General features: G+C 46.4%; 1 protein-coding gene and 1 long non-coding RNA gene across 4 annotated transcripts; both read right to left on the bottom strand.

Moving 5' to 3' along the window:
• Nucleotides 1-27,483: 27,483 nt before the first annotated feature.
• Nucleotides 27,484-33,801, bottom strand: LOC139229237 (uncharacterized). The gene is made up of 2 exons (XR_011587693.1): nucleotides 32,991-33,801; nucleotides 27,484-29,551 (listed from the first exon to the last, which is right to left on the bottom strand). It is a non-coding gene; the product is annotated as an uncharacterized lncRNA (long non-coding RNA).
• A 172-nt stretch (nucleotides 33,802-33,973) lies between these two features.
• On the bottom strand, nucleotides 33,974-128,795 carry LOC139228731 (scaffold attachment factor B2-like). Of its 3 annotated transcripts, XM_070860032.1 has the most exons (19): nucleotides 128,560-128,794; nucleotides 114,808-114,895; nucleotides 113,993-114,051; nucleotides 109,411-109,551; nucleotides 108,358-108,438; nucleotides 100,944-100,983; nucleotides 95,824-96,166; nucleotides 95,332-95,375; nucleotides 93,750-93,853; nucleotides 85,695-85,844; nucleotides 72,680-72,774; nucleotides 70,596-70,651; nucleotides 69,558-69,601; nucleotides 61,710-61,894; nucleotides 54,819-54,975; nucleotides 53,331-53,404; nucleotides 52,190-52,346; nucleotides 36,721-36,758; nucleotides 33,974-34,363 (listed from the first exon to the last, which is right to left on the bottom strand). In XM_070860032.1, the coding sequence occupies exons 1-19, from the start codon at nucleotides 128,719-128,721 to the stop codon at nucleotides 34,012-34,014; spliced, it is 2,370 nt and encodes a 789-aa protein (XP_070716133.1). In that variant the 5' UTR covers nucleotides 128,722-128,794; the 3' UTR covers nucleotides 33,974-34,011. The 3 variants fall into 3 exon arrangements, with proteins under 3 accessions (XP_070716133.1, XP_070716134.1, XP_070716135.1); XM_070860033.1 differs by lacking the exon at nucleotides 109,411-109,551; XM_070860034.1 differs by lacking the exon at nucleotides 36,721-36,758 and having other exon boundaries at nucleotides 34,217-34,363; nucleotides 128,560-128,795.
• Between the last annotated feature and the right edge of the window lie 15,384 nt (nucleotides 128,796-144,179).

Genomic DNA, 144,179 nt, shown 5'->3' with positions numbered 1-144,179 from the left:
ACGTACACCAAAGAGATAATCCCAGTGCTGGGCAGTGCAAACTTGGTGGTAACACATAATGGATCACAGAACCGGCTGCCACTCTGGATTGTTCCAGGAAATGGCCCCGCGCTCTTGGGGAGGAGTTGGCTAGCTGAGATGAATTGGAAATGGGGGGATGTGCACGCCATTTCATCCGTGGAGCGAAGTTCATGCTCGCAGGTATTGCAAAAATTCGAGTCACTCTTTCAACCCGGTGTCGGAACGTTCAAGGGCACTAAAGTAGTGATACGCATCACTCCAGATGCCAGACCAGTGCACCACAAAGCCAGAGTGGTGCCGTACGTGATGCGTGAAAAAATTGAAAGTGAACTGGACAGGCTGCTCAGAGAGGGCATAATTTCGCCCGTTGAATTCAGCGACTGGGCAAGTCCCATTGTTCCCGTCCTCAAAGCAGATGGCTCGGTTAGGATTTGTGGCGACTACAAAGCCACCATCAACCGAGTGTTGCTGCAAGACCAATACCCACTTCCGAGAGCGGAGGACCTTTTTGCCACGCTGGCAGGTGGAAAGCTGTTCACGAAGCTGGACCTCACTTCGGCCTACATGACTCAGGAACTGGCGGAAGATTCCAAGTTTTTGACCACCATCACGACACACAAAGGATTATTTGTTTACAATAGGTGCCCGTTTGGCATTCGTTTGGCAGCGGCTATCTTTCAGCAAAACATGGAAAGCTTGCTCAAGTCCATCCCTGGAATGATCGTGTTCCAAGACGACATCCTTATAACGGGTCGAGACACTGAGGAACACCTCCGCAACCTGGAGGAGGTGCTACGCCGATTGGATCGGGTAGGTCTGCGGCTGAAAAAGGCCAAGTGCGTGTTTTGGCCCCAGAGGTCGAGTTCCTGGGCAGGAGGGTTGCCGCAGACGGGATCCGGCCCACTGAATCAAAAACTGAGGTTATTCGCCGGGCGCCCAGGCCCGGCAACACGTCGGAGTTGCGATCATTCCTGGGACTCTTGAACTATTTTGGGAACTTCCTGCCGAACTTAAGCACATTGTTAGAGCCGTTACAAATGCTCCTCCGTAAAGGTTATGAATGGTCTTGGGGGGATTGTCAAGAACGGGCTTTCAATAAGGTGAGGAACCTGCTGTGTTCCAACAAACTGTTGACTTTGTATGACCCCTGTAAAAAACTGGTTTTAACATGCGATGTGTCATCCTACGGGGTTGGGTGTGTTTTGCAGCAGGGTAACGATGACGGCCGACTCCAACCGGTGGCTTACGCCTCCAGGTCGCTCTCCCAGGCAGAGCGTGGATACAGCATGGTCGAGAAGGAAGCACTCGCGTGTGTGTACGGTGTGAAAAAGATGCACCAGTACCTTTTCGGTAGACGATTCGAGCTAGAGACGGACCACTAGCCGTTAACATCCCTGTTGTCCGACTGCAAGGCTGTCAACGCTAACACGTCAGCTCGCATACAGCGATGGGCCCTCACGCTGGCTGCGTATGACTACACCATACGGCACCGGCCAGGCACCGAAAATTGCGCTGACGCGCTCAGCAGGCTCCCATTGACCACCACCAAGGGGGCGTCGGAGCAGAGCACCGAGATGGTCATGGCCGTTGGGGAAGCCTGCAGTGTCAAAAGCCCGCCAGATCAAACTCTGGACCAACAGGACACCCTCCTATCCATGATAAAGAAATGTGTCCTGACTGGAGACTGGGCGCCCGCACACAGGGCGTGCCCCGAGGAAGTCAGGCCGTTTCAGAGACGGATGGATGAACTCTCCATCCAAGCCGACTGCCTGTTATGGGGCAGCCGGGTAGTCATGCCCCAGAAAGGAAGGGAAGGGTTCATCGGGGAACTCCACAGCGAGCACCCTGGCATCGTGTTAATGAAGGCCATTGCCCGGTCACACGTGTGGTGGCCGGGGATTGACTCAGACCTGGAACACTGGGTTCGCAGGTGCACAACGTGTACCCAGCTGGACAATGTCCCCAGGGAGGCCCCACTCAGCCCGTGGCCCTGGCCCACCAGGCCATGGTCACGTATTCACGTGGACTATGTGGGCTCGCTCATGGGGAAAATGTTCCTGATCGTAGTCGATGCATACTCGAAGTGGATCGAGTGCATCATATTGAACTCATGCACGACATCCATCACTGTGGAGAGTCTGCATACGGTTTTCGCGACCCACGGCTTGCCAGACATCATGGTCAGCGATAATGGCCCGTGTTTTACCAGCCATGAATTCCAGGAGTTTATGTCGGGCAATGGGATCAAGCACGCCCAGATGGCACCGTTCAAGCCGGCCTCCAATGGCCAGGTGGAACGGGTGGTCCAAGTCATAAAGCAGGGCATGCTACGCATCCAAGGACCCTCCCTTCAGTATCGCATATCGCGCCTCCTGCTGGCCTACAGGTCCCGGCCGCACTCGCAAACGGGAGTCCCACTGGCAGAACTCCTCATGAAACGCACGCTTAAGACGCAGCTGTCCTTCATTCACCCAGCCCTGGTAGACATTGATGACGGCAAGCGCCAGTCCCAAACCAAGCTCCATAATCGAGGCTCAAGGGGGAGGTGTATAGAAATAGATGACCCGGTATTTGTTCTTAACCATGCTTTGGGACCCAAATGGCTTGAGGGCACCGTAATTGGCAAAGAAGGAAACAGGATCATGGTGGTCAGACTAAACAATGGGCAGATATGCCGCAAACACTTGGACCAAGTAAAGACAAGATTCAGTGCAGACACGGAGGAACCGGAAGAAGAGCATGATGAGATAGCACCCACACCACTGCCAGCGCACGAGCATGTACAGTCCCTGCGGCCAGCCCGGACAGGTCGGAATCACCTCAAGTGACAGAGACGCATGCTGAGGCTCAGCCACCAGAGCCACAACTGCGGTGCTTCACGAGAGAGTGCCATCCATCCGATAGACTTAACCTCTGAAACTAAAAGACCTCAGGGGGGAGGTGATGTCATGTATTTCACCATCTTGCAATGACTATAAGTATGTAACTGTAACTCATGCATACTGTACCTGTACCCTTGTAATGCACACCCTGACCACAGGGAGTGAGCTGCTCACCTGGGCTTCCAGGTATAAAAGGGGAAGTCCCACCCAGGATCAACACTCTTCAGTCCTGGAAGTAGAGTGACCGTGTCTGATATATCCATGCCTCGTGTGAATTTGTAACAAGGTGCAGAGACACAACAGGAAGGGATGGAAAGGCTCAATAGCCTAGAAAGTGTATAAGGCCGCTCGCTCAAAGTGGTGCTGGCAGCATGCAAGGTTCAAGCTACCTGCTCTGTATTACAGCACTGATATCAGCGATAAACGTGCTGCTGACTGGCTTTGTTCTGAACAGGGGAGCCAATATCAGGTGCAGTCTACTGGCCAATAAAAGGTAGCCTAGGCTCTCTGCACTAGTTAAAGGGGAAGTGCTTTGTTGTCAGTGTGGAGAAAGCCATGGCCCAACAGCCAAGAGGGCAAGGAGAATTTCAGATGCGGCACTGGATGCCGTGGTCCTGGGAGATCGAAGACGCCATCAGGTCCTCTACCCACAAGGGGGATGGGGGGGGTGGGGGTGGTGAGGCACGCAGGAGGCCTTCCAGGAACAACACCAGAAGGATGTGGGAGGAGATAACTGAAGCGGTCAGGCGATGACTGTTGTCCCCTAGATCCAGTTCCGCAAGAAGTTTAACGAGTGGTCAAGGTGAGTGAATGCATCGTCAAATGTCACATCCCACCATCTCCACCACTAGCCTCACACACTGCTCAATGCATCACATCCTCATCACTCACCTACCAACAATCTCTAGCAATCACCACTCATACCTCACAATCATAGCTTCACCTCACCCTCACACTCACACTCACACCCACACCGCCAGCTATTCAATCGTGGCAGTTACATCACCCAAATACAATGCACCGCACTCACTGACACACTTCCCTTCCTCTTGCAAGTAAAGGTAACTCATAACTACTGGGAGCAGCAGCAGATGGGCGGAGAAGCTCAATTGCAGAACTTCAGAGAGCTGGAGGTAATTGGAGGGGCTGTCACCAAGTCCGTGGCGAAATTGAGAGCATTGTTGAGGTCGCTACGCTCATACCCAAGCCATCTCACATCCCGTTTCCCCCTCATCTCACAATCTCTTCTCGCTTAGAAACTGATGATGGTGTATGCATGGATAGCTTGCTTCAATCACTCTACCCCGCCTCACCACAACCCGACCCATGTCCCTTTCTCCTGACGGTCCGCGTTGCGGAATTGGAGCCGAGGGTGGATTCACTCTGGAGCATCCACGATGCTGAGAATGACGTGAGTAGCACGTGTAGTGAGTTGGTCTTACCGCAGGTGAAGGGTCTACAGCCAGTTAGGGAATGGAAGACCAGCAGGAAGAGCAGTGCAAGGAACGTAGTGCAGGGGTCCCCTGCGGTCATCCCCCTGCAAAACAGATACACCGTTTTGAGTACTGTTGAGGAGGATGACTCATCAGGGGAGGGCAGCAGCAGCCTAGTTCATGGCACCGTGGCTGTCTCTGCTGCACAGGAGGGCAGGAAAAAGAGTGGGAGAGCGATAGTGATAGGGGATTTGATTGTAAGGGGAATAGATAGGCGTTTCTGTGGCCGCAACCGAGACTCCAGGATGGTATGTTGCCTCCCTGGTGCAAGGGTCAAGGATGTCTCGGAGCGGGTGCAGGACATTCTGAAAAGGGAGGGTGAACAGCCAGTTGTCGTGGTGCACATTGGTACCAACGACATAGGTAAAAAAAGGGATGAGGTCCTACGATACGAATTTAAGGAGCTAGGAGCTAAATTAAAACGTAGGATCTCAAAAGTAGTAATCTCGGGATTGCTACCAGTGCCACGTGCTAGTCAGAGTAGGAATCGCAGGATAGCTCAGATGAATACGTGGCTTGAGCAGTGGTGCAGCAGGGAGGGATTCAAATTCCTGGGGCATCGGAACAGGTTCTGGGGGAGGTGGGACCAGTACAAACCGGACGGTCTGCACCTGGGCAGGACCGGAACCAATGTCCTAGGGGGAGTGTTTGCTAGTGCTGTTGGGGAGGAGTTAAATGGCAGGGGGATGGGAACCAATGCAGGGAGACAGAGGGAAACAAAAAGGAGACAAAAGCAAAAGACAGAAAGGAGATGAGTAAAAGTGGAGGGCAGAGAAACCCAAGGCAAAAAATAAAAAGGGCCACTGAATATAAAGGGGCTGCAGAAGGGGTCAAAACTAAAAATCATGGTTTAAAAACTAGGATTAAAACACTCTAAACGCACGCAGCATTCGAAATAAAGTAAATGAGTTGACGGCACAAATCATTACAAATGGGTATGATTTGGTGGCCATTGCAGAAACATGGTTGCAGGGTGGCCAAGACTGGGAATTAAACATACAGGGGTAGCTGACGATTCGGAAAGATAGACAAGAAGGGAAAGGAGGTGGGGTAGCTCTGTTAATAAAGGATGATATCAGGGCAGTTGTGAGAGACGATATTGGCTCTAATGAACAAAATGTTGAATCATTGTGGGTGGAGATTAGAGATAGTAAGGGGAAAAAGTCACTGGTGGGTGTAGTTTATAGGCCCCCAAATAATAACTTCACAGTGGGGCGGGCAATAATCAAGGGAATAATGGAGGCATGTGAAAAAGGAACGGCAGTAGTCATGGGGGATTTTAACCTACATATCGATTGGTCAAATCAAATCGCATGGGGTAGCCTGGAGGAGGAATTCATAGAATGCATATGGGATTGTTTCTTAGAACAGTATGTTACAGAACCTACAAGGGAGCAAGCTATCTTAGATCTGGTCCTGTGTAATGAGACAGGAAAAATAAACGATCTCCTAGTAAAAGATCCTCTCGGAATGAGTGATCACAGTATGGTTGAATTTGTAATACAGATTGAGGGTGAGGAAGTTGTGTCAGAAATGAGCGTACTATGCTTAAACAAAGGGGACTACAGTGGGATGAGGGCAGAGTTGGCTAAAGTAGACTGGAAACAAGGACTAAACGGTGGCACAATTGAGGAACAGTGGAGAACTTTTAAGGAGCTCTTTCATAGTGCGCAACAAAAATATATTCCAGTGAAAAAGAAGGGCGGTAAGAGAATAGATAACCAGCCGTGGATAACCAAGGAAATAAAGGAGAGTATCAAATTAAAGACCAATGCGTATAAGGTGGCCAAGGTTAATGGGAAACTAGAAGATTGGGAAAATTTTAAACAACAGCAAAGAATGACTAAAAAAGCAATAAAGAAAGGAAAGATAGATTACGAAGGTAAACTTGCGCAAAACATAAAAACAGATAGTAAAAGCTTTTACAGATATATAAAACGAAAAAGAGTGACTAAAGTAAATGTTGGTCCCTTAGAAGATGAGAAGGGGGATTTAATAATGGGAAATGTGGAAATGGCTGAGACCTTAAACAATTATTTTGCTTCCGTCTTCACAGTGGAAGACACAAACACCATGCCAAAAATTGCTGGTCACAGAAATGTGGGAAGGGAGGACCTTGAGACAATCACTATCACTAGGGGGGTAGTGCTGGACAGGTTAATGGGACTCAAGGTAGACAAGTCCCCTGGTCCTGATGAAATGCATCCCAGGGTATTAAAAGAGATGGCGGAAGTTATAGCAGATGCATTCGTTATAATCTACCAAAATTCTCTGGACTCTGGGGAGGTACCAGCGGATTGGAAAGCAGCTAATGTAACGCCTCTGTTTAAAAAAGAGGGCAGACAAAAGGCAGGTAACTATAGGCTGGTTAGTTTAACATCTGTAGTGGGGAAAATGCTTGAAACTATCATTAAGGAAGAAATAGCGGGACATCTAGATCGGAATAGTGCAATCAAGCAGACGCAGCATGGATTCATGAAGGGGAAATCATGTTTAACTAATTTACTGGAATTCTTTGAAGTTATAACGAGCATGGTGGATAGAGGTCTACCGATGGATGTGGTGTATGTAGATTTCAAAAAGGCATTCGATAAGGTGTCACACAAAAGGTTACTGCAGAAGATAGAGGTACGCGGAGTCAGAGGAAATGTATTAGCATGGATAGAGAATTGGCTGGTGAACAGAAAGCAGAGAGTCGGGATAAATGGGTCCTTTTTGGGTTGGAAATCGGTGGTTAGTGGTGTGCCACAGGGATCGGTGCTGGGACCACAACTGTTTACAATATACTGGAAGAGGGGACAGAGTGTAGTGTAACAGAATTTGCAGATGACACAAAGATTAGTGGGAAAGCGGGTTGTGTAGAGGACACAGAGAGGCTGCAAAGAGATTTGGATAGGTTAAGCGAATGGGCTAAGGTTTGACAGATGGAATACAATGTCGGAAAGTGTGAGGTCATCCACCTTGGGAAAAAAAAACAGTAAAAGGGAATATTATTTGAATGGGGAGAAATTACAACATGCTGAGGTCCTTGTGCATGAATCCCAAAAAGTTAGTTTGCAGGTACAGCAGGTAATCAGGAAGGCGAATGGAATGTTGGTCTTTATTGCGAGAGGGATGGAGTACAAAAGCAGGGAGGTCCTGCTGCAACTGTATAGGGTATTGGTAAGGCCACACCTGGAGTACTGCGTGCAGTTTTGGTCACCTTACTTAAGGAAGGATATACTGGCTTTGGAGGGGGTACAGAGACGATTCACTAGGCTGATTCTGGAGATGAGGGGGTTACCTTATGATAATAGATTGAGTAGACTGGGTCTTTACTCGTTGGAGTTCAGAAGGATGAGGGGTGATCTTATAGAAACATTTAAAATAATGAAAGGGATAGACAAGATAGAGGCAGAGAGGTTGTTTCCACTGGTAGGGGAGACTAGAACTAGGGGACACAGCCTCAAAATAGAGGGGAGCCAATTTAAAACCGAGTTGAGAAGGAATTTCTTCTCCCAGAGGGTTGTGAATCTGTGTAATTCTCTGCCCAAGGAAGCAGTTGAGGCTAGCTCATTGAATGTATTCAAGTCACAGATCGATAGATTTTTAACCAATGAGGGAATTACGGGTTATGGGGAGCGGGCAGGTAAGTGGAGCTGAGTCCACGGCCAGATCAGCCATGACCTTGTTGCATGGCGGAGCAGGCTCGAGGGGCTAGATGGTCTACTCCTGTTCCTGATTCTTATGTTCTTATGTTCTTACAGATAACCAAGAACTCCCACTAGCACAGACAGTCCCCGAAGTCATGGAGTAGAAACATAGAAACATAGAAACATAGAAAATAGGTGCAGGAGTAGGCCATTCGGCCCTTCTAGCCTGCACCGCCATTCAATGAGTTCATGGCTGAACATGCACTTCAGTACCCCATTCCTGCTTTCTCACCATACCCCTTGATCCCCCTAGTAGTAAGGACTTCATCTAACTCCTTTTTGAATATATTTAGTGAATTGGCCTCAACAACTTTCTGTGGTAGAGAATTCCACAGGTTCACCACTCTCTGGCTGAAGAAATTCCTCCTCATCTCGGTCCTAAATGGCTTACCCCTTATCCTTAGACTGTGTCCCCTGGTTCTGGACTTCCCCAACATTGGGAACATTCTTCCTGCATCTAACCTGTCTAACCCCGTCAGAATTTTAAACGTTTCTATGAGGTCCCCTCTCATTCTTCTGAACTCCAGTGAATACAAGCCCATTTGATCCAGTCTTTCTTGAAAGGTCAGTCCCGCCATCCCGGGAATCAGTCTGGTGAACCTTCGCTGCACTCCCTCAATAGCAAGAATGTCCTTCCTCAAGTAAGGAGACCAAAACTGTACACAATACTCCAGGTGTGGCCTCACCAAGGCCCTGTACAACTGTAGCAACACCTCCCTGCCCCTGTACTCAAATCCCCTCGCTATGAAGGCCAACATGCCATTTGCTTTCTTAACCGCCTGCTGTACCTGCATGCCAACCTTCAATGACTGATGTACCATGACACCCAGGTCTCTTTGCACCTCCCCTTTTCCTAATCTGTCACCATTCAGCTAATAGTATGTCTCTCTGTTTTTACCACCAAAGTGGATAACCTCACATTTATCCACATTATACTTCATCTGCCATGCATTTGCCCACTCACCTAACCTATCCAAGTCACTCTGCAGCCTCATAGCATCGTCCTCGCAGCTCACACTGCCACCCAACTTAGTGTCATCCGCAAATTTGGAGATACTACATTTAATCTCCTCGTCTAAATCATTAATGTACAGTGTAAACAGCTGGGGCCCCAGCACAGAACCTTGCGGTACCCCACTAGTCACTGCCTGCCATTCTGAAAAGTCCCCATTTACTCCTACTTTGCTTCCTGTCTGACAACCAGTTCTCAATCCATGTCAGCACACTACCCCCCATTCCCATGTGCTTTAACTTTGCACATTAATCTCTTGTGTGGGACCTTGTCGAAAGCCTTCTGAAAGTCCAGATACACCACATCAACTGGTTCTCCCTTGTCCACTCTACTGGAAACATCCTCAAAAAATTCCAGAAGATTTGTCAAGCATGATTTCCCTTTCACAAATCCATGCTGACTTGGACCTATCATATCACCTCTTTCCAAATGCACTGCTATGACATCCTTAATAATTGATTCCATCATTTTACCCACTACTGATGTCAGGCTGACCTGTCTATAATTCCCTGTTATCTCTCTCCCTCCTTTTTTAAAAAGTGGGGTTACATTGGCTACCCTCCACTCCATAGGAACTGATCCAGAGTCAATGGAATGTTGGAAAATGACTGTCAATGCATCCGCTATTTCCAAGGCCACCTCCTTAAGTACTCTGGGATGCAGTCCATCAGGCCCTGGGGATTTATCGGCCTTCAATCCCATCAATTTCCCCAACACAATTTCCTGACTAATAAGGATTTCCCTCAGTTCCTCCTCCTTACTAGACCCTCTGACCCCTTTTATATCCGGAAGGTTGTTTGTGTCCTCCTTAGTGAATACTGAACCAAAGTACTTGTTCAATTGGTCTGCCATTTCTTTGTTCCCCGTTATGACTTCCCCTGATTCTGACTGCAGGGGACCTACGTTTGTCTTTACTAACCTTTTTCTCTTTACATATCTATAGAAACTTTTGCAATCCGTCTTAATCTTCCCTGCAAGCTTCTTCTCGTACTCCATTTTCCCTGCCCTAATCAAACCCTTTGTCCTCCTCTGCTGAGTTCTAAATTTCTCCCAGTCCCCGGGTTCACTGCTATTTCTGGCCAATTTGTATGCCACTTCCTTGGCTTTAATACTATCCCTGATTTCCCTTGATAGCAATGGTTGAGCCACCTTCCCTTTTTTATTTTTACGCCAGACAGGAATGTACAATTGTTGTAGTTCATCCATGCGGTCTCTAAATGTCTGCCATTGCCCATCCACAGTCAACCCCTTAAGTATCATTCGCCAATCTATCCTAGCCAATTCACGCTTCATACCTTCAAAGTTACCCTTCTTTAAGTTCTGGACCATGGTCTCTGAATTAACGGTTTCATTCTCCATCCTAATGCAGAATTCCACCATATTATGGTCACTCTTCCCCAAGGGGCCTCGCACAATGAGATTGCTAATTAATCCTCTCTCATTACACAACACCCAGTCTAAGATGGCCTCCCCCCTAGTTGGTTCTTCGACATATTGGTCTAAAAAACCATCCCTTATACACTCCAGGAAATCCTCCTCCACCGTATTGCTTCCAGTTTGGTTAGCCCAATCTATGTGCATATTAAAGTCACCCATTATAACTGCTGCACCTTTATTGCACGCACCCCTAATTTCATGTTTGATGCCCTCCCCAACATCACTACTACTGTTTGGAGATCTGTACACAACTCCCACTAACGCTTTTTGCCCTTTGGTGTTCTGCAGCTCTACCCATATAGATTCCACATCATCCAAGCTAATGTCCTTCCGAACTATTGCCTTAATTTCCTCCTTAACCAGCAATGCTACCCCACCTCCTTTTCCTTTTATTCTATCTTTCCTGAATGTTGAATACCCCTGGATGTTGAGTTCCCAGCCCTGATCATCCTGGAGCCATGTCTCCGTAATCCCAATCACATCATATTTGTTAACATCTATTTGCACAGTTAATTCATCCACCTTATTGCGGATACTCCTTGCATTAAGACACAAAGCCTTCAGGCTTGTTTTTTTTAACACCCTTTGTCCTTTTAGAATTTTGCTGTACAGTGGCCCTTTTTGTTGTTTGCCTTGGGTTTCTCTGCCCTCCACTTTTCCTCATCTCCTTTCTGTCTTTTGCTTTTGCCTCCTTTTTGTTTCCCTCTGTCTCCCTGCATTGGTTCCCATCCCCCTGCAATATTAGTTTAACTCCTCCCCAACAGCACTAGCAAACACTCCCCCTAGGACATTGGTTCCGGTCCTGCCCAGGTGCAGACCGTCCGCTTTGTACTGGTCCCACCTACCCCAGAACCGGTTCCAATGCCCCAGGAATTTGAATCCCTCCCTGCTGCACCACTGCTCAAGCCACGTATTCATCTGCGCTATCCTGCGATTCCTACTCTGACTAGCACGTGGGAGAGTGAAGGAGAAAATGCAGCATCGTCACTGCATCTGACACTCGCAGGCACCAGGTCGAACAATGGCACTTTTAGAGGGTGGTATAGAGGCGGGATCTGCACGTGGTGAGTCACCGGGCACGAGTGGACTTCAGCCAGGACAGGGGGAAGCGGCAGTTCCCCGGAGGGAGAGTTCGTGCCCGAGTTGTGCTGCATATGGCCATACAAACAGGACTGCTCGGTGGCATCGGCAAGCCTGCCAGTGAGCCTCCTGTCAGTGTCCAGGAGCATGGAGGAGTCTGGCTCCAACATTGCACAGGTCTTGGAGCTCGTGACTTCCAGGATGGAAATGATGGGCGACTCCATGAGACATCTTGTAGAGCCAGGCTGCGTGTGATGGGCGACGTCACCTCTTCCATTGCAGCACAGGTGGAAGCGACCCAATGTCTTACTGCCGCAGTGGAAGTTCGGACTGCTGCTATCATAGCTGTGTTTATGAGTGTGGAAAGGGGCTTGCAGAGTGTCACAGCAATCTGTGCACCGAAAGATGGCTAGGAATGCTGAGGCACCACCCTGGGGGAGCAGCAGTGGCACCGTGGAGCAAGATTCTGTTCTCTCAAGATGATCGAATTCCTACTCTCATCACTGTGACTCCACCAGTGTAGTGCCCTTGTTGCTACCTGTCAGCCAGCCCAGACAGCCGACGTCCATGTCGAGCTGGTGCAGTCCACAGTCAGGCATTCTAGGCCCAAAGCAGCACGAGGTCATCCTGCAAGGCCATCAGCAGTCTCCCCCACTGAAAGTCAGCAGCCTTCCACCAGCCATGCAAAAGCCACTGGATTGCAGGTGGGGGTGGGGATAAAGAGATATTCGTCTAGGGCTGTAAGCTTGTTTTGTGGTAACTGCCTTTGGGGCCACAGGTGCTCGAAGGCGGTTGAGATAAGGGGGCCGAAATTCAGGTCCACCTGAAATTGACGCACCTACGATTTTTTAAACCGTTCTTATGGGAAGAGGTCGACTCTTGATCGATATTCAGGTCGTTGTCACTTTTTTATGACCATAATAGGGGCGGAAGTGCAGCGGCAAGTGCTGGTGAGGAGCAGAAGTGGGGGTGGGATTCAGTCTCCACCGCTGTCACTCAGCGGCGGAGTGGTGCTGACGTCACTGCGCGTGTGCGTGACCACGCTCTCTCTCCTCATTTAAAGGGGAAAGAATCAATGATTATTTAGGTTCGGCCCACTGGGCCACCAGGGAGGGTTTCGGCCAGGCCAGCGGCCTGGCACCCAAGATGGGGTGCCTGCTACCTGCCCGGCCGAACCCGGGCCATTATTGTCCGGTCGATCGGGAAGTCAGCCAACATAAAAACCAACATGGCAGCTGCGGCAGTGCACCCTGCCCTTGAAGGGCCACCGTGATGCCGTGGCTCACACACACAGGACAAATTGCACCGACAAGCTGGGTGATGTATAATGAGAAGGGACTAATTAGCAATCTTGTTGAGCGAGGACCCTTGGGGATGAGTGACCATAATATGATAGAATTCTTTATTAAGATGGAGAGTGACAAAGTTAATTCAGAAACTAAGGTCCTGAACCTAAGGAAAGGTAACTTTGATATATGAGGCGCGAATTGAATAGATTAGACTGGCAAATGATACTTAAAGGGTTGACGGTGGATAGGCAATGGTAAACATTTAAAGATCATATGAACGAACTTCAAAATTTGTACATCCCTGTCTGGAGTAAAAATAAAACGGGGAAGGTGACTCAACTGTGGCTAACAACGGAAATTAAGGATAGTGTTAAATCCAAGGAAGAGGCATACAAATTAGACAGAAAAAGTAGCAAGCCGGAGGACTGGGAGAAATTTAGAAAAGAGCAGAGGTGGACAAAGGGATTAATTAAGAGGGGGAAAATAGAATACGAGGGGAAGCTTGCCGGAAACATAAAAAATGACTGCAAAAGTTTCTATAGATATGTGAAGAGAAAAAGGTTAGTGAAGACAAACGTAGTTCCCTTGCAATTGGATTCGGGTGAAGTTATAATGGGAAACAAAGAAATGGCAGACCAATTGAACAAGTACTTTGGTTCGGTCTTCACAAAGGAAGACACAAATAACCTTCCGGATGTACTAGGGGTCCGAAGGTCTAGTGAGGAGGAACTGAAGGATATTCTTATTAGGTGGGAAATTGTGTTAGGGAAATTGACAGGATTGAAGGCCGGGGCCTGATAGTCTGCATCCCAGAGTACTGAAGGAAGTGGCCCTAGAAATAGTGGATGCATTGGTGCTAATTTTCCAACTGTCTATTGACTCTGGAGCAGTTCCTATGGACTGGAGGGTTGCTAATGTAACACCACTTTTTAAAAAAGGAGGGAGAGAGAAAACGGGTAATTATAGACCAGTTAGCCTGACATCAGTAATGGGAAAATGTTGGAATCAATCATTAAGGATAAAATAGCAGCACATTTGGAAAGCAGTGATAGGATTGGTGCAAGTCAGCATGGATTTATGAAGGGGAAATCATGCTTGACAAATCTTCTGGAATTTTTTGAGGATGTAACTAGTAGAGTGGACAGGGGAGAACCAGTGGATGTGGTGTATTTGGACTTTCAAAAGCTTTTGACAAGGTCTCACACAAGAGATTGGTGTGCAAAATCAAAGCACATTGTATTGGGGGTAATATACTGACGTGGATAGAGAACTGGCTGGCAGACAGGAAGCAGAGAGTCGGGAGTAACAGGTCCTTTTCAGAATGACAGGCAGTGACTAGTGGAGTGCCGCAGGGCTCAGTGCTGGGACCTCAGCTCTTTACAATATAAATTAATGATTTGGATGATGGAATTGAGGGTAATATCGCCAAGTTTGCAGATGACACTAAGCTGGGTGGCGGTGTGAGCTGTGAGGAGGACGCTAAGAGGCTGCAGGATGATTTGGACAGGTTAGGCGAGTGAGCAAATACATGGCAGATGCAGTATAATGTGGATAAATGTGAGGTTATCCACTTTGGGGGCAAAAACATGAAGGCAGAATATTATCTGAATGGCGACAGATTAGGAAAAGGAGAGGTGCAGCGAGACCTGGGTGTCATGATTCATCAGTCATTGAAGGTTTGCATGCAGGTACAGCAGGCGGTGAAGAAGGCAAATGGTATATTGGCCTTCATAGCAAGGGGATTTGAGTGTAGGAGCAGGGAGGTCTTACTGCAGTTGTACAGGGCCTTGGTGAGGTCCCACCTGGAATATTGTGTTCAGTTTTGGTCTCCTAATCTGAGGAAGGACGTTCTTGCTATTGAGGAAGTGCAGCGAAGGTTCACCAGACTGATTCTAGGGATGGCAGGACTGATATATGAGGACAGACTGGATCGACTGGGCCTGTATTCACTGGAGTTTAGAAGGATGAGAGGGGATCTCATAGAAACATATAAAATTCTGACAGGACTGGACAGGTTAGATGCAGGAAGAATGTTCTCGATGTTGGGGAAGTCCAGAACCACGTGTCACAGTCTAAGGATAAGGGGTAAGCCATTTAGGACTGAGATGAGGAGGAACTTCTTCACTGAGAGAGTTGTTAACCTGTGGAATTCTCTACCGTAGAGAGTTGTTGATGCCAGTTCATTGGATATATTCAAGAGGGAGTTAGATATGGCCCTTACGGCTAAGGGGATCAAGGGGTATGGAGAAAAAGCAGGAAAGGGGTACTGAAGAAATGATCAGCCATGATCTTATGGAATGGTGGTGCAGGCTCGAAGGACCGGATGGCCTACTCCTGCACCTATTTTCTATGTTTCTATGACAGAAAAAGCTGTCGGGGGCACTGCGTGGCAATGATTTTTGCAGGTAAATTTTGCGCAGATTGGGATGGAGGTGCAGGAGATCGGGTTTGATGACACGCTTGCGGCGGGTCGGCAGCAGCGAGACGGAAGTGGGGACAGACCGAAAAATCCCCGACGGTGAATGTTTGATTGTGGTGGCCAATGGACTAAAACGCAGTGGGCACGCGATTCCGCCACAAAATGAGGGTAATGGGCGTTATCCGGACCCTGAATTTCGTCCCGAAGGGTTCTGTGAATGACTGCAGATTGGCAGATTGTGGATAGAGAAAGGGATCTGGCCAAGGGTGCAACAGGTTTTACGTCGCAGAAGGGCAAAGCTGGCACCAGAAAGCAACATGTAAAGGGTGGAACTCTAACCCTCTTGTCCCATGTCTGCTTCCACAGCCCTACATCCATTCCCTTATTGCCCCCTTGAACATATCCTTTACTAAATATTCCCTCTGCAGCCTCACTTCCTATCACCCTCCACTGCTTGCTCCCCGATTATCTTAGCCCTTGTTGTCACTCCCTAATGTGCCCTCTTCACCCCACCATCTCTCCTCCCCACACAAGGTGAGGTGGAACAAGCAGCGGAGCATCCGATAATGGACTGGGAGCAACCGATGCTGGTCCAGAGATGTACAAGGCCCCAAGGTTCTCTGGGCAGGGACAGGCTGTGGGAAAGTGAGTGGTTGATGATGGGCATGGAAAGGCTGATGCCAAAAGTCACAGAAGAGCAAGGTGCAGGTTGGGGGCTGGCCAGTGGGCAACAAGACAGGATGGGAGGCTGCACTAGCAGACAGTAGGCATGGGGAGGCTGATGGCTGCAGGGGGAGGGGATGGAAACAAACCACCTTAGCAGCAGTGGGAAGGGTGGGCAGCTAGCAAGTGAAAACAAATCTGGGGGAACAAAGTTGAAAGCGAAGTGGGCTTAGAAGTCTGAATTTAAATATGTTAAAAAATTGTATTTCATTTTACGTATAAGTTTGAGCAGCCAGGGCACGGGGTGGAGCCTCGACAGACCCACCAGTGGCAGCAGAGCTGCGAGACAGAGATACTGCAGCACTACCAGTGGGAGGGCTACCACTGCATCATTACAGGTCAGGAAATGTTTATATCCTTAGATAGCACTTCACTCCCTAATGATAAACCATTATAAATGTTTACATAGGGATTTTCAATGTTAAACAGTGACATACAATGGTATGACTCAATATTGTGACACAAGGAAGGGTTTGGTGAACAGGGCTGGATACCATACACGAGATTTTAATTGCAAGTGTAAGAGTGTTCCTAACATGCCAAGACGCGAATGTTACTTGCCACTTATCTTCCCAAGCCTGAATGTCATCCAGGTCTTGCTGCATTCGGGCATGGACTGCTCCATTATCTGAGGAGTTGTGAATAGAACTGAACACTGTGCAATCATCAGCGAACATCACCATGTCTGACCTTATGATGGAGGGAAGATCATTGATGAAACATAGAAAATAGGTGCAGGAGTAGGCCATTCGGCCCTTCGAGCCTGCACCGCCATTCAATAAGATCATGGCTGATCACTCCCTCAGTACCCCTTTCCTGTTTCCTGCTTTCTCTCCATACCTCTTGATCCCTTAGCCGTAAGGGCCATATCTAACTCCCTCTTGAACATGTCCAATGAACTGACATCAACAACACTCTGCGGCAGGGAATTCCATAGGTTAACAACTCTCTGAGTAAGTTTCTCCTCATCTTAGTCCTAAATGGCCTACCCCTTATCCTAAGACTATGTCCCCTGGTTCTGGACTTTCCCAACATCGGGAGCATTCTTCCCGCATCTAACCTGTCCAGTCCCATCAGAATCTTATAAGTTTCTATGAGATCCCCTCTCATCCTTCTAAACTCCAGTGAATAAAGGCCCAGTTGATCCAGTCTCTCCTCTTATGACAGTCCAGCCATCCCTGGAATCAGTCTGGTGAACCTTTGCTGCACTCCCTCAATAGCAAGAACGTCCTTCCTCAGTTTAGGAGACCAAAACTGAAAACAATAGTCCAGGTGAGGCCTCACTAAGGCCCTGTGCAACTGCAGTAAGACCTCGCTGCTCCTATACTCAAATCCCCTAGCTATGAAGGCCAACATACCATTTGCCTTCTTCACCGCCTGCTGTACCTGCATGCCAACTTTCAATGACTCATGAATCATGATACCCAAGATCTCGTTGCACCTTCCCTTTTCCTAATCCGCCGCCATTCAGATAATATTCTGCCTTCGTGTTTTTGCCCCCCAAAATGGATAACCTCACATTTATCCACATTATACTGCATCTGCCATGCATTTGTCCACTCACCTAACCTGTCCAAGTCACCCTGCAGCCTCTTAGCGTCCTCCTCACAGCTCACACCGCCACCCAGTTTAGTGTCATCTGCAAACTTCGAGATATTACACTCAATTCCTTCAGCTAAATCGTTAATGTATATTGTAAAGAGCTGAGGTCCCAGCACTGAGCCCTGCGGCACTCCACTAATCACTGCCTGCCATTCTGAAAAGGACCCGTTTATCGCAACTCTCTGCTTCCTGTCTGCCAACCAGTTCTCTATCCACGTCAGTACATTACCCCCAATACCATGCGCTTTGATTTTGCACATCAAACTCTTGAACGAGATGAAGCAGCTGAAGATGGTTGGGCTTAGGGCACTGACCTGATTAACTCCTGCAGCAATGTCCTGGGGCTGTGATGATTGACCTCCCAACAACTACAACCATCTTCCTTTGTGCTAGGCATGACTCCTGCCATGGGTGAGTTTCCCCCGCCCCGATTCCCATTGACTTCAGTTTTACTCGGGCTCCTTGATGCCATACTTGGTCAAATGTTGCATTGATGTCAAACAGTCACTCTCACCTCACTTCTGGAATTCAGCTCTTTTGTCCATATTTGGACTAAGGCTGTAATCAGGTCTGGAGCCGAGTGGTCCTGGCGGAACCCAAACTAACCTTCGGTAAGCAGGTTATTGGTGAGTTAGTGCCGCTTGATAGCACTGTTGACGACACCTTCAATCACTTGTTGATGATTGAGACTCGACTGATCAGGCGATAATTGGTCGGATTGGATTTGTCCTGCTTTTTGTAGACAGGGGATACCCGGGCAGTTTTCCACATTGTTGGATAGATTCCAGTGTTGTAGCTGTACTGGTACAGCTTGGCGAGAGGTGAGGCTAGTTCTGGAGCACAAGTCTTAAACACGACAGGCAGGAAGGTGGTTGCGAATGCTTCAGCCTTGTCTTTTGAACTCACATGCTGGGCTCCATCATTGAGCCTCCTCCCCCCATTAGTTATTTAATTGTCCGCCACTATTCACAACTGGATGTGGCAGGACTGTAGGGCTTTGATCTGATCCATTGATTGTGGAATCGCTTAGCTGTTTGTAGCATGCTGCTTTTCCTGTTTAGCACTAGAGAGAGTGCAGAGGAGATTTACTAGAATGCTGCCTGGAATGGAGAATCTTAGCCATGAGGATAGATTGGATAGGCTGGGTTTGTTCGCATTGGAACAGAGGAGGCTGAGAGACCTGCTTGAGGTGTATAACATTTTGAAGGGCCTGGATATAATGGATAGCAGAGGCCTACTTTGCTTGGTGGAGGGGTCAATTACGAGGGGGCATAGTTTTAAAGGTGTTTGGTGGAAGGTTCAGAGGGGATTTGAGGGGAGGTTTCTGTCATGTATGTAACACCACTGTATTACTGTATACATTCAACCTAGATGCACACCCTGACCACAAGGGGTGAACTTGTGGGAGACACTCCTTACCTAATCACACAGGTATAAAAAGGGAGGTCCCACGCAGGGTCATCGTCTTTGGAGTCCTGTAAATAAAGAGATCAGTTCACAGAGTGAACTTGTCCCCAGAATTTGCCTCATGTGGTTTCATGCTGTAGAGTAAGGACTTTACATTGGTGACGAGAAACGGGAATTCACGACCCCCGAGAATGGCCACCAGTAGCACAGAGGAAGACTGGGACGATTTTGTCGAGAAGCTTCAGCAAAGCTTTGTTAGGAAAGAATGGCTGGGGGATGCAGCGGCCGACAAGCGAAGGGCTCATCATTTGACCAGCTGCGGATCAAAGACTTACGCGCTCATGAAGGACTTACTAGCACCCGAAAAGCCAGCAGACAAAACCTTTGAAGAACTTAGCAAATTGATCGGGGAGCACCTCAAACCGGCGAGCAGCATACATATGGCCCGACACAGATTCTACACCCACCGACGTCGTGAAGGACAGAGCATACCGGACCTCCGGCGTTTGGCCAGCCTCTAAGTTCACAGACTTCTGCAGGGGGGAGATGCTAGGGACTTCTTTATCGAGGGCATCGGTCATGAGGGAATTTTCTGCAAATTAATTGAGACCAAGGATTTGACCTTGGAAGCGGCGGCGTTGATAGCTCAAACTTTCATGGCGGGGTAGGAAGAGACAAAAATAATATACGCGCGCAATTCTGCCTCTAACGAGGTGATGGATCAGGGAGTCAACATCATCAATGCGACTCAGAGCCCCACAGGCAGGCAGGGGCAGTCCGACATTCCCCAGGCAGCAATAGACCCCAGAGTAGGACTGCAACAGAGACAATGGCAGGCTGAACGGACATTCACGCCATCACAGTGGACAATGCGGCCCGGGATGGGGCCATTGACACCCACTAATAGGGTACTTAAGAGCAGTCAAAGGGACAGTCAGTGCGGAATGCCTGTCCATAGTCCCTTTGTTCCCAACAATGGAAACTTCTACTCATGCTGGAGGTGTGGGGTAAAACACTCAGCTAGATCTTGCAGATTTCAACAGTTTGTCTGCAGGAACTGCAATCTCAGTGGCCACTTAGCTCGAATGTGCAGGAAGTCTGCAACCAGACGAATATATGAGGCGGATGGACCAGAAGAGGGTTCTGTGAGGCAGGATGACTTTTGGGGCAATTCGATGGATGGCAAGGTTCAGCGGGTCCATGTGGCGAATATTCACAGTTCATACACCAGAACGCCACCAATGATGATGAGGGTTTTATTAAATGCTATCCCTGTACGCATGGAGCTGGACACTGGGGTCAGCCAGTCACTCATAGGAGTTCAGCAATTTGAGAAGCTATGGCCACTTAAAGCCAGTAGACCCAAATTAGCTCGTATCGAGACACAATTACGCACCTACACTAAAGAAATCATTCCGGTGCTACGCAGTGCAATGTTGGCTGTCACACACAACAGGTTAGTGAATCAGCTGCCGTTCTGGATTGTCCCGGGCAATGGTCCCGCACTGTTGGGGAGGAGCTGGTTAGCCGAGATGAACTGGAAATTAGGGGATGTTCACGCAATGTCATCTGTGGAGCGAAGTTCGTGCTCACAAGTCCTACAACAATTCGATTCACTATTCCAACCTGGCGTCGGGACTTTCAAAGGCACTAAAGTAGTGGTATACATCACCCCGGATGCCAGGCCAATGCACCACAAAGCCAGAGTGGTGCCGTATGTGATGCAGGAAAAGATCGAGAGCAAATTGGACCGGCGAAGGGAGAGGGCATCATCTCGCCTGTTGAATTCAGCGACTGGGCGAGCCCCATCGTTCCCGTCCTAAAACAGGATGGCTCTGTCAGGATCTGTGGTGACTACAATGCCACCATCAATCGGGTGTCCATACAAGATCAATATCCGCTCCCGAGAGCGGAGGACCTCTTCGTCACACTGGCAGGTGGCAAGCTGTTCACCAAGTTGGATCTCGCTTCAGCCTATATGACCCAGGAACTGGCCGACGAATCTAAACTACTGACCACCATCACCACGCACAAGGGACTGTTCGTTTATAACAGGTGCCCGTTTGGCATTTGATCAACGGCCGCAATTTTTCAACGAAACATGGAAAGCCTGCTTAAATCCATTCCTGGAACGATCGTATTCCAGGACAACATCCTCATCACGGGTTGAGACACCGAGGAACACCTCCACAACCTGGAGGTGGTGCTACGCCGACTGGACCGGGTAGGCCTGTGACTCAAGAAGTCTAAATGTGTGTTCTTAGCTCCTGAGGTTGAGTTTCTGGGCAGGAGGGTTGCTGCAGATGGGATTCGGCCAACAGAATCCAAAACAGAGGCGATTCGACGAGCACCCAGGTCCTGCAACACATCGGGGTTGCATTCATTCCTGGGACTGTTGAACTATTTTGGGAACTTTCTGCCGAACTTGAGCACATTGTTGGAGCCGCTACACGTGCTCCTGCGTAAGGGTTGCGATTGATTTTGGGGGACTGTCAGGAACGGGCTTTTGATCGGGCGCAAAACCTACTTTGTTCAAACAAGTTGTTGACCTTGTATGACCCCTGTAAAAAATTGGTTCTGACATGTGATGCATCGTCCTATGGGGGTGGGTGCGTGTTGCAGCAGGGCAATGCTGAGGGTCAACTGCAACCTGTGGCTTATGCCTCCAGGTCGCTTGCTCAAGCAGAACGGGGATATGGGATGATTGAGAAGGAAGTGCTTACATGTGTCTATGGTGTAAAAAAAAATGCATCAGTACTTCTTAGGAAGTTGAATTAGAAACGGACCACAAGCCATTAACATCCCTGTTGTCAGTCAGCAAGACTATCAATGCCAACGCATCAGCTTGCATACAGCGATGGGTTCTCACGCTGGCTGCTTATGACTACTCCGTCCAGCACTGAAAGTTGCGCCGAAGCGCTCAGCAGGCTTCCACTGGCCACCACTGAGGGGGCAGCGGAGCAAAGCGCCGAGATGGTCATGGCTGTCGATGCCATTGACAGCGCAGGCTCCCCCATCACAGCCCACCAGATCAAAATTTGGACAGAAATCCCCTCCTATCCCCGATTAAGAAATGTGTCCTGACTGGGGATTGGGCGCCCACACACAGAGCATGCCCTGAGGTCAGACCGTTCCACAGACGGATGGATGAGCTCTCCATCCAAGCCAGCTGCCTACTATGGGGCAGCCGGGTAGTTATGCCCCAGAAGGGCAGGGAGGCATTCATCAGGGAACTCCACAGTGAGCACCCAGGCATTGTGCTGATGAAGGCCATTGCCCGGTCACACATTTGGTGGCCTGGAATTGATTCAGACCTGGAACACTGTGTTCGCAGTTGCACGACAGCTAGGCAATGCCCTCAGGGAGGCCTCGCTCAGCCCGTGGCCCACCAGGCCATGGTCACGCATTCATGTTGACTACACGTGTCTATTCATGGATAAGATGTTCCTTATTGTGGTAGATGCATACTCGAAATGGATCGAGTGCATCATTCTGAATTCATGCACGTCATCCACCACCGTGGAAAGCCTACGTGCGATCTTTGCAACCCATGGCTTGCCGGACATCCTGGTTAGTGATAATGGCCCATGTTTCACAAGCTACGATTTCTATGCTGTCCGGTTTTGCAGCTTCCCCAGGTTAGCACCTCATTTTTAGCTACGCCTGGTGCTCCTGGCATGCTCTTCTGCACTCCTTATTGAACCAGAGTTGGTCCCCTGGCTTGATGGTAATGGTAAAATAAGGGATATGCCAGGACCGGAGTTTACAGATTCTAGTGGAATACAATTCTGCTACTGCTGATGGCCCAGTGCCTCATGGATGCCCAGTTCGGAGCTGCTAGATCTGTTCTGAATCTATCCCATTTAGCACACATGGAGCGTGTCCTCAGTGTGAAGACAGGACTTCGTCTCCACAATGACTGTACGGTGGTCACTGCTACGAATGCTGTACCATGGACAGGTGCAGCTGCGACTGGTAGATTGGTGAGGACAAGGTCAAGTAGGTTTTGCCTCGTGTTTGTTCTCTCACCACCTGCCGCAGTCCTAGTTTGGCAGCTATGTCCTTCAGCACTTGGCCAGTTCGGACAGTAGTGGTTCTACCGAGCCAGTCTTGGTGATGGACATTGATGTTCCCCCACCCAGAGTACATTCAGTGCCCTTGCTACCCCAAGTGCTTCTTCCAAGTGGTGCTCAACTTGGAGGAGTACTAATTCATCAGCTGAGGGAGGGCAGTAGGTGGTAATTAGCAGGAGGTCTCCTTGCCCATGCTTGAACTGAAGCCATGAGACTTCATGGAGTCCAGAGTCAATGTTGAGGACTCCCAGGCAATGTTCCCGCTCATGGTTTTTTGTACTGAGTGGGCTACAAACTCCTTTGAGGGAGACCTTTTCATCTGTGGGAAATTATACAACTTTTACACCAACAATGGCAGCAACAGCAACCACTTAAAAGGATATATACAGTAATGCTATATTGCTACCCCAATGTCTCAAATCATGAGACAATCAGACAAGGTTCTCTACAAGTTAAACATAACTTCTCTACTTTTGAATTCAATTCTTCTAGAAATGACCCTGTGTTTTATTTGTACTTTGAAGGCTTTTTTAACCTGTGTTGCTACTTTTAATGATTTGTGAATCTATATCACTAGATCCCTTCGCATCTCTACTCCATTCAGTCTCTTATTTTCCAAGGATTGGTGGCCTCCTTATTCCTCCTATATGTGTGAATGTTTAAAAATGTATAGAGACATTGAAGTTGAGAACGTGGGAATTGTATAGGGACAGTATAAGCTAACAAAGAATTCATGGAGGAATAGCCATGACATCTCAGACTTGAGACTGCGAAATGTTACAACACTAACACATATTGAAACAAAACCCACAGCTTGCAGAAAAACCTCAAAGTCTTATTAAATCATGTTATTAACCTGAAACATTAACAGAAGGTCTTTGTTTAAAATCAGACCATACTTAGGTCGGCTTATGAGTGGACAAAGGGAAAGAGGGATCAAAAGGGTTAAGCTGAACTAGGATGTCACTCTAGCCCTATCTTGTTATCTTTTGCCGAAAATGTATAACCGTCGTCCCTTTACAATGTAACGTCACTTTGTCTGTAGGAAGTGAGTGCGTTCTATCAGAGTTGCATTCCTTCTGTCTGATAAGGTCCCCGATCGGGATTTGCTTTTTAAATAAAAGTTTGCTTTGTTTAAAGCACAAACGGTATTCATTTCAGTAATTTTGCTCAACCAGATTGAGGGAAAAAAAATCCACATTTACATATGCACCACCTCACACTTACCTACATGGGAATTCATTTGTCGTTTACATGCCCATTCTGCAAGCTAGCTTACGGTAAAATGATCACGTTCCTGTATTTTGTTCCGGCTTTAAACAATTTTCTGAATTAAATAAAAAATTATTGTTTTTGCTTCTGACAAAGGCAACCGTTGTTGCCCCCTAGTGTTTTGAATTGTTCCGCAGACAGATGTACGAATTGGGTTGGCCTGTAGAAAATGAGGTGCCTCGACATTTCTCAAAATATAAACCCGATGCCAGAATTCTGAATTTCAAAAGCTCCAATTTCCCCCCACCTTTTATGTTAAGATTTTTAATGAACTTTCATCAGCAACAAAGCTATATATCGAAATCAATATTGGATTTATTAAAAAGTAGCAAATAAAAGTTAGTTAAACTTGTTTTAATCACTGCTAAAATACTTCCTTGCTTCACCTAATGATTGAAAGCCTGATCTTACAAACATCTGCAGTATTTAATTTAAAAAGCGGATTCACGTACAGCTCAAAATTCACAAACTTGTTTCCTCACCTGAAACAGGACACTGCTATCTGACAGCAACAAAGTCCCTTCTTACTCACCTGTTGCAGGTAAAACTCGGCGACTCACTCACCTGTAAGGTTTAATAAGATGAGATATACATGGTTATCTACCCATCTTTCCCACCTATTTTTAAAGCTTCGTCCAGTCCTACAGCAGTGGCAGGCTGCACTGAGCCTGCCCCACTCAGGAAAGGGCCCACTCTGATTTGTCCCGCAGGGTCCGTGGAGATTGTACAACACAGGCCCCCGAAACATTGGTGCCAAAGGAGGAGGGAGATGCTGACCTCATCGCCATGAAAACCGGCTGAGCTCGGCTCCTCTATAGCTTTGCCTGTAGCACATGGAACTTCCCAGAGAGTGGCACAAACTCCTCACCCACTCCCTTATCTCTGACAACTCTTTACAAAAGCAAAATACTGCAGATGTTGGAATCTGAAATAAAAACAGAAAATGCTGGAAATACTCAGCGGGTCCGGCAGCATGTGTGGAGAGAGAAAAACAGAGTTAACGTTTCAGGTTGATGACCCTTCGTCAGAACAGATGCTGCCTGACCCGCTGAGATTTCCAGCATTTTCTGTTTTTATTATAGTCCCAACTTTCAATACTTTCCAATTTTGTTCGGCTCGGAGGTCACAAAACTCGCAAACTACTCTGTCTGCATTCTAGGCCATTGAGTATTGGGCCTTCCCGCGCTCCGGCTGTCCGGTTCTCTGCGCGGCATTTAATTTGAAGTGCGCGAGTCTTGGGGCGTGCGCGTGACCACGCACCTTAGAAGGAACAGAGCGCTCCCAGGGCTACTACCACCCGACTGTATATCACTGTTCCACCATTTCTGGTGGGTCTGTCCTGCCAGTGGGACAGGACAGACACAGGGCTGGACAGGTAGATGCAAAAAGGATGTTTCCCCTCATGGGGGAATTTAGAACTAGGGGGCATAGTTTTAGAATAAGGGGTCGCACATTTAAAACGGAGATGAGGAGGAATTTCTTCACTCAGAGGATTGTGAATCTTTGGAATTTTCTGCCCCAGAGAGCTGTGGAGGCTGGGTCATTGAATATATTTAAGGTGGAGATAGACCGATTTTTGAATGATAAGGGAGTGAAGGGTTCTGGGGAGAGGCAGGAAAGTGGAGTTGAGGCCAAGATCAGATTAGCTATGATCTTACTGAATGGCGGAGCCAAATGGCCTATTTCTTATGTTCTTACAACAGCTGGAATTATTAACACTGCCAACCCAACCTGTAGAAAATTTGTTTGATTCGTGCTGACCTAATTTTCTGTATATAAATCTATCTGTCGCTAAAATCTGGACAGTAGTCTCGGACTCCACGAAGTATTCGAGCAGCATGTTAAGTTTTCAGTCTTCTGTGGCAACACGAGAATATGAAAACCGGAGCTCATTTTTTTTAATAAAAAGAGCAGAGCTACACTGACCCTGTTCTCGGCAGAAAGAGCCAAGTTTTGGTTCTAAAGAGACTCAGTTTGCTTCTCTTCTCTTGTTCCTGGCTGTATAAAGTGTTTTGGAAAAGCCCACAGAAACAGGTGTTCTCACCGTCCAATTTGGAATAAGGCTAGTTATCATGAAATGACTGGGATTATCAGCAGGATCCACAGTAGCTTCAATCACATGGTTAGCTGCTGTTGAGGCCCATTCCACCAGTAACTATTCATCCTCTCGCTTCTTTTTGTTGCAGTGAGATTGCTTCCCCTGTTCTTCCCCCTGCTTTATGCACATGCCAATGCCACAGCTCTTCTCAATCGTTGCAGTTTTGGTTTGTCCAATGGTTAGCAACTGCTCCTGCAAGTGGACCTTGGTCCCAATGTGGTCTGGTAGCTTTCCCCCTTTTGACATTCTGCCCTGGCAGCATTACATACAGTGGGTAATTGTTAACCCTGGGGTATTAGGCAGTCTCTCTTAGTGAGGATAACCAGCTTTCACACCAAAAAGGGATGTTTCAATGATGGACCTGATAGTCCAGGTCCCGAACTACATGTTGAGAGGGTGGAAGATGCCTGTGTGTGGATTCTTTTAACGTGTGGTGGCCATTGTACACCAGCCACCGCACGGGTTTGAGAGAGTTAGGTCTTGATCCAGTGGCTAGGGTTAACCAAGAAGAACTAGAGACCAGCTCTGCTGCACGGACCTAGTGTGCACATGTACTCCTCTGATCTATAGATCGCAGTGTGGACTGGCTCATGCTGCCCCTGGGCCCTCGCCTCTCCTGGGCCCGGCTCTCTCACTGCTCCTGGGCTCCGATCAAAAATGGAGCAGTCAGTAACAGGACATCAATTAGTCCCCTCTTATCTTGGAGACATCAAATATCGACATTGTTGTTTGAAATATCAAAACATTAAACTCCAGCCTAGTTAAAGTGTCATTAACATCAGCAGAAACAAACACCATCTAACAGAATGAACACAATTCAGTTGGGATGTGAATAACAGCAGCAACAACAGCAGAATCCAACCCATGCAGTCACTTGTGAACTCGCTGGTGTCTCAGCAGGTTGGGTGACTGAGTGAATCCCACTGGTAGTAACCTGCGAACATGTTTCCTCAAACAGTAGATATTACCGTGCAGACTACAGCTTTACAGACTAAAGCAACCAAGAACTTTATTTTCCAATAAACAGCAATGTGAAGCACAATAATCAGCAGAAACTAAAAGTACAATATATATATTTATAGTAAGAATACACACAGAAAAACGCAGTTATGGTCATTTATCCTTAGTAAGAACGGATTTCAATTTAGTTCAAGAGTCTGATAAAGAAATTCCGTGATAGTGCGTGCTGAATTCAGCCTCTCATCATCCTGCTTCTTCCTCAGGTAGGGTCTACTGATGAGATCTCCAGAGCTGTTCAGATAACTGGCTTTGAAAGACACCCTTGCTGTTTTAAAGCTCCTACTTTTAACTTCTATCTTTCAAATACATATGGTAGTTCATGGGTGCAACATCTTACATTTAAATAAGTTTTCCCCCACACCCTCTCCCCAAAAAACACCCTCGTATGGACACTTCCCAACAAAACAGAAGGGATTTCCCAAGGTAAATTGATGAATATACGGAATGTCTATCTAATGCGAGATATAACCTGACTGCACATTCCTGAGCATACAGGTTTAGACAGAATTTTGTTAATTGGTTCTGGACTTTCATAAAGGAACATATGAAATCTTGATCAATCAAAGGAACGAATGCTCATTAAATCTATGAACCAATCTGATCTTGAAAACAAGGCAACAAATTGATCTTTAGATCAAAAAAAAATAACAAAAACTTCAGTGTCACAGTAGTTGCCTAGCAGTCATGGTGAGATTTAACATGTTAACCCCAAAACATATGCTGCCAAGATGGCATATCAACTACATAATACAGTTTACTGTCTACCACTGCAATGGACCTTCCCAGTGGACCTGTAGCCATTGTTGTTTCGCCGGCAGTAGCACGAGCACTCTGTCCTGTTACTCTCGCGTACCAGCATCGTGATACAAAAGGACGAAGTTCTGGTACTTTGTATTACTTATTTGTTGGATATCTTCTGCTAATGTGATCAAATCATCTCTAACCTTAATCACACACTCTGCCATATTTATTTCCTTGCCAAGGCATTTCCCTCACCAAGCCTCTTTGTTCAACAGTGCCGGCCCACGTACTCACCCGCCTGTATAGTAGCGACTAGCCTGCTGATTTCTATGCCATTTCTCTATATTCAAACATGACTTATGGCAACAGTTCATCGCGGTCAGTGAAGTTCTACTCTGTGTACGTGTGTAGTATGCGCTTCAATTTCCCATTATAACTTTCCATCAGCCCTTTGGCCGAGGATGGTATGGTGGTATGGGGTAGCAGGAGCCGTTTGACTTGGCATTGCTTCCGCAGTTGTGCAAACAATGGGTCACAAAATCTGTACCCTATAGAATTTCTTCTGGAAACCTAACCCGGGTAAACATTACTAGCATGGCACAAGCAACTATATCTGCTTCAACTGATGCGACCGCTACTGCATCTGGATATCTGGAGGCATAAACCACCATGTTCAGGGTGTACCTTTTCCCGTAGTTAACAGACAGGGGCCCCACTATATTAATGTCCACCCTTTTAAATGGAACATTAATAGTGGGTAGAAACTGTAACCACGCTTTGGCTGGATCTCCCGGTTTACCAACTGGTCACAAGTCTTAAAATATTGTATTATATCCATGGAAACCGAGGGCCAGTTAAAATACTGCAGCACACGGTGTTTGTACTCTCCGCTTCTTGGTGTGCTGGGAATGGAACGTTGTGAGAAATTTGTTATAGTTCACTATGATATCTGCTCAAACATTTTAAGGTTACTTGAAAAAGAGTCGATTTGGACTGTACTGTTGAACCAATATCCCTTCCTTGTGCCGTAAAATAGCTGTTATATCACTGTGCAACCCCCCTCCCTCCCATGGCCTGACACTGTACAGCCTCTAGTCAGGGGTCAGCTTGTTGAACTCAGTGCAAACCTCCCACACAGCCCTGGATGCCTCGACCATGTGTGACTTGGTGTGAGGCTCCTTCTGCTCCTTGTGTTTTCCACCTACATTCCTCCACAGATGTTGATTTGCCAAAGACAAAGAAAAAATTACTTCCACCTCCTGCCCAGGGTCGTTGTTCCAATCTTGGTACCTGCGGAGACCAAAAAAAAAAATCACCCAATAGATAAAGATGCTTAAACTGCAATCTCACCCACCTAAAGACTGATAGTTTAAAACTGGTATGCTGATGAAAGTACGGATTCATTATGATTATGATACAGTAACCTTTTTATTCAGATATTTCTAAAGTGGTTTATGAAAATAGTGGTTGCTTATTGTCCTGTTCAACCTATGTAAGAACATTTTCTCCTTTTGCCATTGAGTATTTGGGAAGAATATCTATTGCTAAAACAGTCGTCATGGTGGTCAGAACAATTTGGAGTAACTGTTTTGTGGACATCAATATAAAGATGAATGCTAGGAATTGAAAGCATTCTTTGGTCAGTATCTGGGACATCCAAGACATGAGAACAATTCCCTCTACTCTGTCCGAATCCTAACTTAACAGCATTCTGTGCTGCATCAACGAGGCATTTCCATTCCACACAAGAGCTGTCTTTAGTGCTGAATAATTGGGAGGTGCAGCATCACATGGTGCACTTGACCACGAGGTGATGGTGGTTACATGGTTACCAACAGGATTAACCAGCTAATCAGATAAAAACAAATCCCAATCAGGTACATACATTTAACACCAAGTTTCACAAGTGGTATGAGCAAATATCCCCGAGTAACTGAGCCAGGACGCTCCAAACTCATTCCAAGTAGGAACGTTACAAGATGAGACTACTTCCATACTGTTTTCACAAAGGAAAGGGGCAATGCAGATATTGCTATCGAGGAGGCGTGTGATATTCTGGATGAAATAAATATAGAAAGTATTAAGGGGTTTCGCAGCTTTGAAAGTAGATAAGTCCCCAGGCCCGGATGAAATGCATCCCAGGCTTTTGAACAAAGTAAAAGAGGAAATAGCAGAGGCCTTGACCATCATTTTCCAGTCCTCTTTGGATCTGGGCATGGTGCCAGAGGATTGGAAGACTGCTAATGTAATACCCTTGTTTAAGAAGGGAAAAAGGGATCAGCTGTGTAATTACAGGCCTGTCAGCCTAACCTCAGTGGTGGGAAAATTATTGAAAAAAGTCCTGAAAGACAGGATAAATCTGCAATTGGAAAGGCAAGGATTAATTAGAGACAGTCAGCACGGATTTGTTAAGGGAAGATTGTGTTTGACTAACCTGATTGAATTTTTTGAGGAGGTAAACAAGAAGGTCAATGAGGGTAGTGCGTACAATGTAGTATATATGAACTTTGGTAAAGCTTTTGATAAGGTCCCACATAGTAGACTGGTCATGAAGGTTAAAGCCCATGGGATACAGGGCAAAGTGGCAAGTTGGATCCAAAATTGGCTTGGAGCAAAGGGTGGTGATTGATGGATGTTTTTGTGACTGGAAGGATGTTTCCAGTGGGGTTCCGCAGGGCTCAGTACTGGGTCCCTTGCTTTTTGTGGTATACATCAACGATTTAAATTTGAATATAGGGAGTATGATTAAGAAGTTTGCAGATGACTCTAAAATTGGCTGTGTGGTTAATAATGAAGAGGAAAGTCATGGGCTGCAGGATATCAATCTACTGGTCAGGTGGGCAGAGCAGTGTCAAATGGAATTTAATTCAGATAAGTGTGAGGTGATACACTTTGGGAGAGCCAATAAGGAAAGGGTATACACATTAAGCGGTCGGCCACTTAATAGTGTAGATGAACAAATGGACTTTGGAGTACTTGTCCACAGATCCCTGAAAGTAGCAGGCCAGGTCAATAAGGTGGCATACGGAATGCTTGCCTTTATTGGCCGAGGCATAGAATATAAGATCAGGGAGGTTATGCTTAAATTGTATAATACTTTGGTTAGGCCACACCTGGAGTACTGCGTGCAGTTCTGGTCCCCGTATTATAGGAAGGACGTGATTGCACTAGAGAGGGTGCAGAGGAGATTTACTAGGATGCTGCCTGGAATGGAGAATCTTAGTTATGAGGACAGATTGGATAGGCTGAGTTTGTTCTCATTGGAACAGAGGAGGTTGAGAGGAGACCTCATTGAGGTGTACAAAATATTGAGGGGCCTGGACATAGTGGATAGTAAGAGTCTATTCCCATTAGTGGAGGGGTCTATTACGATGGGCATAGTTTTAAGGTGGTTGGTGGAAGGTTTAGAGGGGATTTGAGGGGGGGGCTTCTTTACACAGAGGGCTGTGGGGATCTGGAACTCGCTGCCTGGAAGAGTGGTAGATGCAGAAACCCTCACCACTTTTAAGAGATGGTTGGATGGGCACTTAAAGTGCAGTAACCTGCAGGGTTACAGACCTAGAGCTGGTAATTGGGATTAACCTGGATGGCCTTTTGTTGGATGGCGCAGATATAATGGTAAGTACTGCAGGGAATAGAATACGGCTAGGGTGATCTCCTGGACTAGTTTTGATCGCCTGGATGGGTCGGAGAGGAATTTTCCCAGATTTTTTCTCCCTAAATTGGCCTGGGTGTTTATCTGTTTTTTGCCTCTCCCAGGAGGTCACATGGTTTCAGATGGGGTGGAGTGTAGAATGTTTCAGTATAAGTGGTGTCACAGTTGTGTGAGGTGGACTGGTTGGGCTGGCTGCTCTTTGCCTTTCCATCATTGTTCATAGGTTTATATGTAACCTAAAATTATCTGGGTCAAAACCAGTCATTTGGCCACCAGCAGCATTTCCCCCAGTGTTTTAAAGACTGCCCTTTAATCAGGAAACGAAAACTACAAATCTCTGGTTTAAGAACTGCAATTGCCACTATTAAAATCACAGACAATCTCAGTGCCCCACTCAAGAAAAAAAAATTGCACAAGGTGAATTGGTAACTCCAATCTTCCACGTCACCTTTGGGAGGTGGTTCATTTTCATCGCCTGTTATGTCTAGGAGACGCCGTGTGTGTGATCTTAATCTGAATAGATAAAATCATTCTTTTAACAGAGAGAAATGTCCAGTCCACAAGCTCTTGCGCGGTCCCGAGTGTATGTGTGTTGTAGCTTGATGCTCAGAATTGAATATCATACTCCAGCTGACCTGTGCGTAACCTTGTCCTCTCATTCACTTGTCAACTATTCCAGCATTGGTTTGTTTTAAGTTGCCCCACAATACTGAAGTTGATGCATCACCTCTGGTTCCTTCTGATTTGTACTTCGGATGCACATTCTTTTAACCAAAATGCAATACTTCATTGATTGGTGCAATATTTTTGATAAATCCTTAGGTTTCAAGGCTGGAATCGCAAGCCCCTGTGACTCCTCCCTCTTTATACCATGTCCAAATAATATTAAAAGATTTGTCATCCCAACTAAAATTTGGGAGCCATTTTCCATACATGCCGTAACCCACTGTGAAAGGATCAGAGGTATTAGTGAACAAGGCACTGTCACCCGTGCTCATACTTCGGTATCAGACTGAATTGGTTTTTGTGATCAAGGCTGGTTCACAAAAAGTAGGAGTATATGGTTTCTCTCACCTCACATCATCTTTTTGTGTTTCTGCTTCTCTCTCTTTGCCTTTCTCTTCTTTTCCATTTTTCGTTTCAGGTGAGAGACAGTGGTGTGGCATGGCTCGGTGAGGATAGAACAGCTGACGGCATTTTCCAGAGGCAGGAGAGGGGCAGGGAAGGAAAGTGCAGATGGCCATGGGAAGCTTTTCAGGTAGCGGTTTTGAGCACCAGTGAGGGCCATATGCCAGCAGCTCACAGGAAGAGCCTGGCGGAAGCCATAGGCTTGCTTTGTGGTGGTGGGTCACAAAGTAACCTTTGGGTCAAAAGCAGATGGCGAATGAAAGGAGAGATGTAACTAATGTGCAGACAGCTCACAGCTGGTGCATTTAGCCAGGGGGGGGGGGGAAGGGGGGAGCACTAGAGAGCAAGAAAATGGATTACAGGATACGAGGGAGAGGGGACGGGGTCATAGGAGCCAGAGGGTGAAGAGTGGGAGTCCTGGGAGTCACAGGGAGGAGAGTGAGGGTGAACAGCAATGGTTGCAGGAGGAGAGTTAGTGTTGTGGCTAAGGGCATGGGTGGTTGATCTGTTTGCTTTTTGGTAGTGGTGGTGGTGGGGAGATAAGGACAATGTGGCTTGGGAAAGAGGGCACCAGAATACAATGCAAATAGGATGGAGCTTTAACTTCATTGCTCCACATCTATATTCCCACCAACCTATATTCCCCCTTCTCACTCTCCTGTCGCCTTGCTCCCAAACTCTCTCCTAGTTCCCTATCGCAACACCCTGCCCTCCCCCACAATTCCGTATTGCCTCCCCTGCCTCTCATCGCCTTTCAATTCCCTGCCTCAACTCAACCCCTTCCCTCCCCAGCTCCTGCCTCATCCCCATTCCTTCCCCCACCCCCACCTCACCCAGCATGACTAAAAAGCTGGTGTAGCATTTCTGTTTGTTTCTTTTAAATCATTTATTCATAAACTCTTTCACCCTTGAATCCCCCTCCCCCGCCCCCCCCATTCCCCCTCCCATCCTCTCCCTGCTTACACTGCTATAAATAGATTAAATGTGGCTGGGAACCCCCTGAAGAGGGTGCATTGGGACGGGGAGGGGAGTACGGAGGCATGGGGTTTGTGGGACGGGAGCTGGTGAAACGAGGCCCCAAAAAGAAATTGGTGGGAGTGGCTAACAAACCAGTTGAGGGCCGAGTCCCGAGCCCGGAGGGGGTAGGAAGCAGGCTGGGGAGCGGCTGAGAAGGCGTGGGGAGAGGCAGATGGCGGGTGAGATGGGGCTTTTGAATGCCAATAGTGGACGAGCGAGAATGGGAGGAAGCCGATGATGACAGGTGTGGATTGGGGTTATGCTGATGGTGGCAGGAGCGGGACATTGAAGGACCGGGGGAGCTGCAAAACAAAATTACATTTTTAATTTAAATACATTAAGTTAAAATAAGCTTACCTCAAAGGATTAAAAGGTCTGCAGCAATGTCACCTGAGCTGAAGACTGGGAGCTCACAAAGGTAAGTAGGCAATGGTGCTACTTATTTTGGAGACCAAGTAATGCAGAACTTAGAGGCAAGGGTAAACATCCAGTTGACAACTCACTGTAGTGTATATGGTCCACGTCCTGTATGGCTCAGAGACGTGGACCATATACAGTAGACACTTCAAATTGCTGGAGAAATACCACCAACGATGTCTCCGCAAGATCGTGCAAATCCCCTGGGAGGAGACGCACCTACGTAATGCGTCCTCGATCAGGCTAACATCCCCAGCAGCAAAGCACTGACCTCACTCGACCAGCTCCGTTGGGCGGGCCACACTGTTCATATGCCTGACACAAGACTCCCAAAGCAAGCGCTCTACTAGAAACTCTTACACGGCAAGCGAGCCCCAGGTGGGCAGAGGAAATGTTTCAAGGACACCCTCAAAGCCGCCTTGATAAAATGCAACATCCCCACCGACACCTGGGAGTCTCTGGCCAAAGACCGCCCTAAGTGGAGGAAGTGCATCTGGGAGGACGCTGAGCACCTCGAGTCTCATCGCCGAGAGCATGCAGAAATCAAGCGCAGGCAGCGGAAGGAGCATGCGGCAAACCAGACTCCCCGCCCAGCCTTTCCTTCAACCACTCTCTGTCCCACCTGTGACAGAGACTGTAATTCCCGTATTGGACTGGTCAGTCGCCTGAGAACTCACTTTTAGAGTGGAAGCAAGTCTTCCTCGATTTTGAGGGACTGCCTATGATGATGATGATGATGATGATGAAGAAAAATAGTGAATTTGCAATTTTGAAATTTAAATTTGTGACATGGTGAATGTGTTCACTTCTGTCCTTTGATTCCTGGGATCTGGTTTGTCCAGGCTTTTGACAAGGTCCCACATGGCAAACCAGTCATAAAAGTAAAAGCCCACTGGATCCAAGGAAAAGTGGCATGTTGGATCCAAAAGTTAAAAAAGTTTGCAGATGATACAAAAATTGGCCATATGGTTGATAATAGTAACATAGAAAATAGGTGCAGGAGTAGGCCATTCGGCCCTTCGAGCCTGCAACACCCTTCAATATGATCATGGCTGATCATGCAACTTTAGTACCCCATTCCTGCTTTCTCTCCATACCCCTTGATCCCTTTAGCTGCTGAAAGGGTGGTAGAGGCAGAAACCCTTCCCACATTTAAAAAGTACTTGGATATGTCATAACCTACAAGGCTACGGAGCAAGAGCTGGAAAGTAGGATTAGACTGGGTAGCTCTTTGTTGGCCGGTACGGACATGATGGGCTGAAATGGCTTTCTTCCGTGCTGTAAATTTCTATGATTCTATGATTCACTGGTACTGATGGTTTCCTGGGAGTGCTTTGTTTAATGTTTGTCAACTTCCCTAAATTTAAATCCATTTAATTTGACCTAAATGATGCCGGCAGGGGTTGGCTGCCTGTGTTCTTTCTGATTATCTAAAGTCCGTGCCAGTCAGGGAAAGATCCTCCCTCAGCAAAGGATAGTTTGATTTATTTTCATTTTATTTCCCCCCACCATTTCTGAGAATATACACTATTCTCAGCCAGAATGGATGATAGGGTAATTGCTCCATCAGTGACTGCGATTGATTTTACAAACACATGTAAGTAGCTATCCTTCACTCACTGCTTTTTACTGGAAAAATCACTGCATTTTTAATCAGGAGAAGTTGCTGCAGTTTTGGCCATGAGTTTTGATTGCTACAGACTCTATAAATAGACTTTGCTGGCTGTAAAATACGTTGTCTGCCATAAGTCCTGCCCCGCCTCCAATTCCTTGGCTGACATGGTGTCAACAGACATTCTGACCATTTCCAGTCTCAAAGTTCAACCAGGGAGGCACTCCCCATGTGACCCTGCACCAAGTCCCTCTCGCTTCCCATGTCTTCACTCTTTCAGCAGTTTGCTCTGACTGCCTTTTTTGCGGTGGCCCTGAACTACCATTCTTTTGGTTCATGATCCTGACGGGCTTCTGACTTGTTTTAGCTGCCTGCTTTATTCCTATTGCAATCTCCACGCAGAGTGAAGAGAGCGCGCGAGGGGAGGGAGAAGAGAGAAAGAGATAAATGATGCATTTACTCACTGCAGATCTGCACAATTATAATTCTGATTGGTAATGGGGCATTTATGACACCTGTTAGACATGCGTGCATAACTTTGAACACAAAGTGAAAACTATTTTTCTTTACCCAGCATCAGAGGGTCCTTGCTGAGCTTGCTCACAGTGTGCGTCACAGAATAGCCCTTACCTCTCTTGATAATACCGTTCCGATTCTCGTCTTGTCTCCTGTGTGGAAAGAAAATAACAGAACAAACAAACATAACCGGAGGACCCTAAACACAACAGGAATTCCCACTCCTGGAAAATTTCATAAATTTTGCTTTCAATTTCCACTCCTCCCTTGCCTTCACGTGGTCCATCTCCGACTCTTCCCTACCCTTCCTCGACTTCTCTGTCTCCATTCTGGAGTTAGGCGGTTTATCAATGTCTACCATCCTGGGGATAGGCTGTTTACCACCTACTCCCTCAGCTATCTTGATTACACATCCTCCCACCCTGCTTCCTGCAAAGACTATATTCCATTCTCCCAGTTTCTCTATCACATGTGCTCTGGCAATGCCACCTTCCACACAAGTGCTTCAGATATATTTTCCTTTTTCCTCAACCGAGTATTCCCCTCCACTGTGGTTGACAGGGCCCTCAACCGTGTCAGTCCCATTTCCTGCATTTTTGACCTCATTCCTTCCCAGGGCCACGATAGGGTCCCCCCTTATCCTCACCTTCCACCCCATCTGCCGTCACATTTAACGGATCATCCTCCCTGATTTCCCGCCACCCCCAGCACGAGGCCACCACCAAACACATCTTCCCCCTCCCCTTTCAGCATTCCTCCATGACACTCTGGTCCAGTCTTCCATCGTCCACTCCCCTTACCCCAGGCAAGTGCAGGAGATGCAACACCTGCCCTTTCATCTCCTCCCTTTCCACCGTCCATGGCCTCAAACACTCCTTCCAGGTGAAACATCGATTTACTTGCATTTCTTTCAACTTAGTATACTGCATTTGCTGCTCACAATGCAGTCTCCTCTAAACTGGGGAGACCAAACGCAGATTGGGCGATTGCTTTTCTTAACACCTCTGTTCAGTCTGCAAGCATGACCCTGAGCTTCTGGTCGCTTGCAATTTTAATTCTCCGGCCAACTCGGACTCTTTGCCCTTGGCCCCCTACACTGCTCAATGAAGCTCAATGCTTTAGATTAGACACTTTATAACCTTCTGGCCTCAACATGGAGTTCAATAATATAAAGGGAAGGTTTTGCTACAGCTATACAAAGCCTTGGTTAGACACCTGGAGCACTGCACCGCAGACTCACCAGAATGTTACCTGGCCCTCAAGGGTTAGATTATGAGATATATCACATAAACTAGGCTTGTATTCCCTGGGATATGGAGGGTTTAGGGGTGATTTGGTTGAGGTTTTTAGGATTTTGAAAGGAATTTTTTCCCGCTGGTGGAGGAGTCTAGGATAATGGGGCATAACCTTAAAATCAGAGCCAGACCCTCAGAAGAGAAGTTAGGAAACATTTTTTCACACAAAGGGCGGTAGAAATGTGGAACTCTGCCACAAAAAGCAGTAGATGCTAGCTCAATTCATCATTTTAAATCTGAGATTGATAGTTTTTTGTTAGCTAAGGGTATAAAAGGGTATGGAGCCAAGGCAGGTGGATGGAGTCACGATACAGATCAGACATGATCCCAATCAATGGCACAACTGAATGGCCTACCCCTGTTCCCATGCAACAACTTCAAATCATAAACACCGCTCCCATTTTCTTGGACAGCAGGTGCTGGTAGTGGTTCTGCTGTTGTCATTTAGGTCTCCTCTGGGCTCATCTTTTGTTTCTTCATTTTTCCAATACAGGTTGGACCTCTCTGATCCGGCACCCTTGGGACCTGACTGGTGCCGAACCAGAGAAATTTCCGAACCACGGGAGGTCAACTGCTGACAACGCTGCGGACAATGACACAGACGCGTTCCGCGAATGTGTTAGTCGTCCAGAATCACTCTGTTTTTTTTTAATCCTCAGGCCCAGCTTTGGCGCCTCAGTCAGCCGCCTGCCCTTCCCTTCCCTTGCCCGGCCCGTTTACCTCAATGAGTGGAAACATCCTCTCTGCATTTACCTTGTTGAGCCCCCTCAGTATTTTATATGTTTCAATAAGATTACCTCTCATTCTTCTAAACTCCAATGAGTATGGGCCCAACCTGCTCAACCTTTCTTCATAAGTCAACCCCTTCATCTCAGGGATTAACCTAGTGAACCTTCTCTGAACTACCTCCAATGCTAATATATCCCTCCTTAAATAAGGAGACCAAAACTGTACCCATTTATCCCGACTCTCTGTTTTCTGTTAGTTAGCCATTCCTCTATCCATGCTAATATATTACCCCCAACGCTGTGGCCTCACTAATACCCTGTACAGTTGTAACAGGACTTCTCTGCTTTTATACTCTATCCCCCTTGTAATAAAGGCCAACATTCCATTTGCCTTCCTGATTACTTGCTGTACCTGCATATTAACTTTTTGTGTTTCATGCACAAGGACCCCTAGGTCCCCCTATTGTGCAGCATTTTGTAATCTCTCTCCATTTAAATAATAATTTCCTTTTTTATTTTTCCTGCCAAAGTGGATAACCTCACATTTTCCCACATTATACTTCATCTGCCAAATGTTTGCCCACTCACTTAGTCTGTCTATATCCCTTTGGAGATTCTTTGGGCCCAAGTTTCCACAGGATAAAAAACGGGCGCCCCTCCGAGCTGGGCGCCCGTTTTTCGCGCCTAAAACGGCGCCAGAAAAAAAACGCGCTATTCTCGAGCGTTTTGCAGCTCCTTGTCTGTTTGGCGCGGCGCCCAGGGGGGCGGAGCCTACATTCGTGCCGATTCTGTAAGTGGGAGGGGGCGGGTACTATTTAAATTAGTTTTTTCCTGCCGGCAACGCTGCGCGTGCGCGTTGGAGCGTTCACGCATGCTCAGTGTGAAAAAAACATTGGCACTCGGCCATTTTTGTAGTTCTTTGTAGCTGTTTAATTTTTGAACATTTTTTTAATAAAAGCACATTGCCATCAGCACATAAGCACTGAGGCTTCTTGCAGCCTTCTCACTGTCTCCTTCCCCTCCCTCCCCTCCGCGGCGGCAACAAACCGCTGTCTCCTTCCCCTCCCTCCCCTCCACGGCAACAAACCGCTGTCTCCTTCCCCTCCCTCCCCTCCACGGCAACAAACCGCTGTCTCCTTCCCCTCCCTCCCCTCCACGGCAACAAACCGCTGTCTCCTTCCCCTCCCTCCCCTCCACGGCAACAAACCGCTGTCTCCTTCCCCTCCCTCCCCTCCACGGCAACAAATCGCTGTCTCCTTCCCAATTCCTCCCCTCCACGGCGGCAACAAACCGCTGTCTCCTTCCCCTCCCTCCCCTCCGCGGCGGCAACAAACCGCTGTCTCCTTCCCCTCCACGGTGGCAACAAACCGCTGTCTCCTTCCCCTCCCTCCCCTCCGCGGCGGCAACAAACCGCTGTCTCCTTCCCTCCCCTCCGCGGCGGCAACAAACCGCTGTCTCCTTCCCCTCCACGGTGGCAACAAACCGCTGTCTCCTTCCCCTCCCTCCCCTCCGCGGCGGCAAACGGCGGTTTCCTTCCCCACCCCCTGCGGCAACGAACGATGGCTGAAGCACTTTCACACAGGTAGGAAGATGGTTTATTTAATCTTTTCTTTGCTTATAAATGTTTATTCAGGTTGGATTTATTTGTATAATATTTGTAGAAGTATAAATAAGGATTGATTGTAGAATTTAATGACTTCCCTTCCCCCCCACCTCGTTCTGGACGCCTAATTTGTAACCTGCGCCTGATTTTTTAATGTGTAAAACAGGTTTTTTCAGTTCTACAAAAATCTTCACTTGCTCCATTCTACTTTAGTTTGGAGTACGTTTTCACTGTGGAAACTTTGAAATCAGGCGTCAGTGGCCGGACACGCCCCTTTTTGAAGAAAAAATTCTGTTCCAAAGTAGAACTGTTCTACCTCACTAGAACTGCAGAAAAAAAAATGTGGAGAATTGCGATTTCTAAGATAGTCCGTTCTCCACCAGTTGCTCCTAAAAATCAGGCGCAAATCATGTGGAAACTTGGGCCCTTTGTGTCCTCCTCACAACTTGCTTTCCCACCTATCTTTGTACCATCAACAAACCTGGCTACATTACACTCGGTCCCTTCATCCAAGTCATTGATATAGATTGTAAATAGTTCAGACCCCAGCAACGATCCCTGTGGCACCCCACTAGTTACTGTTTGCTAACCTGAAAATGACCCATTTATCCTGACACTCTATTTCTGTTAGTTAGCCAATCCTCTATCCATGCTAATATATCACCCCCAACCCCGTGAGCTCTTATCTTGTGTAGTAACCTTTTATGTGGCACCTTATCGAATGCCTTCTGGAAATCCAAATACACAACTGGTTCCCCCTTATCCACTCTGCTCGTTACATCCTCAAAGAACTCCAGCAAATTTATCAAACATGATTTGTTGAGAATTATGAAATATCTCCTTCAATGTCTGCCACTGCTTTATCTCCCATCTGACCTTTTAATCTATTTTCCCAGTCCACTTTAGCCAACTCTGTCTTTGTAATTGCCTTTATTTAGGTTTAAGACACTAGTTTCAGACCCAAGTTCCTCACCCTCAAACTGAACGTGAAATTCTATCATGTTATGATCACTCTGCCCTAGAGGATCCTGTTATATATGTAAACATTACCAATGTGTAAGACTTGCCACCAGGGGGCACACATGTGGGAGACCCAAGGATCACCTGCACACCCTGGGCAAGCAGGTATAAAAGGCAGTCTACCATGCTGCCTCCTCACTCTGGTGTTACAATAAAGAGACCAAGTTCACAACAGTTTGAGCTTAAGATACAGTCTTGTGGAGTTATTCTAAACATAACAATTGGCGGCGAGTAACAGATCACAAACTTTCATGCAGTTATGGCTGCCATTGGTATTCTTGAGAGATTTGTTGAGGGTGATGATTGGGGAGCCTTTGTTGAGCGTCTTGACCAGTACTTCATGGCCAACGAGCTGGAAAAGGCAGAAACCGCGATCAAGCACAGGGCGATTCTCCTCACTGCTTGCGGGTCCACGATATATGGCCTCATCAAAAATCTGCTAGCACCGACGAAACCAACGGACAAGACATATGAAAAGTTGTACACACTGTTTTGGGAACACCTCAAGCCGAAGGAGAGCATCATGAAGGCCAGGTATCGCTTTTATACGCACCGTCGCTCCGAGGGCCAGAACGTGGCGAGCTATGTCGCCGACCTAGGATGCCTTGTGGGACCATGCGTATTTGCTGGATTTTTGGGGGAAGTGTTGTGGGACTTTTTCATGCTTGGAATCGGCCACGAGGTCATTCATCGCAAACTGCAGTCTGCCGAATCCCTAGATCTGAGCAAGGCCATCACGATAGCTCAGGCTTTTATGTCCACTAATGATAACACTAAACAGATATCATTGCAGCATCGGAACTCACCGGCAAGTACTGTGCATAAAATAACGCCTTCAGCAGGCAGAACTGTACATGGCAGGGCCTACATGCCCACAGAGGCCAGACCTAAGATGACTCAGAGTCCGCTGCGGGGCGTGAATGCAAATCCATTAGCACTGTGTTGGCGCTGCGGGGGTAATCATCGAGCCCATCAATGTCGATTCAAGCACTACGTGTGCAAGGGCTGTGGAACAATGGGGCACCTCCAGCAAATATGCAAACGTGCTGCGACTCACCACATGGCAGAGTCGGCAGATGACTGATCCAGCGCGGATCACGCTGAACGAGTGAGAGAGGCAACTCAACCCGAGGCTGAAGAGGAAGTGTATGGGATGCACACCTTCACCACCAAAAGCCCTCCGATAATGTTAAAAGTCAAATTAAACGGCATTCCAGTTTCCATGGAATTGGACACGGGGTTGAGTCAGTCAATTATGAGCCAGAAGGTTTTTGAGAAACTGTGGGGCAACAAGGCACAAAGGCCAAAACTAAGTCCGATCCATACCAAGCTGCGCACTTACACCAAAGAGCTCATACCAGTCATTGGCAGTGCGGCAGTGAAGGTATCGTACGATGGAACTGTGCATGATTTACCACTATGGATTATACCATGTGATGGCACAACGCTGTTTGGCAGAAGCTGGCTAGGAAAGATCCGATGAAACTGGGACAACATTAAAGCACTGTCTTCGGAGGATGACGCCTCATGCGCCCAAATGCTAAACAAATTCCTGTAGTTATTCGAGCCAGGCATCGGCAACCTCACAGGCGCCGAAGTGCAGATCCATCTAATCCCTGATGCACGACCCGTTCATCACAAGACCCGAACAGTTCCATACATGATGCAAGAGAAAGTCGAGATCGAGCTGGACAGACTTCACGAGAGGGGATCATATCGCCAGTCGAGTTCAACGAGTGGGCCAGTCCAATTGTTCCGGTGTTGACGAGCGATGGGACGGGCAGAATCTGCGGGAACTACAAGGTAACGATCAACCGAGTCCCGTTATAGATAGGACCAGTACCCACTACCCAAAGCGGATGATCTGTTTGCAACGCTAGCACAGGGGGGGGGCGCGCGGGAAGAGAGTCGTTCACCAAGCTGGATCTAACCTCGGCTTACATGTCACAGGAGCTGGCTGAACCTTTGAAAGAACTGATGTGCATCAACACGCACAGAGGACTAGAGGACTGTTCATATACCACAGATGCCCCTTTGGGATTCGTTTGGTGGCGGCCAGCTTCCAGAGGAACATGGAGAGTCTGCTGAAATCGGTTCCGCGCACCGTGGTGTTTCAAGATGACATCTTGATCACTGCCCGCAACACCACCGAACATTTGCACAACCTGGAAGAGGTTCTCAAGCGACTGGACAGAGTGGGACTCAGGTTGAAATGCTCCAAGTATGTTTTCCTGGCGCCAGAGGTTGAATTTCTGGGGAGAAGGATTGCGGCGGAAGGGATTAGACCCACGGACTCCAAGACGGAGGCCATCAAGAATGCACCCAGACCACAGAACGTGACGGAGCTGCGTTCATTCCTGGGACTCAACTACTCTGGTAACTTTCTACCGGGGTTGAGCACTTTGCCGGAAATTGCATTTATTGCTACGCAAGGGTGATGACTGGGTTTGGGTAACAATGCCAGAAACCTGCTATGTTCCAACAATTACTTGTATTGTATGACCCGTATAAACATTTAGTACTAGCTTGTGATGCATCTTCGTACGGGGTCAGTTGTGTGTTACGGCAAGCCAATGGGTCAGGCAAACTGCAACAGGTTGCATATGCGTCCAGAAGCTTATCTAAGGCTGAAAGAGCCTACAGTATGGTTGAAAAAGCAGCATTAACATGCGTATACGGGATTAAGACAATGCACCAATACCTATTTGGGCTCTGGTTCAAGCTCGAAACCGACCACAAGCCGCTCATTTCATTGTTCTCAGAAAGCAAAGATATTAACACCAATGCTTTGTCCGCATCCAAAGATGGGCAATAACGTTATCGGCGTATGATTATGTAATCCGCCACAGACCAGACACGGAGAACTGTGCTGATGCCCTCAGTTGGCTACCATTGCCCACCACCGGGGTGGAAATGGTGCAACCCGCAGATTGCTCCTTGCAATGGATGCTTTCGAGAGCGAGGAGTCACCCGTCACGGCTCGCCAGATCAGGACCTGGACTAGCCAGGACCCGGTGCTATCACTAGTAAAAAGCTGTGTCCTCAATGGGAGCTGGTCGGCGGTTCCAAGGGAAATGCAAGACAAAATGAAGCCGTTCCACTGATGCAAGGACAAAATGTCATATCCATTTGGACTGTCTCCTATGGGGGGATCGTGTAATTTTGTCAAAAAAAAAGGCAGGGAAATGTTTATACGCGACCTTCACAGTACCCACTCAGGCATAGTCATGATGAAGGCTATCGCCAGGTCGCATGTTTGGTGGCCCGGTATTGACTCGGAATTGGAGTCATGCGTACACCAATGCAACACTTGCTCACAGTTGAGCAATGCACCAAGGGAGGCCCCACGGAGTCTGTGGTTATGGCCCTCCAAACCGTGGTCAAGGGTCCACGTAGATTTCGCTGGCCCCTTTCTAGGAAAGATGTTCCTAATAGCAGTGGACGCTTACTCTAAATGGATTGAATATACAATAATGTCATCATGTAGAAACATAGAAAATAGGTGCAGGAGTAGGCCATTCGGCCCTTCGAGCCTGCACCACCATTCAATATGATCATGGCTGATCATGCAACTTCAGTATCCCATTCCTGCTTTCTCTCCATACCTCTTGATCCCTTTAGCCGTCAGGGCCACATCTAACTCCCTTTTGAATATATCTAACGAACTGGCCTCAACAATTTTGTGGTAGAGAATTCTACATGCTCACAAGAAGTTTCTCCTCATCTCGGTCCTAAATTGCTTACCCCTTACTCTTAGACTGTGACCCCTGGTTCTGGACTTCCCCAACATCGGGAACATTCTTCCTGCATCTAACCTGTCCAATCCCGTCAGAATTTTATAGGTTTCTATAAGATCCCCTCTCATTCTTCTAAATTCCTGTGAATATAAGCCTGCCATCCCAGGAATCAGTCTGGTGAACCTTCGCTGCACTTCCTCAATAGCAAGAATGTCCTTCCTCAGGTTTGGAGACCAAAACTGTACACAATATTCAAGGTGTGGCCTCACCAAGGCTCTGTACTACTACAATAAGACCTCCCTGCTCCTATACTCAATTCCTCTCGCTATGAAGGCCAACATGCCATTTGCCTTCTTCACCGCCTGCTGTACCTGCATGCCAACTTTCAATGACTGATGTACCATGACACCCTGGTCTCGTTGCACCTCCCCTTTTCCTAATCTGTCACCATTCAGATAATATTCTGCCTTCCTGTTTTTGCCATCAAAGTGGATAACCTCACATTTATCTACATTATACTGCATCTGCCATGCATTTGCCCACTCACCTAATCTGTCCAAGTCACCTTGCAGCCTCTTAGCATCCTCCTCACAGCTCACACTGCCACCCAACTTAGTGTCATCTGCAAACTTGGAGATATTACATTCAATTCCTTTGTCTAAATCATTAATGTATATTGCAAATAGCTGGGGTCCCAACACTGAACCTTGCGGTACCCCACTAGTCACTGCCTGCCATTCTGAAAAGGACCCGTTTATTCCTACTCTTTGCTTCCTGTTTGCCAACCAGTTCTCTATCCACGTCAATACATTACCCCCGATACCATGTGCTTTAATTTTGCTCACTAATCTCTTGTGTGGGACCTTGTCAAAAGCCTTTTGAAAGTCCAAATACACCACATCCACTGGTTCTCCCTTGTCCACTCTACTAGTTACAACCACAAAAAAATTCTAGAAGATTTGTCGATGATTGATTTCCCTTTCATAAATCCATGCTGACTTGGACGGATCCTATCACTGCTTTCCAAATGAGCTGCTATTACATCTTTAATAATTGATTCCAACATTTCCCCCACCGATGTTAGGCTAACCGGTCCATAATTCCCCGTTTTCTCTCTCCCTCCTTTGTTAAAAAGTGGGGTTACATTTGCTACCCTCCAATCCATAGGAACTGATCTGGAGTCTATAGAATGTTGGAAAATGACCACCAATGCATCCACTATTTCTAGGGCCACTTCCTTAAGTACTCTGGGATGCAGACCATCAGGCCCTGGGGATTTATCGGCCTTCAATCCCATCAATTTCCCCAACACAATTTCCTGACTAATAAGGATTACCTTCAGTTCCTCCTCCTCACTAGACCCTTGGTCCCCTAGTATTTCCGGAAGGTTATTTGTGTCTTCCTTAGTGAAGACAGAACCAAAATATTTGTTCAATTGGTCTGCCATTTTTTTGTTCCCCATTATAAATTCACCTGATTCTGAATGCAAGGGACCTACATTTGTCTTCACTAATCTTTTTCTCTTCACCTATCTATAGAAGCTTTTGAAGTCAGTTTTTATGTTCCCTGCAAGCTTACTCTCATACTCTATTTCCCCCCTCTTAATTAAACCCTTTGTCGTCCTCTGCTGAATTCTAAATTTCTCCCAGTCCTCAGGTTTGCTGCTTTTTCTGGCCAATTTATATGCCTCTTCCTTGGATTTAACACTATCCCTAATTTCCCTTGTTAGCCACGGTTGAGCCACCTTCCCCGTTTTATTTTTACTCCAGACAGGGATGTAAAATTGTTGAAGTTCATCCATGTGGTCTTTAAATGTCTGCCATTGCCTATCCACCGTTAACCCTTTAAGTATCATTTGCCAATCTATCCTAGCCAATTCACGTCTCATACCATCGAAGTTACCTTTCTCTAAGTTCAGGACCCTAGTGTCTCTGAATTAACTGCGTCACTCTCCATTTTAATGAAGAATTCTACCATATTATGGTCACTCTTCCCCAAGGGGCCTCGCACGACAAGATTGCTAATTAATCCTCTCTCATTACACAAGACCCAGTCTAGGATGGTTAGCTCTCTAGTTGGTTGCTCGACACATTGGTCTAGAAAACCATCCCTTATACATTCCAGGAAATCCTCCTCCACCGTATTGCTACCAGTTTGGTTAGCCCAATCTATATGTAAATTAAAGTTATCCATGATAACTGCTGCACCTTTATTGCACGCATCCCTAATTTCCTGTTTGATGCCATCCCCAACCTCGCTACTACTGTTTGGTGGTCTGTACACAACTCCCACTAGCGTTTTCTGCCCTTTGATGTTCCGCAGCTCCACCCATACAGATTCCACATCATCCAAGCTAATGACCTTCCTTACTATTGCGTTAATCTCCTCTTTAACCAGCAACGCTACCCCACCTCCTTTTTCTCTGTCTATCCTTCCTGAATATTGAATACCCCTGGATGTGGAGTTCCCAGCCTTGGTCACCCTGGAGCCATAGCTCCGTAATCCCAATTACATCATATCCATTAACAGCTGTCTGCGCAGTTAATCCGTTAACAGCTGTCTGCGCAGTTAATTCATCCGCCTTATTACGAATGCTCCTCGCATTGAGACACAGAGCCTTCAGGCTTATTTTTTAACACTCTTTGTCCTTTTAGAATTATATTGTAATGTGGCCCTTTTTGATTTTTGTCTTTGATTTCTCTGCCCTCCACTTTTCCTTATCTCCTTTCTACCTTTTGCTTCTGCCCCATTTTACTTCCCTCTGTCTCCCTGCATAGATTCCCATCCCCTTGCCATATTAGTTTAACCCCCCCCCCCACCCCAAACAGCACTGGCAAACACTCCCCCTAGGACATCGGTTCCGGTCCTGCCCAGGTGCAGACTGTCCGGTTTGTACTGGTCCCACCTCCCCCGGAAATGGTTCCAATGTCCCAAGAATTTGAATCCCTCCCTCTTGCACCATTCCTCAAGCCACATATTCATCTTAACTATCCTGCTATTTCTACTCTGACTAGCATGTGGCACCGGTAGCAATCCTGAGATTACTACCTTTGAGGTCCTACTTTTTAATTTAACTCCTAGCTTCCTAAATTCAACTTGTAGGACCTCATCCCATTTTGTACCTATATCGTTGGTACCTATATGCACCACAACAACTGGCTGTTCACCCTCCCCCTCCAGAATGCCCTGCAGTCGTTTTGAGACATCCTTGACTCTTGCAACAGGGAGGCAACATACCATCCTGGAGTCTCGATTGCAGCCGCAGAAACGCCTATCTATTCCCCTACCACTATAGCTCTCTCACTTTTTTTCCTGCCCTCCTGTGCAGCAGAGCCATCCATGGTGCCATGAACTTGGCTGCTGCTGCCTTCCTCTGAAGAGCCATCTCCCTCAACAGTATCCAAAGTGGTCTATCTGTTTTGGAGGGAGGTGACCGCAGGGGACTCCTGCACTATCTTCCTACTCCTGCTCTGCCTGATCACCCATCCCCAATCTGCCTTTGTAACCTTTACCTGCGGTGTGACCAACTCACTAAACGTGCTATTCACGACTCAGCATCACGGATGCTACAAAGTGAATCCATGAATCAGTGTCCCTGATTTCCCACATAACATGACATGGGTCTGGACTCTCCTGCCATGACTTAACCCTTAAATTAACTTAATTTTGCAACAATGCCAAAGGTTTCTTACTGATAAGAAAAAGAAAAAAAGATATGTCCACTGCCACCATTGAAAGCCTCCAGGTCATGTTCGCCACCCATTTTACTTCATGTTTGCCCAACGTCCTCGTTAGTGACAATGGTCCATGCTTCACCAGCTCGGAATTTAACAAGTTCATGACCCTCAATGGCATCAAGCATGTCAGGTCTGCGCCGTTTAAGCCCACATCCAAGAGGAACGGGCAGTCCAAACAATCAAGCTTGAAACATGTGACGGATGGTTCCCTGCAGACCCGGCTATCTCGGATTCTGCTCAGCTACCGCACGTGACCCCATTCACTTACCGGGTTCCCCCTGCAGAATTGCTAATGAAGAGAGCACTCAAAACCAGGCTTTCCTTAGTCCAACCGGATCGCAATGATCATATAGAAACCCAGCGTCACCGGCATAACATGTACCACGATCGCGCGGCTGTATCATGTGACGTTGAAGTTAATGACCCTGTGTTTGTTCTTAATTATGGTCATGGTCCCAAATGGGTTGCTGGCACTGTGTTAGCCAAGGACGGGAATAGAGAGTTTGTTGTCAAACTTTTGACTGGACAAACGTGCAGAAAGCACTTGGATCAGACCAAACTGCTGTTCACTGACAACCAAGAACAGTTTGAAGAGGACATTACCATCATTGATCCACTCACACACACCCAACCATCAATCGACCTCGCGGTCAACCACGAGGATGAACCCACCATGCCCGACAGTCTGATCAGACCATGCCAGGACTTCAACTGAGGCGATCGACCCGGGAACGCAGAGCCCCGGATCGCCTCAACTTGTAAATAACTTGTACATAAGACTTTAGGGGGGGAATGATATTATGTATGTAAACATTACCAATGTGTAAGACTTGCCACCAGGGGACGCACCTATGGGAGACCCAAGAGTCACCTGCAGGTATAAAAGGCAGTCTACCATGCTACCTCCTCACTCTGGAGTTACAATAAAGAGACCAAGGTCACAACAGTGGAGCTTAAGATATACAATCTTGTGGAGTTATTCTAAACATAACAGATCCTTTACTATGAGATCATTAATTAATCCTGTCTCATTGCATATTACCAGATCTAAAAGACAGTTAAGTCAATTAAACTGGAAACTAGTTCTCACAATTAGCAGAAACAGCAATAATTTACAACATGACAGCATAAGAACTAAACCTTTTCAGCTCCAGAATCAACACACTATAAACAAAAACGTGTTTCTACTCTAGTTTTTTTTTTAGCAAGTCTGCCCTATGTCCAGATGGACACAAACACAGAACAAAAAATAAATCTACAAATGAATTAATGATGGTTTCAGACCACCACACACAGGGTTAAGGTGACATTTACAGGTACATACTTCTGGAGACTTGCCCGCATTTCGAAGAATAGTGAAAAGTCAGCCTTTTGGGCTAAGAAGACTGCGCTGGCCGACGAGCTGGGTACATCACCATTATAAGCCAGCAGAGGGGTCAGTTCTGGGGCCCGATAACCTGCGCTAGCTTTTTTAAAAAAAAAAACAGTTGCAACTGTTCTTTCAGATGATAATGATTGTATAAAGCCAATAATGAACAAGATTTTAATTTGCCACGGAGGTTGAGAAAAACTAACATAAGCAGAGTCATTTGGTTTGCACTACAAGAAACTGGATTGAATTTCAAATATCTTCCATTCCCAGTCAGTTATTATTATACAAACCCAGTCTGTTATTATTATACAAAAGTAATCAGAACAGAGATTCCAGGATCAGTACCATAATGTAAAAGGTGCTGCATCTTTCAAAGAACCGGCACAGACATGATGGGCTGAATGGCCTCCTTCCCAAGAACAAAAGAATTAGCAACAGGAGTAGGCCATACGGACCCTCGAGCCTGCTCCGCCATTCAATAAGATCATGGCTGATCATGGACTCAGCTCCACTTCCCTGCCCGCTCCCCATAACCCCTTATCCTCTTATCGATTAAGAAACCGTCTATTTCTGTCTTAATTTATTCAATGTCCCAGCTTCCACAGCGATTCACAACCCTTAGAGAAGTAATTTCTCCTCATCTCTGTTTTAAATGACCGGCTCCTTATTCTAAGATTGTGCCCTCTAATTCGAATCTCCCCCATCAGTGGAAACATCCTCTCTGCATCCACCCTGTCAAACCCCTTCATAATCTTGTACTTCTCGATTAGATCACCTCTCATTCTTCTGAATTCCAATGAGTAGAGGCCAAACCTACTCAACCTTTCCTCATAAGTCAACCCCCTCATCTCCGGAATCAACCTAGTGAACCTTCTCTGAACTGCCTCCAAAGCAAGTATATCCTTTCGTAAATATGGAAACCAAAACTGCCGCAGTATTCCAGGTGTGGCCTTACCAATACCTTTTATAGCTGTATTAAGACTTCCCTGCTTTTATACTCCATCCCCTTTGCAATAAAGGCCGAGATATCATTGGCTTTCCTGATCACTTGCTGTACCTGCATTCTATCCTTTTGTGTTTCATGCACAAGTACCCCCAGGTCCCGCTGTACTGAGGCACTCTGCAATCTTTCTCCATTTAAATAATAACTTGCTCTTTGATTTTTTTCTGCCAATGTGCAGACCTCACACTTTCCAACATTATACTCCATCTGCCAAATTTTTGCCCACTCACTTAGCCTGTCTATGTCCTTTTGTAGATTTTTTAGAAACATAGAAAATAGGTGGAGTAGGCCATTCGGCCCTTCGAGCCTGCACCACCATTCAATAAGATCATGGCTGATCATTGTGTCCTCCTCACTCATTGCTTTTCCTCCCATCTTTGTATCGTCAGCAAATTTGGCTACGTTACACTCAGTCCCTTCTTCCAAGTCGTTAATATAGATTGTAAATAGTTGGGTCCCAGCACTGATCCCTGTGGCACCCCACTAGTTACTGGTTGCCAACCAGAGAATGAACCATTTATCCCGACTCTCTGTTCTCTGTTAGTTAGCCCATCCTCTATCTATGCTGATATATTACCCCTAACCCCATTTATCTTGTGCAGTAACCTTTTATGTGGCACCTTGTCAAAGGGTCAAAGGACTTCTGGAAGTCCAAATATACATCCACCGGTTCCCCTTTATCCACCCTGTTCGTTACATCCTCAAAGAACTCCAGCAAATTTGTGCTGTATGATTCTATGAGTCACTGTTAAACACCCTGTTCCACATATGATGCTTACACATACATTTACACAATGGGTCATGGTCATAAGCTAAATACCTCCACAACTGAGGCTAATCTGATAAACAATTAAAGGCAGAGTTTGGAGTAGATTGTCAGCCTTAAAAGTGGAGATATTTGTATCACATTACAAGGTTATATTTGTATCACATTTTCTCTTTCTAAATGCTTACGGTAAAGTTTCAGCCAAACCAAGGCCAAGACAACCTAAACATTGAGATTCCTCAACACAAAAGGCAAAATTATAAAATGTGTCTTGGGGCTTAAACGTTTTACTCCAATTTGCTCTGCAGTTCTCTCTCCTTACCCCTCCGCTGAATAATCTTTTCCTGTCCATCATATCTCGTTCCAGCTGGTCTTTCTCTTGGTGCAATCTCTCGAACTCCAGTCGCTCCAGTTCCTTTTTCAATATTTCTCGAACCTCCTGCTCTTCTTGGATTTCTCGCTCATATGCTTCACGATGCCTGTGTTACATCAGGACAATCACTCAGAACAGTTCTGCAGACACAGTGCCCCAATCAAACATTTCTGATTACATCAGAATTAGCAAATGGTTCAGGTTAACGCTAAAATTAGCAGATTAAAACCTAGTCACAATATACTTTTCATACTTGGGGGAGGAAGGAGTTTCCACTTTGAAAGATCTCCTCACATAATCTCCCATGATGGCTCAACAAATTCATCCAAAGAGCACCAGTTTAATCCACAGTCTATGTGGAGTTATCTGATCTCACCTGGAGCAGCAGCAGCAGGAAAGGGCAACTAGTTCTCAGCATTTGTGGATTAGGCATTGGAGGACCAGCCAGGCTTCCCACTGCTGAGCACTGCGAGAGGCAAGTGTGAGTATCAGGCTCAGTTGTGACACTGTTGAAAAGCTTCCCAACACTCACCATCAAGGCTCACAGTTAAATCATAGACACTGCGTAAGGTACCAGATGTCGCTTGGTGCCTCTGGAGGGAGTCAAACTTGCAGGAGAGGAAGTTGACTTCCCTTCCCGCACTCCCCTGGAAATGATTAACAAAATTATTTCATCTATCTCCTTCCCCAGGAGCAAGGTTCTCCTTTAACAAATGACATTTCTCGCATTGTTCCTTGGATAACTTTTGACCCGCAGTAAAAGGGAAAAAGGTCTTGCATGTGCATGCGCTCTGGTCTCACACTTTTTCTATCATAGACATTTTCTCTATTTTTAGCGCAGTGCGCCAGATTCCTGTGACCCAGATTAAACTGCAAAGCTTAATCCAGGTTTAAAGAAATTTGCCACAGTGATCTACACAACTCTGGTTCAGCATTGACCAAGGATCAAAAGCAGGAACCTTTGCAAGGGTCAATACCGCAACAAATGATGCTATTCGGGAAACTGCATGATTTCTATTATTATTTTTTAATATTTGATAGATCTTTCTCCAGGACTCAGAAAGTAGGGTGAAAACAATTTTCTCTTTACCCAAGATCAACAAAGGATCTTGTAGTATTTTCTTCATGCATCTTACGGAGTAGTTTCTGTTCTCGTCTTGTCTCCTGTGTAGAAAGGACACAGAATGTGATGTGCTGTTGTAAACATTTATGTAAATACACTCGCAAATTAAGGAGATTATATTCCACTCTTATTACTGGTTCTCAATAATTTTGTATTTGTCTGAAACAATACACTTGGAGCCCTGTAACAGCATTTGCAGAAGAGCAGCAAATTCCCGGTAATGAACATTGTTTTTTCATTGGATATATTTAAGAGAGAGTTAGATATGACCCTTACGGCTAAGGGGATCAAGGGGTATGGAGAGAAAGCAGGAAAGGGGTACTGAGGGAATGATCAGCCATGATCTATTGAATGGCGGTGCAGGCTCGAAGGGCTGAATGGCCTACTCCTGCACCTATTTTCTATGTTTCTATAATCTTTGCATCTTAATTCTTACCATATCAACAGCTGCATCGCTGCAATATCCTTGCTTCCCTCCCCCCATTTCCTTCTCCTTCTTTCCTGAAGGTGCCAACTCATTCTGGGGCATGGTTCTACAGTTACTCACAGCTCATGTGCAATCCAAATATGATTTCAAGCAAAGGTCGTAGCAATGCCACCTGGAGTGGTCTATTTTATCTTCCCTACTGCAGGGAGCTTAGGCCAATTACATGGCTCTTACTGCCACCTTAGCTGAGATTAGCCAACTCAGTAGAGATCAGGGAATCGAACACTCCCTGCAGCATCAAGGTACAACATAACCTGGGCCCATCCGAGGACCTCAATTTTTCATACTGACCCCGAATCAACATGTACTAGTTCCCATTGTGGTTAAATTTCCATCAGACCATCATAAATTCAGAGCAGATACCAATACTGGATGTAAATGCAGGATACTCCAGCCCATAAAATCTTGTATTTATATAGTATTAACGTAGAAAAACATCCCAAAGTGCTTCATATCAGACATTATTCCGTACAAATGTCACCATGAAAGAAAGATTGAACCATATACACAAACTTTTCATGGAGATACATATTCCTGCAATGCCACTCAACCTCTCTGGCCCAGAAAGGCAACAATTGAAACTGTGGAGTCTCATTCCTGCAGGTAGCAAATTATTCTTCGAGATTTTACATTTTAAAATGTTTTTCTTACTTTCCCTTTCTGTCCCTTAATCAAATCTTTCTTTCCCTACCTGATTTGACTCTAATTCATTCTTATTTTCTTCTCCGTTGTTCCGGTTTCTTTATCATTGAATCTCATTGGTTAAGCAGATAGACTGTTGGCCCCATCATTCACTAAGGTCCCAGATGCCAGTTATCAGCTCACACTTGCGGCAATATGCGCGCAAAACTTTTGAGCTGAAGGATGAGGGTCGAACTAATGCCCTGAACTACACTGCTCTAGCAAATTCTGGGCCACTATGTGGACATTACAGAACAAAATAACATGCAAGGGAAAGGAAACCTTACCCCTTCCAGTAGAAATTTCTGCGTCTCCAGTGCCTCTCGTTGCAGCCTCTCTTTTTCGAGGCGCATCCTCTCGAGCTGTAGTTTCTCTAGCTCTCTCTCCAGCATTTTCCGAGCATCCCGCTCCTGTCGGGTTTCTCGCTCCCACGCCTCACGTTCTCTGGTGGAAAAAAAAACTCTTCAGGTTACACATCAGGGTCAGACCCTAGGTAAAAATCAGCAAGCAACACAGGAAAATTCAGCCCTTGCTGTTTACATCAGAATGAAGGGAGGCTTCAGCTTAACCCTAAAAAAACAATGGCCTAGAAATGCAGGTGGTTTGCGCCACCCATTACCGCCATGAAATGGTGAGAAAATGTCGGCCAGCTCTCTTCCACCAGCTGGTGGTGGGTCCCGTGCGCCACCATTTTGACACGTTGGCAGCGCTGCAGTGACCTGCTATCGGCAAGAGTTTTTTTTTAATGAGTTGGAGCGTGACGTCAATCAGCGGCTACGCCAAGTTGACACCAGCTCATCCATTTTGGAGTTCTCCGTTTGCACTAAATCACACCAGTAAGTGGTGCTGCTAAAAGGTCTTTCAGCCACGTTAACGGCCGTGAGGAGTCTGGCAGGACTTATGAGGATAGGCGCTGGAACTTCAAACACCTCCTGTGCCAAGGTTCTTCTTTTAAATTTTCATTTTTTGCCCATCAGTAGCGGGGGTGGGGGGGGTTACATTTTCTGGCAGCTACAGTGTTTGTGGGTCAGTAAATCAATGGCTGAACTCTATGGCAACGACTGAAGATTATCTGTGATAAAATCTCTTATCTCCATTCAGGTCATAAACAATTAAAAAAAAAATTACCATGGGCGGCCATAATATTTTTCAAGCACGTCCAGCAACTGTTCGTGTTGCTTCTTTTTTACCCGTTTCCCTGCACTGCAAGCGGGAGACAGGCGATGTTTGGCCTGCTTTTGAGATTAGCGCTGTAAAGAGCACATTGCACTAGAAAATCACTGCCACACTGGTAATGAGCAGGCAGCACCAAAATGCCAGCAGCCGTTATCCTTGGCTGCCAAGGTAACCGGCAGATTTCCAGCGTTCTCCAATTTCTAGGCCAATTAACTGAATCATAGAATGGTTACGGCACAGGAGGAGGCCATTTGGCCTGTTGAGCCCATGCTGGCTAAAAGTTGATTTTGCTGCTAGCAAAGATAAGAAGATAAACTTGATCACAAAATAACTAGACAATGTTATTTATCGTCAAGGAAGTTCCCTCACCAGATACACAATGCATCAGCTAGTTCATCCAAACCCAAGAAGGGCCTTGGGTGGATTCTTATTCTCTGACAATTTAACTGATCTCAGCCAGGACATTGCAATTGGCCTCACGAACCCTGGGAGAGGAGGTGGAAATTGACCAGGGTTGCTACTACTAATTTTTTTTAAAAAAAAAACTCAGCTTACTGTTAACAAGTTCTTTAAAGCATATTATGAGAAATGAAACATTAAACAATGCCAAATTTCAAAGTGAGAGAGAGAGAGTGAGAGAGAGAGAGTGAGAGAGAGAGAGAGAGAGAGATCAAGCACCATCAGAGACTCATGTTAACAGAACTCTCAGGTTGAGAAAGAGACAAGAGGTGGCGTACTTAGTTGGACATTAAAGAACAAGAATTAAAAAAAAACAGATGTAGAATCATAACGTGAAAAAGGAGAGAAAAACCCACACAACAGATATTTAAGAGAAACAACCCCTTGATTTACCACAGAAAATAAATTAATATAGTAATATATAACCCTAACCTATAAATTTCTATGCTATAATTGGGGAAAATATACAAAAAAGAGAAAGGGCAATCATTTTCTGTCCTAAAGCTGGGAATTTACATGCAGGTGGCACGCTACAAACTTCCCTCACTAGAAACAGTTAATCTCAGGATGTGCCTGTTTACAGTAATTATACTTTGTCACCTTTGAGGGAAAGGCAAGTTACTCACATCTCAGCATAATACAACATGGCGCACGATGTAAAATACTTACTTGGCTTTAAAACAATCTGATTTACACAGAATGTACAGCATAGAAAGCAGCCATTTGACCCAATTGGTCCATTCTGGTTTTTATGCTCCACACGAGTTTCCTCCCAACCCTCTTCACGTAACCCTAACTGCGTAACCTTCTCCCTCGTGTGTTCATCTAGCTTCTCCTTAAATGCATCGATGCTATTCACCTCAACCACTGTGGTAGCGAGTTCCACATTCTCACCACTCTCTAGGTAAAGAAGTTACTCCTGATTTCCCCATTGGATTTATTAGTGACGATCTTGTATTTTATGACCCCTAGTTTTGGTCTCCTCCACAATGGAAACATCTCTAAGTTTACCCTATCAAACCCTTTCATAATCTTAAAGACCATCATCAGGTTACCCCTCAGGCTTCTCTTTTCTAGTGAAAAGAGCCCCAGCCTGTTCAATCTTTCCTGACAGGTATAAGCTCTCTGTTCTGGTAGCATCTTTGTAAATCTTTTTTGCGCTTCCTCCAGTACCTCCATATCCTTTTTATAATACGGAGACCAGAACTGTGCACAGTACTTAAAATGTGGTCCAACAAGGTTTGATAAAAGTTTAACATAACTTCTCTGCTTTTCAATTCTATTCCTCTAGAAATTTATTACAATGGAAAAGGAGATCAGTAACATCGGGACCAAAATTGGTGAAGACCCACGCCCGCCCAAAAGGACCACCGATGGCCGCCGAGGTACTCGATGGTAATTTGGGCGGGGTTTTCGTCAAAAACGTCCTTGAAAGGGCAGCGGGCGGCAGAAGAGGGACTTACGTTGCCAATCTGGGCGGCAGCCGACGGGAGCTCCAAATCTCGGCGGCAAAGGCGCTTGCCACCTAAGTGCCGCCGAGGTTGGAGTCGGGCCCACAGAGGGTCGAAGACCTGAAAAGGAAAATCATTAAAAAAAACGTTGGAGCACCTTGAGGGGACCCCAAGCAGGTAAGTCCCTGTAAAGAAATTAAAAAAAAAAATGTTTACTAACCTTTCCCCCCCCAATTCCCGCCCATATCAATATAGCATCTCGGCGAGCGGGAGGTCAGTTGCACCATTCGGCCGTCCACTGACCATAGAATGATACAGCACAGGAGGCCATTCAGCCCATTTACCTGCTAGCCCTTTAGTAGAGCTATCCAAGTAATCCCACACCCCTACTCTTTCCCCATAACCCTGAAGTTTTTTTCCCTTCAAGTATTTATCCAATTCTCTTGTACTATTGAATTTATTTCCATCACTCTTTCAGGTAGTACAGAGTCCAGATCACAACAATTCGCTGTATATAAAAAGTTTCCTCATGTCATCTCTGGTTCTTTTGCCAATTACCTTAAATCTGTGCCCTCTGGTTACTGACCCTTCTGCCACTAGAAACAGTTTCTCCTTATTTACTCCATCAAACCCATTCCTGATTTTAAATACCTCCATCATGTTGAAACATTCGCACCATACAAGTGCCAGGCAATGACTATCTCCAACAAGTGAGTGTCTAACCACCTCCCATTGACATTCAACGGCATTACCATCACCGAATCCCCACCATCAACATCCTGGGAGTCACCGTTGACCAGAAACTTAACTGGATCGGGCACATAAAAACTGTGGCAACAAGAGCGGGTCAGAGGCTGGGTATTCTGCAGCGAGTGTCTCACCTCCTGACTCCCCAAAGCCTTTCTACCATCTGCAAATAACAAGTCGGGACTGGTGCACTGTGGCTGCAGAGTGTACTATTTATAGGATGCACTGCAGCAACTTGCCAAGGCTTCTTCGATAGCACCTCCCAAACCTGCGACTTCTACCACCTAGAAGTACAAGGGCAGCAGGCGCATGGGAACGCCACCACCTCCAAGTTCCCCACTATCCTGCCTTGGAAATATATCGTTGTTCCTTCATCGTCGCTGGGTCAAAATCTTGGAACTCCCTCCCTAACAGCACTATGAGAGTACCTTCACCACACGGACTTCAGCGGTCTAAGGCGGTAGCTCACCACCACCTTTCCAAGGTCAATAAATGCTGGCCTTGCCAGCGATGCCCACATGCCACGAATGAATAAAAAAAACAATATAGGGGAACATAAGAAATAGGAGCAGGAATAGGCCATTTGGCCCCTCGAGATCATGGCTGATCTGATCCTGGCCTCAACTCCACTTCCCTGCCCGCTCCCCAGAACCCTCGACTCCCTTATCGTTCAAAAATCTGTCTATCTCTACCTTAAATACATTCAATGACCCAGCCTCCACAGCTCTGAGGTAGAGAATTCCAAATATTCACGACCCTCATAAGAAATTCCTCCTCATTTCTGTTTTAAATGGGTGACCCCTTATTCTGAAACTTTGCCCCCGAGTTCTAGATGCCCCTACTAGGGGAAACATCCTCTCTCTGCATCTACCCTGTCAAACCCCTCTGAATCTTAACTCCCCTCAGAACAGTTAATTACAATAAAAGATTCACTGTTTTCCGATAATAACGGCTTGTTGATCTCCCAAGTGGAGAAAGGACTGATTGGGTTACATATCTAGAGGGTATGGAAAGGCTCGACTGGTAACTACGCCTGAAAGTTGCACTGGGGCATCAGGATTAAATACCAGGATCAGAAAGATGCCGATTCTGCTTAATATTTAACTGTCTGAAGTTACATCTGCCAATCTTATCTTTTGACTTCTGTCCTTCAGCCCCTTAGTCAAATTTCAAATGATTGCAACATGATCATTGAGAGCAGTGCAAAGAAGCAGTGGTGAGCAAGACAACTGGAGGGTGAATTTATTGTCTACTGCTAAAGCTGCAGCATCATATTAACACAGTCCAAGGCATTATGCAAATCACACCTTGAAGTTGTAATAGTTTAGAGATATGGAAGTACTCACAACAAGCAGTGTTAAATGAATGATCCCTGGACAATTGCCCAGGTAGAGAGCTGAGACATTGATTGTTCCTTTGTGTTAGCATTCCTGACTGAACAAATTATTTGTATGAACTTTCAATATTTTACAGGTTCACCAAAACCTACTTACTGTAGGACCTGTAGATTCTCTCCTCAACCCTTCAACCCATAGTCTCTATTCCCACTAAACTGTTCACTACCAAACTTCCCTTCCTGCTGCCATGCTAGCTAACATTGTAAATGGTCCTCTCTTCTCAGGTACTGTTCCCCTCCCTTTTAAAACCATCACTGGCCCCTCCTCAAAAAATCCACCCTCCACCTCTCTCCTTACAAACAATCAACCTTCCTTCCTTTCCTCTCCAACATCCCTGAACATGTTGTCGCTTGCCAAATCCGTGCCCATTTTTCCTGCAACTGTGTGTGTGAATCCCTCTGCTCAGGGTTCCGCCCCTGCCACAGCACTGAAACGGCCTCAACCAAAGTGACAAATGACATCCTATATGACCGTGACCATGGTGCAGTGACCCTCCTCAACCTCTCTGCAGCCTTTGCCACGGTCGTCCACACCATCAATGCCTCTCCTCCATTACCCAGCTCGGTGACCTGCTTGCATGGTTCCTCTCTTACCCAAAGCTTCCCCATCAACTACTTCTCTTCCTGCCCCTGCAGACCCCCAAGGATCTATTCTTGGCCCCCTCTTTTTACTCATCTACATGTTGCCATTAGTGACATAACCCAAAGAGATGGGGTCAGTTTACACACATATGCCGTCGACACCCAACTCTACCTCTCAACCATCGGTCTCCACCCCTCCACTGCCTCGGTTTCATCAAACTGCTTGTCTGACATCCAGTCCTGGATGAGCCACAATGTCCTCCAATTAAACATTGGGAAGACTGAAGCCATCGTTTTGGCCCCCGCTACAAACTCTGTAAGTGTCACCACTGATTCGGCCCCCTCATTGGCTAATGTCTCAGTCTGAAAACGGTGATTTGCAACATCAGTTTTCTATTTGACCCTGAGCCGAGCTGCCGACCTCATGTCCTTTCCATCACAAATACTGCGCACTTTCACCTTCATAACATCGCCCATCTCTGCCCCGCCCATCTGCTGCCGAAACTCTCATCCATGCCGTAGTCACTTTCAGACTCAACTATTCCAACACTCTCCTGGCTGGCCTCCACACTCAATAAACTTCAGCTCATCCAAAACTCTGCTGCCCGTATACTATCCCACATCAAGTCTCACTCAACGATCAGCACTGACCTACATTCCCTAGCTCTGTAAACTTCTCCAGCCTTACAACCTTGAGAACTCTACTTTCCTCCAACTTGGACCTCTTGTTCATCCCCCATTTCCATCACCCAATCATTGGTGGCCTGCCTACACCAGTCAGGTCAGGAATTCCCTCCCTGAACCTCAGCCTCCCTCTGCACCTTTAAGACCCTCCTTAAAACCCATCTCCTTGACCAAGCTTTTAGTCACACCCCCGAAAGCCTCCTCCTTTGGCTCGGTCTCTATTTTTGTCTGATTATGCTTCTGTGAAATGCCTTGGAACTTTTTCATTACATTAACGGCGTTCATTATATGAATGCAAGTTGTTTCATTTGTCACCGCAGCACATATCTCCGTTTCTCTATGGTCAGTACAATATTCTCCCTTTCCCACCCTGTATCAAAGTTCAATTGATGTTGAAGGAATCTGGCACACAAAATTGCACGACTCTTAACAGTTGATATTACTGGACTAAACAAACCACTGCACATTGCCTTGTGAAAATGTTTGCTTCTGAATTCCCCCCTCATCAAAACCAAGGTTAAACTAGTAAATGCAGGACTGAAGTGACCTAACTTTCATTCTAGGTAAGCAAATCTAACGCACTTGTAATTCAATGCAAACATACACCATTCTTCTAAGTTCCAAACTCACATTCAACAAGAGGTTGTTAATACTTTCAGTAAAATGTAACAAGGTGCACTGACCTGCGTCTTTCAATTTCCCATATCTCCTTCTTGCGGTCCCAATGTCGCTCTAATTCTCGCAGTTTCATGAGCTTCTCAATGGATCTATCCCTTCTTCTATCGCGGCTGCTGGACCTCCTGTGTCGGCTCCTGGATCTCCTGTGTCGGCTCCTGGATCTCCTGTGTCGGCTCCTGGATCTTGAAGCCTATTTTCAAAACAAAAAAAAAATGTTAATATTGCATTTACAGCAATACAGACTCAATAGAGCAGCATACAACAGTCCCAATTGTTCATTGGTTGGTGCATCGATTAGATAAGGCTGCTCTGTATAGTTACTGATCCATCGCACAATGGTGTTTGTGTGTATGCTTTTAAAAAAAGAGTATAAACAGCTCACTAGATCACCACCTAGTTCTACTGAGACAGAATCCACTAACCATCCAATCAGCTACTTGGCATTAAAAATATCAGAGGCTGATGAGCAGTACTTTGTATGAACCTTGGCCCTTCTCACAATTAATAATACAAGCAGATGGTATTCCTGAATCTGACTACTGCCGCTGAAAGTGCGTTGTTCAGTTCAATATACCAGGGCGTTTGAAGCCATTTACAAACAACACATACTTATAGAAGCTCTTACAATCTGTACAACCCACTAAACTCAAAAAAGCATAATTTTTCTACCACTCCAGAATATATCAAAACGGATGCATTAACCCCTTTCCATCAAGCCTAAATGGTTGTGCTCCCAATTTTTTGTTCTGCTAATTTTCACCTGTCACTTAGACATTTCAGGTGCATACCATCCTCGACTCAGGTTGTTAGGTAAAAGAATTCAGAAATGTTTTTATACAACTGAAAGGAGTACCAAGGGATCAGAACTACGAGGTAACATATTGGGAGGGTTTTAGAAATCAGCAAAGGGTGACCAAGAAATTGATAGAGGGAGAAAATAGAATGAGTAAACTGGCAAGAAATATAAAAACATATCGCAAGAGCTTCTATAAGTATGTGAAAAGGAAAAGAGTAGCAAAAGCAAACGTGGGTTCCTTAGAGACAGGAGAAATTATAATGGGGAATAAGGAAGTGGCAGAAATGTTAAACACATATTTTGTACCTGTCTTCACAGTAGAAGATGCAAAAAACATCAGAAATAGTGGGGGAACTAAGGGTCTAATGAGAGTAAGGAACTTAAAGTAATTAATATTAAAGAAAAAGTACTGGAGAAATTAGTGGGACTAAAAGCTGACAAATCACCTGGACATGATAGCCTACATCCTAGGGTTTAAAAAAAAAAGGGCTGTCTGCAGAGATAGAGGATGCATTCATTTTGATCTTCTAGAATTCCCTGGATTCTAGAACTGTCCCCATAGATTGGGAAGTAGCAAATGTAACCTCACTATTCAAGAAAGGAGGGAGAAAGCAGGGAACTATAGACCAGTTAGCCTGACATTACTAATAGGAACAATTCATGTGGAAAATCATAATATAAGCAGAAAGATTTGGATTTACATAGCGCCTTTCACGACCACAGGGGGAGGGATGGGGGGGGAAGGGGGGAGAAGGGAGATGGGGGGGGGGGAGGAGATGGGGGGGGGGAAAGGAGATGGGGGGGGGAAAGGAGATGGGGGGGGGGGGAAAGGAGATTGGGGGGGGGGGGGAAAGGAGATTGGGGGGGGGGGGAAGGAGATTGGGGGGGGGGGAAGGAGATTGGGGGGGGGGAAAGGAGATTGGGGGGGGGAGGAGATTGGGGGGGGGGGAGGAGATTGGGGGGGGGAAAAGAAGATTGGAGGGGGGAAAGGAGATGGGAGGGGGGAAAGGAGATGGGAGGGGGGAAAGGAGATGGGGGGGGGGAAAAGGAGATGGGGGGGGGAAAGGAGATGGGGGGGGGAGGAGATGGGGGGGGGAGGAGATGGGGGGGAGGAGATGGGGGGGAGGAGATGGGGGGGGGGAAAGCAGATGGGGGGGGAAAGCAGATGGGGGGGGGAGAAAGGAGATTGGGAGGGGGAAGGAGATTGGGGGGGAGAAGAAAGGAGATTGGGAGGGGGAAGGAGATTGGGGGGGAGAAGGAAGGAGATTGGGGGGGGGGAAGGAGATTGGGGGGGGGAAAGAAGATTGGGGGGGGGAAAGAAGATTGGGGGGGGGAAAGGAGATTGGGGGGGGGAAAGGAGATTGGGGGGGGGAAAGGAGATTGGGGGAGGGGGGAGGAGATTGGGGGGGGGGAAAGAAGATTGGAGGGGGGAAAGGAGATGGGAGGGGGGAAAGGAGATGGGAGGGGGGAAAGGAGATGGGGGGGGGGAAAGGAGATGGGGGGGGAGGAAAGGAGATGGGGGGGGGAAAGGAGATGGGGGGGGGGAAAGGAGATGGGGGGGGAGGAGATGGGGGGGGGGAGGAGATGGGGGGGGGAAAGCAGATGGGGGGGGGAAAGCAGATGGGGGGGGGAGAAAGGAGATTGGGAGGGGGAAGGAGATTGGGGGGGAGAAGAAAGGAGGAGATTTGGGAGGGGGAAGGAGATTGGGGGGAGAAGGAAGGAGATTGGGGGGGGGAAGGAGATTGGGGGGGGGAGGAGATTGGGGGGGGAAGGAGATTGGGGGGGGGAGGAGATTGGGGGGGGGAGGAGATTGGGGGGGGGGGAGGAGATTGGGGGGGGGGGGAGGAGATTGGGGGGGGGAGGAGATTGGGAGGGGGAGGAGATTGGGGGGGTGGGAAAGGATGGGGGGGGAAAGGAGATGGGGGGGGAAAGGAGATGGAGGGGGAAGAGATGGGGGGGGAAGGAGATTGGGGGGGGGAAGGAGATGGGGGGGGAAAGGAGATTGGGGGGGGAAAGGAGATTGGGGGGGGAAGGAGATTGGGGGGGGAAAGGAGATTGGGGGGGAAAGGAGATTGGGGGGGGGAAAGGAGATTGGGGGGGGGGAAAGGAGATTGGGGGGGGTGGGAAAGGAGATTGGGGGGGAAAGGAGATGGGGGGGGAAAGGAGATTGGGGGGGGGGAAGGAGATTGGGGGGGGGAAGGAGATTGGGGGGGGGGAAGGAGATTGGGGGGGGGGAAGGAGATTGGGGGGGGAAGGAGATTGGCGTGGGGGGGGAAGTGGGGGGAGGAGATTGTGGGGGAAGGAGATTGGGGGGGGGAAGGAGATTGGGGGGGGGGAAGGAGATTGGGGGGGGGAGGAGTTGGGGGGGGCAGATGGGGGGGGGGCAGAAGGAGATTGGGGGGGGGGGGGAGGAGATTGGGGGGGGGGGGGGAAGGAGAAGGGGGAGGGAGGCTGAACGGGCCGGGCCCGAGACTTCGGCCAGGGCCCGTCCCCAGCACCAGATTTACAGGTAGGTGGCGTTGGGTCGGGTCGGGGGTGGGGGGGTGGTGGGAGGGAGGTCGGTTCGGTTCGGGTCGGGGAAGGGAGGGAGAGGGAGGTCAGGTCGGGTGGAGGGAGGTCAGGTCGGATCCAGTCTGGAGGCTGGGGGGGAAGCGGGTGTCGGGGTCCAGTCCGGGGTGGGTGGGGGAGCGGGTGTCGGGTCCGGTCCGGGGGTGGGGAGAGCGGGTGTCGGGTCCGGTCCGGGGGTGGGGAGAGCGGGTGTCGGGTCCGGTCCGGGGGCGGGGGAGCGGGTGTCGGGTCCGGTCCGGGGGCAGGGGGGTGGGGAGGGGAAGCGGGTGTCGGGTCTGGTCCGGGTGCGGGAAGCGGGAGTCGGGAGGAAGCAGGAGCTGGCCGTGGGAGGAGCCTTATTCACGCAGCCCCAGTGACGCCATTCGGCTAGGGCTAGGGGCTGCGTGCTTCAGGCCCCTCCCACACAGTTTCGGGCGCCTGGAGCTACTGCACTTGCGTGCCCACTGCAGCGCGCATGTGCAGAGGTCCCGGCACTGTTTTCGGCGCAGGGACCTGGCTCCACCCCCTACAGCTCGTGCTGCGCTGCGCCGAGGGTCAGAGGACCTGCAGGGAGGTGGAGAATACAGAGGTTTTTTTTAGGCGCACTTTGTGGCGCGAAAAACGGGCGTCCAGGTCGGGACTGCGCCGTTCTAGGCGCGGCTCGAAACTTGGGCCCATAGAGTTGGCAGGTTATAATTAGTGGAGTGCTTCAAGGAACAATGCTTGGGCCTCAAATATTTACAATCTATATCAATGACTTAGATGTTTGAGTGTAATGTATCCAAGTCTGCTGTCGATACAAAACTAGGCGGGTAAGTAAGCTGTGACGAGGTCGCAAAGAGGCTGTAAAACGGTTCGATGGAGTATAATGTGGGGAAATGTGAAATTATTCACTCCGGTAGGAAGAATAGAAAAGTAGATTTTTTTTTTTTTATAAAGGGCGAGTAAATGGATTTGGGTGTGCTTGTACACGAATCACGGAAGGTTAACATGCAGATTCAGTGAGCAATTACTAAAGCAAATGATAGGTTAGCCTTTATTGCAAGAGGGTTGGAGGATAAGAGTAAGGAAGTTTTTCTGCAATTATATAGGGGTTTGGTGAGACTACACCCTGGAGGACTGTGTACAGTTTTGGTCTCAAGTGTTTTTTCTATTTGTTCATGGGATGTGAGAGTCACTGGCAAGGCCAACATTTATGGCCCATCCCTTCTTGAATCGCTGCAGTCCATGTGGTGAATGTACCCTCACAGTGCTGTTACGGAGGGAGTTCCAGGATTTTGACCCAGCGACATACTTCCAAGTCAGGATGGTGAGTAACATGGTGGGGAAATTGCAGGTGGTGGTGTTCCTATGCGCCTGCTGCCCTTGTCCCTCTAGGTGATTGAGGTTGCAGGTTTGGGAGGTGCTGCCGAGGAAGCCTTGGCGAGTTGCTGCAGTGCATCTTGTAGATTGTACACACTGCAGCCACAGTGCGCTGGTGGTGGAGGGAGTGAATGTTGAAGGTGGATGGGTGATTTTGGAGCTGCACTCATCCAGGCAAGTGAAGAGTATTCTATCACACTCCTGACTTGTGCCCTGTAGATGATGGAAAGTCTTTGGGGGGGTTAGGAGGTGAGACAGTCGCTGCAGAATACCCAACCTCTGACCTGCTTTTGTAACCACAGTATTTATGTGGCTGGTCCAGTTGCTTCTGGTCAATGGTGACCCCCCAGAATGTTAATGGTGGGGGGGTTCAGCGATGGTAATGTCATTGAATATCAAGGGGCGGTGGTTAGACGCTCTCTTGTTGGAGAGCTCAGCTTCAAAAGGAAACCATGTAATATGGATTAAAAAAATGACACAGCAAAGTAGCGTAAAATCTGCTGCTATATTTTTAATATCCTCATAATACATCCTTACAGAATAGATAGCAACATGGCAACATTTACCAGTTGTAAAAATCTGACTAGCATCTAAGCTTGTTTGCAAATGAATGCACCTACTAATCATGAAAAATTTCAACGGGTTCCTCAATGGTTATGATGATGAATACATCAGCTGGTATGAATTTGAACCATACAGACCAGGAACATAGCAAACTGAATCCCTGGTTTAGCTTCAGTTAACTGATTTCAGTGATTCTGGGTCGAGGAGGAGGAAAAAAGGAGTATTCTTACTGTATTCACTAGTCAGTGACCCCATGTACAGAGTTAGCTCATTCAGATGTCAGACTTGTACAGGTTGAATTCAGCTCCGATACATCTGCTAATACAAAGGATCTGAGGAATAGCCAGTCGGTGCAGTACCTGAGGAGTACTGATGCCAATGGAACTGTATCCCCGTATGAGTCACTGGGACCGAAATTGCCTGTTACAGCCGGAAAGCGGCGGCGCAGAATGGCCGCTGATTTTTAGTTGAATCTCCGCCATTTTAGAAATTGCTCTGCGGTGGCCATATCCGCCCTGCTGCTACTGGTCCCTACAAAATGTGTCACCAGAGCGCGCACTGCCGACGTTCCGCCCCGGAAGTGAAATTCAGCGAAGAAAATCTTCCAGCTGCCGCTCGGTGCCCCCAACAGTTTATTCTGCCGGTGCAGTGTGTGTAAAATGGCTGCTATCTTATTTGTTTTGTTGGCCGACTGCCACGTCAGTCCGACAATTATGCGCCCGAGTTCGGTGTTGGCAGTCTGGCATCCCCTCTTGGGGGTGTCAGGCGCGATGACGGACAGCGGCGGACACTCCCCCACTTCCACCCCTCTTATAACTGACTTCACCGTTCCAGCTCCCACTTCCATCCCCATTAGGACAAAGAGCTGAATTTTGCAAGGTAGGCCACTGTATCCACTGCGGTAGGTGTGACCCGTTTCTGGTGGGGGGCAATTTCGGCCCCACTATCTTTAGGAGAAGAGAAAAAAAACCTGCAAAAGCAACTGGTATACTTTCAAAAGAAAAAGATGCTTAGAGCTAATTCAGGCTGTTTAAATGCATGTAGAAGAGTTCAGAGTATCCTCATTAAAATACTGACTTCATTCAAAGACCACATATGGGAAATGAAAAGGACACACTTCTAAGGTTGGGGTAAGGCATATTGTTGGAGCAGAGGGAGCTAGCTTTATTGTCCATCAAACCTTGTGAACCTAGGAATGCTTCACCTCAACAATGGGCACCTGAAAAATGAAAACGTGTTCCATCTCCCAATGGCAAATAACCATCAGCTCCACATGAAACTCATCAAAAAAGGCAACATTTTTTATTTTAATAAGTACGAGCTCATGCACCATGTTTGGGGTCAGGAGAGGAACTGGACTAATTCTCTAAAGCTATATGCATATGGAATGGAATTATTCCAGCAGTAAACAGATTCAAGGGAAGTTATAAAAAGCAGTCAGCCACCCCACCCTCCGGCTCTATCCCCACAAACATGGGTATAAAATGACAGCATTTCATGACTAACTTCCAAAGCTGAAATGTTCTCAACTCCCTTGGGAATGGTAGTAGGGATAAAATCATCAAAATTCAGCAAACTTGCTCAGCAATCAGTGAGTTGGGAGCTCTTTCAGTGAGCCTCAGTAAACAAGGAACCCTTCCAGCACCCACTAGAAAAATGTGCAGGACACTCACAGGATCGATTCAGTCAACATTCCCAATTCCAGGGAATTGATTTTACTGTAGGTGGTCGAGGTTAAGGTGGTGTTAAATACTCACTGACAAATAACCGTCATTTAGTTATCAGTATCAAATAGCATTTTAGCCTCCTTCCCTACTACAATTGCATTCATAGAATCATACAGCATTGGAGGAGGCCATTTGACACCATTGTGCCTGTTCTTTGAAAGAGCTATCCAATTAGTCCCACCTCCTGCTCTTGCCCTAGCCCGGCAAACATTTCCTTCCAGTAGCAATTTACTGAATTTCTCTCATTTCTCAGGATGTGGGCAACACTGGCAGGGCCACATTTACTGCCCAATCCTAGATGCTCTGAGTGGCTTCCTAGGCCACCTCAGGGGGCATTAGCAATTAAACACATGGCGTGGGACTGGAGTTATGTGTAGACCAGACTGAGTAGATTGGCAGGTCGCCTTTCCTGGAGGAAATTAATCAGTTGAGTTTTTACAACAATCCTTTTCGGTGCTTAGCCATCAGTTATCAGATTGATTGAAATAATCTTGCCAGGGTGGGATTCAAACTCTCAACCTCTAGGTTGCTAGTCCAGTATCATAATCACAATACTACATTTCTAAGTTTCACAGTTACTCCCTCTCCAATATTATTTGGTTCAGACATTACATAAATTAGTTATGCCTATGGAAATGAGACACATATCAAAACAAGAGATGTTTAAGTCCTTCAGACTTGAATCTATCCTGTTCTTACACAGGAATACTAAACACAGGTCAACAGGATGATATATGCCCCTCTCTTTCAGCTTGGGGTCAGGAAATCAATAGCACACAGGCAAACACCACCCACATCCTATTAAATTCAGCTGCAATAATGGCAAGGCCAAGATGCCTTCAGACTTAAAAACCTACCCTCTTCCTTTCTCTACTTCTCTTCCTCTCTGAACATCGACTTCCTGGAAGAATACAAAAAAAAGCAACCATTAAATACTTAACCACTGCTATCTGCAATCTGTAACTCTTTTTTCCCTTTCTTTCAGCAGAGCAAGGGTAAAAGTAGCAGCATGAACAGGCTTTTGTTACTTATGCTAAACTGTGCACATAAATCACAGATTGCAGTGTGTTACGTAGAACAGGCTCACGTTATAAGCAACATACATATCAAGAGAAGCTCACATGGTTGCTCAGTACAGGTGCAGCGTCCCAAATCTGGAAACCTCGGGACCAAGGCCGTTCCGGATTTTGCATCTTTCTGATGTCACGAATCCGGAAATACCCGAGCCCAGGTTTGGGTATTTCCGGATTTCAGAACGTCAGAAGCAGGGGGGTTGCTCTCCGAGGAGCTGTTCGGGTCGGTGGCCCTGTCCAGGTCGTCATCGGGCATGGCCCCGCCAAGGAGGTGTTCAGGCGTGGCCCCGTCGAGGTGGAGCTGTTTGAGCTGGCCCCGCCGCCAAGGAAGTGTTTGGGCCGGCGGGCCCCATTGCAGAGGAGGTGTTGTGGCGGGCCGGTGAGGAGGCCCTGAGGTAAGGGCAGCAGCGGCAAGGCGAGGCCCGAGGATGGGCAGCGACGGGACCCCCAGGTCGGCCAGCAGTGGCGAGCGGGGCGAGGCTCGGCCCGAGGTCGGGCAGCGGCAAGGTCCCAAGGTCGGCGGTTCCGGATTCTGAAACATTTTACGGATTCCGGACGCCAGCAATCGGTCCGGAGTCCGGATTATTTTGGAACTCCGGATTTTGGACGCTCAACCTGTATTAGAAGAGTCCCAAAATATGCGGTACCCCTGAAATACAGTCCAGCCCATGGTATAATATACAATACTGTATGTAGAAGTGTATGTTTTATTTGAAGAGGGAATGTGCTAATCCAGTCAAGTGCACACCTACTTCTCATACACGCTTTCCTTACTTGAATGCAATGATCTGTATCTGTGATAATTTTTTCCTCTCCTCTTACTTTTAAAATTGTTCCGTTTCTTGGAGTCTTCTTGGCTTTTCCCATTGGAGGATGACCTGAAGTAGAGTCAAAATAAACTCAATTAAGATACAGCAGCTGATATACTACACTAAGTCTGCAGTAATGTATGAAAATAGAATATGGAAAAATATTTTGCATGAACCAGCTTATTAAATAGCTATCAATTATTTTTGTTGATGCCCAGTGGTACACAATGCTGGTGGGCCAATGTGCCTATGCATGTTGCAAACTCCTGATCTTCATTCTGTCAGGGATGTGCAGAAAGGCAGCAACATTATTCCCCAATCAATCAAAGATGATTTAAAAAAAAGAAAGATAGGAGGCGGGAACGTGTGCTGCAGTGCCCCATAGGTATTTACCAATCCTGTGTACCTATAGACCCAGCACAGGGAGGGTTTGGTACCACTGGACCTGCTCACCAATATTCCCCCGATGGGGAATCGCGACGTCCCACGCAGGCGGCTCACCAGCTGCCCGTTGGAAGACATACTGTAGATGCACGGCCTCGCAGCAAATTTAAAGGGCCCACACAGAAAATAAAAATTTAGATAGAACATTGCTCCTCACCCAACATCCTGGATTCACTCCTGTTTTTAATGCATTTCTCAGAATCCTATCTTGCACTTGTCATCCTTGTAATGGAGCCCAGACAACTTTGGCAGGTCTTCATGTTATGTGTGTATGACAGACAAGGACAGGCCCATCACAGATGGGAATATTCTTAGAGCATAAAACTCTGGATTGTGGGATAAGACCCACAGAGGTTTCCTCATCTCCAAAGGAAACTCAACTGGGAAGAACATTTTCAGTAGATATTTCATATTTTGATGAATTATTGTAGAACAATTTTCCAATGGAAGAAGCAAAATGTGTTTTGCTAAACATAAAATCCACGCCAAATCTTCCAAAGTGCCTTTATTCCAATTCCTTTCCAATTCCAGATAGAATTTTAAATGAAAGATTGAACTAAGTAGTATATCAGGTCACTTGAAATATTTTAGGAACATTTAATTTTCATAGGTGTAATTTTAATGTAAAGCCCCTACACCAAATTTGGCCAAGGAATAAAAAAACTGTTTTGAAATTACTTGCCCCATAGGAGGTATTTTACATTTAAGGCCATTTGTTCTTCTGTGTAAAGGCAAATCATTTCAAGTTTCCAGGAACAGCAGGGAGAAATTCAGCTCATGGCCGTTCCCATCTCTATCGGCTGGCAGCTCCATAGATCAGCATCTTTTCTAGTCCTGAATAAGACTCTGCAGGTACCTGAGCAAAAAAAATCACAATACCGGTCTGGTTCAGCTTTCTACCCAAGTGCACAGCAGCGTGTAGCCAACTGTTGTCCATTGGGAACTGCACCACAGCCGCTTACATGCAACTCGTCCACCTCCACCCCTGCCGAAACTCATCAAAGTCTTTCCCAGTCTTCAAAGCCTTTTGTGGAAGGAAGGCAAATACACTGTTGGCCAATGCCAGTTGCTAGATAAGCCTAATGGGATGCACAGAACTTCAAACTTTGCGTGGACAAATACTGCAGGATCTTTTGCTTGTACACTGGAATACTAAGACCAGAAAATCAATAGTAATTCCAATGTTGAGATGCTGATGACATTATCTTTCTGTGGTCAAATCAAGTAGGCATCTAATAAAATTAGAACATAAGAAATAGGAGCAGGCGTCTGCCATACGGCCCCTCGAGCCTGCTCTGCCATTCAATAAGATCATGGCTGATCATCGACCTCGACTCCACTTTCCTGCCCGATTTCCATATCCCTTGATTCCGATAGACCCCAAAAATCTCAAAATAATACAACTTGAATTGGCAACAAATCACAAATCAGGGATATCGAAGAAGACTTTCTAGTTGGACAGCTAGACACTGCTGCACAGAAATCAGAATCTGCTGAATTTTGCTCTGGAAAATGATCACATCACCCTTGTATGGCTACATCAAGCACAAATCTTGTTCATATTGAACAAGGAGACTATCCGAATGTGCTTGGAGGGTAAATGGAGGGAGGAATAATGAGTTATTTATTAGAACACTCAGCTTTGCCACCTACTTGTCTCTAGAACTTCGGTTGACAATCACAGTACTCCGTCTGTGTTTTAAACGTCCTCCCTTCGCCTCCGCACGCTTTTTAATGGTACCTTTTGCCTTAAAGAGACAAACGTAAGCTTGTTCAATCATGCACATTTCCAGTTACACCCGTCAGGAGAAAATAACAATCTAGTTGAAACACATTTTTCTCCTCATGTAGCTCCGTGTATTGAACTACGAGCCAGCTGAGGTGGTAGACAGGGAACTTGCTCGCTGGCCTTTGCCAATGTTGCTCAGCATCTGTCTGTTCATGGAGGTGCCGTAAACCCCCACGTGACTCTCTCACTCAGTCTCCATGGGGTAGCACGCGAACTGCTGCGTGTATTTGCTCACAACCAGTAAAATCCCTTGTTAGGAATTACTAGCCCAAACCCAAACATATTTTCAAGTTTACAAATTGTGCCAAGCAGCCACATTTGGAGAGGAAACGCCAAAAGTACTAGTGTAGAAGAGGCTGGAAAAGGTTGAACAGATGCTCATTATTGGAAGAATTCAATCTCTTACGACATCACTCAGACATAAGAAAAATGCTAGCTTTCTTCCTCTAACTGCCTTGTTCACTTCCCGCTTTCCAATTCTCTTTTCCCGCAGCCTGACTTTGTTTTACACTCCCTCGTCTCATAGAATCATAGAAAATAGGTGCAGGAGGTAGGCCATTCGGCCCTTCAAGCCTGCACCGCCATTCAATAAGATCATGGCTGATCATTCAAACCTCAGTACCCCATTCCTGCTTTCTCTCCATACCCCTTGATCCCTTTGGCCGTAAGGGCCATATCTAACAACTTTCTGTGGTAGAGAATTCGACAGGTTAACCACTCTCTGAGTGAAGAAGTTTCTCCTCATCTCGGTCCGAAATGGCTTACCCCTTATTCTTAGACTGTGACCCCTGGTTCTGGAACTCCCAGCAACGGGAACATTCTTCCTGCCTCTAACCTGTCCAATCCTGTCAGTATTTTATATGTTTTTATGAGATCCCTTCTCATTCTTCTAAACTCCAGTGGATACAAGCCCAGTTGATCCAGTCTCTCTTCATATGTCAGTCCTGCCATCCTAGGAATCAATCTGGTGAACCTTCGCTGTACTCCCTCAATAGCAAGAAGGTCCTTCCTCAGATTAGGGGACCAAAACTGAACACAATATTCCAGGTGTGGCGTCACCAAGGCTCTGTACAACTGCAGTAAGACCTCCCTGCTCCTATACTCAAATCCTCTAGCTATGAAGGCCAATATGCCATTTGCCTTCTTCACCGCCTGCTGTACCTGCATGCCAAATTTTAATGACTGATGTACCATGACACCCAGGTCTCGTTGCACCTCCCCTTTTCCTAATCTGTCACCATTCAGATAATATTCCGTCTTCCTGTTTTTGCCACCAAAGTGGATATCCTCACATTTATCCACATTATACTGCATCTGCCATGCATTTGCCCACTCACCCAACGTGTCCAAGTCATCCTGCAGTCTCTTAGCATCCTCCTCACAGCTCACACCACCACCCAGCTTAGTGTAATTTGCAAACTTGGAGATACTATATTCAATTCCTTCATCTAAATCATTGATGTACATTGTAAATAGCTGGTGTCCCAGCACTGAACCCTGCGGCACCCCACTGGTCACTGCCTTCCATTCTGAAAAGGATCCGTTTATTCCGATTCTCTGCTTCCTGTCTGCCAACCAGTTCTCTATCCACGTCAATACATTACCCCCAATACCATGTGCTTTAATTTTGCACACTAATCGCTTGTGTAGGACCTTGTCAAAAGTCTTTTGAAAGTCCAAATACACCACATCCACTGGTTCTCCCTTAACCACTCTACTAGTTACATCCTCAAAAAATTCTAGAAGGTTTGTCAATTTTAGAAGATCTGCACAAGTCTCCTTTCCTTTGTTTCCCCTCCTGTGTGCCGCCTATTATTTCTGAACACCTCTCGTGCACACTTTTCGTTTTTGTATGGCTCTCTTTCCTCTTGTATGCCTGCTATTTTATATCTCTCCCTTTGTACGCCCTTCCCTCGTCCCAGTGTGTGTCTCGCTCTCTACTGTTCCCCTTTTCTGCCACAGAAACTTAGAAGCACACAAAGAGACTCCAACCCTCTGTGGTAGCCATGAAGAGGATCTTGTCTTTTCCTAGAATTAGGTGGTGGTAGAGGGGTGAGGGTACAAGATCATATTTTTGCAAAATGCCTGGGTGGTCTGTGCTTTTAAGTGTCTTTGAGTCCAGGCGAAACACAGTTGTAACATTGATGGATCAATAGACTGCCTAATGGACAATATTAACAAATCGTTTATATCTCTAAGGCATTAGCTCACTCATGTTCTATACATAAACACACATATTTAACCGGAGGCTGGGGGGGCACAGTTCCGAACGGGGCAAGCTCAATGCTGCCACTGCTGTAGGGCTGGACGAAGCTTTAAGAATTGGTGGTAGATAACGTGTACCTCATATTATTAAACCTGTTACAGGTGAGTGAGTCGCCGAGTTTTACCTGCAACAGGTGAGTAAGAAGGGACTTTGTTGCTGTCAGATGACAGTGTCCTGTTTCAGGTGAGGAAACGAGTTTGTGAATTTTGAGCTGTACGTGAATCCGCTTTTTAAATTAAATACTGCAGATGGGTTTGTAAGATCAGGCTTTCAATCATTAGGTGAAGCAAGGAAGTATTTTAGCAGTGATTAACACAAGTTTAACTAACTTTTATTTGCTACTTTTTAATAAATCCAATATTGCTTTGGATATATATCTTTGTTGCTGATGAAAGTTCATAAAAACCTTAACATAAAAGGTGGGGGGAAATTGGAGCTTGCTTTTGAAATTCAGAATTCTGGCATTGCGTTTATATTTTGAGAAATGTCGAGGCACCTCACTTTCTACAGGCCAACCCAATTAGCACATCTGTCTGCGGAATAATTCAAAACACTAGGGGGCATCAACAGTTGCCTTTGTCAGAAACAAAAACAAGAATTTTTTATTTCAATCAGAAAGTTGTTTAAAGCCGGAAAAAGATACAGGAACGTGATGTTAATTTTACCGTAAACAAGCTTACAGAATGGGCATGTAAACGACAAATTTATTCCCATGTAGGTAAGTGTGAGATGGGTAGGAGGAATAAGGAGGCCACCAATCCTTGGAAAATAAGAGACTGAATGGAGTAGAGATGCGAAGGGATCTAGTGATATAGATTCACAAATCATTAAAAGTAGCAACACAGGTTAAAAAAGCCTTCAAAGTACAAATAAAACACAGGGTCATTTCTAGAATAATTGAATTCAAAAGTAGAGGAATTATGTTTAACTTGTAGAGAACCTTGTCTGATTGTCTCATGATTTGAGACGTTGGGGTAGCAATATGACATGATTGTATATATCCTTTTAAATGGCTGTTGTTCCTGGCGTTGTTGGTGTAAAAGTTGTTGTTGTTGTATAATTTCCCACAGACGAAAAGGTCTCCCTCAAAGGAGTTTATGGCCCGCTCAGTACAAAAAACCATGAGAGGGAACATTGCCTGGGAGTCCTCAACATTGACTCCGGACTCCATGAAGTCTCGTGGCTTCAGGTCAAGCATGGGCAAGGAGACCTCCTGCTGATTATCACCTACTGCCCTCCCTCAGCTGATGAATCAGTGCTCCTCCATATTGAACACCACTTGGAAGAAACACTTGGGGTAGCAAGGGCACAGAATGTACTCTGGGTGGGGGACTTCAATGTCTGTCACCAAGAGATGCTCAGTAGATTCACTACTGATCGAGCTGGCCGAGCCCTGAGTATATAGCTGCCAGACTAGGACTGCGGCAGGTGGTGAGAGAACCAACACGAGGGAAAATCCTACTTGGATTTACACTGGAGCATCCGCGATGCTGAGGATGTCGTGAATAGCACGTTTAGTGAGTTGGCCACACCGCAGGTAAAGGGTACACAGCCAGATAGGGGATGAGGATGGGTGACCAACAGGAAGAGCAGTGGAAGGAAGGTAGTGCAGGGGTCCCCTGCGGTCATCCCCCTGCAAAACAGATACACCGCTTTGGGTACTGTTGAGGGGGATCACTCATCAGGGGAGAGCAGCAGCCAACTTCATGGCACCGTGGGTGGCTCTGCTGCACAGGTGGGCAGGAAAAAGAGTGGGAGAGCTAAAGTGGTAGGGGATTCTATTGTAAGGGGAATAGATAAGACGTTTCTGCGGCTGCAATCGAGACTCCAAGATGGTATGCTGCCTCCCTGCTGCAAAGGTCAAGGATGCGGAGTGGGTGCAGGACATTTTGAAAGGGGAGGGTGAACAGCCAGTTGTCGTGGTGCATATAGGTACCAACGATATCGGTAAAAAACGGGATGAGGTCCTGCAAGCTGAATTTAGGGAGCTAGGAGTTAAATTAAAAAGTAGGACCTCAAAGGTCTTAGGATTGCTACCAGTGCCACGTGCTAGTCAGAGTAGGAATCGCAGGATAGCTCAGATGAATACGTAGCTTGAGGAGTGGTGCATAAGGGAGGGATTCAAATTCCTGGGACATTGGAACCGGTTCTGTGGGAGGTGGGAGCAGTAAAAAACGGTCGGTCTGCACCTGGGCAGGACCGGAACCAATGTCCTAGGGGGAGTGTTTGCTAGTGCTGTTGGGGAGGGGTTAAACTAATATGGCAGGGGGATGGGAACCAATGCAGAGAAATAGAGGGAAGTAAAATAGGGGCAGAAGCAAAAGATAGAAAGAAGAAAAGTAAAAATGGAGGGCAGAGAAACCCAAGGCAAAAATCAAAAAGAGCCACATTGCAGCAAAATTCTAAAAGGGCAAAGTGTGTTAAAAAGGCAAGCCTGAAGGCTCTGTGCCCCAATTCGAGGAGTAGTCGTAATAAGGTGGACGAATTAACTGCACAGGCAGCAATTAATGAATATGATATAATTGGCATCATGGAGACATGGCTCCAGGGTGACCAAGGCTGGGAATGCAACATCCAGGGGTATTCAACATTCAGGAAGGATAGGCAGAAAGGAAAAGGAGGTGGGGTAGCATTGCTGGTTAAAGAGAAAATTAACTCAATAGTAAGGAAGGGCATTAGCTTGGATGATGTGGAATCTGTATGGGTGGAGCTGCGGAATACCAAAGGGCAGAAAACGCTAGTGGGAGTTGTGTACAGACCACCAAACAGTAGTAGTGAGGTTGGGGACAGCATCAAACAAGAAATTAGGGATGCACGCAATAAAGGTACAGCAGTTATCATGGGCGACTTTAATCTACATATAGATTGGGCTAACCAAACTGGTAGCAATACGATGGAGGAGGATTTCCTGGAGTGTATTAGGGATGGTTTTTTGGACCAATTATGTCAAGGAACCAACCAGAGGTCTGGCCATCCTAGACTGGGTGAAGTGTAATGAAAAAGGACTAATTAGCAATCTTGTTGTGCGAGGCCCCTTGGGGAAGAGTGACCATAATATGGTAGAATTCCTTATTAAGATGGAGAGTGACACAGTTAATTCAGAGACTAGAGTCCTGAACTTAAGGAAAGGTAACTTCGATGGTATGAGATGTGAATCGGCTAGAATAGACTGGCAAATGATACTTAGAGGGTTGACGGTGGATAGGCAATGGCAAACATTTAAAGATCACATGGATGAACTTCAACAATTGTACATCCCTGTCTGGAGTAAAAATAAAATGGGGAAGGTGGCTCAACCGTGGCTAACAAGGGAAATTTAAGGATAGTGTTAAATCCAAGGAAGAGGCATATAAATTGGCCAGAAAAAGCAGCAAACCTGAGGACTGGGAGAAATTTAGAATTCAGCAGAGGAGGACAAAGGGTTTAATTAGGAGGGGGAAAATAGAGTATGAGAGTAAGCTTGCCGGGAACATAAAAACTGACTGCAAAAGCTTCTATAGGTATGTGAAGAGAAAAAGATTAGTGAAGACAAACGTAGGTCCCTTGCAGTCAGATTCAGATGAATTTATAATGGGGAACAAAGAAATGGCAGACCAGTTGAACAAATACTTTGGTTCTGTCTTCACAAATAACCTTCCAGAAGTACTAGGGGACCGAGGATCTAGTGAGAAGGAGGAAATGAAGGATATCCTTATTTGGCAGGAAATTGTGTTAGGGAAATTGATGGGATTGAAGGCTGATAAATCCCCGGGGCCTGATAATCTGCATCCCAGAGTACTTAAGGAAGTGGCCCTAGAAATAGTGGATGCATTGGTGATCATTTTCCAGCAGTCTTTCGATTCTGGATCAGTTCCTATGGACTGGAGGGTAGCTAATGTAACACCACTTTTTAAAAAAGGAGGGAGAGAGAAAACAGGTAATTATAGACTGGTTAGCCTGACATCAGTAGTGGGGAAAATGTTGGAATCAATTATTAAAGATGAAATAACAGCGCATTTGGAAAGCAGTGACAGGATCGGTCCAAGTCAACATGGATTTATGAAAGGGAAATTATACTTGACAAATCTTCTGGAATTTTTTGAGGATGTAACTAGTAGAGTGGACAAGGGAGAACCAGTGGATGTGGAGTATTTGGACTTTCAAAAGGCTTTTGACAAGGTCCCACACAAGAGATTGGTGAGCAAAATTAAAGCACCTGGTATTGGGGGTAATGTACTGACGTGGATAGAGAACTGGTTGGCAGACAGGATGCAGAGAGTCGTGATAAACGGGTCCTTTTCAGAATAGCAGGCAGTGACTAGTGGGGTGCCGCAGGGCTCAGTGCTAAGACCCCAGCTATTTACAATATACATCAATGATTTGGATGAAGGAATTGAGTGTAATATCTCCAAGTTTGCAGATGACACTAAGCTGGGTGGTGGTGTGAGCTGTGAGGAGGACGCTAAGCGGCTGCAGGGTGACTTGGACAGGTTAGGTGAGTGGACAAATGCATGGCAGATGCAGTATAATGTGGATAAATGTGAGGTTATCCACTTTGGGGGCAAAAACCATGAAGGCAAAATATTATCTGAATGGCAGCAAATTAGGAAAAGGGGAGGTGCAATGAGACCTGGGTGTCATGGTACATCAGTCATTGAAAGTTGGCATGCAGGTACAGCAGGCGGTGAAGAAGGTAAATGGTATGTTGGCCTTCACAGCTAGGGGTTTTTAGTATAGGAGCAGGGAGGTCTTACTGCAGTTGTACAGGGCCTTGGTGAGGCCTCACCTGGAATATTATGTTCAGTTTTGGTCTCCTAATCTGAGGAAGGACGTTCTTGCTATTGAGGGAGTGCAGCGAAGGTTCACCAGACTGATGGGATGGCTGGACTGACATATTAGGAGAGAATGGATCGACTGGGAATTATTCACTGGAGTTTAGAAGGATGAGAGGGGATCTCATAGAAACATATAAAATTCGGACTGGACTGGACAGGTTAGCTGCAGGAAGAATGTTCTCGATGTTGGGGAAGTCCAGAACCAGGGGACACAGTCTAAGGATAAGGTGTAAGCCATTTAGGACTGAGATGAGGAGAAACTTCTTCACTCGGAGTGTTGTTAACCTGTGGAATTCCCTACCGCAGAGAGTTGTTGATGCCAGTTCGTTGGATACATTCAAGAGGGAGTTAGATGTGGCCCTTACGGTTAAAGGGATCAAGGGGTATGGAGAGAAAGCAGGAAAGGGGTACTGAGGTGAATGATCAGCCATGATCTTATTGAATGGTGGTGCAGGCGCGAAGGGCCGAATGGCCTACTCCTGCACCTATTTTCTATGTTTCTATGTTTGACCTTGTCCTCATCAATTTACCTGTTGCAGATGCATCTGTCTATGGCAGCATTGGTAGCAGTGACCGCCTCACAGTCGTTGTGGAGACAAAATCCTGTCTTCACACTGAGGACACGCTCCATGTTATGTGGCACTACCACCGTGCTAAATGGGATAGCACCGTGCTAAAAACCTCAACACTGTACGTGGTGGAAAAAACCATAAGGCAGCTTAAGAACAACAAGGCTGCGGGAGCGGATGGAATCCCTGCTGAGGCACTGAAGTATGGCGGATGGGCACTGTTGGTGTGAATACATGACCTCATTTCTTTCATCTGGAGGGAGGAGAGCATGCCGGGAGATCTCAGAGATGCAGTGATTGTGACCATCTTTTAAAAAGGGGACAAGTCCGACTGCGGCAACTACAGAGGAATCTCCCTGCTATCAGCCACTGGGAAAGCTGTTGCTCGAGTCCTCCTCAACCGTCTTCTCCCTATGCTCCTCCTGGAGTCACAGTGCGGATTTCGTCCACTACGGGGCACAACGGACATGATTTTTGCAGCGCGACAGCTGCAGGAAAAAATGCAGGGAACAGCACCAGCCCTTATACATGGCCTTCTTCGACCTTACAAAGACCTTTGACACCGGGAGGGTCTATGGAGCAATCTCCTCCGTTTCGGATGCCCCCAAAAGTTCATCAACATCCCCCGCCTGCTCCACGACGACATGCAGGCCATGATCCTTACCAACTGATGCATTACAGACCCAATCCACGTCTGGACCGGGTCAAATAGGGCTGCGTCATCGCCCCAACCCTCTTCTCAATCTTCCTCGCTGCCATGCTCCACCTCACAGACAACAAGCTCCCCGCTGGAGTGGAACTAAGCTATAGAACCAGTGGGAACTTGTTCAACCTTCGTCATCTCCAGGCCAGGTCCAAGACAACCCCAATTTCTGTCGTCGAGCTACATTACGCGGACGACGCTTTCATCTGCGCACATAGAGGCTGAACTCCAGACATAGTCAACATATTTACTGAGGCGTACGAAAGCATGGGCCTTATGCTAAACATCCGTAAGACAAAGGTCCTCCACCAGCCTGTCCTCGCCGCACAGCACTGCCCCCCAGTCACCAAGATCCACGGCGTGGCCCTGGACAACATGGACCGTTTTCCATACCTCGGGAGCCTCTTAACAAGAGCAGACATTGATGGCGAGATTCAACACCGCCTCCAGTGCGCCAGTGCAGCCTTCAGCCGCCTGAGGAAAAGAGTGTTCGAAGATCAGGCCCTCAAATCTACCACCAAGCTCATGGTCTACAGGGCTGTAGTAATACCCGCCCTCCTGTATGGCTCAGAGACATGGACCACGTACAGTAGACACCTCAAGTCGCTGGAGAAATACCACCAACGATGTCTCTGCAAGATCCTACAAATCCCCTGGGAGGACAGACGCACCAACATTATCATCCTCGACCAGGCCAACATCCCCAGCATTGAAGCACTGACCACACTCGATCAGCTTTGCTGGGCAGGCCACATTGTCTGCATGCCAGACACGAGACTCCCAAAGCAAGCGCTCTATTCGGAACTCCTTCACGGCAAGCGAGCCAAAGGTGGGCAGAGGAAACGTTACAAGGACACCCTCAAAAGCCTCCCTGATAAAGTGCAACATCCCCACCGACACCTGGGAGTCCCTGGCCAAAGACCGCCCTAAGTGGAGGAAGTGCATCTGGGAGGGCGCTGAGCACCTCGAGTCTCATCGCCGAGAGCATGCAGAAATCAAGCTCAGGCAGCGGAAAGAGCATGCGGCAAATCTGTCCCACCCACCCTTTCCCTCAACGACTATCTGTCCCACCTGTGACAGGGACTGTGGCTCTCGTATTGGACTGTTCAGCCACCTAAGGACTCATTTTAAGAGTAGAAGCAAGTCTTCCTCGATTCCGAGGGACTGCCGATGATGATGATGAAATGGATAGATTCAGAACAGATCTAGCAGCTCAAAACTAGGCATCCATGAGGTGCTGTGGGCCACCAGCAGCAGTTGAATTGTATTCCATCACAATCTGTAACCTCAAGGCCCGACATATCCTTCTCTCTACCATTACCATCACGACAGGGGACCAACCCTGGTTCAATGAGGAGTGCAGAAGAGCATGCAGCATCAGGCGTATCTAAAAATGAGGTGTAGACCTGGGGAAGCTGCAACACAGGACTAAACAGCAGAAGCAGCATGCTATAGACCGAGCTAGCGATCCCACAATCAACGGATCAGATCAAAGCTCGGAGTCCTGCCACATCCAGTCGTGAATGGTGGCAGGCAATTAAACAACTAACGAGGGGAGGAGACGCCATATATATCCCCATCCTCAATGATGATGGAGCCCAGCATACGAGTGCAAAAGACAAGGCTGAAACATTTGCAACTACCTTCAGCGATAAATGGTGAGTGGATGATCCTTATCTGCCTCCTCCCAAGGTTCCCACCATCACAGAAGCCAGTCTTCAGCCAATTCGATTCATTCCACGTGATATCAAGAAACAGCTGAGCAAACTGAATACAGCAAAGGCCTGTCGTGTTGAAGACTTATGCCCCAGAACTAGCCTCACCTCTAGCCAAGCTGTTCCAGTACAGCTACAACACTGACATCTATCCGACAATGTGGAAAACTGCCCAGGTATGTCCTGTTCACAAAAAGCAGGACAAATCCAATCTGGCCAATTACTACCCCAACACTGTACTCTCAATCATCAGCAAAGTGATGGAAGGTGTAGTCAACAGTGCTATCAAGCGGCACCAACTCACCAATAACCTGCTCACTGATGCTCAATTTGGGTTCTGCCACAACTCGGCTCCAGACCTCATTACAGCCTTGGTCTAAACATGGACAAAAGAGCTGAATTCCAGAGGTGAGGTGAGAGTGACTGCCCTTGACATGAAGGCAGCATTTGATTGAATGCGGCATCAAGGAGCCCTAGTAAAATTGAAGTCAATGGGAATCAGGGGGGAAACTCTCCACTGACTGGAGTCATACCTATCACAAAGGAAGATGGTTGTAGTTGTTGGGAGGTCAATCATTACAGCTCCAGGACATCACTGCAGGAGTTCCTCAGGGCAGTGTCCTAGGCTCAACCATCTTCAGCTACTTCATCAATGACCTTCCCTCTAGTGGGGATGTTCGTTGATGATTGGAACTGAACGCTGTGCATTCACAAGCCCTCAGATAATGAAGCAGTCCATGCCCACATGTAGCAAAACCTGGATGACATTCAGGCTTGGGCCGATAAGTGGCAAGTAACATTTGCGCCACTCAAGTGCCAGGCAATGACTATTCCTAACAATAGAGAGTCTAACCACCGCCCCTTGACATTCAACGGCATTACCATCACTGAATCTCCCACCATCAACATCCTGGAAATCACCATTGACCAGAAACTTAACTGCAAGAGCTACAAGAGCAGGTCAGAGGCTGGGTATTCTGTGCCGAGCGTCTCACCTCCTGACTCCCCAAAGCCTTTCCACCATCTGCAAGGCACAAGTCAGAAGTGTGATGGAATACTCTCCACTTGCCTGGATGACACCATCCAGAACAAAGCAGTCCGCTTGATTGGCACCCCATCCACCACCTTAAAACATTCACTCCCTGCCCGTGGCTGCAGTGTGTACCATCTACAAGATGCATTGCAGCAACTCGCCAAAGCTTCATCGGCAGCACGTCCCAAACCCTCGACCTCTACCACCTAGAAGGACAAGGGCAGCAGACACATGGGAACACTATCACCTGCAAGTTCCCCTCCAAGTCACACACCATCCTGACTTGGAACTATATCGCTGTTCTTTCATCGTCGCTGGGTCAAAATCAGGGAACTCCCTCCCTAAAATCACTGTGGGAGTACCTTCACCACACAGACTGCAGCGGTTCAAGAAGGAGGCTCACCACCACCTTCTCAAGGGCAATTAGGGATGGGCAATAAATGCTGGCCTTGCCAGCAAAGCCCACATCCCATGAAGGAATATAAAAGAAAAATCGAATACTATCCTTAACCATTTTTAGTTACCTACAGATGGATCACTTTTCCGTGGAGTTTTTATTTCTCAATGGAATGTACATTCATTGAGAATTATGAATTAAAAAAAAAAGTTCGCCATTGCTTATCTTTTAATCTAATTTCTCAATCTACCTTAGCCAACTTGCCCGCATATTTATGCAATTGGCTTTATTTAAGTCCAATATTCTAGTTTCGGATTTAACTATGTCAGTCTCAGACTCATTGTGAAATTCTATATTATGATCACTCTTCCCCAGAAGATCCCTTGCCATGAGATTACTAATTAATCCTGGGGCCGAAATTCAGGGTCCAGATAAGGTCCGTTACTGTGGTTTTTTGGTGGCCATGCGGCGGAATCCAATGGCCGTTGATTTCTGGTCGAATGGCTGCCACAAGCTAAATTAGGCAGGGTTTTTTTTTCTGGCGGTCCCCACTTCCGCCCCACCGCTGCCAAACGCCCGTAAATGCGCCATCAGTGCACGCCTCACACCAGGACCACCTACCTCCGTCCATATTCAGCCCAAAAAAAAAATCGAATCCAGCCAACTTTTTCTGTCGGTGCACCTTCTATTCTTACTGCAAGCCCTGGCTGCGCGGCGGCCATTAAAGGCAAGGGCTCACTGCTGCGGCCATCATTTTATTTTTTTTGCCGGCCGACTTCTATGTCGGCCTAACTATCGTGCCCAAGGTCAGCTGGGTTGCCAACAGGCAGCCTGGCACCCGCTAGCCCGGCTGAAACCCTCCTTGCTGGCCCAGTGGCTGATCCTAAACATTCGCTGATTATCTCCCTTTTAAAGCAGGGGAGATATGTGGTGATCCAGATGCACAATGACGTCACCACCACTCCGGCGCATGAATTTCAGCCCCTGTCTCATTACACAAGACAAGATCTAAAATAGCCTCATCTCTGGTTGGTTCCACAATGTATTGTTCTGGAAACTGTCTCAAATGCATTCTGGCTCATCCTCCAAACTACTTTGGTCAATTTGATTTGTCCAGTCTATAAGAAGATTCAAGTCCCCCACGATTATTGCATTACCTTTGCTACAATCTCCTTATTGCTTGATTAATACTCAGTCCAACAGTATATTCTATGTTTTATCCAGATCCTGTTGTAGTTAGCAAGGGCTAATCACACGACAATGCTTAGCATGGACAAATCAGAAAGCCAGAAGGAACATTGATTTCTTAACCTTCCGGACAATTTTTTTACATAGGTACCATCTTGCTTAGCTGTGGCCAGTGATATTTTCTTTGTACTCACCGGTTCGACAGTGATGGTATGTCCAGTTATGTCAGTTTGATTCAGAGTTGTGATGCATTTTGTTGCCTCCTTGACAGTTGACATGGTTATAAATCCATAGTAATGTTGACCAGGATTGCGAGCGTCAGTTACCACTTTTGCACAAATTACCTAAAGAGAAAGGATCAATTAATAGTGCAATGATGACGGCACTGGACTAGTAACCCAAAGGTTGAGAGTTGAACTCCTGCCACGGCCAAGTTCTGAAAATGAATTCAATAAATCTGTTCAATTGTGGGTTGTAACCAGGAAATGGTCGTTTCCCGTAAAACCCAAATGGTCCATTACTATCCTTCAAGGAAGGAAACCTTTCTTCCCATCCTATCTGGCCTACGTGACTCCAATGCCGTCAAGAGTGGACACTTGGTTGCAAAAACAATCAAGTGGGCCCAACATCTTCTCAGGGAAGGGGAGTAACTGTGGCCTTGCCAGCAGTGTCCATTCTGAGAATAAAAAGAACATATTCAGCAGGTCTCTACCACAGTTAAGATTTTTCTATTAAACAATGATGGCACTTGGATGAATGTTTTCTTATCTGTTGAAAGTGCAACACAACACACTCCAGACAGCATGCAATAAATCCCAAGAGCTACAACTACAACATAATATGAACACACTCGGCATGTTCAAGGCCTGTGAGGAGTTAGGCATCATACACGTTTTAAACAAATTACCAACGTAGGTCTTCCAAAGTTATATCCGTTGCTGTCTCGCTTCCTATCACGTTCAGTTGTGCTGCTAATAGTTTGTCCGTCCACTCGGTACTCTGTTCTCTTGGAATGTGCTCCTCTTTCACACCAATAATGTCCTTCACTCATCCTATAACCCAATCCACTCTTTTGCTGACAACTTTTCACACAATCTTCATTCTTGAAGCATAATGATTAAATCTTGATCTCCTCCATATTTTTTGATGGAGCAATGCAAATCTGGTTCCTTTCTTCACTGTCAACTTATTCATCTCTTGCCAACAGTTACCGGGGCTTCCCGACAAGGCCTGTTACCGCCGGAAAGCGGTGGCCACGCAGTGGTGTAGTTGTTGAATAGCCGCCGCTCGCAAAATTCTCCCTGGTGGTTTTTCCGGCGGTCCTCATTTCCGCCCCACTGCTGCCGAACCCTCCTAAGTGCGTCATCAAAGCGCGCACCACCCCGCAAGCAAAATACTCCGTAGAAAATCTTCCGGCCGCCGCACAGTGCCAGCGACAGTTTGTTCTGTCGGTGCACTCTGTTTGCAGTGCGTGTTAAATGGCGGAGTGGCCTCTACTGAAGGGGAGGGCGCAATCTTACTTTTACTGAAGGGGAGAGAAGTGTTGATGCGCCAGTGCGATGACGTCACCAGCCCGGCGCCGATGACCAACAGCAGCAGAGAGTATGTCCTGCCCCCACTATGACGAACACTCCGCTCCCGGCCCCGCCCCCATTATGATGGACACTCCGCTCTCGCCCCCATTATGACGGACACTCTGCTCCCACCCCCATTATGACGGACACTCTGCTCCCGCCCCCATTATGAAGGACACTCCGCTCCCAGCCCCGCCCCCATTATGACGGACACTCCGCTCCCACCCCCATTATGACGGACATTCCGCTCCCACCCCCATTATGACAGACACGCTGCTCCCGCCCCCATTATGACCAACTTCCACCCCACTCGGGGGAAAAAAAATGACAAAGCTGAATTTTGCAAGAAAAACAGTAAGTGCGACCAGTTTCTGGCGGGGCTGAATTTCGGCCTCATCAACTATTGACATTGTTCGTCTCACCATCAACTCCAATTTCAAATGGAACTCCCATACCTTCTTCATTGTTAAATCTGTCTCAAAGAAGCTCAGTTTCGTCTCTCAGAACCAGATGCAACACGAGGAAACTTTTTTTTTTTTTTTTTTACAGTGAACTGTTGTGATCTGGAATGCACTGCCTGAAAAGGGTGGTGGAAGCAGATTTAATAGTAACATTGGAGAGAAGTGGATAAATACTGAAAAGGAAAAAAAATACATGGCTATGGGGAAGCAGAAGGGAAGTAGGATTAATTGGATAAGCATGATGGGTCAAATGGACCCCTTCTGTGCTGACATATGATTCTATGTCAACCATTTATCATTTCCTCAGAACTCTGAGAAGACAAGTCTGTCCAAAGCTTGGATATTGCTCCCATATGAAGTATATTCCAGCACTCTGGACAGAAGATAAGAAAAGGTTCATGTAATATAAGGAACCTTCTCTTACCTCTAGTCTCTTGTAATCATCTACTTATCAATACTCCTTTGATTATTGCTCCCCCGGGCTCTTGTTGTCCATCAACTTTCTTGTCCATCCTAAGCTCCAAATATGTCGTCTTAACATTGTTGCTCCTCTCTGCACCCTCACTTTATTGAAATCAATACTCACTGCATCATCTCTAACTCATTCTTTCCCAGGACTTCGAAGCAATGGAACTCCTTAGTTTGTTTTCGCTTTCCCCCTCTGCTATAATCTACAGCCCGTTAAAACTCTAGCTTGGTGTTAACAAACTATTTCCCATTGACTTACTTTGTCTTGTGTCCTATGCTTTTCAATCTCAGTTACGCCCTTTCACCTGCACTTCTCAATAAACATGCTATTTTTTTTTTTTTTTAAAAGGTACAACTGCATATTCCACCTCTTCAGAGGATAGAGCAAACTTGATTTACTCAAAGGACGGTATAAAAGTCCCAAATTGTACGAAAAGTAAATGTTTTTGATGAAGTTCTGTGCACGACAATTAATCACTAAAACTATTAATAATTTAATATCCAGGCTTAGCCCAAACACTTTGTAAATTGGTATTAACTTTATTTCTACACATAAAGCAGCATTGCCATAGACTGCACAAAGCAAAACATTTAATGTATTCCTTAAACACCAAAGTGCTGCTTTGTACTGCGTGAGGTAATACAGCACACAGGGTAATGTAGCATAATACACTTACTGTGCTATAAATTTTACTTCGTGCTGTTACAGCATACTGTAGAATAGAGTTTTGCATTTGAAAATAAACACATTGAACAAATTTCAATATTAAGAAGTCAATCAGGGCAGAGCTGTGATACTGTGATAGGCAACATTCCACTGTCCCATCTGCCTTCCTGAATGCAAAGTGCCATCAGTGAACAAGGCCCACAAACATTCAAGTCTGACAGTGGTTCAGAGCAGTGCTTCGGATTTAGAATGGAGCACATAATGGGAGGACCATGAGATGCATCCAATTAAAAACTTGCAAAAATGCAGATATAATTCAATCACATCAAGAGTTAAAAGTCAAACTATTTCTGCATGGACTGTGACACACCACTCCTCTTCATTACACCCTATTTTGTTGCTCACCTTCAGGTATATCATTGACAGTAACAACTCTTCGTGAGTCGGAGAGGCGGGAGTCCGGGGTCGGAAGCCTATAAAGGCCGCGAATTCAGCAGTCGGGAGTTTGTGAGTCGGAGAGGTGGGAGTCTGGGGTCGGAGGCCTATAAAGGCCGCGAATTCAGCAGTCGGGAGTTTGTGAGTTGGAGAGGCGTGAGTCTGGGGTCGGAGGCCTATAAAGGCCGCGAATTCAGCAGTCGGGAGTTTGAGAGTCGGAGAGGCGGGAGTCCGGGGTCGGAGGCCTATAAAGGCCGCGAGTTCAGCATTCGGGAGTTTGTGAGTCGGAGAGGTGGGAGTCTGGGGTCGGAGGCCTATAAAGGCCGCGAATTCAGCAGTCGGGAGTTTGTGAGTTGGAGAGGCGTGAGTCTGGGGTCGGAGGCCTATAAAGGCCGCGAATTCAGCAGTCGGGAGTTTGAGAGTCGGAGAGGCGGGAGTCCGGGGTCGGAGGCCTATAAAGGCCGCGAGTTCAGCATTCGGGAATTCGTGCGTTGGAGAGGCCTACCGGTGCAGCTGCAGGGAGAAGGCAAAAAGAAGTAGAAAGAAATCGAAAGGTGACGTCACAGCCAAGGGAGTAAGTGATTGGTAAATAGTTTTTCTTTTTCTTTTCTATATCAGTAAGTAACAGTTAGCATTGTTGTTGCCAAATTAAGTGAATCTAAAGGTTAAGTCATGGCAGGAGAGCTCGGACGTGTGTTATGCTCCTCCTGTACAATGTGCGATGTCAGGGACGCTTCTGCCTCCAGTTCCTGACGGACCGCATTGCGGCACTGGAGCTGCGGGTGGATTCACTCTGGAGCATGCATGATGCTGAGAATAACGTGAATAGCAGGTACAGGGTACACAACCAGATAGTAAATGGGTGACCAACAGGAATAGCAGTGCTAGGAAGGTAGTGCAGGGGTCCCCTGCGGTCATCCCGTTGCAAAACAGATACATCGTTGAGGGGGATGACTCATCAGGGGAGGGCAGCAGTAGCCAACTTCATGGCACCGTGGGTGGCTCTGCTGCACAGGAGGGCAGGAAAGAGAGTGGGAGAGCTACAGTGATAGGGGATTCGATTGTAAGGGGAATAGATAGGCGTTTCTGTGGCCACAACCGAGACTCAGGATGGTATGTTGCCTTCCTGGTGCAAGGGTCAAGGTTGTCTCGGAGAGGGTGCAGGACATTCTGAAAAGGGAGGGTGAACAGCCAGTTGTCGTGGTGCACATAGGTACCAACGATATAGGTTAAAAAAAACGGGATGAGGTCCTACAAGACAAATTTAGGGAGCTAGGAGCTAAATTATAAAGTAGGACCTTAAAGGTTGTAATCTCAGGATTGCTACCAGTGCCACGTGCTAGACAGAGTAGGAATCGCAGGATAGCTCACATGAATACGTGGCTTGAGGAGTGGTGCAAAAGGAAAGGATTCAAATTCCTGGGACATTGGAACCGATTCTGGGGGAGGTGGGACCAGTACAAACCGGACGGTCTGCACCTGGGCAGGACCGGAACCAATGTCCTAGGGGAGTGTTTGCTAGTGCTGTTGGGAAGGAGTTAAACTACATGGCAGGGGTATGGGAACCTATGCAGGGAGATAGAGGGAAATAAAATGGAGGCAGAAGCAAACGATAGAAAGGAGGATGGTAAAAGTGGAGGGCAGAGAAACCCAAGGCAAATAATAAAAAGGGCCACATTACAGCAAAATTCTAAAAGGGCGAAGTGTGTTAAAAAGACAAGCGTGAATGCTCTGTGCCTCAATGCGAGGAGTATTCGGAATAAGGTGGACGAATTAACTGCGCAGACAGCAGTTAGTGGATATGATGTAATTGGCATCACAGAGACATGGCTCCAGGGTGACCAAGGCTGGGAACTCAAGATCCAGGGGTATTCAACATTTAGGAAGGATAGACAGAGAGGAAAAGGAGGCGGGGTGGCATTGCTGGTTAAAGGGGAAATTAATGTAATAGTAAGCAGGGACATTAGCTTGGATGATGTGGAATCGGTATGGGTGGAGCTGCGGAATACCAAAGGGCAGAAAACGCTAGTGGGTGTTGTGTACAGACCACCAAACAGTAATAGTGAGGTTGGCGGCTGCATCATACAAGAAATAAGGGATGTGTGCAATAAAGGTACAGCAGTTATCATGGGCGACTTTAATCTACATATTGATTGGGCTAACCAAACTGGTAGCAATGTGGTGGAGGAGGATTCCCTGGAGTGTATTAGGGATGGTTTTCTAGACCAATATGTCGAGGAACCAACTAGAGAGTTAGCCATCCTAGACTGGGTGATGTGTAATGAGAAGGGACTAATTAGCAATCTTGTTGTACGAGGCCCCTTGGGGAAGAGTGACCATAATATTGTAGAATTCTTTATTAAGATGGAGAGTGACACAGTTAATTCGGAAACTAGGGTCCTGAACTTAAGAAAAGGTAACTTTGACGGTATGAGGCATGAATTTGCTAGAATAGACTGGCAAAGGCTACTTAAAGGGTTGATGGTGGATAAGCAATGGCAAACATTTAAAGATCACATGGATGAACTTCAGCAATTGTACATCCCTGTCTGGAGTAAAAATAAAACGGGGAAGATGGCTCAACCGTGGCTAACAAGGGAAATTAAGGATAGTGTTAAAACCAAGGAAGAGGCATATAAATTGGCTAGAAAAAGTAACAAACCTGAGGACTGGGAGAAATTTAGAATTCAACAGAGGAGGACTAAGATTTTAATTAAGAGGGGGAAAATAGAGTACGAGAGTATGCAGGGAACATAAAAACTGACTGCAAAAGCTTCTATAACTATGTGAAGAGAAAAAGATTAGTGAAGACAAATGTAGGTCCCTTGCAGTCGGATTCAGGTGAATTTATAATGGGGAACAAAGAAATGGCAGACCAATTGAACAAATACTTCGGTTCTGTCTTCACGAAGGAAGACACAAATAACCTTCGAATGTACTAGGGGACAGTGGGTCTAGTGAGAAGGAGCAACTGAAGGATATCCTTATTAGGTGGGAAATTGTGTTCAGGAAATTTATGAGATTGAAGGCCAATAAATCCCCGGGGCCTGATAGTCTGCATTCCTGAGTACTTAAGGAAGTGGCCCTAGAAATAGTGGATGCATTGGTGATCATTTTCCAACAGTCTATCCACTCTGGATCAGTTCCTATGGACTGGAGGGTAGCTAATGTAACACTTTTTAAAAAAGGAGGGAGAGAAAACGGGTAATTATAGACCGGTTAGCCTGACATCAGTAGTGGGGAAAATGTTGGAATCAATCATTAAGGATGAAATAGCAGCGCATTTGGAAAGCAGTGACAGGATCGGTCCAAGTCAACATGGATTTATGAAAGGGAAATCATGCTTGATGAATCTGGAATTTTTTGAGGATGTAACTAGCAGATTGGACAAAGGAGAACCAGTGGATGTGGTGTATTTGGACTTTCAAAAGGCTTTTGACAAGGTCCCGCACATGAGATTGGTGTGCAAAATCAAAGCGCATGGTATTGGAGGTAATGTACTGACGTGGATAGAGAACTGGTTGGCAGACAGGAAGCAGAGAGTCGGGATAAACGGGTCCTTTTTCAAAATGGCAGGCAGTGACTAGTGGAGTGCCGCAGGGCTCAGTGCTGGGACCCCAGCTCTTTACAATATACATTAACGATTTGGATGAAGGAATCAAGTGTAATGTCTCCAAGTTTGCAGATGACACTAAACTGGGTGGTGGTGTGAGCTGTGAGGGGGATGCTAAGAGGCTGCAGGGTGACTTGGACAGGTGAGGTGAGTGGGCAAATGCATGGCAGATGCAGTATAATGTGGATAAATGTGAGGTTATCCATTTTGGGGGCAAAACACGAAGGCAGAATATTATCTGAATGGCGGTAGATTAGGAAAAGGGGAGGTGCAACGAGACCTGGGTGTCATGGTTCATCAGTAACTGAAGGTTGGCATGCAGGTACAGCAGGCGGTGAAGAGGGCGAATGGTATGTTGGCCTTCATAGCTAGTGGATTTGAGTATAGGAGCAGGGAGGTCTTACTGCAGTTGTACAGGGCCTTAGTGAGGCCTCACCTGGAATATTGTGTTCAGTTTTGGTCTCCTAATCTGAGGAAGGATGTTCTTGCTATTGAGGGAGTGCAGCGAAGGTTCACCAGACTCATTCCAGGGATGGCTGGACTGTCATATGAGGAGAGACTGAATCAACTGGGCCTGTATTCACTGGAGTTTAGAAGGATGAGAGGGGATCTCATAAAATCATATAATATTCTGACGGGACTGGACAGGTTAGATACGGGAAGAATGTTCCCGATGTTGGGGAAGTCCAGAACCAGGGGACATAGTCTTAGGATAAGGGGTAGGCCATTTAGGACTGAGATGAGGAGAAACTTCTTCACTCAGAGAGTTGTTAACCTGTGGAATTCCCTGCCGCAGAGAGTCGTTGATGCCAGTTCATTGGATATATTCAAGAGGGAGTTAGATATAGCCCTTACGGCTAAGGGGGTCAAGGGGTATGGAGAGAAAGCAGGAAACTGGTACTGAGGGAATGATCAGCCATGATCTTAACAAATGGTAGTCCAGGCTCGAAGGGCCGAATGGCCTACTCCTGCACCTATTTTCTATGTTTCTATGTAACTAGGAAACGGCAGGACTTTCTCACAATTCTCACCTTGCCATATTTACGGAAGAGGTTCTTCAACTCATTAGCCCTGGTATCAGCAGACAGGCCGCTCACCAGAAGGTTCTTGCCGGTGTTCATTTTTCCACATTGTCCTGTATCACAGGGCACTCTCATTAATATGCAGCATGAAAACATTGTGTATTTGTCTCGCATCAATCCAGAAAAGTAGAAAATAAAATCACTGTGGATCATGAATTGAAGATCCATATTGAGGAGAATTACACTTCGATGGTAAAGTCGCTCATTTCTATACTATCTCCTAAAATTTAATGAAACTGACCTGGGCTGTTCAAAGACATTTTAAATATGATGTAGGCAAAATATCTGGAGTAATTTTTGTTTCATAAATCTTATCTCTGTCAACTGATTGAGAGACATAAGATCGCTGCAGTATTTTCTCTTGACAGAGGCACTCTCGGCCACCCCCTAACAGACTTGTCAACAGATTCAAAATATACCAATTTCAGCTATCTATGCACCATTCACTATTAAATGCCAATAGGGCAGCAAACCTGCTTCGAAGTCTCCATTTATTTCTGTGCCAGAACTACCCTAGACTACTCCCAAGCCTACGGCAATACAGCTCTCAGTGGCCACGCGGGTATATGCTGGAACAGCACAAGAACTATATCTAGCTGTACACATGAGCTCTGGAACTCAGCAGCATTATTTGCATAGTACCATGTTCATACGCTTTTGGATCCATGAAACATGCCTGATGATATTAGAGTTAAAAGACATCTTTGGTACTTCATTAGTTGTGACAAAACACTGACTTTATTCCAATCTTAAGCTGGACTGCTAATCTTGGCAAATTCAAAATCAACCAACAAGATGTTGCAAAAATTACTCCAGTTCCACAATGGGGTCGCCAGGTAGAAGCACAGATTCTGAGATTAATGCTCAACTCCTCTCTCTTCCTTGACTTGCGTATACAGGGCATAATTTTAAAATTGGAGAATACAAGGGGGAAAATATTCAAAAATCAGTCCCTTTACCCATCAACCCAACTACTGTTGCACCAGCATGGATCCCCTTGCTCAATCAGAACACCGGTAGTTAAGGTGCAGAATATATCACTGCATGTGACGATGTCAATCAATCCATCAGAGATAACAGGAAGCATGCTTATGCTTCAATGCAGGATACCTGCCTTCCTAACTTTCTTTCTACTTAAAACACCTATCCAAAAACAGGATTTGAATCTCAAGAATCGAAGGCCATCCATCACTGAAGCTCCTCTTTCGAAAAGAGATGAACACTTAAATTAGTGAACTGTTGTTATACACATCAGCAAATACTAACAAACCCCAAAACACAAGTTAAAAACCTATTTTCTCCAATAGGCAGGTGCTAGAAATACTCTTATGAAAGCTTACTGAATTGAAGTAGTCAATAAAGGTGGTATAGTCAGAAGAGCATAGCATCTGATTACAAGAACAAGTTATCATTTTGGTATTTTTAATTTCTTTAGTTGCATTTCTTTTATAAATACACCCAAGACAGTGTCTATAAATGACTTTTTTAAGCAACCTCAGATTATCTTTATACTGCGATTTCTATGGCCTACCTTTCTGCAGATTTGTTTCATTATCATTTTCATCCTCAACAGAGCTGAAGATACAAAATTGTAAACCTATTAGAAACTCACATAGATGTCAACACATCAACTCTAAGAGCAAATTCTCCAACATCCAGCAAAGAATACAGCTCCCAGCAGTTATAGATCATTGTGAATGAAATACTTTAAAACATCTTGAATGACATTTCATATCCCAGCTACAAACAGAACTGCACAAAAACTGCCTCAGTTTATTTTGATACCATCAGTAAACAGTGCACACAGAAGCAAAATACATCCACTTTGCGAGCTACCTGTGTTGCTTGCAGGGGAGCAGAAAGTGTAAAAGGAAGCCCCCTTTGGCAATATGGGGAAAGGAGTTTTAAACACTACAGGAACGGTCAAAATTACAGCCATTATGTAGGCCAATTCATGAGGTAAGTTTAGTGGAATGATCTTAGTATGAATTGAATTCTGGTCTAGAACTGAGAAATAACAAACCTCTGATTCTGATCACTGCCCTCTACAATGGAGGGATCTTTCTTAGCTGATTCATCAGAACCTTCATCTTCTTGTTTCATGATTTCATCTTTGTTTTCCTCAGTTCTTGGCTGCAGTTCTTGCTCTGCATTTTCAATGCTTGCCTCTTCAACTTCATGCTCTTGCTGGCTACCTTCTATCTTGCTAGCATTTTCTGTTGCAAGAGTTCTGGTATCTATCTTCTCAGTGTCCACCGCTTCCTCAGCAGGTGTCTTAGAGTCTATTTCCATTTTGGTTGTAGCCAAATCTATGTCATTCTCCACGCCCAACGCAAGGGCGCCCTCCACTTCCTTTTGGTCGATATCTGTATCAACCATACATTGTGTTAATAGCAATAGCTGTGCATCTTCAGGGGATTCCTCCTCTGTAGGAACAGAACTATAAGCTTTCCCCGAACTCTCAGCCACATTCTCTTTTTCTATGGGATTAATGGAATAGAATAGCACAAGGTTTAATTACAACAGATATAGTAAGTATACATGTGGAGCTAGTATTTCTCCATCCTCTTAAATTCAGAGAGATTGGAAAACTGAGGGAGTTTAAAAGGGTATCAGGAAAGAAATGTTCTTTAATGTTTTTACTAGTTTAATCAGTTTCAGAATAATGGCTCTTGAGGTCAACAAGAGCATTTCAATTGATGAGACCTAAAAAGGTTCATCCAATTCCTACAGATTCAAAGTGCGTGAACTGAGGTTCAGTTTGACTATTTGGTACACTTTTAAACTGTAACTGTAAATATTCACAAATAATTAGCATAAAATCCAGATTATATCACATCTATGTGTATGCTACACCCTTACATGGCAGCTGATATTTTGGATTATGAAACACTACAAGTCTTTACTGTAGAGGACGCGAAGATGCTATTTATACATTTTGGTAACTTGCCATCTGAAATCTTCAGATTCTCTTCATTTCTTCAATGTGGGTACGTACATACAGCAGATTCAATGGTCTGCTGGATTCAAACAGGACTCTGTGTGGTGAACAATCTTATTAAGCCCGAGACAGTGGCCGGGGAGGTAGATGGAGATGCAGCAGTCTGTGCTGGAGGCTGAAGACAGCAAATTCAGTCTCCCCATTGTTTAGCTGGTGCATGTTAAGGCTCATCTAAGACGATGTCAGACAAGAAATACAACAGCGCAGAAGCAATGAAGGGATTGAGATGGTGGTGCCGGGGTTGAACTGGGTACCATCGGTATGTTGGCCCCTTCGGCTATCACCGAGGGGCACCATACAGATGGATAGGGTCAAGAATAGGTTCTTGGGAGCCTTCAAATGGTGACAGTACAAATGGGAAGACAAGCCACTGCTAGAAATGCTTTGGTACGATCGGATAGTTAAGACTGTAACCAAGCTAGGAGAGTCCCACCAAGATGCAGAACAGAGGAAAGGTATATCCAACCAGGCCAAAGTCTACAGCGAGGTCAAGGAAGATGAGGAGGAATAACACACCATGGTCAAAGTCACACAGAATGTCATTCATGACTTTGGTAAGGGCCATTCCTTTGCTCTGGGAGGCACAGAAACAAAACTGCAGGGATTCAATGGAAATGTGGAAGATATGAGCAGAGCTAGGAGGAAATAAGTTCAAGGACTTTGGATGGGAACGGAAGGTTGGAGATGTGGTGGCAGTTATCAAAGACAAAGTAGTCGAGGCTGGGTTTTTGGAGAAGGGGCAAGGGGCATCATGACTGCAGATTTGAAAAGGGATTGGGACAGCGCCAACGGGAGAGGGAAACCATTTACAATGAGAGTTGGTTAGACTAACACCCATCCAGTTTGATATTCACAAAGATCATAAACGTAAATACAGATGAGGAAGACTATTTGGCCCATCCAGCTCAGTCTTTCATACAAACATTCAATGTCCTCATCACAGCATCCATTTCTCTTGAATGTCTCCAAAGGTTTTTTGCCCGCACTAACTTATCCAGAGATTATGAGCTACCAATTCCTATTGTGTAAAGAACTTGGGCTGGAAATTTGGTTCTGCCATTTTACGGCGTTATTCATGGCGGGGCGGTACATAAAGTCCTCCCTAAAAGTTTGCGCCTCTGACCAGTAAATTAGTTTGAAATGCAGCAGAAGGAAAGGGGACGCTAAATCAGGCGTTCTACACCTGTGCTCGGGCGCTTCAACCAAAAACCTGAACGCTAAAATGCAAGGCGCAATGCGAATGCTCCGAGGCCCACGACAGATCCCGGGCCCGGACGAATCTTAACGGCGCGGCACTATGTATGCATTTTGAGCAGAGCAGGAAAATGGAGAAGCAGGAAGGTCGCTATTGTGCACGCCGCTTCTCAGCCATGGCCACTGAGGCATTGACAGAGGCTGTTGAAAGGAGGTGGCATGTGTTCCACATGTCCATTCCACGAGGCTTTGGAGGGAGGTGGCACAGGACATCCCAGCTAGAGATACGGTGCCGTGAACTGAGACACAACCTCATGAGGGTGGTCAGGGTGAGTACCCATTATATTAATGCACCAATGTCATGATTTGAAACTCATTATCTCACACAATGTAATGTCTTTGCAGTACCTGCCCCTTTATGTGTTCAAAGCCATGGTGTTAGTTGGTGAAGCCAGCTGAAAAGTGGAGGCTTAGTTCACCAGCCATGCCCTGCGCATGCAAGCATCGCGCACTTTCTTGTTGCCTACTCAAGTCTCACCCCTCCTCGCACCAGCCTTTTAGTCTTGATATGCGGTTGCAAAACATCACCCTGAACCGCAATCCTAGCTGGCTCTCACCGAATCCCACCCTTCCCACATGCTCTGATTGCAGCCATGCAGATTATAATGGACATCTTTACACTTGCACACAATAGGTGCTATTCTACTATGGAAGGCACACGTGCCACACACTCACTCACAGTTGCTTCTTTTTCTTATTGCAGGCGAAATTGGCACATAATCGACAGGAGCAGCAGCGCCCCGGAGGTGGCGAGCCTGATCTGCAGGACCTCATTCAGGTCGAGGAGAGAGTGTCCGCCCTCCTGGGTGCACGGTGAGGCAGAGCCCCCTGTTATGTTGAGGACCTTTGCATCTTTTATCAGACCACTTAGCCCCGACAACACAATCCTTCCCCACTTTCCAGGAAAATGGCATTTCTAAACCCTTTTCCATTCCTGGCCCCCTTCCCTGCAGGTAACCTGCTCTGGGACCCAGTGGCCTGCCGCAACGCCAGGGAAAACTCGGGGACAAGCTCCCAGGAGGTGAGTGCATGCCTGAGTGATGCTCAGCAGCACTTTCCTGAGGAGCCTGAGCTGGAGGTTGACGCAAGCCAATCTTTGAGAATGCAAAGCGATCTGTTGGGTGCATTGGCAAGGGCGCCTGAGAGCCTGGATGCATTTGGTGTGAGGATGGAGAATTCCTCCTCAATATTTGCCCTTGCCTCTCAGCAGCCCATCGAGCCCATCCTTGGTAGATACCAACAGATGTTGGATCCCACAAGTGACCATGGGGTCCCAGACATGATGGCGCATACCACGGCCGATGTGGTAGTCACCAATGAACACCAGGCTAAAGCCATGCTAGGCCTGCATGCTGCCATGTCATCAGTGCGTGGTGGCATCAATACGCTGTCTGCTCTGATGCAGACTCACTCTGCTGTGATGCAGAGTCACACTGATGCCACGCAAGCACCGACTGCTGCCATTGTGTGTGGGTGCCCAGCAGTGCAACGGGGAGCTCACGGTGCCGAAGCAGGCCAGCAATCTGAGCTTCAACAGATTGCTCCGGATGCTGAGACTCTGCCCTGGGGGAGTGGCAGTGTGTCGGTCGACATGGAGCATGATGTCCTCTACATCATTCCGGCTCCCACCACTGCCACTTCACTTTTGCACCTGTCGCTGTCTGCACCCCATCCAGCCGAGACTGCTGCCGCCCATCCTGAGGTGGTGTAGTCCACAGTTGGGCCTTCCAGGGCCCGAGTTGGTCCAGGGCGTCCTGCTGGCCGTCTGCACTGTCTGCCCCACACACACAGTGTAATTACTTGCACTGATCTGTTTTGAACATCATCTGTAAGTTCCAGTTATTTCATCACACTTCATGCAACACGCCACCACCCCCTCCCTCATTGCTCGTCCTCCCATTTAGATTGTCTGTGATTTGACTACTTAAGAGTTTTTGAATCCAGGCGATTTATGCAAATTGGATACAGCACCAATCCCTGGGGAAATCCACTCATTACAGCTTGATATTTCCCTAATTAATTTGCAGTTCTGCCCCCCCCCCCCCGCCCCTGCCCCCCCATTTCAGCCAATTTCTTATCCTCATCAAATTTGCAGCTTTAACACCACCGAGTTCTCACACTTTCTCCATCCCAAATGGTGAGCTGCACCACCCGATTTGCTAGCTCCCTTTGCTATTAACTCCCTTTACCCCACATCACACACTTCAAGGAACTGACTTGGTTCCAATGCCCTCAAGTGTGGTCTCTCCAGATATGACATCCTCGAGTACAGATTTTCAACTGTTCACTCACTGCTTACCCAAGGTGAAAGTCCTGGTGCTGGAAAAAGGCAAACCTGCAAATCAAAATTGTTGTAACCCTGCAATTAACTTGCACTTATTAACTTGCAATGATGATGATAGCCTGACAGGATTATGTTCATATAGCACCAAACGTGCAAGTTTGTCCAGAGCAACAAAAAGTGTCAAGTAGTAGTTAAAATAACAACCCAGGATGGGAAATAATAGGAATAGCAGGAGATCACCTTTTTTCTGGCACGGCAAAACACATCACATCTGCATAATTGATCTATCACCTTAGAAAATGATGAACAGATTCCTCCTCCCTCTCCCCAGTCACACATTTTCAAAACATTACACTATGTGTTAACAATAAAAGCTGAAAAAGGATTCAGTATTAACTTGCCTAAAGCACAAGCAGGGATAATATGTCTTAATAGCTTAAAAGCAGAATTGCACATTCCAGTCGTACCTCAGTTTTCCATTCCTCCCGTGGCAGTGCTATTCTCCAAATGATCACTGCTACTAAACAGTCACACTTGTAAACATGTTTGTTCAGGAGAAAGAATCACTAAAATAAGCTGTGCAGCCAGAAAGATACAAGATTACCTTCAATGATGCTTGCTTCTTCTGGCATCACTTTAGTTTTCTAAAGGGAGCAGAAATACAGATGCATTAGAAATGTATTTATATACAGTAGATGTTATTTTATCATGCTGTGAAACTGACAAAGTACCTGTAGTGCAGTGTTATATCAGGCTTTCAATTAAGGTTGGTGTGTCAAATTACTGCTTATGGGACCGTCAATGGAACTACATTTGGTAGGAATCATTTGAGTTGATTAAGTTTCTCAAAAAGTGTATTCCAAAACATCAGTTTAACTGATTTTAACTACAATATATTCTTACCAATATGCAAAATAAGCCAAGTTGTGGCACCAAACACAAAAAGGCTACTTTTAAGGCAGACCAAACACATCTATTGTTATTCAGGCAACTATTTTGCTCATCCAAATTACAAAGCTTTGTCAGTATTGTGAAATTTTGACTCAAAACAAAGGTGGTTAAAACTCAAATTCAAGGGATATCAGCCAGATTATTTCAGTGCATTGATTAAAAGGCTTGATAAAAGGGCACCAAAAGCATGCGTCCCCCTGCTCAAAGTTGGACCAAGAAAAGAACATGTAGAGAAATATGAATGCAGTTGGCATGGTTCATCGTTTAAGCAATGTTCTGTGACACATTTCTGATCTTAACAAAAGCTGCCAACTTAGAGACGTATTAACAATGGACAAAGTAAGATCAGAAAAATACGAACAAATCATCAAAAATGGACAATTCAACTGCATTTAGAAAATTGAAAGCTTTAAAGGCACAAGGATAAGGGTCAACAACTCCAGACCTACAGCAATGTGGTTGACTCAACTGCCCTCTGGCATGCTGGGCCATTTCACTCAGTTGTAACAAACCACTACGAAAAACAAGAATAAAAACAGACGGGCCACCCGGCATCGACCTCGGCACCAGACACGACAATTGCACACCCAGCATGGTAGACCCTCCAAAGTCCTCCTCACCAACATCTGGGGACCTGTGCCAAAATTGTGAAAGCTGTCCCATAGACTAGTCAATCAACAGCCTGACACAGTCAGTCTCACAGGATTACACCTTTCAGCCAATGTCTCAGACTCCTCCATCACTATTCCTGGGTACGTCCTGTCCCACCGACCATTCAGATAATGGAGCATCATCACAGGCAGTCCCTCGGAATAGAGGAAGACTTGCTTCCACTCTTAAAATGAGTCCTTAGGTGGCTGAACAGTCCAATACGAGAACCACAGTCTCTGTCACGGGTGGGACAGATAGTTGTTGAGGGGAAGGGAGGGTGGGACAGGTTTGCCACAGGCTCCTTCCGCTCCTGCGCTTGATTTCCGCATTCTCTCGGCGATGAGACTCAGCGCCTTCCCCGGATGCACTTCCTCCACTTAGGGCGGTCTTTGGCCAGGGACTCCTAGGTGTTGGTGGGGATGTTGCATTTTATCAGGGAAGCTTTGAGGGTGTCCTTGTAACGTTTCCTCTGCCCACCTTTGGCTCGTTTGTCGTGAAGGAGTTCCGAGTAGAGCGCTTGCTTTGTGAGTCTCGTGTCTGGCAAGCGAACAATGTGGCCTGCCCAGCGGAGCTGATCGAGTGTGGTCAGTGCTTCAATGCTGGGCATGTTGCCTGGTCGAGGACGCTAATGTTGGTGCATCTGTCCTCCCAGGGGATTTGTAGGATCTTGCGGATAATGGAGCAGTCCATGTAGGATAATGGATCAGTCCATGCCCGCATGCAGCAGGACCTGGACGACATTCAGGTTGGGCTGATAAGTGGCAAATAACTTTCACGCCACACAAGTGCCAGGCAATGACTATCTCCAACATGCGAGAGTCTAGCCACTGGCTCATAACATTCAACGACATTACCATCGCCGAATCCCCCACCATCAACATCCTGGGGGTCACCATTGACCAGAAACTTAACTGGACCAGCCACATAAATTCTGTGGCAACAAGAGCAGGTCAAACGTTAGGTATTTTGCGGCGAGTGTCTCACCTCCTGACTCCCCAAAGCCTTTCCACCATCTACAAGGCACAAGTGAGAGAATACTCTCCATTTGCCTGGATGAGTGCAGCTCCAACAACACTCAAGAAGCTGGACACCATCCAGGGCAAAACAGCCCGCTTGATTGGCACCCCACCCAACACCTTAAAAATTCACTCCCTCCACCACCATCTACAAGACGCATTGCAGCAACTCGCCAAGGCTTCTTCGGCAGCACCTCCCAAACCCGCAACCTCTACCACCTCGAAGGACAACAGCACTGATGGTGCTCGGACAATGGTGTTAAGTAGGGAATTCCAAGATACTAACCAACGATGAAGAAATGGAGATATATGTTCAAGTCAGGATTGGCATTGCTGTCGTGGTCCTTGAGTGGTAGGGATCATAGGAGAGGGAGGCACTGCCGTGCATCCTATATATTGTACATATTGCAGCTACAGTATGCTGGATGTTGAAGGGGGTAGACATTCAGCCTGGTATCAAGGGTGCGGTTTAGTGAAATCAAGGATTGTGTTCAGTTTTTCCATTCATCCAGATGAGCATTCAGTCACACTCCTGATTGAAGCCTTGTATTTAGCAACATCACTTGTCAATGGCATTTGCATAATATGCTCATTCGGTGATAAGATTTCTCACCCTCCCACCCCAATTATTAGAAGTAGATGGTAAATCTAGTTGTATCTTTTCAGCCAATCCAAATGTAGAAAATGAAAGTATCAGACCCACTTTGTTAAAGCCCATGCATTTAACTATTACTTTTATAGTTGTACATTAGCCCACGCAAGTATAACACAATACACCTAGTTTAATAATTCAGTACAATTTAGAAAAATAAAGATAATTTACAATTGCAATATAGCAACTTGCATTTATATAGCACCTTTAACATAGGAAAATGTGCAAAGGCTCTTCACAGGAGCAATTATCAAACAAAAATTGATACTGAGCCACTTAAGGAGGTATTAGGATAGGTGACCAAAAGTTTGGTCATTTTAAGGAGCGTCTTAAATGAGGAGGTAGAAAGGCAGAGGGTTTAGGGATGGAATTCCAGAGCTTAGGGCTTAGGCAGCTGAAGGCATGGCTGCCAATGGTGGAATGAAGAAAATCGGGGTGCGCAACAGAACAGAATTGGAATACCGTAGCGATCGCAGAGGGTTGTTAAGGCCGGAGGAGGTTACTGAGACTGATACAGTGACTTAGTCAAAAAGAACAGATTAACATTTAATGAGGTCAAATTAAGTGCCTGTTTATACGATAAATAAACCCATCCCCTTAAGCTAACATTGCTTCATGGTTAAACCTGTCCCAATTTGAACCTCTTCCCAAAAACAAATATGCACTCATTCCCTCTCCTTTTCACTTTCATTCTAGCACACAAGGAGAAGCCCAACTTATTCATGCTCAGATTTCTGGTGTTTTTTTTTTTATATAGCAGAGTGGGGAGCCCTGGATAAAGTTAGCTCATGCAAACATGGGAGAAAAATTGCAAAAAGGAGAATTAAAAAAAAACTAAATCCTCTGAGGAAAATGTACACCAAAATATTACATATTTTGCAATGTTAACAGGAACCTAAAACAAAGTGAACAAGTAAAGTTTTAAATAGGATCACGTACCCCAGACAAATCTAGATTTGCCATTCGGTAACTGGTTGGTATTGCTGCTAGACTTCAAAATAAGAGCAGAGAGTTCACTGCAAATAATTTGGGAAAACAAAAATCTCTTCCAGTGGCAACAGCTTGTGAGTGGCCTGTGTGAATCCCCGCGATTGGTACATGGCCGCACACCTTAGGGGGAACATTGGTGTGCAGCTCTCAACACCTCACCGAAACTTGTTCAGTGGCCCTCCAGCCCAAATAATTGCCCACCCCTGCTCAAGATAAAACAAATAAGCCTTCTTTTCTCCCTGTGTCAGCTGTAGCTCAGTAGGTAGCACACTCACCTGAGTCAGAAGGTTGTGGGTCCAAGTCCCACTCCAGGAACTTGAGCACATAAATCTAGGCTAACATTCCAGCACAGTACTGACTGAGTGCTGGAATGTCAGAGGTGCCGTCTTTCAGATGAGATGCTAAACCTCTCAGGTGAACGTAAAAGATCCCATGGCACTCAGTTACATGGATAAACTAGAGAAGCTGGGGTTGTTCTCCTTAGAGCTAAAAGGTTGAGAGGAGATTTGATAGAGGTATTCAAAATCATGAGGGGTCTAGTCAAAGTAGAGAGAAACTGTTCCTTTAACAAAAGGGTCGAGACTCCTGTAATCTACCAAGAAGCCCGAACACCTAAAATGATCCAACTTATTCTATTATTCTAAGGCATTCACATGCAAGAGATGCTGCCTAACATAAGAAATAGGAGCAGGAGTAGGTCATTTGGCACCTCGAGCCTGCTCCGTCATTCAATAAGATCAATGATCAACTCCGCTTCCCATATCAATCAGGTACAGCAAGTAATTAGGAAGGCAAATGGAATGTTGGCCTTTATTGCAAGGGGTATGGAATATAAAAGTAGGGAAGTCTTGCTACAATTGTACAGGGTATTAGTGAGACCACACCTGGAGTACTGTGTACAGTTTGGGTTTCCTTATTTAAGGAAGGATATACTTGCATTGGAGGCAGTTCAGAGAAGGTTCACTAGGTTGATTCCTGAGATGAAGGGGTTGGCTTACGAAGAAAGGTTGAGCAGGTTAAGCCTATACTTACTGGAGTTAAGAAGAATGAGAGGTGATCTTATTGAAACATAAAAGATTCTGAGGGGCTTGACAGGGTAGATGCAGAAAGGATGTTTTCCCTCGTGGGGGAATCTAGAGCTAGGGGGCATAGTTTCAGAATTAGGGGTCACCCATTTAAAACGGAGATGAGGAGGAATTTCTTCTCTCAGAGGGTCGTGAATCTTTGGAATTCTCTAACCCAGAGAGCTGTGGAGGCTGGATCATTGAATATATTTAAGGTGGAGACAGATGTTTGAACTATAGGGGAGTCAAGGGTTATGGGGAGCGGGCAGGTAAGTAGAGTTGAGGCAAAGATCAGATGAGCCATGATCTTATTGAATGGTGGAGCAGGCTCGAGGGGCCAAATGGCCTACTCCTGTCCTGCTCCTATTTCTTATGCTCTTACACAGATGACGCCAAAGGATAGCAGTAAATGCAATATACAGGGTTGCAGAATGTTCAAAAAAGAGATAGGGAATGGAGAGGAGGTAGTGTAGCCCTACAAATCAGATACATCTGGGAGGTTAAAGAGGCCAAATCCCGTGGGAGGTAAAAAATATGTTGACCGAACTGGATGTAGAAACTGCAGATTTACCAAATTAAGAGGGGCAGCTCAGGAAATACAGAATACGTAGGTTAGTAGAACAGAGGCAAATTAAATGTAATACTGACAAGTGCAAAGTACAGGTTGAACCTCTGTTAGCCGGCACCCTCGGAACCTGGCCTGTGCCAGCCAAGAGAATTTGGCAGACGACGGGCGGTCACGCTGACCCTCGACTTACCGGGTCCCGATGACAGCGTTCGTGCCCCTGACCTCCTCGCTCTGGCTCCAAAACTCCCGCCACACTCCTTCTCTGCGCTGCCAGGACACCACTGACACAAAGCAGCAGCTCTCGACAGAGCCAGGAAGTGTGATGGGAAGTGTAGGAAAACACAACGCTGAAATCTCGGGCCTCCCTCTCTCGTGATGCTGGTCTGCCGCTGCTGACAACGACGTTGTGCAGAAGCCTACTGCACAGCATTTCGGGCCCAGCGACCGTTTGGTGGGGAGCGGAGGGTGGGGGGCTTTAATGTTCGACTCAGACCCTGAAATCTTTACTGGATTATTATGAGGGCTGGAAGAACTTGCAGTAATTCAGCTCTCCCGGGGGAAACATTAATGACAGTTGAAGTTCCGGGGTGGCAGCAGCCTAGATTATTTTTGTGGATAATATCAAACTTACCATGGCTGAGCTTTTTTGGCACTGTTGTCCCTGGAAATGATCGGAGGGAATTCCAGAGCTTAGGGCCTAGGCAGTTGAAGGCACGGCCGCCAATGGTGGACTGATGAAAATCGGGGATTACAGTACTACTGAACTGTATAGGATTGACTGTATAGGAGCGCTGGAGAGAGGAGGAAAGATTTAAACAGAAAGCAGCTGCTGTATTAAACGTTGATGACCAGGTAATGCTGACAACGCTGCTGTCAACGACCCGGCTGTGTTCTGTGCATGCGCTCCCCCGGAGCTGGGAATGATGCCGGACAAAGGAGTACCGGATAAGAGAGGTGCAACTTGTACTGAACTATAGAGAGAAAATAGTCAACACGAGTATTACACAAATGCGGTTGAAAGAGATCTATGGGTCAGAGCAGATTGGATGCTCAACATGTTCAATCAATGCAGGGCAGCTATCAAAAAACTAATAGAATGCTGGACAATACAACCACAACATTAGGGAACAAGTCAGAGAAAATCATGCTGTAATGGTATAGTATTCCGATTAGATCACACCTTGATTAACTAGAAATAAAGGGGAAATTCAAGCACTGAAGGCAGATCGGAAAATAGCCATTGGGACTGAGCTATGGAGAAATATTGGAGAAAACTGGGTTTTTCAGCCTTGAAATGAGGGCACCTTATTAGAGGTAAACAGTAAATCTGAAAAATCACTTTAAACTAAATGGAACAATGGTTCAAACTGATTAATGACAAATTTAGGACTGATGTCAGGAATTTATTTCTTTACACAAAGAATTCTCAATACATGGAATGGACTTCCAGGCAGAGTAGTGGAGGCGAAACACTGGAATGATTTAAGAGTTGGATGCTGCAGAGTGGAGCCTGTTGGGTCTTTCTGGACGAACTAAAATGGGCCACATGGCTTTCATCACCTTGAAAGGCAAAACTATGCAAATGACATTTTTGCCTGACATACATCTATTAATAAAGTTTCTATAAACAAAGGAGTAGGCACAATAAATTGTTAGCTGTGACAGGATACAACATAGCACATTGTTGAGGACAAATAGTTATCAATGAGTTAACTAATTATTACTAATTCAGGATGAGGCAGTTGAAGCCCCTTTGAAATATAAACTGTAGGCTGAAAACTTGAATGTTTAACCCAATCAACTCTTGAGTGGCCATTCCAGTGAGAATTCTGGTAATTCTCCTCAAATTTCACAACTCGCAACACCCTGATTAAACCAAGTTCCCGTCCAAGTCATACACTATACTGACTTGGAACTATATTATTGTTTCTTCATCGTCGCTGGGTCAAAATCCTGGAACTCCCTCCCTAACAGCACTGTGGATGTACCTTCACCATACGGACTGCACCAGCTTGCCACCACCTTCTCAAGGACAAATTAGGATGGGCAATAAATGCTGGCGATGCCAGCGACGCCCACAGCCTGTGAACGAATATATATATTTTTTAAATGAAGTTTCATCTTACTTCAATAACCTCAGGGACTTGCGTGGGTTCAAACTCCATAGCACAAAGCATCTCTGCATCTTCTGTGGTCTCTTCTGGCTTCTGAACCAAAAAACATTAAGAACATTAGCCCAAACATCATCGACTGCAAGAGAATAGTAGATGAACTAATGCGCAGGGAAAAGATATGGCTTACAATTAAACATCATTCTATCAGGTTCTGCAAAATGTAATCTGGGTTTCAATGTAAAAAATAACTTATTTGCTTCCCTTCTAACTCTTCCCCCACCCCCAATCCAAGACCCAATGACATAACCGGAAAGTTGCGAGAAACAGCCATTCTTCTCCCCATCCAAAGCCCATGTCTAACTTCCCCTCTTTCCCACCACTATCAGTTGATCACTTACTTTAAAGAACACAAAACACTTTTCCTTTAGTGTCAGGAATTTCAAATTCTTCAACTCCCGCTTTTCAAAGGACATCAATCCAACATTTTTATAGCTCCAACTGACCCGGAATCTCCTTCAATGTCCCTGAATCGAAAATGTATGTTCCAATCTTTTGACCTTGCTCGAGGTTCACTGTGCTTTTCATCCCTCTTATTGTCCAAATTAAAAAGCTTACTTAATTCAACCTTACTGGTAATGTTGCTTAATTTGAAGACCTGTATCACGCTTCCACTCTAGCGAAAGATTAACTTGGTCCCATACAGCCTAAAATCATCATGGTCACTCTTCTTTGAACCCTTTCTGAAATATCCGTATTATTTTTACAATAGGGTGACCAAAAGTGCATGCCACGCTCCAATGGTCTATGAGCGGCATAAGACAGATCCGCAGTCTCACTCTTAGCAAGAGAGAGCATGAGCTTTCATTTTACAATGCTCTAAAAATGCTTCCACCATACAGGGATTAGAGGGATCTATCTCCATCCATGTATAGATGGTAATGTTTAACCAAGTGCACTATACCTAACATCAAATTTAAATGATTTTGTCAGTTTTTTCCCCTCCTGGTAGCTCCACTACCAATTGTCTCAAACTACACACAGTATAGTTGTTTAAAGCCTTTATACATTTTCAGCTGAAGTGGAGACTTGACTCAGCACAATGAGCTCGGTGCTATTTTCCTCTTCACATTCTGCAACTGCATTCCCAGCATTTCCCTCATCTGAAATGTTCATCACTTCAACATCCTGTAGCTGATCAATATCCTCCTGTGAAGGAAAAAAAAAATCAAGGCAAGAAACCTGTGGCATTTAAACCACTCTTACTACAAAATGACACAGCTTCCCAAAGCCCTGCACCAAACAGTGGTAAAATGAGAGATTGTGTACAATCCCTCCCACCCCCAAATTCTCAATCTCAGCTGCATAATTGCCAGTTTATTCTCATTCGGGTGGGAAAGTGGAGTTGAGGTCGAACATCAACCACGATCTTATTGAATGGCAGAGCAGGCTCAAGGAGCCATATGGCCTACTCCTAATTCTTATGTTCTTATAAAAACTGATTGGAAGAGTTTCTACAAGAATGTAAAAAGGAAGAGATTAGTGAAATAAACATGGAGTTTAGTTGATTGAGGGATGGTTTTTGTTAGTTGATTGAGGGATGAATATCGGCAAGGACACCGGGGATAACTTCCCTGCTCTTCAAAATAGTGCCATGGGATCTTTTACATTCACTTGAGAGAGCAGACAGGGCCTCAGTTTAAAGTCTCATCCGAAAGACAGCACCTCCGACAGCTTGGAGGCTGAGACAATAGAAACTATAATGGGGAATCATCATCATAGGCAGTCCCTCGGAATCGAGGAAGACTTGCTTCCACTCTTAGCACGAGTTCTTAGGTGGCTGAACAGTCCAATATGAGAACCACAGTCTGTCACAGGTGGGACAGATAGTCGTTGAGGGAAATGGTGGGCAGGGAGCCTGGTTTGCCGCACGTTCCTTCCGCTGCCTGTGCTTGATATCTGCATGCTCTCGGCGATGAGACTCGAGGTGCTCAGCGCCCTCCTGAATGCACTTCCTCCACTTAGGTCGGTCTATGGCCAGGGACTCCCAGGTGTCAGTGGGGATGTCGCACTTTATCAGGGAGGCTTTGAGGGTGTCCTTGTAACGTTTCCTCTGCCCGCCTTTGGCTCGTTTGCCGTGGGCAGAGACGCAATATGTCAGTCGCGGCTCAGTGGGAAGCACACTAGTCTCTAATTCAGATGGTTGTGGTTTCAAGAGATTGAGCACAAAAATCTAGGCTGACACTCCAATGCAGTGCTGAGGGAGTGCTGCACTGTCGGAGGTGCTATCTTTCAGATGAGACGTTAAACTGAGGCCCTGTCTGCTCTCTCAGGTGAATGTAAAAGATCCCATGGCACTATTTTGAAGAGCAGGGGAGTGAGTTATCCCCGGTGTCCTGACCAATATTTATCCCTCAATCAACTAACAAAAACAGATTATCTGGTCATTATCACATTGCTATTTGTGGGAGCTTGCTATGTGTAAATTTGCTGCCATATTTCATACATTACAATAGTGACTACGCTTCAAAATTACTTCATTGGCTGTAAAGCACGTTGGGACATCCTATGGTTGTGAAAGGCATTATATAAATATACGTTTTCCTTTTTTTTTCAAACAAATATTTTGTATCTGTCTTCACAGTAGAACGCACAAAAAATATAGTGGGAAACCGAGGATCTTACGAGAGTGAGGAACTTAAACTAATTAATAGTAATGAAAATGTATTGGAGTAAATTAATGGGACTAAAAGCCGATAAATCCCCAGGCCTTGATGGCCTACATACTAGGGTTCTAAAAGAAGTGGATGCACTGGTTTTGATATCCAGAATTCCAGAACAGTCTGCGTGGATCAAATGTAACCCGGCTATTCAAGAAAGGAGGGAATGAGAAAACAGGGAACTATAGACCAGTTAGCCTGACATCAGTCGTCTGGAAATTGGCGGAATCCATTATTAGGGATTATATTAACAGGACACTTAGAAAATCAAATTTTGATTAGAAACATAGAAATTTACAGCGCAGAAGGAGGCCATTTCGGCCCATCGTATCCGTGCTGGCCGACAAAGAGCCGCACGGCCCTAGGTCAGCAGCCCTAAAGGTTACATATAAACCTATGAACAATGAACAATGGCGGAAAGGCAAAGAGCACCCAGCCCAACCAGTCCGCCTCACACAACTGCGACACCCCTTATACAGAAACATTCTACACTCCATCCCAACCGGAGCCATGTGATCTCCTGGGAGAGGCAAAAAATCAAATAAAAACTCAGGCCAATTTAGCAAGAAAGAAAATCAGGGAAAATTCCTCTCCGACCCATCCAGGTGATCGAAACTAGTCCAGGAGATCACCCTGCAGTAATTACCATTATATCTGTGCTGTTCAACAAAAGGTCATCCAGTCTAATCCCAATTATCAGCTCTAGATCCGTAACCCTGCAGGTTACTGCACCTTAAGTGCCCATCCAACCATCTCTTAAAAGTGGTGAGGGTTTCTGTATTCACCACTCTTCCAGGTAGCGAGTTCCAGACCCCCACAACCCTCTGCGTAAAGAAGCCGCCCCCTCAAATCCCCTCTAAATCTTCCTTAAAACCACCTTAAAACTATACCCCCTAGTAATAGGCCCTTACTATCCACTATGTCCAGGCCCCTCAATATTTTGTACACCTCAATAAGGTCTCCTCTCAACCTCCTCTGTTCCAGTGAGAACAAACTCAGCCTATCCAATCTGTCCTCATAACTAAGATTCTCCATTCCAGGCAGCATCATAGTAAATCTCCTCTGCACCCTCTCTAGTGCAATCACATCGTTCCTATAATACAGTGACCAGAACTGCACACAATACTCCAGCTGTGGCCTAACCAAAGTATTATACAATTTAAGCATAACCTCCCTGCTCCTATATTCTATGCCTCAGCCAATAAAGGCAAGCATTCTGTATGCCTTCTTAACCATCTTATCCACCTGGCCTGTTACTTTCAGGGATCTGTGGACAAGCACTCCAAGGTCCCTTTGTTCATCTATTAAGTGGCCTACCGTTTAATGTGTAATGCTTAGGCAGTCAATATGATTTTATGAAAAGGAAATGGTGTTGACAAATCTATTAGTTTATTGGAGGGTGCAACAAGCAGAGTAGATAAAGGGGAACCACTGGATGTAGTATATTTGGAATTTTACTAAGGTGTCATAAAAGAGGTTGTTACACAAGATTAGAGCTAATGGGATTGGGAGTAATATATTAGCTTGGATTACGGATTGGTTAACAGGCAGAAAACAGAGAATAGGGCTAAACAGGCCATTTTCAGGTTGTAACTAATGGGGCGCCGCAAGGATCAGTGCTCGGGCCTCAGCTCTTTACAATCTACATCAATGATTTAGATGAGCGAACCGAGTGTAATGTATCCAATTTTGCTGACGATAGAAAACTAGGTGGGAAAATAAGCTGTGAGGAGGACGCAAAGGGATATAGACAGGTTACATTTGTGGGCAAGAACGTGGCGGATGAAATATAATGTGTGGGGAAATGTGAAATTATCCACTTTGGTAGGAAAAGCAGACTACTGTTTAAAAGGTGAGAGACTAGTAAATGTTAGTATGCAGGGGATTTAGGTGCCCTTGTACACGAAACACAATGTTAACATGCAGGTACAGCAAGCAATTAGGAAAGCAAATAGTATGTTAGCCTTCATTGCAAGGGGTTGCAGTATAAGAGTAAGGAAGACTTGCTGCAATTATATACAGCTTTGGTGTGTAAGAATATGGGCTTTTGAGGGATTAGGCATTGCAAGAGTTAAGTGACCCATAGTTTTTCTCTAAATGCTAGTGTGCTGCAAGAACACAGAGTCTGAGACTTTCTGCTGACTTCAGAGCTCCACTACCAATTATCTCAAACTACACAGTATAGTTGTTTGAAGCCTTTATACTTTCTCAGCTGAAGTTGAGTCTTGCAGCAACACAATGAGCTCGATGCTATTTTCCTCTTCACATTCTGCGACTACATTCTCAGCATTTCCCTCATCTGAAATGTTCTTCACTTCGACATTCTCTACCTGGTCAATATCTTCCTGTGAAGGAAAAAAACCCCAGGAAGCCAAGAAACCTGTGGCATTGTTAAACTACTCCTACTACAAAATGACAACTTCCCAAAGCCCTGCATCACACAGCGGTAAATTGAGAGATTGTGTACAATCCCCCCCCACCCCCGCCAATCAACACCAAATTCTCAATCAGCTACAAAGGGTACGTAAATATTCAAAGCAATGGCCAGCACTACCTCACAGGAACTGATGGGGTGAGGGAGGGCAGGTAAAATAAAAGTTTTTCTCTAAAAGCTAGTGCTCTGCAAAAAGATACTGCCTTGGACTTTCTGCTGACTTCAGAGCAAATACAGTGTCACAAGTGGCCTTGTTTATTGAAAACAGATTATGGCTAATTATTATTGCTGGAATAGCAAGGAAAAGAAGAGAGACTCAGAACTGCCTACAGCTCTCTCTTTCCATTTCTGTGGGAACGCGCAGGCTTTTGAGAGTTGTTGAAATACAATCAAATATAAATCCCTGTCTATCAGAATCAAACAATAGATGAACAAAGCTCATTTGCCTAAATATTGGTATGAAACAATTATGCTGGTATCCTGTGAAAGTACTCACCTGCTTCTTAAGACAATCTCCTTCTCTATTGCCTTCTGCTTCACTATCAACTATGCTCCCTAAAGAACAAAACAAACATATAAAATCACATGCCAGCTCATTTTTGAGATACATTAGAAACTACCGCTACTCAATGAATGAGTGGAGCAATTAGACCATTCTCCTTATAATTCTGCCCAGAGTGATCTGATGAGTTTATTTCTGGGTTTCAGAGATCCCATCTCTACCTAGTTACTTGTGGATAAATCGGCAGCACAAAGCTGTCCACCAATTGACAACTACACTGGAGAGAGGACAAAATTTCACACAAGTCAGAAGGATTCAGGCCACAGCCCAAGACTTAACCTAGGTTGATACTTCAGTGCATATTGCGAGAGTGCTGTATTTGTTTGGATAAGTTGCTAAACCAAAGCACAATCTGTTTGTTCCAGAAGGTCAGGTGAACATTAAAGATCCGCTGGCATTGTTCAAATAATAGGGTGTTCTCCTGGTGTTCAGCCCAACATTACTCCGAAATCCATCATTGCCAAAAACAGATTAATTGGCCATACAACCTGATGCTGTTCTATGCATCCCACTTCCTCTCCTTCCACCACTGGTGGTATAAAAGGCAGCGTATAAACACCAGTCTTACTTCGACATAGGAAATGGAAATGTTACACCAGTACGCTACTCTGAGCGTTAATCTATAGATAACCCACATTACTCCAGAATCCAAAACGATGTTCCATTTTCCAGCACTTATCTTGTGCACTTCAGCAAGCACACACAGAAAAATAACTATCTGCATCTTGAAAACTTATTTATTTCTCTACCTTTCCCCGTACTCTTTGACGTTCTATTGCTTGGGGTCTCTGGGCTGGTTGAAATGTCATCAGGGTTTCCTCCTTCCTCTTGTATTACCTGAAGACAGTAATCCAGTCATTAGCATGGGGTAGTCAGAATCATTATACAGTACAAACATTTGGAAACTTATAGGTAAGCTAGTGGCTCCTTGAGATTAACTGCTCAGATTTCAATAATGACAAACCGATGGGAATACTTAACATTGACAAGTGTACAGGACATTACAATCCTACTGTATTTGGAGAACCCCCGACTTCTATTCTCCACTACAAACCGTCTTGTTAAACCCCTCCCCCTGACTCCTCCACCCTCATCTCCAACAAGTGTGAGGAGCTAATGGACTTCTGTGTCACAAAGATAGAGACCATCCATTCATGAACAGTTGAGGCTGGCTCATTGAATGTTTTCAAGTCAAAGATAGATAGATTTTTAAGCAATAAGGGAATTAAGGGTTACGGGGAGAGGGCGGGTAAGTGGAGCTGAGTCCACGACCAGATCAGCCATGATCTTATTGAATGGCGGAGCAGGCTCGAGGGGCTAGATGGCCTACTCCTGTTCCTAATTCTTATATTCTTATGTTCTTATTATGAACAGAGACACCTGGGGGTGTGTGTGCACAAATCTTTGAAGGGACAGGGCAGGTTGAGAAAGCAGTTAAAAAAGCATACGAATTAATGGGCTTCATAAATAGAGTACAAAAGCAAGGAAGTTACGATGAAGGTTTACAAAGCACTGATTCGGCCTCAATTGGAGTACTGTGTCCAATTCTGGCGCTGCTCTTTAGGAAAGATGTGAAGGCCTTAGAGAGTGCAGAAAAGATTTACGAGTATGATTCCAGGATGAGGGACTTCAGTTATGTGGATAAACTAGAGAAGCTGGGGTTGTTCTCCTTAGAGCAGAGAAGGTTGAGAGGTGATTTGATAGAGGTATTCAAAATCATGAGAGGTCTAGACAGAATAGATAAACTGTTCTCATTGGCGGAAGGACCAGAAGACACAGGTTTAAGGTGATTGGCAAAAGAACCAAAGGCAACACGAGGGATAACTTTTTTTTTTAACAGCGAGTGGTTAGGATCTGGAATGCACTGCCTGAAAGAGAGGTAGAGGCAGACTCAATCATGGTTTTCAAAAGGGAATTGGATGAGGACCTGAAGGAAAAAAATTTACAGGGCTACGGGGAACGAGCAGGAGAGCGGGATTAATTGGATAGCTCTACTAAAAAGCCGACACGGGCACGGTAGGCTGACTGGCTTCTTCCTGTGCTGTGTCATTCTATGAAATCTAACTTACAGCAGATACTGTTAGATTCACCCCGACAGCAAATTATTGGATCAGGCATGAACATTACTTGCAGCAACAAATAAACGTTTAAACACAGACTAAAGACAAACATTGCAACATAACATTCTTAGTGGGTATACCCAGCGGGTTCATAAACACTATTACCAACTGTATTTTTCCACAACAATTTGGTTTATATAGCACCATGAACATAGAAAACATTCCAAGGTACTTTACGTAGGGAGAGAAAAGGTACACATCAAAGGAATAAAAAGGTGGTTACCAAGCCAAGATATGAGAGGTGACCAAAAACTGGGTTTTAAAAGATTTTTTTTTAAAAAAGGTAGAGAGGTTCAGGCAAAGAGTATGTTCAAGACAAATGAAGCCTCTGCCACCTCTGGTGGGACAAAGAGAGGGCAGGATGCAGAGTTGGAGGACCAAATAATGCAAGACTGGAGTATATTGAGAGATGGGATAAGAACATAAGAAATAGGAGCAGGAGTCAGCCATTTGGCTCCTCGAGCCTGCTCCGCCATTTAATAAGATCATGGCTGGTCTGATCATGGACTCAGCTCCACTTCCCTGCCCACTCCCCCTGACCCTTTATTCCTTTATCGCTCAAAAATCTGTCTACCTCCGCCTTAAATATATTCAATCACCCAGCTTCCACAGCTCTCTGGGGCAGAGAATTCCATAGATTTACAACCCTCAGAGAAGAAATTTCTCCTCATCTCAGTTTTAAATGGGCGGCCCCTTATTCTAAGACTATGGGCCCAAATTTCTCCAGCCGCTTAGAGCGACGTAGTTAGCCACGGTACGCCGACTTCATGGGGAAAGAAAACGCGCCGAAAACTTACCGGGATAATTTGGCTGTTCCTGGATCCCTGTGGTCCCATGGCGTGGCGCTGAGAAACCTGTGGGGGGGCGGGGCTTGGGCCCAGCTTGGCCTCGAGGGCCAGCAAGGGGACACACGTCCGTGTGAGTGTGCGCGCATGCGCATTTCAGTGTGCACGCATGCGCACTGGAGCAACAAGCTTGGCAATCGGCTAATTAAAGGGAGAGCGTCCTTAGTGTCTCAGCAGCATTGGCAATGGACCATATATAAAGGTAATGTGTGAATAGTGATTTTTGGGTGGCTGAGGGAGTGGAAAGGAGTGCTGCATAGGTGGAAGAAAGGTGAGAACTGTGATTTTTCAAGATTACCCCCTGAGTGCAAGTCCAATGCACCAATGACGCAAGAGCGTGCAACAAGAACAAAGAATTTCTTGTATGAGGAAGTGGAGAAACTAGTCACCGTCATTGAGGAGAAATGGCTGGAGCGGGATATCAGTAAGAGTGGTCCCACAAAAGTTCCACCCAAAGAAATGAGAAGACGATGGAACCTAGTTGCAGAAGAATACTCCGCAGGGGTGAATACCGTAAGATCTGGAAGCCAGTGCAAAAAGAAATGGCAGGACGTTGGTCAAGTAGTGATTGTAAGTAATATCTTCATCTTTAAATGGAATTGCAATTGTAAATGTGACCACCTGTATATGTCCCACCCATCAGAAGCGCACCATGTGTGAAAAGTTATATTTTCATCTTTGCAGAAGAAATTGGCTCACAACAAAAGGGGAAGACTTAGAACAGGAAGAGGGCCGCCAAATCTGCACTAACTGTCACCCCTGGAACAGAGGATTGCTGCCTTGCTGAGTCGCACCTGTAGAAAAAGAATCAGCTCTGCAGAAGCTGGAACCACACGTGAGGGTGAGGGCGAGTCATTAAAATGCATAGTCGCCCTTCAAATCAACCTGCTGACTGGCCTGCTACACGTCAGACTACTCATGCCACCCATCCTGCCCCCTCCTGTGCTGCTAACCATTTGACTGTTCTGTTGTATTTTGAACATCCTGAAGATCCACCAGAAGATCCAGATGCGTGCGCTCCAGATCAAGGCGGGTGGAGGGGGTCCATGCAAATGTGTTTATGAGAGAATGCTAATCATGATATGGATCAGTTCTTAGTGAAGGGCATTACACTGCCAGAAACCTCCATGAGCTCTGCGGCGACATTCCATGGTTTCATACCTTCCGAGGTTGCGGGTCCCAGTGGCGGTGGTGAAATGCATGTTGGAACACCCAGTGCCCCACCATCTCAGCCTGCGCCTCGCACTGGAGGGGTGCCACTAGGCAGACCCACGGCGAGGGGAAGGAGAAGCCGACCAGTCTCTCCTGAGGTGCAGCCCTCAGCAGAAGTTAATCAGGTTATGTCATGGGTGAGGAGACCAATGCCCTCACAAGATCACCTGTGGCGACCGTCAGTGGGGTGCGTGATGAGGTAGCGACATTGTCGGGAGAAATATCAGCACTGAGACGGGAACTGAGGGCGGGCATTCCAGAGGATGTGCAAACGATGGCAGATGCCATGAGGGAGCTAGCTGCTACAATAAGGCACAAAGGCCGGATACTCAAATGCCATTCCCATTTCAATCCATGCACCAGCCATCGGTGAGACCTAAGCCAGGCCCCCCAACCAACCCCCACCACCAACACCGGTCCTATGAGGAAGTGCACTTTCCCAGAGATGTGGGGGAGGGATGAGTGCAACCTTTCTTTGCTGTTGTTGTTGAAGTGCATTGTAAAATATCCAATAAAATATATTTTGCATTAAAACATTAGGACCACACAACATTTAGGAACAACTTTAAAAAGTAAAAATTCCTCACCCCTACAGTCATGCGTGCCTGCCACCCCCAGTCCTGGCGGGAGGGCTAGCCAGTGCATTCTGCAGTCGGCAAGGTGGGACTGCTCTATTTTCAGTAGCTGATTGATCTTTCATTTATTTTTGATGATGTTGTGCAGCGGTTGTGCTGAAGATGTTGTGCTGATGTTGTGAAGCTGTTTAGTGCTTTAGAATCCTCTAACTCATTTCCCCCCCCCCCCCGCCATTATCTCTGACTACCTGCACTGATTTCTTAAATGTAGGTAAGGTTTTTCTGTGCCTAAAAAAGTGGCCACATACACTGGCCTAAGTTAGTTTGGAGTAACTTTTAGCTGGTCAAATTTGCTTCTATGGCCAAAAGAGGCATAAGTGGCTGGTCACGCCCCCTTTTGGAGAGAAAAAAAACTGAACTAAAAAAAACCTAACGAACTGACTTACACTGGAGCAAGTTAAATGGGAAAATGTGACATTTTTAAGTTACTCCAAAAAAAGCTACTTACTCTAAATATCCTCTCTACATCCACCTTGTCGAGCCCCCTCATTATCTTGTAAGTTTCAGTAAGATCACCTCTCATTCTTCTGAACTTCAATGTGCATCGGCCCAACCTACTCAACCTATCCTCATAAGTCAACCCTCTCATCTCCGGAATCAACCTAGTGAACCTTCTTTGAACAGTCTCTAATGCAAGTATATCCTTCCTTAAATACGGAGACCAATACTGTACGCAGTACTCCAGGTGTGATCTCACCAATACCCTGTACAGTTGTAGCAGGACTTCTCTGCTTTTATACTCTATTCCCCTTGCAATAAAGGCCAACATTCCATTTGCCTTCCTGATTACTTGCTGTACCTGCATACTAACTTTTTGTGTTTCATGTATAAGAACCCCCAGGTATCTCTGTGCTGCAGCACTTTGCAATTTCTCTCCATTTAAATTATAATTTGCTTTTCTATTATTTCTGCCAAAGTGGATAACCTCACATATTCTCACATTATACTCCATCTGCCAAATGTTTGCCCACTCACTTAGCCTGTCTATATCCCTTTGCAGATTTTTTTGTGTCCTCTTCACAATTTGCTTTACCACCCATTTTGTATCATCAGTAAACTTGGCTACATTACACACGGTCCCTTCATCCAAGTCATTAATATAGATTGTAAATAGTTGAGGCCCCAGCACCGATCCTTGCGGCACCCCACTAGTCACTGTTTGTCATCCGGAAAACGACCCATTTATCCCGACTCTGTTCTCTTTTCAGAATGGCAGGCAGTGACTAGTGGGGTGCCGCAGGGCTGTGCTGGGACCCCAGCTATTTACAATATACATTAATGATTTAGATGAAGGAACTGAGTGTAATATCTCCAAGTTTGCTGATGACACTAAGCTGGGTGGCGGTGCGAGCTGTGAGGAGGATGCTAAGAGGCTGCAGGGTGACTTGGACAGGTTAGGTGAGTGGGCATATTGCATGGCAGATGCAGTATAATGTGGATAAATGTGAGGTTATCCACTTTGGTGGCAAAAACATGAAGGCAGATTATCTGAATGGCAGCAGATTAGGAAAAGGGGAGGTGCAACGAGACCTGGGTGTCATGGTACATCAGTCATTGAAAGTTAGCATGCAGGTACAGCAGGCGGTGAAGAAGGCAAATGGTATGTTGGCCTTCATAGCTAGGGGATTTGAGTACAGGAACAGGAAGGTCTTACTGCAGTTGTACAGGGCCTTAGTGAGGCCTCACCTGGAATATTGTGTTCAGTTTTGGTCTCCTAATCTGAGGAAGGACGTTCTTGCTATTGAGGGAGTGCAACGAAGGTTCACCAGACTGATTCCCGGGATGGCTGGACTGACATATGAGGAGAGACTGGATCGACTGGGCCTGTACTCACTGGAGTTTAGATGAATGAGAGAGGATTTCATAGAAATATATAAAATTCTGACAGGATTGGACAGGTTAGATGCAGGAAGAATGTTCCTAATGTTGGGGAAGTCCAGAACCAGGGGTCACAGTCTAAGGATAAGGGGTAAGCCATTTAGGACTGAAATGAGGAGAAACTTCTTCACTCAAGAATCGTTAACCTGTGGAATTCTCTACCGCAGAGAGTTGTTGATGCCAGTTCATTGGATATATTCAAGAGGGAGTTAGATATGGCCCTTACAGCTAAAGGGATCAAGGGGTATGAAGAGAAAGCAGGAAAGGGGTACTGAGGTGAATGATCAGCCATGATCTTATTGAATGGTGGTGCAGGCTCGAAGGGCCGAATGGCCTGCTCCTGCATCTATTTTCTATGTTAGTTAGCCAATTCTCTATCCATGCTAATATCATCATAGGCGGTCCCTCAAAACAAGGATGACTTGCTTCCACGACAAAAAAAAGGATGAGTTCACAAGTGTTTCAATGAAGGACCCGAACTACATCCTGATGGGTGGAAGATGCCTGTGCGTGAATTTTTTTAGCGTGGCTAGTGTGCCATTGCACACCAGCCACCACACTGACTTGACAGAGCTAGATCTTGGTCCAGTGGCAAGGATTACGCAAGACAACTGGAGACCAGCTCTGCTGCACAGACCTAGTGCGCACACGTATCACGAGTGTGGGCTGGTCCATGCTGCCCCTGGGCCTCGAACTCGCGCTTCTCCTGGGCCCCGATCACGTCCCTCCACAGTCTCTCGCAGCTCCTTCGCTCCAACCTCGCTGCTCTTGCTGTTTCTGCCCACGCTCCAATCAGCGACCTGGATCTTGATGACGCCACTCTTCACAGCCTTCGCCCTCCTGCACCAGCTTGCGCTGTACCTTGTAGTGGCATGCCTCCATGCTGCTCCATGGCCGACGCTCAACTCTCCTTTTATGGCCCCGACCTGCCGCTGATGTTCCCTCGCAGGTCGGGGCCTCCACGCTCCTCCTTAGCAAAGCCGGAAAAGGTGTTGCACACCAAAACCTGCCACCCCGCCCCGCCAAGTGTATCGTGAGCTATGTCCGATTGGTCAGTCCTCTCATTCCCAACTCGGGCAAAGAAAAGCTGTTTTTTCTATGCAGGGATAATTGCAGCAATGACACAGAATATTTCCAGTGTGAACAACCTCTCCCAAACAGCAAGACATAACATTGCACAATTCTCATTCTCTCTCGCTGGACACACAAGCTATCTCTTTGCAAGAGAAATGCAGCGATGTCACTGTGTATAAGTAGACATTTGGTACCAATACACTACATGGAAAAAATACACACAAATATACTTCGATATAGTGTAAGACACTTGTTCGTCGATGCTCTTGTACCCACCAGTACTGCACCCCAGTGTTATACAGTGACGACCTGTACCCACCAGTACTGTACCCCAGTGTTATACAGTGACAGACCTGTATCCACCCGCACTGTACCATAGAAACATAGAAAATAGGTGCAGGAGTAGGCCATTCAGCCCTTCGAGCCTGCACTGCCATTCAATATGATCATGGCTGATCATGCAACTTCAGTACCCCATTCCTGCTTTCTCTCCATACCCCTTGATCCCTTTAGCCGTAAGGGCCACATCTAACTCCCTTTTGAATATATCTAACGAACAGGCCTCAACAACTTTGTGGTAGAGAATTCCACAGGTTCACAATTCTCTGAGTGAAGATGTTTCTCCTCATTTCGGTCCTAAATGGCTTACCCCTTATCCTTAGATTGTGACCCCCTGGTTCTGGACTTCCCCAACATCGGGAACATTCTTCCTGCATCTAACCTGTCCAATCCCGCCAGAATTTTATATATTTCTGTGAGATCCCCTCTCATTCTTCCAAATTCCAGTGAATATAAGTCTAGTCAATCCAGTCTTTCTTCATATGTCAGTCCTGCCATCCCGGGAATCAGTCTGGTGAATCTTCGCTGCACTCCCTCAATAGCAAGAATGTCCTTCCTCAGATTCGGAGACCAAAACTATACACAATATTCAAGGTGTGGCCTCACCAAGGCCCTGTACAACTGCAGTAAGACCTCCCTACTCTTATACTCAAATCCTCTCGCTATGAAGGCAAACATGTCATTTGCCTTCTTCACCGCCTGCTGTACCTGCATGCCAACTTTCAATGACTGATGTACCATGTCACCCAGGTCTCGTTGCACCTTCCCTTTTCCTAGTCTGTCAGCATTCAGATAATATTCTGCCTTCCTGTTTTTGCCACCAAAGTGGATAACCTCACATTTATCTACATTATACTGCATCTGCCATGCATTATAATTATATATTACCCCCCTTGGCCACCTCACCACACTGATGGCGACCTTTGATGAACCCGAGACGCAGAGTGCCCACAGCACTTGGTTTGCCCTCCAGGCCACCATAATTTGTGCCTGCGAAGAGACGCTCAGTCACTCAACCAGGAAACACCAGGACTGGTTTGATGAGAATGACCAGGAGATCCAAGAGCTAGTAAATAGCAAGCGCAGGGCATTTCTGAACCTAAAACAACAACCCAACTCAGGAGCAGCAAAGCAGCTTTACAGACGGCTTAAGGCTGAGATCCAGCAAAAATCCTGTGACCTAAAGAATAGATGGTGGGTGGAGAAAGCACAGGAGATTCAGCAGCTGGCCGACAGCCATGATGTGCGAAGATTCTTCACCGCAGTCAAGTCCACCTACGGTTCAAGCACCCAAGGCAAACCCCACTGCTGGCCAAGAACGGGGAGACACTCATCAAGGACACCGAGGCAGTCAGCACCCGCTGGAAGGAGCACTTCGAAGGCCTCCTTAACCGAGACTCTGCCTTTGACTCGAGTGTTCTTGACTCCATCCTGCAGCATGCTACGTGCCACCACCTCAGCAAAACCCCAGCCCTATACGAGGTGGAAAAGGCCATCCGTCAGCTCAGGAACAAGGCTACGGGAGTGGATGGAATCCCCGCTGAGGCACTAAAATATGGTGGAGAGGCGCTGTTGCACAAATGCATAACCTCATCTCTCTCATCTGGAAGGAGGAGAGCATGCAGTGAGATCTCAGAGATGCAGTAATCGTGACCACCTTTTAAAAAAGGGGACAAGTCCGACTGTGGCAACTACAGAGGAATCTCCCTGCTATCATCCACTGGGAAAGTCATCGCTAGAATCCTCCTCAACCGTCTTCTCCCTGTGGCTGAAGAGCTCCTCCCGAAGTCACAGTGCAGATTCCGTCCACTACGGCGTACAACGAACATGATCTTTATGGTGCGACAACTGCAAGAGAAATTCAAGGAACAACGCCAACCCTTGTACATGGCTTTCTTTGACCTTACAAAGGCCTTTGACACTATTAACCACGAGGGTCTATGGAGCGTCCTCCTCCGTTTCGGCTGCCCCCAAAAGTTTGTCGCCATCCTCCGCCTGCTCCACGATAACGTGCAAGCCGTGACCTTGACCCAATCCACGTCCGGACCGGGGCTCAAGCAGGGCTGCATCATCGCGCTAACCCTCTTCTCGATCTTCCTCGCTGCAATGCTCCATCTAACACTCAACAAGCACCCCACTGGAGTGGAACTAAACCATAGAACCAATGGGAACCTGTTCAACCTTCGTCGTCTCCAGGCTAGATCCAAGACCGTCCCATCCTCTGTTGTCGAGCGGACGAAGCTTGCATCTGCGCACATTCAGAGGCTGAACTCCAAGTCGTCGTCAACATCTTCACCGAGGCATATGAAAGCATGGGCCTTCCGCTAAACATCCGTAAGACAAAGATCCTCCCCCAACCTGACCCCCCCCCCCATCATCAAGATCCACGGTGTGGCCCCGGCCTGAGGAAGAGAGCGTTCAAAGATCAGGCCCTCAAATCTGGTACGAAGCTTATGGTCTACAGGGCTGTAGTGATACCCGCCCTTCTGTATGGCTCAGAAATGTGGACCATATTCAGTAATCACCTTAAATCGCTGGAAAAATACCACCAACGATGTCGCCACAAGATCCTGTAAATTCCGTGGGAGGACAGACGCATCAACATTAGTGTTCTCAATCAGGCCAACATCTCCAGCATCAAAGCACTGACCACATTCGACCAGCTCCGTTGGGCGGGACACAAGACTTCCAAAGCAAGCACTCTACTCGGAACTCCTACACGGCAAGCGAGCCTCAGGTGGCCAGAGGAAACGTTTCAAGGACACCCCCAAAGCCTCCTTGATAAAGTGCAACATTCCCACCGACACCTGGGAGTCCCTGGCCAAAGACCGCCTAAGTGGAGGAAGAGCATCCGGGAGGGCGCTGAGCACCTCGAGTCTCGTCGCCAAGGGCATGAAGCAGAAGGAGCGTGCGGCAAACCAGACTCCCCACCCACTCTTTGCTCCAACGACTGTCTGTCCCACCTGCGACAGAGACTGTAATTCCCGTATTGGACTGTTCAGTCACCCGAGAACTCACTTTGAGTGGAAGCAAGTCTTTCTCGATTTCGAGGAACTGCCTATGATGATTACTTCCAATCCCATGACCTTTTATCTTGTGCAGTAACCTTTTATATGGCATCTTATCGAATGCCTTCTGGAAATCCAAATACACCACAGCCACTGGTTCCCCCTTATCCACCCTGCTCAATACATCCTCAAAGAATTCCTGCAAATTTGGCAAACATGATTTCCTTTCATAAAACCATGCTGACACTGCTTGATTGAATCATGCTTTACAAAATGTCCCGCTACTGCTTCCTTAATAATGGACTCCAGCATTTTCCCCAACGATAAATGTTAGGCTAACTGGTCTATAGTTTCCTGCTTTTTGTCTGCCTCCATTTTTAAATAGGAGCGTTACATTTGCGGTTTTCCAATCTGCTGGGACTGCCCCAGAATCCAGGGAATTTTGGTAGATTACAACTAATGCATCCACTACCTCTGCAGCCACTTCTATCAAGACCCTAGGATGTAAAGCATCAGGTCGAGGGTACTTGTCTGCCTTTAGTCCCATTATTTTACCTAGTACTACTTCATTAGTGATAGTGATTGTATTAAGTTCCTCCCTACCTATAGCCCCTTGAATATCCACTATTGGGATGTTGTTAGTATCTTCTACTGTGAAGACCGATACAAAATATTTGTTCAACGTCTCTGCCATTTCCCTGTACTCTATTATTAATTCCCCAGTCTCATCCTCCAGGGGACCAACATTTACTTTAGCAACTCTTTTCCTTTGTATGTACCTGTAGAAACTCTTATCTGTTTTTATATTTTGTGTGAGTTTACTTTCATAATCTATCTTCCCTCTCAATCATTTTTTTTAGTTGTTCTCTGCTGGCTTTTAAAAGTTCTCCAATCCTCTGTCCTCCCACTAGTCTTAGCCATATTGTATGCCTTTGTTTTCAATTTGATACCCTCCCTTATTTCCTTAGTTAGCCACAGATGGTTAACCCTTCTCTTACAGTCTTTCCTTCTCATTGGGATAGATTTTTGTTGAGAGTTATGAAATATCTGCCACTGCTCTTCAACCATCCCATACTTTAGTCTATTTTCCCAGTCTACTTTAGCCAACTCTGTCCTCATACCTTTGTAGTCTCCTTTATTTAAGCTTAGGACACTGGTTTGAGAACCAACTTTCTCTCCCTCCAACTGAATTTGAAATGTAACCATATTATGGTCACTCATTCTCAGTAGATCTTTTACTACGAGATCATTTATTAATCCCGCCTCATTACACATTACTAGATCTAAGATAGCCTGCTCCCTGGTTGGTTCCGCAATGTACTGTTCAAGGAAACTATCCCAGATACACTCCATCCTCCTGCAAGGCATTGCTTTGTCCAATCAATATGAAGGTTAAAATCACCCAAGATTATTGCCGTTTCTTTTTTACAAGCCTCCATTATTTCTTGATTTATACTCCGTCCAACCGTGTAGTTACTGTTAGGGGGCCTATAGACTACACCCAGCAGCGACTTTTCCCCTTTGTTATTCCTTCTCTCCATCATAGAATCATAGAAATTTACAGTATGAAGGAGGCCACTCGGCCCATCATGTCTGCGTTGACCAACAAAGAGCTATCCAGCCTAATCCCACTTTCCAGCTCTTGGTCTGTAACCTGTAGGTTACGGCACTTCAGGTGCACATCCAAGTACTATTTAAATGTGGTGAGAGTTTCTGCCTCTACCACCCTTTCAGGCAGTGAGTTCCAGACCTCACCACCTACTGGGTGAAAACATTTCCCCTCAAATCCCCTCTAATCCTTCTACCAATTACTCTGCTAAGGGAAATATGTCCTTCCTACCTAGGCCCCTCATAATTTTAATCACCTCAATAAGGTCAGAAGCGCCGAGTGGAAGATTCATCTCTGCCACCTCCTCAGATCCCTGCCATCACAGAAGCCAGTCTTCAGCCAATTCAATTAATTGCACATGATATCATAAAAGAAATCATAGAAATTTGCAGCACAGAAGGAGGCCATTTCGGTCCATCGTGTCCGTGCCGGCTAACCAAGAGCTATCCAGCCTAATCTCACTTTTCAGCTCTTGGTCCATAGCCCTGTAGGTTATGGCACTTGAAGTGCACATCCAAGTACTTTTTAAATGTGAGTTCCAGACTCCCACCACCCTCTGAGTGAAGAAATTTCCTGTCAAATCACCTCTAAACCTTCCACCAATGACTTTAAATCTATGCCCACTGATTGTTGACCCTTCTGACAAGGGAAATAGGTCCTCCCTGACCACTATCTAGGCCCCTCATAATTTTATATATGAATTGATTTTAGTTCCGAGGGACTGCCTATGATGACGATATAATCAGGGATGCTCAAGAGGGCAGAATTTGAGGGGCGCAGACATCTCAGGAGGGTTGTAAAGCTGAAGGTTATTACAGAGGTAGGCAATGAGATAAATAACCAGATAAATCAGTTTTAGTATTGATTTAGGGGAGAATATTGGCCAAGACAGTGGGGGAATTGGGAGTAGTGCTTCTAGTCTTAAAATGAGTCCTTCGGTGGATGAACAGTCCAATACGAGAGCTACAGTCCCTGTCACAGGTGGGACAGATAGTTGTTGAGGGTAAGGGAGGTTGGGGCAGATTTGCTGCATGCTCCTTCCGCTGCCTGCACTTGATTTCTACATGCTCTTGGTGATAAGATTTAAGGTGCTCAGCGCCCTCCCGGATGCACTTCCTCCACTTAGGGTGGTCTTTGGCCAAAGGCGGGCAGAGGAAACGTTACAAGAACCAAAGGTGGGCAGAGGAAACGTGACAAGGACACCTTCAAAGCCTCCCTGATAAAGTGCAACATCCCCACTGACACCTGGGAGTCACTGGCCCTGATTATAACTGCTCAACAATTGGTGGCCGTGCCTTCAGCTGCCAAGGCTCCAAAACTCTGGAACTCCCTCCATAAACCTCTCCAGCTCTCTTTCCTCCTTTAAGACGCTCCTTTTGATCATCTGCCGTCCTGATGTGGCTCGGTGTCAAATGTATTTGTGTTGTCTTAAAACACTCGTGTGAAGTGGCTTGGGGCGATTTATTAAGTTAAAGGCGCTATATAAATACAAGTTGTTGCTGCGTGTGGGATGTTTGCTGCCCACAAATTGGCTGCTGCGTTTCCCTACATCACAACACGTCACAAGTATTTCATTGGCTGAGATGCGCTGTCGGAGGTCCTGAGGTGACGATCTTTAAATAGGCCAGTCGTTTAGAATTTCCTTGCAGGTTTTTTTAATAACATGGGAGCTCCCACCCTCGGGCCCCACCATGACTGACAGCTTCCCGCACTGTGGTTGGGGTGGGCTGGCAGTGAAGTCACAGCCCGGCCTCCCCCTCCTCAGCCCGGCCTCCCCTCACCTGCCGTAGCCGCTCCATCAGAGAGCTTTTGTTGCCGCTGGTGTCGAGATTTCTCTTCTTCAGCTCCGCTTTCAAGTCCACCACCCTGAGCTCGGCGATCTTGCGCAGGCCGCCCTCGGCAGCGGGCACTGACACCATTACCACCCCGTTTTCCTCCGCCATTGCAGCTCTCCGCAAAACACCGGGGATCAAAGGCTCGACAAAATGGCGCCCTCCCTCCGCCGCGAGCACCGCGCATGCGTCGGGCTGGCACTCCCGCACCGCGCATGCGTGCCTTCACCCCGCGTTCTCTCCCGCCGTTGGCCGTGTCGCGTGGCGGGGAGCCTGGCGCTGGTTTTCCGCGTCGGGCCGGGCGCCTCAGGCAAGTGGCATCAGCGTCCAGTCCTCTGCTCAAACTGAGGCCCTCAAAATAAACTCAGCCATAACATGCGCATAACATACTAATTAATTAAATTAAATAATGGGAAAACAGGAGATGTGTTGCTGGTGCAATATGTGGGAGCTTCTAAAAAAGGGCCTTGGGAAATGTTTGGAGTGTCCCCCAGATCGGGGGGAGGGGGGGGGCACTTGATCTAATGTTTATTTTTGTTTACTCTAAAAGAATTGTGGGAGCATCTGGACATTTTGGTCCAGGGCGACTACATCTACGGTAAGTGTCTGCGGCTCGACGAACTTCGGCTCCGAGTTGAAGAGCTGGAGACCGAGCTGCAGACATTGTGGAGGGAGAAAGTTACCTGGACCTTTTGTTCCAGGAGGCACCACAGCCTCTAGATTAAAGACGTTAGAATTGGCACGTGGTCAGGGACAGGAGGGTGTGACTGTGAGTGAGGCAGGTACGGGGATCCAGGAGGTAGTATTGCAGGAGCCTCAGTCCAATAGATTTGAGGTTCTTTCAAGCCTTGTAGACAAGTGTGCAGACTGCGGGGTGGACGAGCAGACTGACCAAGGCACTGTGGTGCAGAAAGCCATTCCAGTGGGGGGAGTAAAGAGGCAGATGGTTGTAGTCGGGGGCAGTATAGTGAGGGGGATCGATAGGGTTCTCTGCAGCCAAGAGCGTGCGTCCCGAAGGCTGTGTTGCCTACCCGGTACCAGGGTAAAGGACATCTCTGGGCTGGAGAAGAACTTGGAGTGGGAGGGGGAGGATCCAGTTGCCGTGGTACATGTAGGTACCAATGACATAGGTAGGACTAAGAAAGTGGTTTTGCTGAGAGAGTTTGAACAGCTAGGGACTAAAATGAAAAGCAGAACCAGAAAGGTAATAATCTCTGCATTATTACCTGAGCCACGAGCAAATTGGCATAGGGTCAATAGAATCAGGGAGATGAGTGCGTGGCTCACAGGTTGGCGTGGGAGAAGTGGGTTTCAATTCGTGGGGCACTGGCATCAATACTCAGGAAAGAGAGAGCTGTTACATGGTAACGGGCTACACCTGAACTATGCTGGGACCAGAGTTCTAGTGAACCAAATAACTAGGGAGGTAGACAGGGCTTTAAACTAAATCGGGGGATGGTGGGGGAGGGGAGATGACGGTCGCAGAGGAGAGAAATCTAGAAAGCGAAAGAGAAATGAAAAGGAAGCAATGCAGGAAAGTGATTGTGGTAAGGATAACCAGATTATGTCAGGAAGGGACAGAGCATACAAACAAGAGTGCACTAGCAAATAGGGTCCAGGTAAGAAAAAATAGTGATACGACAAACAGGGCTATAGTACAAAATAATATTAAGATGTCTAATAATGTTAAAAAGACAAATCTAAAAGCATTGTATCTGAATGCATGAAGCATCCGTAATAAGGTAGATGAATTAACAGCGCAACTAAATGTAAATGGATACGATATAGTTGCAATTATGGAGACATGGCTGCAGGGTGACCAGGGTTGGGAACTGTTGGAGAAAAATTTCTTAACCTATAACCTTTGTAACTTTTATAATGTGTAGCCAGCTCCCCTGTCTTTCTCTGATGAATTATGGGACAGGGAGAGTGGTCAAGTAAGAAATGTATACTTAAGCAGAAGGCATGTGTAGTCTCTAAAGTCCGTTGACCCTGAGTCATGGAGATAGGGGAAGTAAGACAATGGGCGGTTGGAGAGGCAAACAGATGTATATGGCTTGTACTAATAACAGGAAGATAGTTCCTTGTTTTTCTGCTGATGCGGGGAACTAACCCCACTTGTGTGTGCGTATGCTAGTTAACCTTTGACTTACCACAATGTAAAGATAGATTGTCATAGCATTACCATATAGGGTAAGACGTTACAAAAATGTTAGATAATTGGACAATGGTGTAAGGGGGCAGGACCGCCCCCAAAGGTATAATTGTAACTTGAAAACTTCACTCGGAGAGAAGGTGTGGCGAAGCTGCGGAGTTTCCCCACTTCTCCCAGAGCGCTCTGTACGAATAAACTGTGACGTTTCCCTCACTGTTCTCGGACTCGGTGTGGAATTTATTTCCCTTACAGATTTGGCGCTGCGAGCAGGGTGAATACGGTCGCCTCGGGTCGCCTAGCCGGTGGAGAGGGACGAGTAGTCAAGGTTTGACTGTCCAGTCAATTGGGCCCCGGAACAGGGCGACCCCTGAGCCCCGATTCACCAAAGAACAAAACGTCCATGAGCGGTGAGAAAAACCACAGTTGAACCACGGGTTAGAGTCTAAGCTAGCATGGTGTGAGTGGTATGTGTGTGTGTGTGTGTGAAAGAAACAAGTGTTGCCCGCCACCTCGATTGTCAGAAACTATCTCAGTCACCTAACTTGAGCTGGAATTAAGAGGGCGAATGCCCCACGTGAAGGCCAAGAATTAAGGTCGAAGGGAACAAACGAGAGGACAAAGTGGCGACGGAAAAGTGGGGCAGTGAATGTGGTAGGAAATAATCACATTGCGACTTTAAGCCACACAGGTCGGGACGTTGAGGGTCGTGTGTAGAACAATTAATGTGGTTGTAGTAAGTTGCGGGTGCAGCTGGAAAAGATCGTAGTGGGTCGCGGAGGCGCAATTTTTAATGAATCGCAAGTGTGTTGAAACACCTCTGACGATAGAGACTGCAAGTCCCGAACGGACCGCTGACAGTAGTAAGCCCCCCGGGGTCCCTGACCAGACTGTACCTAGTCGACCAAAAGGGATTGATAGATAGAATGCAAAAGGAGAGTTGAGACCCAGCAAAGAAGGTACACGAACAACGGGAGTGGTGGGAGCCGCAGAAACAGAAAGAAAAACTGGGACATTTGAGAGGATGAAAAGCAGTCCTCAAAGCCTACGTGCTAGACTCCGTTCTAGTTATGAAAAGAAAGGATAAAGATGCAGCCTTGAAAGAAAACAAATTGAACGAAATTGAAAGAAAAAGTGTCTTCGATTGTCTGAATTAACGAAGTTACCGAGAGACGAGCCCTCTGTGTAAAATACCAAAACCTAATTTGAAGAAAGGAGATTAAAAAAAGGGACATAACTTACTAAATACTAGTTGATATTGGCTGTGAAAAAAAAAAGATATTGGTTTAATTGAAAAGATTTTTGGAAGAGGTAAAAGACACTCCCCCATTGAAAATGATTTTAAATTACGAGAAAGTTTCATTGCAGTTTGAAAAGCTTTCCAGAATAGACGTGTTTATCAAGAAAAGTCCCGAACAGTCTAAACAAGCAGGAGGGTTTTGAAAATAACGAGAAGAGATCTAAGCTATGCGAACTCAACACAGAAAGAAAAATTGGGAATTAGAAAATCTTACTGATTTTAAAATTCTTATTGGAAATGTCGGAATGTATACAGCTTGTGTGAAAATTGAAGTTCAGTAAACAAAATAACTATTAAAAATGTGTGGTATCGTTTTAAATCAATTAAAAAAAAATCTTTGGCAAGTACTTGAATTAGAAGTTAAGGAAAAAATTGAAATTTAATCTAAAATGTTGTCCGTCCTGATGAGAAGACTTCTATTATGACGACTTTACTAATGATTTCTGCTGTTTTAACGGATTCCTAATTTCTAAGCAAGTTTTGAAAGCACAAAGACTTTAAAAAAAACGAAATTCGGATGAATACGTGAAATCAGGCCTTCTTACAAACCTGTAAAGAAGTTAACCCTTTCAATTGACAACTGTTTTATATTGTACATTATTCATTTGGATTTCTTAATAGAATAAAGAAGACTCACCTGACAGATAAAGGAAATGGTGTGATAGTCAGAATAAAATAAAACAGAACTAGCCCATGTAATAATACTCGCCTGATACAAATAATGAAAAAATTATTCTAGGAACAGACTTAATAAGGGCATTTAAACTATTAGTAGATGCTGAGCTTAACAAAATAATCTGGCCGCATGCGGATGAACATAAAAGCAAGTATTCCGCGCCCTTACGAAACATTGCGAAAATGGGCAGTGCTAAATTCACTGGCCCGGGATTAGGGATAAGAGTCGGGGGTAGATATGCGAGGCCCTAGAGCCGGTATGGGCTAAAAACAAAGCAGGACACGGGCCTTGTTGACATGACGCCGGTTAACTTCGCAGGGCCCGAACATGAGGGACATAGGAGAAAACCCGGCAGAAGGCCTCCTGGGGGCAGTGAAGCCGCAGCAGTGGAGAAAGGATGGAAAAGTCACAGCCCCAAACTGCATTAAGCAGACATTATTGGAACTACACCATGGAGTAGCCCATACAGGCAGGGGACCCATGATGGAGTGGCTCACAAGAAGATTAGTGGTGGTCCGGAATGGGGCGGGATATAGCCAAACACTGTCAGCGCTGTATAACGTGTGCACAACATAATTCCGGTAAGCTAATTAAGATATGAATGGGGCACCAACCAAGGCCCCAAGGGCCATGGGAAAACATACAAATAGATTTTACTGGACCACTGCCCGACTCACGGGGGAAAATGAGATTGCTTAGTAGTAATAGGCCAGTTCACCCGATGGGTGGAAGTTTACCCAACAAGGAACTGTACGGCCACTGCGGTAGCTAGAATTCTGGTGGAAGAAATAATCCCTAGATGGGGGGGTGCCGTTGCAAATGGTCTCGGACCAAGGCACCCACTTCACGGGGAAGGTAATAAAGGCCGTCTGTCAACTAAAATGGGAATAAAACAGAAATTCCACATACCATACCATCCCCAAAGTTCAGGAATGGTAGAACGGATGAATCGAACCCTTAAGATAATGATCGCAAAGGCAATCCGAGAAACTGGGACTACATGGGTTGATGTGTTACCCATCATTCTGATGAAACTAAGGGCGGTCCCTAATCGAACAACGGGCTTATCCCCTTATGAGTTAATGACGGGAAGGGCGATGCAACTCCCAGAAAGAATTTTTATGGGAGGAGCGGATGTAGGACCCCTCAGGGATAGAATTCCTGTAATAGTCTCCAGGAAATGTGAAAGCAAACCAGAGAAAGGCAGGCTCAATGCGATAAAAACAACTGGAGTCCGCCGCCTTCCCAGACATACCTCAAGCCGGAATGCGCGTGATGGTGAAGGTTCTCCCAGGAAAACCCAGGTTCGCCCCGAAGTGGATAGGGCCGTACGAGGTTATGATTAGTGGAGATACATGCGCCTGTATTGATATTAGGGGAAAAGGACAATGGAAACATAGAACCCAGCTTAAGGTTTTTGAGCCAAAAAACTAATGCCTGTAGTATCCACCATTCTTTGATTTGCCCACAGGTCAATAGAGACACGACAAGCAACATATACGGCCATTTTGCCTTTGACTAATTGTTAATATAAAGTGATAAGATGAAACTGTGTGCCACAGTCTGTATAGTAGCATTGGTGTACGTCAAGTGCAGCGCGTGGGAAGCGAGACGGAAGCAAGAGCTCCATGTAAACACCTTTTTGTATATGTCTTATGTTTATGCGCGAAATGGGAACTTTTCTAGTTGCTGGGTGTGCTCACATATCCCTATACATTCCAAAGGGGGAATTCCTTTGCACTGACCCTAATTGAGACTGTCAAGTGGCTTCTGAGCCAGAATGACACGGATGGGAGGATGACCATCATACCGCTACCATGTGGACAACCACGGGGACGTCACCGAGTGGGAGAGTGCTGGGTACCCCATTAGTCAAACGTTCCAGGGATGGTACCAACCACCCTATGACCATAAAAGGGAGCCCCCATTCCTAGTCCTGACCAATACCTCGGGGATCGGGAGGCCAACTGGGATCATATGTTTAATCCGAAATGACACCAGCAGAAAGGGACATGTCATAGGGTACAGCAATTGCCCACACAACCTCAATATCACAACAGGTGCACGGGTCACTATCCTCTCACGCCTTCCGAATAAAACGGGTGGAGGTCTGTGGGCCCAGTCTTAGGACCCCGACACAATATATGAAATGGCAGCGTATAACGGCACGTATTTTGTGTGCGGGCATAGGGCATATCCCTGGTTACCCAGGCGATGGACAGGGTCCTGTTATTTGGGATATATGGTCCCCTTTGTCAGACAGGTACATGCCCTGGCAGAGGTGCGTACACCAGGTCGACGAAGACGAGCGATTACCCCGGTAGAAAGACTCTTTGGAGTTGTGATGTTCCCATACGGGATAGGGCGCACCGTGGATGAACTAAGAAACGTAGAGAGGGTTCTGGAACAAATAGCTAACGACACTGCCGAGGCGATAGAGAGCATAACAGCTGAAATGGTAGCCATACGTACTACTGTACTTTAGAACCGAATGGCCCTAGATTATGTATTGGCCCAGAACGGAGGCACTTGCGCATTGATTGGGGCCGAATGTTTCTCTTATATACCCGATAATTCGGAGAATATAACCAACCTAGCCAACCATATAAGGAAATAAGTGAGGAAACTAACCACCTCGGATGGTGAAGTTGGCCGGCTGGGGGGATGGATGTCTAAGTTGGGACAAAGTATTGTACAGGGGCTGATTTTGATTGTGGGCATATGCCTGGCCTTGTACCTTGCGGTAATGATGATTAAAATATGTATGTCCAAGTTGTGTACCGCGATACCCATAGCTGCCGGGACCCGCATCAACGATACAACAACCCAACTTCCACCCGCAACATATCAGAAGCTGCTCCTCCATTTTCAGCAGTACCACCAACTCCAGGCTTGCCCAAGAATCCTGGCACAAGACGACGAGACAGTCCGAATGTAGGATTGGATTGTTCTTATCCGCATGAGATGGGAAAAGATGAAAAGGAAGGACTGTTGGAGAAAAATTTCTTAACCTATAACCTTTGTAACTTTTATAATGTGTAGCCAGCTCCCCTGTCTTTCTCTGATGAATTATGGGACAGGGAGAGTGGTCAAGTAAGAAATGTATACTTAAGCAAAAGGCATGTGTAGTCTCCAAAGTCCGTTGACCCTGAATCATGGAGATAGGGGAAGTAAGATAATGGGTGGTTGGAGAGGCAAACAGATGTATATGGCTTGTAAGGGGGCAGGACCGCCCCCAAAGGTATAATTGTAACTTGAAAACTTCGCTCGGAGAGAAGGTGTGGCGAAGCTGCGGAGTTTCCCCACTTCTCCCAGAGCGCTCTGTACGAATAAACTGACGTTTCCCTCACTGTTCTCGGACTCGGTGTGGAATTTATTTCCCTTACAGGAACTGAATATCCAAGGATATTCAATATTTAGGAAGGACAGTTAAAAAGAAAGAGGGGGTGGTGTGGCGTTGTTAGTAGAGGATGAAATCAGAGCAATAGTGAGAAAGGATATTGGCTCAGAAAATCAAGATGTAGAATCAGTCTGGGTGGAGCTAAGGAGCACCAAGGGGCAGAAAACATTGGTGGGAATTGTCTATAGGTCTCCAAAAAGTAGTGGTAGTGTAGGGGACGGCATCAAAAAGGAAATTAGAGATGCATGTAGCAAGGGTACTACAGTAATTGTAGGTGACTTTAATCTACATATAGACTGGCCAAGTCAAATTAGTAATAATACTGTGGCAGATGAATTCCTGGAGTGTGTACAAGATGTTTTTTTTAGACCAGTATGTTGAGAAGCCTAGTAGGGAACAGGCTATCGTAGATTGGATATTGTGCAATGAGAAGGGGTTAATTAACAGTCTTGTTGTGTGGGGCCCTTTAGGGAAGAGTGACCATAACATGATTAAATTCTTTATTAAGATGGAAAATGAAGTAGTCCAATCTGAAACTAGGGTTTTAAATCTAAACAAAAGAAACTACGAAGGTATGAGGAATGAATTGCCTATGATAGATTGGGAAGATTCATTAAAAGGCATGATGGTGGATAGGCAATGGCTAACATTAAAAGAACGAATGCATGAATTGCAACAGTTATACATTCCTTTCTGGCATAAAAACATAAAAGGAATAGTGGCCCAACCATGGCTAACAAAAGAAACTAAAGATAGTATTAGGTTCAACGAGGAGTTATACAAAGTTGCCAGAAAAAGTAGCAAGCATGAGGATTGGGAGCAGTTTAGAATTCAGCACGAAAGGACCAAGAGATTGATTAAGAGGGGAAAAATAGAGTATGAGAGTAAACTTGCAAGGAACATAAAAACCGACTGCAAAAGTTTCTACAAGTACGTAAAAAGAAAAAGATTAGTGAAGTGGGAGGTTGTGGTGAGGGTTGTGTGGGTGCCAGGTGTAATCCCTGTGCTCGTGGCTGCACTCATCCATTTCCCCCCCTCATACAAAGACCATGTGGGTGTCACTGTTGGAGGATTCCGTAGTGGTGGAGCAAGTGTTATGGGTAAGGTGCATACATTGTAGAATGGGTAGGTGGTGGTATTTGGTGGTGGACAGGGCCACAGGGTGGTGTGGGCTCCTTGTCCTCCAATGGTGGTGGAGGTCTGGTCATCCCAGGTTCCGCCGGGAAAGCTGGAGGGTACTGGCCTCTTGCTCCCGGTGCTGGCCCTGCCAGCGGGGGGTAGGGTCAGTCTGGGGCAGGTTGCCAGTGGTGGTGGCTGTGCTGCCCATTGACCGCTGTCCCTGCAGTGGATATACTCCCACTGGGTGTGTGTGAGCCCTTCCTGGGGCATCACGTTGGTCCCGAAAGGGCAGGCTACATGATCAGGTAGCCCGCTGGACCTGGGTGTTTCCCACGGGGGGTTCCTTTGGCATTGTTAATATACATGTAGAACCCGGTATCATTTATCATTCTATCATTAGCATAAATGACACGTTGGCTCCGATCGCAACTAGTCGACTCGACACTGTTAGATCTCTTTATGCTTTCACATTTTGCACTTACAACGCTTTCTTGTGTATCGGTATCACTGTACAAGGTTATATTTATCATGTTAGCATCACTGGCATCACTGTTCAACAGTACAAACTTGTTACATCACTTTTTGAAGCATTCGTTACATTTCTCCCACGAGCCTTACCAGCATCACCATTTAACAGTACATTGTATACCTGCATTCATTTACTACACTTTTATCTTTAATATCACTGGCATCGCTGTGCCCAGAGTGGAACTGTCCCTTTAATTGTTTTGGGTTGCCGGTCTCCTTTAAGAGGGCCTTGCAATCTTTACCCCAATCCAGTTCGCCTCTCGGTAACATGTGTTGCTCCCTCAACGCTGCCCCTCGTGGTCTGGTCGCAGCCATCTTGATTCCAGGTGCTTCGCCTCGTGGTGCGGCTGCCATCTCTCTCTCCGCAAGGTAGGCTGCGGTGATCCTTTTCTCCTCAGATTCTGCCACAGACGCCGGGAATCTACCTTCTGCGCCGATCTTCTTCCCTCGGAGTCCTGCCATGGCCCGGAAGGTGAGGTCTGGTCGTTCAGGTTGGATCGTCTCGCCGCAGAGTTGTGCAGTCTGTGTCATCGCCGGGCAGTCGAGCTGGACGGTAGGATTTCCAGGTGCTGCGATGGATCCAAGTTTGGGGCCGCGTGGGTTGTCGATTGCCGGGGCCCAGGGGCCGTCGTCACTCCGACCGATTTGGACTTGCTTCATCCATCTTCTACCCAGCAGCATTGGACCATCACCGGCAACGATCCACAGGGGAAGCTTGTACATCATGCCGCCATGGGACATCTGGACATCCACATTGCCAACGACTGGGATGGTGCCTTTTGTGTAGGTGAACAGCTTTGCCTGGATTGGGGACATTTTTGGTCATTCGGTAGGATTGTCCCAGAGTTTCTCAAAGGCCGTCTGATTCATCAACGACTGGCTCACCCCCGTGTCGATCTCCATCGAGACTGGAACCCTGTTGATTTCCACTTCCATTTTCCACAGGGAACTCTCGGTGGAGCAGGTATATATCCCGTACTCTTCTTCCAGGGGCTGAGCAGCTTCGTCTTCATCAGTGAGGTGAGTAAAACTTTTTCTACACATTCGCTGAAGGTGACCTTTAGTGTAGCAGCCTTTGCAGGTATAGTCTTTGTATCGGCACTGGTGGGCCCTGTGGTTTCCTCTACGATGCCAATACAGGGCTAGCCGGTTAGCCCCATGTGGCGGACTCAGGGTTGCGGGACTTGAGGCAGCAGTCTTGCCTCTGAAAGTCGCCATTCTGTTCACTGCTCGTCGGGTTAGAGTCCTGGGTGTGGGTCATCATCCGTTTGGAGTCGCAGACCAAAATCATGAAGGCCTGGCTCACTTTGATAGCCTTCTGCAGGGTGACCGTAGTGTCCGCAGAGAGCAGTTTATGGAGGAGGCCCTACTGGCCGATTCCAATAATGAAGATGTCCCTTAGTGCATCGGTGAGGTGGTCGCCAAAATCACACGGTGCAGCCAATCTTCTCAGATCTGCAGCATATTTAGCAATTTCTTGGCCGCCGGTGGGTGTAGAACCGGTGCCTGGCTGTGAGGATGCTCTCTTTAGGTTTCGTTGTTCTTGTATTAAAGTTACGAGCTCCGCATAGGTCTTGGTTGTCGTCTTCGCTGGGGCTAGCAGGTCCCTGACGAGGCCATGGATAGTGGGCCCACAATTGCAGCAGGATGACTCGGCGCTTGTTCGCCAGCGAGGTCGGTGAGTCCCCAGCCAGGTCGTTCGCGATGAAAAAGTGTTCTAGCCTTTTTACAAAGGCATCCCAATCTTCCCCATCAGCGAATTGTTGGAAGTTGCTTAGGTTAGACATGTTGTGCGTGGAAATTCGTAACCTCGTCGCTAGTTGTGGTATATGCAAGCACTCTCTAGTAATGACTCCACGAGGTACGGTTGTAGTACTTGAACTGTAGTGACCTTAGTGATTTTATTGCAGCTCCGAGAGTGAGGACACCAAGAGGTGAGCTCCCTTTTATACTTGGTTACCTGCAGTGTACAGGCGACCCTTAGGTCTCCAGCAGCAGCACCCTCTGGTGTACAGGTATGATGTATACAGGGTGAAGTTACATTCAGTGATCTAGTGTTACAGCATCGAGGAGGAGGCGACAGTCCGGGGTCGGAGGCCTATAAAAAGGCCGCGAGTGCAGGAGTTCGGGTAGCGTCGAGGAGGAGACTAGCCGGTGCAGCTACAGGGAGAAGGCAAAAAGAAGTAGAAAGAAATAGAAAGGTGACGTCACAGCCAAGGGGGTAAGTGATTGGCTGGTGATTGGTAAGTAGCTTTTCTTTTTTCTCTTCTATATCTGAGTAACTTTTAGCATTGTTGTTGCCAATTAAAGTTAATCTAAGGGTTAAGTCATGTCAGGAGAGCTCGGACACGTGTTATGCTCCTCCTGTACTATGTGGGAAATCAGGGACGCCTCCGGTGTCCCTGACGACTACGTGTGCGGGAAGTGTATCCGCCTCCAGCTCCTGACGGACCACGTTGCGGAATTGGAGCTGCAGGTAGATTCACTCTGGAGCATCCACGATGCTGAGAATGACGTGAATAGCACGTTTAGTGAGTTGGTCTTACCGCAGGTAAAGATCCACAGCCAGATAGGGAATGGAAGACCAACAGGAAGAGCAGTGCAAGGAAGGTAGTGCAGGGATCCCCTGCGGTCAACCCCTGCAAAACAGATACACCGCTTTGAGTACTGTTGAGGGGGATGACTCAACAGGGGAGGGCAGCAGCAGCCAAGTTCATGGCACCGTGGCTGTCTCTGCTGCACAGGAGGGCAGGAAAAAGAGTCGGAGAGGTATAGTGATAGGGGATTCAATTGTAAGGGGAATAGATAGGCGTTTCTGCGGCCGCAACCGAGACTCCAGGATGGTATGTTGCCTCCCTGGTGCAAGGGTCAAGGATGTCTCGGAGCGGGTGCAGGACATTCTGAAAAGGGAGGGTGAACAGCCAGTTGTCGTGGTGCACATTGGTACCAACGATATAGGTAAAAAACAGGATGAGGTCCTACGAGACGAATTTAAGGAGCTAGGAGCTAAATTAAAAAGTAGGAGCTCAAAAGTAGTAATCTCGGGATTGCTATCAGTACCACGTGCTAGTCAGAGTAGGAATCGCAGGATAGCTCACATGAATACGTGGCTTGAGCAGTGGTGCAGCAAGGAGGGATTCAAATTCCTGGGGCATTGGAACCGGTTCTGGGGGAGGTGGGACCAGTACAAACCGGACAGTCTGCACCTAGGCAGGACCGGAACCAATGTCCTAGGAGGAATGTTTGCTAGGGGAAGAAGGAACAAAAGGGAAAGTCTGTGATAGGGTGGGAGGTAGGAGAGATTAAGAGACAAAAGGGATGATTGTAAAGCAAGTTTTGGGTGAAGCCCTCAATCAGTGGTACAGTGCTGTGACAGCACAGGAGGAAGCCATTCTTTGACAGAGATGTCTAAATAATTCCATTCGTGCCCTTTCTCCACAGACCTGCACATTTTTCCTTTTCATGTATTTATCTAATTCCTTTTTGTTTCCGATATTTGCAGTTATTTACTTTTTTATTATCCTGTGCTAGTGAGGCCCAGCTGTTGAGAGTTCTGCACTCACCATCATGTAACTAGATTCTTAAATTGTCTGGAACTATTTGCATAAGTCTGTCCCTTAGCATTAAATAAGCATTTGCCTACCAGCCCCGTAACATGAATTTGAGGCCATAGGAATTTGAAAGAACACAAGAAGGAGACTGATGAGAAGGACGGCAATGTCTTCCAGCTGGATAACCATTTCTCTGTAAGGATTAGTTTTTGAAATTTCTGCCTGTACTTTTTTGGTTTCGGCTTTGGCTCAATTGCTAGGACTCCTCTGAGTGACAGGGTTGTGGGATCAACCCCACTCCAGAGACTTCAGCATAAAATCTAACCTGATACACCAGTGCAGTACTGAGGGAATGCTGCACTGTCGGAGGTGCCGTCGTTTGGATGAGATGTTAAACCGAAGCCCTGTCTGCCCTCTCGGGGATGTAAAAGATCCCATGGCATTATTCTAAGAAGAGCAGGAGAGTTCTCTCTGGTGTCCAGTACAGTATTTATCCCTCAATCAACATCACTAAAACAGATTATCTGGTCATTATCTCATTGCTGTTTTTGGGACCTTGCTATGAGAAACAGTGGTTGCCTACTTATTGGGCTCACTGCTGATGCATGTTTCTGAGCCAGTTCAAGACACAGTGATACACTTTTGCCTTTTCATTGTCCTCCTGCTGGTGCAGTCACTTATAGAATCATACAGAACAGAAGGAGGCCATTAGGACCATCATGCCTGTGCTGGCTCTTTACAAGAGCTATCTATTTAATTATACTCCCCTTTTTCTCCAAACCCTGGAAAATATTCCCTTTTGAGTATCCAATCCCCTTTTGAAAGTTACGATTGCATCTACTTCCACCACCCTTTCAAGCAGTGCATTCCTTTTTTTTTTATTCATTCATGGGATGTGGGCGTCGTTGGCAAGGCTAGCATTTATTGCTCATCCCTAATTGGTCTAGAGAAGGTGGTGGTGAGATGCCTTCTTCAACCGCTGCAGTCCGTGTGGTGAAGGTGCTCCCATCGTGCTGTTGGGGAGGGAGTTCCAGAATTTTGACCCAGCGACGATGAAGGAACGGCCGATATATTTCCAAGTCAGGAAGGTGTGTGAATTGGAGAGGAACTTGGAGGTGGTGCTTTTCCTATGCGCCTGCTGCCTTGTCCTTCTAGATGGTAGTGGTGCTGTCAAAGAATCAGTCTCATTCTGGTGTTTCAAATTCAAATAGCCTTAAATTCACATTACGCTGCGTGAGATAACAGAAAGCAAACTTGGGCTTCATATAAAACTTTCTGAGGGATTGTGCCCATAAACAACGCCGAAGAATAACCATGCCAGCATGATAGGTGGGATTGTTGCATTTGGAAAAAGTGTGTGCAATTTTAAATGTGCTGCATACATTCCTGCTATTATGTGGGTTGGTCATGCGAGTACTTGGTGGAGTGTGGGAACACGCAAAGGCAGTCAGAGGATTGAAAGGTTTTAGAAGGTTGGGGCTATAAGGGAATTAGGAATATACTGCTGTGTGCATGAAATTAGGGACCAGACATTCCACTTAGATCGCTAGTCCCAAAAAATAGGTGATGTTCCAGCCTTAGCGATGTTTCAACCTTCATGATCACTGGAACATTGGCATTTTTGGGATCACGACTTTTGGCATTTTTGTGGGGCGATAGCCTAGTGATGCGAAACGGACCGCAGTGAAGTGGAAGGCAAGGCTTCCCTAGCAATGGCCTTCTGCGCATGTGGTTTTTTTTTGCAACCTAGTTTTACTGCGATTCGGGAGGTCAGGGGTCATCCACACATGCGCAGAAGGCAAAAGGAGGCGGCGAGAGAGAGAGAAGAGAGAGAAGAGAGGAAGGCAGAGACAGAGGAGAGAGAAAAGAGCAGTTTGATCAATAAAATAGAGATAAATACCAATTTTGATTTTGTTGTGTATGGAGAAAGAGTCAGACTGAACACTGAGCTCAAAGTAAAGTGTGACCTTAATCTTTTATTGCAGGTCTCCAGAATGCCTCTCTAACCTGTGAAGCCTCCTTAAATACCTGTGCTCCCAAGGGATTATGGGATCCCTTGAGACTCCAGGGGATGAACTCTCTGGTGGTAGTACAGAGTAAATACAAGTTTACATATATAATAACACTGCCCCCCCCCCCCCCACCAAAGTCAATAGTGTAAATATTTACAATGTGAGTCGATCTTGGGCCCCTGCCCTGGTTGATCGACTTGGTGTGAAAGCTGGTGTTGCTGGGCTGCTGTGCAGCTCGACTTGCTGGGCTGCATGGTGTGTTGGGCCCTGCAGGGCTGCTGTGGATGATGGGTTCTGCTTCGTGGTCAACCGTGGTACCAGTTGCCACTGGTGTGTATGTTGGGGGATCAAAAAAGGTAGGGTCCAAGGTGGGTTGCTCAGGATAGTCCGTGAATCTGAGTTTGATTTGGTCCAAGTGTTTCCGGTGAATGAGTCCATTTGAAAGTTTGACCCGAAACATCCTGCCCCCCTCTTTGGCCACGACAGTGCCGGGAAGCCACTTGGGACCTTGCCCATAATTTAATACAAATATAGGATCATTGATTTCAATCTCGTGTGACACATTTGCGCTATCATGGTATGCACTTTGTTGAAGCTGCCTGCTCTCTACCTGTTCATGCAGATCAGGGTGAACTAACGAGAGCCTTGTCATAAGTGCTCTTTTCATGAGCAGTTCAGCAGGTGGGATCCCAGTGAGTGAGTGGGGTCTCGTGCGGTAGCTAAGCAGGACTCAGGATAGGCAAGTCTGCAGTGAGCCTTCAGTTACCCTCTTCAAGCCTTGCTTGATGGTTTGCACTGCTCTCTCTGCCTGACCATTGGACGCTGGTTTAA

This window comes from Pristiophorus japonicus, chromosome 18, assembly GCF_044704955.1.
Source record: "Pristiophorus japonicus isolate sPriJap1 chromosome 18, sPriJap1.hap1, whole genome shotgun sequence".
Taxonomy (NCBI): domain Eukaryota; kingdom Metazoa; phylum Chordata; class Chondrichthyes; family Pristiophoridae; genus Pristiophorus; species Pristiophorus japonicus.
The sequence above is the reverse complement of the archived record's forward strand: the minus strand, read 5'-3'. Positions and strand labels throughout refer to the sequence as shown.

Coding starts and splice junctions, on each gene's coding strand:
- LOC139228731 (XM_070860032.1), bottom strand. CDS start 128,721: ATGGCGGAGGAAAACGGGGTGGTAATGGTGTCAGTGCCCGCTGCCGAG. Junction 114,052..114,807: donor GTCAAAGAGTACGGGGAAAG/GTAGAGAAATAA, acceptor TTTGTTCTTTAG/GGAGCATAGTTGATAGTGAA. Junction 54,976..61,709: donor TGGGAAATTGAAAGACGCAG/GTCAGTGCACCT, acceptor TTTTTCCACCAG/AGAACGTGAGGCGTGGGAGC.